The sequence below is a fragment of the Tenrec ecaudatus genome, chromosome 7 (assembly GCF_050624435.1).
Source record: "Tenrec ecaudatus isolate mTenEca1 chromosome 7, mTenEca1.hap1, whole genome shotgun sequence".
In the NCBI taxonomy this organism is placed as follows: domain Eukaryota; kingdom Metazoa; phylum Chordata; class Mammalia; order Afrosoricida; family Tenrecidae; genus Tenrec; species Tenrec ecaudatus.
In genome coordinates, this window is record NC_134536.1 from 12,418,578 (window position 1) to 12,562,756 (window position 144,179).

Genomic DNA, 144,179 nt, shown 5'->3' on the forward strand with positions numbered 1-144,179 from the left:
ATTTGTTTTATTTATAAAATTTTAAATCATTTTATTGGGGGCTCATACAACTCATAACAATTCAAACATACTTCCATTGTGTCAAGGGCATTTGTACATTTGTTGCCATCATCATTCTCAAAACATTTGCTTTCTACTTGAGCCCTTGGTATCAGCTCCTCATTTCCCCCCTCCCTCCCTACTCCCCTCTCCCCATGAACCCTTGATAAATTATAAATTATTATTATTTTGTCATATCTTACACCATCCAATGTTTCTCTTCACCCACTTCTCTGCTGTCTGTCCCCCAGGGAGGAGGTTATATGTAGATGCTTGTAATCTGGTCCCCCTTTCCACCCTACCTTCCCTCCACCCTCTGGGTATCACCACTGGTCCTGAGGGGTTCATCTGTCCTGGATTCCCTGTGTTTCCAGTTTCTCTATCTTGATCTCCTGATTGCTGCTTCCATGAGCATTGATTTTAGATGTAATCAAGACAAAATCCTTGACAACTTCAACCTTTTATACATTTATCAATATATTATGAACTGGTACAGTTGTAAAGATTCACGTCTTCTTTACATTGAGTTGTAATCTATACTGAAGGCTGTAATCCTTGATCTTTATCAGAAAGTGCTTCAATTCCTCCTCACTTTCAGCAAGCAAGGTTGTGTCTTCTGCATACCTCAGGTTATTGAAAATTCTTATTCCAATTTTGATGCCACATTCTTCTTCATGCAATACAATATCCTTGATGATTTTCTCAGCATAGATTAAGTATAATGTACTTTTTTATATTACACAGAAACATGCACACAGTGTCCATTTAACCCTCAGCAAATACATACACGAAACAAAAACCCAATGTGGATTACATTATATAGTGTCCAGATGAAGAACCATCCCCCATCTATCTATCTATGGTGGTGGCTTACATGTTATTATGATGTTATTCTACTGGTACTTCAAATATCAGACGGGGCACTCACCCACCGTGGACACATTTCAGTAGAACTTACAGACTAAGACATAGTAGGAAGAAAGGATTGTGACGTACTTCTGAAAATTAGAAAATAAAACTCTATAGATCATAAGCCAAGGCAGACTATTTTTCAGTTCAGTACTGGAAGATGAACTCCATAGTTTGGGAGCCATTGGGAAGGCGCAACAACTGAGCCCAGTGGCGATGGTCATGGATACAGTGTAGGACGAGGCAACGTTTCATTCTGCTGCTCATGGGGGCTTATGCGTCAGACACTGGGACCTAGCAGCAAGAGATGAGGAAGGAGTTCAGAAAGAGCTTGTTGCAGATTATCCAGCTCACCGATAACGGAGCTGAGTTCCGATCCCTGTAGTCAGATTCCAGAGCGTTGTCCCATTGAGACTGTGATCTAATCTGCTGGTGGAACATTTCCTCTCAGAATATGCTGTCTGTGATGTGATTGCCAATCCAACCTTCACCCAGAAAATCTGATTTGGAAAATAGCATAATCAGCAAAAACAAAAAAAGAAGAAGAAATAATTTCTTGAATCACGAGATCAAATAGGGGTTCAAGTCCAACTTATTAGAGCTTCACTTGGAGCCAATCTTGGATTTCTTTACTCTTCTAGTATGTACATAACAACCTGGTGAGATTTGAAAGTTCTTCTTTGGCTCGCCTCAATCACTTGCATTCAATTTCTTATGCAAATAAGCTTGTAAATATCTAAATGCCAACCCACAGCAAAAAAGCAAATCTGACGCATCTGTAATGAATGCAATTTTTATTAACAGTCTATGGCCCCTATGAGAACACTTTTTGTAATTTAAACACAGGAGCATAATTATTCTATTTCCAGTAAATGGCTACCGTGGTGGTAACAAGTTTATAGTTTGTCACACGAGTGGCAGTCCAAGTGGGTATGTTGCTGTTCATTTTTAATAAGTCAGATACATGGATGGCATTCTCTAGCATTAGCATCCTGGAATAAATTTATGGATGTGCAAAGACATTTACTTAATGGCACAAATTAAAGTGTTAAATAAGAAATAAATAGCAATAGAGTCAATGATGAAGTGCAGTTTCCAAATAAATAAGAGTGTTCTTGCACACTGCTCTTTGCCTCGATGCCGGTGTAACTACCAAGATATGCTATGGGGCTCATGGTGTCAGAGGGCCGCGTGTCACCATACTTTTGCCCTTCAGGAAGAGAAATTCTGTACCGCTGAATAAGAAGTCAGAGAGGATAAGCCTAAAATGACCCCCTCTCCCTTAAGCACCCTTTGAAATATTTTGGAGTCCTGTGTCCTAAACATTGCTGTTGTTAGGTGCTCTCCAATTGGTTCTGAGTGAAAGGGGCTGATGTACAACAAAAAGAAACACCGCCTGATCCTGTGCCTTCCTCACAATTGTTCACAGGTTTAAGGTCAATGTTTCAGCCACCGCGTCACCCATTTCGTCCAGGGCCTCACTCTTTTTTGCTTCCCTTCCAGCAAACATGATGGCCTTCTTCAGGGACTGGTACCCCTTGCATGTGGGCACGCCTAAGTTATCTGATGCCATTTATTTAAGTCAACATTGCATTCTTTTGCTTCCAATTCCATAACATTGATAATGAGGTGATTGGTAGAGAATGATGATAGTAACCTTTTACCTTTGTTGTAGCTTGAAAGGTCACTTGGCTTTATGGACTTTTATAGGCACTTGTTTCAAGTAATTGAAACGATATTTCATTGAAATCAGATGTATAATGTCAGAAGAGAAAAAGATGCTCCCACCTACTTTTGCCCCACGTCTTCCAGAGTGAAGGTCACGATGATACATTTTCACATTCACTTAGTACGCGCAATGGACTACATCTTGGATGCCTCCAGGATGACAGAAAGCAGTGCCATGAATCTGGTGAGTGGTTCTCGTGCTTGCCCTGGAACCTGCTGTGTATTCTTCCCTCCTATTGCTCTGTTATTGTCTGTTTGCTGTGCTGCATTGTCCCCTGAAGTAGATGTTCCTCGAGGTGGCAATTGTCTCTGATTCCTTGCTGAATCTTGCTTATGTCACTCTTTAAGTTCTCAGTGTTTAAGTTTATGGCGTTTTGGACATAGTAGGCATGTAATATATATGTGGAACGAAGGGAGGAGGGAATAGAGGGAAGGAGGACATGAAGGAAGGAAAGATGGACAGAGGGGGAAAGGTAGAAAGAGGAAGGAAAGAAGGTGGGAAAGAAGAAAGAAGAGGAAGAAGGAAAGATGGAAGGATGGAGGGACAGAGGGGAAAAGGTTGAAAGAGAGTGAGAGTGTGAGGAAGGAAAGGAGGTGGGAGACAGGGAAGAAGAGGGAGGAAGGGAGGGAGGGAGGGAGGGAGGGAGGGAGGAAGGAAGGAAGGAAGGAAGGAAGGAAGGAAGGAAGGAAGGAAGGGAATTCTGCCACCTCCTTCCCAGAGACTAAGAGATGTGAGTCCTGAGATCTCAGCACTGCACGCAGAGGAAGGGACTATCTGTTTCTAGGTGATGGTATTTGTGCAGACACAGGTGAAGATATTCACATGGATGCCAATGCCAGCAAGAGAAGACATCAGTGCAATCTGTCCCGCTGCTGCTTTAGAAATTAAAGAAAATTCCTCTGGCTACAATATATTTGGCAGTCCATTTGATAAGGTTAATCGAGCATGGGTTCATACTGATCATTGTTTTCTAATGAGAATTTTAAAAGCACTCTAGTTGTGTTTATTAAGTGTCTAATGGGGGACCAATATAATGCTAACCAGTGAATGGAAAGCAAAAACCTTCAGCAGTCATCCATTCATCAGTGTAGACTGAGAATTTAGTGATTTGCCAGATGTTTTCCAGGTGCTGGCCACTTCCCTGCCCTCAAGATAATTGCACTGTTCCCTGGAAGCCAAAGCATACAGTTCAGACAGAAAACTCTCAGAACACACCGAGATGAGTGTAAACGCTTACTCATAACAACAGTATTAGAAAAAATAAAAAGGTATTAAGTGCTTACTTACTATGAGCCAGGCACTGTGCTAAGCATTTTATGTGCTTTATTTGATTGAATTGTCATTGAACTTTTACAGGGTCACTATGAGTCAGAATCACATTGACAGTCATGGATTTATACTTTATACTCACTGTCACTGAAATTGCCCTTTAACAGCAGATAAAAGGCTGGTCCTAAGCAGATAAGACACTCACCCAAGTCACCAGATAACAAGTGGTATTAGTCTTTTTTTAAATCATTTTATTGGGGGCTCATACAACTCTTATCATAATCCATACATACATCAATTGTATAAAGACCCTTGTACATTCATTACCCTCATCATTCTCAAAATATTTGCTTTCCACATAAGCCCTTAGAATCAGCTCCTTATTTTCCCCCTCCCTCCCTGCTTCCCCCTCCCTCATGAACCCTAGATAATTTATAAATAATTATTTTGTCATATCTTACCCTGTCTGTTGTCTCCCTTCACCCACTTTCCTGTTGTCCATCCCCCAGTGAGGAGGTTATATGTAGATTCCTGTAATTGGTTCCCCCTTTCTCACCCACCCTCCTGGTATCTCCACTCTCACCACTGGTCCTGAAGGGATCATCTGTCCTGGATTCCCTGTGTTTCCAGTTCCTATCTATACCAGTGTACATCCTCTGGTCTAGCCAGGTTTGTAAGGTAGAATTGGGATCATGATAGTGGTGAGGAGGGGGGAGCATTTAGGAACTAGAGGAAAGCTGTATGTTTCATCATTGCTACACTACACCCTGACTGGCTCATCTCCCAACGACCCTTCCGTAAGGGGATGTCCAGTTTCCTACAGATGGTCTTTGAGTCCACACTCCACACTCCCCCTCATTCACAGTGATATGAATTTTTGTTCTCTGATGCCTGATAACTGAACCCTTTGACACCTCATGATCACACAGGCTGGTGTGCTTCTTCCATGTGGGTTTTGCTGCTTCTGAGCTAGCTGTCCTCCCAGAATTTATTTAAGAGGACAGCACTGATGCTACAGATTAGGAAGAGGGACATGTCTTATCAGAGCACACGGGAGCAAATAAGGAGGAGGAGAGAGTAGAGCACATCCTGGCCCACCAATCCTTGAGGACAATATTCCCGCTCAGAGCAGCCAATCCACAGAGAAGACCATATGGACAGCCTCACTATGAGACAGGACATCCCTCACTGATCCATAGCCCTACAAGGGACAACACTGGAGACCCCATGTGGGAATTGCACCTGATCTGATCCTACCACATGGAGGCAAAACAGAATAACAAGGGGAACAGAGCAACAAAGTCCCCAGGGAACACCAAAAATAGACTTTGGGGCCAGGGCTTGGCACCCCATCATACTCGACCAGAAAACACTCCTAAAGGTGAACAAACAGTCCTTAAACTAACTACACGCTTTTCTTTTGGGTTGTAGTTGTGTTTTTGTTTTGTTCTCTTTGTCATTGGCTTTCTGTTGTCACTGTTTTCTTTTCTTTTGTTGCTTGGTTTTGCTCTGTCTTGTTTTGTGTGCATGTTATTATCTCCGTAGGTCTGTCTAAACAAGATAGGCTGGATGAACAATCTGGAAGAGAAGACAGCAGGACCAACATAACAAACCCAGGGACAACGGAACAACAAGTGATCCAAATTGGTGGTGAGGAGGGTGTAGGAGGCCTGGTAGGGTGTGCTCAAGGATAATGTAACTGAGAGGAATTACTGAAACTGAAATGAAGGCTGAACATGATTGTGGGATGAGAGGAAAGTCAAAGGAAATAGAGGAAAGAGCTATGAGGCAAAGGCCATTTATAAAGGTCTAAATAAAGGCATGTACATATGTAAATATATTTATATATGAAGATGGATAAATAGATATATGTGCATATATTTATAGGTTTAGTATTAAGGTAGCAGATGGACATTGGGCCTCTACTGAAGTACTCCCTCAATGCAAGAATACTTTGTTCTATTACACTGGCTTTCCATGATGCTCACTTTCCCGACAGGATTGCTGAAGACAAAGTGGGTGCATAAGCAAATGTGATGAAAATGCTGATAGAGCCCGGCTATCAAAAAATATAGCTTCTAGGGTCTTAAAGACTTGAAGGTAAACAAGCGGTCATCTAGCTCAAAAGCAACAAAGCCCACATGGAAGAAGCACACCAGCCTGTGTGATCATGAGGTGCCAAAGAGATCAGTTATCAGGCATCAAAGAACAAAAAATCATATCATTGTGTGCGCACCTCCCTGATATGATCGCTGAAGACAAATGGATGCATAAGCAAATGTAGTGAAGAAAGCTGATGGTGCCTGGCTATGAAAGGATATAGCATCTGGGGTCTTAAAGGTAGTCGTGTTTATTAAATGCAGGGAAATAACTTGAATCAAGGATCTTCTAGCTCCCAAGTTTATGCACTTGCGTTCCCTGATGCTTCTGATCACCTGCCTTCTTTTTTTTTTTTAAATAGGTAAAACATTCTACAGAAGAAAGACTGATTAAAAACAAGAGAAGTTTCACATAAGAGATAAAGCTTGGAACAACAGGTCTTAGAGTGTCATAAGATTTACCTCATTCAAACAGATAGAATAAAGAATTGATATCAAGGTGGGCACAAAGGACAGTAAAACCAAAAATGTCAAAAAATTATGCAAAAGGATGAGATCTATCTTGGAGGACATAATTTAACTAAACTGAAGCGTTCAGCCCATTGAAATCCATCTCACTGCCATGAGTTGGTGCTGCGTCATTGAGACCCTGTCGGGCAGGCTAGACCTGCATCTGTGAGTTTCTGAGACCATAATGCTTTACAGGCGTAGAAAGCCCCATCTTTCTCCCACAGAGCGCCTGGTGGTTTTCAACTGCTGACCTCACAGTTAGCTAAGAGTTCAACATGTAACTGTGATGTCACCACAGTTCCTGACTTTGGGGCTCTTAAAGTCTACCAAAACCAATGCCTATAACGCCTAAGGTGGCAGCCCAGAACTCGCAAGCCCTTGCCTGCCCTACTCACTGTAGTATATCAGTTCATTAATCTCGCTTCTTCAGTGTTTGAATCTGTTTTCTCTGTTTAACTCTCACCACAAACACCTTAATTCGGAGCGTCCCAGTTTATTCCTGGGATGAGGGTTCCACCACTAATTTTCTATGTGACATCATGCAGCTCACTGCATTTTTCTTTAATTCTCGGTTTCCTATCAACCAAGTGGCACAGTACTTAACACCTTGCTCACAAAGTCATCGTATATATTCAAAGTTCCTAGAAACATATCATTATCTTTCACTTCCATCTTTCCATGTGCTTAATTTACGTACCCAAGTGTCCGGATAATGGGGAGAACAACACAAAAATTAGCTTTGACATGTTATCTCATTTCTTTTTGAACATCTGAACATCATGGCTCAAATTATGACTAGAGTAGTGTGTTAGTCTGGGAAGACTAGACAAACAAATTCATGGAAACTGATATGTGTATAAGATAGAGCTTTATGTACAAGAGCAATTGAACATTGATGAAACATCCCAGCCCAGTCCAGATGAAGTCTATAAGTCTGATATTAGTCAATATGTCCAATATCAATCTATAAATTCTTCAGACTCACGCAATACATGCAATGATGCCAAATTCAGGAAGCTCACAGGTCAGTGGGTAGAAAGTCTTGTGGATCCAGTGGCGGTGGAAGCATCTCAGTGCTGGCACAGGTCTCCAAGTGGCTCCTCCAGCTCCGGGGCTCTAGCATAGCTCCATGTATCTTGTCTGCAGGAATATCTCACAGGGAGTGTCCCAGTGTCCCGCCTCCAGCAAGCTATTTATCAATTTAGCAGTTCCATATGAGGTCATCAAGCTGTGGCCTGATTGACAAGCTAAACTCCACCCCTTCACTCCTAAGTCTCAAATTGACAACAGATTACGTAACTAACACAGAAGTTTTATCAGTTGCTTTACTCTGCTGCTAGGATAAAATCCAAACTGTTTAGTCTGGTATTGTTGCTGTTGTTATGTGTCCAGTTCATAGCAAGCCTAAGTACAACAAATGAAACATTGCCAAGTCCACCTTCCTCACACTTGCTGTTGTATTTAAGCTCACTGTTGCAGCCGCTGGATCACTCCATCTCATCAAGGGTTTTCAACTTTTCCACGGCCCACCTATTTTACCAAGTGGTGCCCTTTTCAGGGGGATGTGCTCTTCTGACTGCATCCAAAGTACGTGAAATGAAGTCTTGCCATCCTTACTTCTGACTATTCTTCTCCAAGACAGATCTGTGTGTTCTGTTGGTATTCCTCAGTTCTTTCCATAGTCTTTCCAGCCCCATCACTTCAATGTAACAATTCTTCTTTGCCCTTCATCACTCAGCATTCAACTTTCAGATGCATATGAGGTGACCAGAAATACCACCGCTTGGGTCACTTTAGGCCTCCAAGTGACGGCATTACTCTTTGACACTTCAAAGAGACTGTGTACAGCAGAGTCACTCAGTGTAATGAATCATTTGATTTCTTGACTGCTGTTTAAACGAGCATTGATGGTAGATCCAAGCAAGATAAAGTCCTTGAAAATTTCACTCCTTCCTCCATCTATCATGATGTGACCTCTGGGTGTGGTTATGAGGGTTTGAGTTTTCTTTAGATTAGATTGTAATTCACATTGAAGGCTGCAAGCCTTAATCTTCATCCTCAAGTAGTTCCAGTCCTCCTCATTTTCAGCAAGCAAGCTGCATATAGCAGATGGTTAATAAACCTTCCTCTACTCCTGATGCCGACTTCTGATATTAGCCTTGTTAAATTCATCTCATTAAAAGTAACATTAAATCAATAAGCCCCTATGGTGAACCAGTAAACATTCAAGATGTGAAACAACAACCACCACAGAAATTAGCCTCTTAATTCCACACCGGAAGCTCAAGGTGAATTTTGAACTAGGAATAGAGATTTAGGACTCCTCATTGTATGGGTGAGACCATGAACATGGGTAATACTATCCACAGAGAACAAATAGCATCAGAAGAAAGGGGATGAAGAATAATGTTGAGGGGGCTCAGCGACATTTAAGGAGTAGACATAGGAGAAAGAGTTTGTGAAGGGAATTTAGAAGGACCAGCTGAGATAAATAGAAGGGGCCTGATGAGGACACCATTTAAGGTCAGGGAGGAGAACGCAGTGGTCAATGCCATGGGTTTACATAGACATCCCAGTTAGAAAGTTGGGTTATATGAGCCATCGCAGGGGTAGTAACTGACCTGAAGCAGCGTGAAAAGAGAACTGCATGTGAAAAACAAAAGCAGGAGTTAGAGGCTATCGTGACAGACGAAAAAGAAATTAAAGCTGTCCGTGATTCAATTCTACTTGGATCACCAATCAGCATCCACAGAAGTAGCAATAATAAAAATCCAATGATGCACTGCATTGGGTAAATCTGCTCCAAACGGCCTCTTTAAACTTGTAAAAGCAGAGACATCACTTTTAGCATGAAGCTGCGCCTGACCACGCTACCATCTTTCCACTTACTGCGTATGCACAAAAAAGCTAGACAATGAAAAGGGAGAGAGAAGAAACGATGCGTTCTTTAGCGCTGCTGAGGAATATTGAATGTGTCGTGACTGACAAAAGAACCAACAAGTGAATCTTGGGGTGTGGGACTCAAACAAAGTGATCCTTAGAAGCGAGGATGGTGGGGCTTTGCCTTGCTAATTTTGGCCATGTCTTCTAGAAAGAGGAATTTTGGGAAAGGACATCATATTTGGTAAAGTATGGTGCCAAAGCAAATGAGAGGACCTCTCATTTGACACAACATCCACACTGATGCGATCAAGCACACCAACAATCGTGAAGAAGCCTCAGGATGAAGCGGCACTGTGTTCCATGATAAACACGCGTCCCGTGAGTCAGAACTCTCTTCAAAGCCACGATCAGTGTGTAGGCGCTTCGCAGCAAAGAACTCGAGTTCTCTCTCTATGAAGTGAAGGGATGGATTTCTCTTCCAGAAAGGAAGACTTTATTTCATAGCAGCTTTCAGCTCCACATGCTCATTAAAATACTTCAAAATTTCTTTAAAAATAAGGATCCCTGGACCAAGTGCCAGAGAGTCTGCTATATTGGTTTTGAAGGGTGTCTGACATCTGCACGTTCTATGACGCTCCGTAAGTGATTGAGACCTGCCGTCGGGTGCGCAACCTTGAACTGCAGCAAAAGAACAAGCACAGGCTTCCTGATGAGCCCATGGCGGTCAGCTGGGATTCTTGTTGCAAGGCAGGGACTCCCCGCCCCCTTTTTAATTATGAATGAGGTGAAGGTGCAGTGAGCAGATCACCAGTTGTACATGCAACAATCTGCACACATTCTGTTCCAATTTATCCAATTTCAATCTTTCAGCATACCGTTACTTATCCTGTTTCCTCTCTGTGTTTCTTTCCCAACCTGTGTACTTAATCCTTGGGTAACTGATGTCCTTTTGATGTTTAATGACTGTTTGTTTGTTTTTTTCTTACGTGGGTCTGAGTTCAGATCCAGATCTGAAGAGTGCAGAAGAGCCACAGTCTCTTGAGGATCCCAGCAGTCTCTCTGACCAGTAAACCTGATCTCCTTTGTGATTTTGAGTCTGGTTCCACACTTGCCCCCTTTGCGGGTCCTTCTGAGATGATCCTTTTCAGGCTAGCTGGTAGTGCTAAGCCAGACCCAGCTCGTTCTTCTGACCTCAGATTGTAGAGGCTGATGGCTGTGTGGTCTCCTAGTCCATTTGAGTCATTTTTTCCATATAGCTTTCCATTTTCATCACTATTCTTTCATCCAAACAGAAAAAAAAAAACAATTGTCCACCTCAGATGGTTGCTCTCAAGCTTTTAAGACCCCAATTGCTACTTATCAAAGTGGGATATAGACCATCGTCTTTGTGAACAATGTTACGCCAATTGACCTTTGTGGGCCTGGAGGTTATTGTCTTGAGTACTCAGTCCAGGATCTTATTCTCTCAAGGTGTTTGGCGGTATCTAAGATGTTTTCATCACTCTGCTCCTGTACGCTTCACCACAATCTAAACCAAACTCAACGCCATTGAATCGATTCCAAATCATATTGACCCCACAGGGTTTCTGGGATTGTACATCTTTATGGGAGTAGGAAACTTCATCTTTCTCCTTGGAACTGCTGGTTTTGCACGTAGCAGTCCAACCAGGGCCCACTGCATCACCAGGCTCCTTACAGGGAACACAAATATTCTCGGTCAAATCGACACATAGTCAGGGGTATGTTCCTATTCGCCTTCCCAGCCTGTTCAGCCTGCATATCTAAGCATCTGCTCACAGATCATCACTATTGTAGGATGTGTACTTAACACTGCCGCTAGTGCTTGCAAATCTCTCAGTGTCTTCTCTGGAAGGCATGAACTTCTAATAAAAGCAGCAAATATGTTTTCTGTACATTGACCAGAAACTGATAGATACCATCTAGCCATAACCTTACAATCTTTCTGTAAAATCGCATCTACTGTCATGTTGACTTGAACTCATAGCAACCCTATAAGACAGAATAGAGCTGCTCTTCAATAACCTCGGGACTGTCAAGTTTGGCAAGAGCATCCTTATCTTTCTTCCTCAGACTGGCTGGTGGGTTTGAACTGCTGACTTGGCAGTTATCGGTCCAGCACTTAACACACTGCAGCACAGTAGTTCCTTCTCCCTATAAAGTTACAGCCATCAAAAAAATGTCAAGGTGATTTCTACTCATGGTGAGTGTGTTAGACTGTGTTGTCTGGAAAAACAAAACCAGTGACACTCATATATGCATAAGAAATAATTTTATATCAAGAAGTAATCTCGTATCAAGAAGGTATCACAGACCAGTCCAACCCAAGTCTGTAAGTCTAATGATAATCAGGGCCCTCTTCAGACTCACGTAGCTTCAGTCCAATGGCACAGAAAGATAAAGTAGGATGCAGGGAGACCATAGGTCAGTGGGTGCAGTGTTATAGTGATCCACGGTTAGTGGAAACAGGGCAGTATGCTGATAGCTTGCAGGCTTGGGTGGCCTACACAGGGTACCCCAGGAGGCAGACACAGAGTACCAGCAAGGATGAAAGCAAAAGGCAAGAAAGAGAGGGGCGGGGGAATCCCCAGTGTCTCCTTATTAAAAGGCTATAACTCCCAGGAGGCACCAGCAGGCTGTGATCTGATTAACAGATTAGACTCCATCGCTCCACAAGTGCAAGTTGACATAAAATCTAAGACGCGCACGACTCCTGCATCTCAGAGTAGACCTGCTCCTTAGGATTTCTTCACTGCAATCTTCACAGAAGCAATTGACCAATGCTCTCTCTTCCACTGGGTGAGCTGGAAGCGCTAACTTGAGGTTAGCAGTCAATCAGAAATTGCTTGCATAGCCAGTTCCCTTCCTGGGACATAAATATTACAACTGTATTCTCATTATATACAAAGAGACAATGAGGTTCAAGGAGATTAGCACTTTAGTTGCATGTACCCAGCTGGTACAGCATTGCCAGATTCCAGGAACCCAAGCTGTTCCCTCTAGTTCCCATCTGCCTAACTACTGAACCCGCCATCCTCTGGCGGTTAAGTCATCGACCTCCTCACAAGAGCGCTGTGCTTGGCCAAACAAAATGAACAAAATGACTGAGTCCTGATGGGTTCACACCCAGAGGAAGGAAACCCAGAGTGAAGACATAAAGACTAAATCAGAGCACGAAATGGACCGAATTGTAGGGTCCACCGGAGTCTGCAGGAGTGCCGTCTTATAAACTTCCAAAGGTACCCTTGCATCATTTACTTGGATAACTATATATGCAGAAATTTAATTAGCAGATGCAGCATAATCCAAATAAGCCAATCGACAGATCATTAATTTTGCTTAAGCCAACCCTGAAGCTGAAGAGTGTTTCTACCCTACCTTTGCAAATGGCCCAAAACTGAATGGAGACAATGACATAAACTGAAATAATGATTTAGTAGCAGCATTACCAGAAGTTTAAAATTTTCTCCTGAATTGGCAGCATGATCAAGAGGCCTAAACTTTCGCATAAATGAAAGCTTAAAAATCACCTGGCAGGGGAGATACCATGATCACGAAGGTGGTTTTCCCAGGGCGAGGCTTATCCATTGCACTCCGGATGTGCTGACCCCTGCGATTTCCCCAAATGTGGGAAACTCGACTGCATAACTTGTGGTAGCGGGGGACTGCGATCGCGCTCTCCCCTTTAAAAAAAAAATCATCCAAGATGGTTGTGCAAGAGGCTATCTCCAACTGCCCTATATTGTAACTCAGTATAACAACACGCCATCGCAATGCACACGCGCGCAAACACACACACACACACACACACACACACAGATCCTCAAGGATCAAAACGAAGCCCCACCCCACTGTGTGAAATAGATTTTTGCTCATACTGACCTCCCATGGGGCTTCTGAGACTGCAGATCTTTACAGGGGACAGACAACTTCCTCTAACACAGAGCAACTGGTAGGTTTAAAGCACAAACCTTGAAGGTAGAGGCCCAAATGCTTATTGGTCAGTGCCAGCAGGGCTCCTTTGTCCTTAAATTGTAGGCATGCCCCTGTGTGCAGCAAACCCTCCTTACAAATTGTTCTAAATCATTTGACTGGGGGCTCGTACAACTCTTATAACAATCCATCCGTCCATCCATCGTGTCAAGCACATTTGTATGTTTGTTGGCATCATCATTCTCAAAACATTTTCTTTTACTTGAGCCCTTGGTATCAGCTTCTCATTTTCCCCTTCCCTCTCCCACCTTTACTCCCTCACAAACCCTTGACAATTTATAAATTATTATTTTTTCATGTCTTACATTGGGAGGAGGCTATATATAGATCATTGTGATCAGGTCCCCCTTCCTCCCCCAACTCCCTTCACCCTCCTGGTATTGCTATTGTCATTATTGGTCCTGAGGAGCTTATCTGTCCTGGATTCCCTGTGTTTCTAGCCCTTATCTGTACCAGTGTACATTCTCTGGTCTAGCCAGATTTGTAAGGTACAATTGGGATCATGATAGTGGGGGGAGGACACATTTAAGAATTAGAGGAAAGTTGTATGTGTAAAACCGAGGCCCGTCGATCCATACCAACATCTGCAGAAACACCCACGGCTGGTGCATTTATTTAGTGGGAGTCTAAAAATAATTGTAAGTGACCAGATGAAAAATACAGTGGGCTTCCCCACTAGACTGTAACAATATTAAAGTAAATAATATTGTACTCTTCATTTATATAACAGTGTTGTTTTTCAATTCTCTCAGGGTTTGGGGTTTGTTTGTTTGTTTTCAGCTTCTCCAAATACACGGCTTCACAAATTTTCCAGAACTTGTTTTTGAAAAGAGGAAGAAGGAAAAAAAATGTTAGCTCTTCAACTTGGAATTATAATTGGCTATGCTTCTTTTATTTTATTAAGTGATAATTTATGAAAGACTGCTCTAACACCCTCCCTTTGGAAAGCATGGAACGAGGAAATATGTCATCAAGGCAACGTAATCAGAATATTTAATTAACATGCAACCATACGAGAAGGAAATCATCTTCTAACATTCGTGTGCAAAAGTCAACAGCAGGACTCTATTTAAAAGACTACATGATTTAGAAATAACTTTTAATGGAGGTAAGAAGGTCGTTAATAAAATATTTGTTCAATCATTCTTCTATTTCCAACAGCAAATACAAAGCGTGACCTGGAACTCATTTGAAAGCATACTGCCTCTGGTTATCAAATCAATTCACAAGCCCTCTACATTCCTCAACGCCCACCGAGGTCGCACCCTCCCCATCTCAAATGCGTCTCTATTCACACCCACCAGGCAGTGTCTTCTGTTCCCAAGTCTTCAGTTTGGATTTAGGGCCTTCCTTCACAGCTAGGGCTTGCTTGTTTTTCCTCTAAAATGCATATCGCATGGGAAGTGGGTGAAAAAATGACTAAGTGTACCGCATCAATGGTAAAACGCCGGTTAGGAGATGAAATTGATTAAAAATCAAAAGATAAAGCTAAGAACTGAAATAGCAAGCATAGCTCAGAATTAAGTGAATTTTGTGCGCTCTGTTATACATTTACGGACATTAGGTGGTTTAAAGTTTCTTCATATATTTTAAAAGCTACATAGGGTCCTACCAGTTGGAGTTTCACAAAAGTGCCCGGTTTGCTTGCCAGCTGACCTGTCTGCAGCAAAAGCTTCACAAACGTCCTTTTCTTTTTCTTACCAAGGTCCTGGGCCTGAATTCCTCTATCTTCAAATGGTGCATGTGATGGTGAGGCATTGTCTCCACTAGACACTCCAGGGTCAGAGTCGGGGCGGAGCCCAAACTCTCAATCAGGTCACAGTCAGATGACACCTCCTTTTGGGGGTGTGGCCTTTTGTATAAGAGAGAGATTGAGCAGAGGTGAATCCTCTTGGGCCCTTTGCCTTCTGCTGGAGCTGGTCTTGCCCCTGGTTCCTCCGTCTCCCTTTGCATCCACTGCCTATAACAAGAGCCATAGGTGGACTGCCAACGGTGAGGTTCTTTGAATGACTTGGGAATCTGCCAGGCCAGGCCGTGACCCCACTGACTCTGCTTCCTCATCCTGCTTCCTGTTGTCAGTTTCCAGGAATCAGAAGAAGTCTGGCTTAAAATCGACTGGACATGCCTATTACTACCACTGTGTAAGCCATGTCTCGACCTAACCCTCTTTGAGAAATGCCATTGGGTTTTCTTCTCGAGAATGCAATCCAATGCAGCAGGCAACTGTGGTGTCTATGGAGCAATTCTCTTTTTCCTTATAATATCATTACTTTTCCCAGCTTCTTGGGAGCACTTCCAGCATAATTAGTTGCACTCTGCATGGGTCTCGTGACATTATTATGAGTCTACAATGTTGCACTAAACAGGATGAAAAATGTGTGAGAAACATGAGAGATTGGTTTTTACTGCCACAGACAATCTGCTGGAGAGATGGCCTGTTCGTGGCATTTAAAAGGGGGGAAAATCTACCTATAAGTGAATTCACAGAGCCACTGTACCAAAAAGAACTAGATGACATTCCACTATTTCAGGAAATAGCATATGAGCCATGACCAATGGTTCTGAAGGAAGAAATTCAAGCTGTAATGAAAGAATTAGCCAAAAACATGGCTCCAGGAATTGATAGAATACCCATGGAAATTCTTCAACAAGCTACCAAAGCACAGGAAGCACTTGCTCAGCTATGCTGGGAAATTTGGAAGACAGCTACCAACTAACTGGAAGAGACACTATTTGCATCCATTCCAAAGAAAGGTGACCAAACGGACAGCTCAAACTATAGAAGAGTATATTGATATCACATGGAACTAACATTTTTTTCAGAAAAATCATTCCACAATGGTTGCAGCAGTATATTGACAGGGAGCTGCCAGAATTCAAGCAGGATTCAGAAGAGGATGCGCAACAAGTGATACCATTGATAATGTCAGATGGGTCTTCACTGAAAGCAGACAATACCAGAAATATAAATGGAGAAAAGGTTGCCGTTGTCAGAGTTGCTTAGATCCACAATTAATGCTCATGGAAGTATCAGTAAAGAGAGATCAAAATGAGATATCAGACAAAGGCCTTATTACTAAAATCTACAATACGCCACTACTTTCCAAAAAGAAAAAAACGAATTGCCCACTGAGGAGGTGGGCAAAGGACCTGAACAGAAGTTTCACAGGGGCAGAAATCCGAATGGCCAACAAACATATGAGAAAATGTTGCATATCTTTAGCCATAAGAGAAATGCAAATTAAAACAACAATAAGGTACCACCTATCACCCTCAAAGATAGCCCAAGTCAAAAAAAATCAGAAAGCATTAAGTGTTGGAGGAGCTTTGGGGAGACAGGAACTCTCATCCACTGCTGGTCAACCTGTAAGTATGTACAGCCACTATGGAAATTGATCTGGCTATATCTAAAGCACATGGTAATCGAGTTACCATACGACCCAGCAATCCCCCTACTAGACATATACTCAGAAGAGGCAAGAAACAAACCAAGGCCAGACATCTGCACTCCAATGTTCATGGTGGCATAATTCACAATTGCAAGGAGTTGGAAACAACCCAAATTTCCATCAATTGACAAGTGGATTAAAAAACTGTGGTACATACAATGGAGTACTATGCATCACTAAAAAACAGTGATGAATGTATGAAGGACATCACTGCATGGGAAGAACTGGAGGAAATTGTGCTAAGTGAAATAAGTCAAGCACAAAAGGACAAATACAACATGAGTCCGCTGAGTAAGCTTTTAAAAAAACACACACAAAAGGGGCATAAGGAAAAAGCTACAGTATACAAACATTCCTGGGGTGATGACCAGATAGTATGTTAGGGACCAGACCAAATCCAGGCATACATACGATAGCCAACTAAAAAGGAGGTGCGGAAAGGAAAAAAAATCAATGGGTACCTGGGGCACAGGAGACTAACTCACCCAAGGGGAGGGTATTGTTTATACCTCCACAGAGAAAGAGGGACCTGACTTCAACCCAGTGCTCCAAGATGTGAATGCAACATGCCGGCGTGGAGTAGGGAACCAGTGGAGAGGTCTGGGGGATTGGTCCCAATCCCAACTACGTGGACACCTGCCCCAGAAGAATTTATTTCAAAGGACAGCACTGAATCTGCAGCTCCAGGAGAGGGACATGTCTGATCAGAGCACACAGGAGCAAATGAAGGGTAAGGAAGAAAGAGTGGAACACATCCTGGCCCACCAAGCCTTGAGGATGATATTCCTGCTCAGCGCAGCCAATCCACAGCAAAGACCACATGGCCAGCCCCACTATAATACATGACATCCCTCACTGACCCATAGCCCTACAGGGGACAACACTGGAGACACAGTGTGGGAATTGTGCCTGATCTGATCCCACCACACTGAGACAAAACACTAACGGCATGTAACAGAACAGCAAGGGGAACAGAGCAACAAAGTCCCCAGGGAATACCAAAAATAGACTTTGGGGCCAGGGCTTGGCACCGCAACAGACTCAACTGGAAAATACTCCTAAAGGCCAACAAACAGTCCTTGAACTAACTACAAGCTTTTCTTTCTTATTGTTGTGTTTTGTTTGTTTGTTTTTCTCATTGGCTTGTTATTGTTTTCTTTTGTTGCTTGGTTTTGCTCTGTCTTGTTTTTGTGCATATTATTATCTCTGAAGGTCTGTCTAAATAAGATAGGCTGGATGAACAATCTGGAGGAGAAAAAGGGACCGACAGTTCCCGGGGGACAAGGGAGAGGGGGGTGTGAGGGGAAAGGTAGTGGTGTTAAGAAACCTAGAGACAAGGGAACAACATGTGATTCAAATCAGTGGTGAGGAGGGTGTAGGAGGCCTGGTAGGACATGACCAAGGGTAATGTAACCAAGGGGAATTACTGAAACCCAAATGAAGATTGAATATGATAGTGAGATGGAAAAGTGGATAGTGAGGGGAAAAGTCAAAGGAAATAGAGGAAAGAGCTAGGAGATAAAGGGCTTTTGTAGAAGTCTAAAAAAAAGGCATGTACATATGTAAATATAATTATATATAAGGATGTGGAACTAGATCTATGTGCATATATTAATAGGTTTAGTATTAAGGTAGCAGAAGGACATTGGGCCTCCACTCAAGTACTCCCTCAATGCAAGAATACTTTGTTCTATTAAACTGGCACTCCATGATGCTCAGTTTCCCAACACAATTGCTGAAAACAAAGTGGGTGCATAAGCAAATGTGGTGAAGAAAGTGGATGGTGCCCAGCTATCAAAAAATATAGCATCTGATGTCTTAAAAGCTTGAAGGTAAACAAGCGGCCATCTAGCTGAAAATCAACAAAGCCCATATGGAAGAAGCACACTAGCCTGTGTCATCACGAGGTGTTGAAGGGATCCGGTATCAGGCATTATCAGAACAAGAAATCATATCATTGTGAATGAGGGGGAGTGCGGATTAGAGACCCAAAGCCCATCTGTAGGCAATTGGACAGCCCCTTACGGAAGGGTCTCGGGGAGGGGAGGAGCCAGTCAGGGTGCAGTGTAGCAACGATGAAACCTACAACTTTCCTCCTAGTTCCAAATACTTCCTCCCTGCCTCTTCCCCCCACTATCAAGATCCCAATTCTGCCTTCAAATTTTGACTAGACCAGAGGATGTACACTGGTACAGATAGGAACTGGAAACACAGGGAATCCAGAGCGGATCCTCCCTTCAGGACCAGTGGTGAGAGGGGCGATACCGGGAAGGTGGAGGGAGGGTGGGGTGGAAAGGGGTAACCGATTACAGGGATCTACATATAACCTCCTCCCTGGGGGATGGACAACAGAAAAGTGGGTGAAGGGAGACGTTGGCCAGGGCAAGATATGACAAAATAATAATTCATAAATTATCAAGGGTTCATGAGGGAGGTGGGAGCAGGGAGGGAGGGAGGCGAAAATGAGGAGCTGATGCCAGGGGCTTACATGGAGAGCAAATGTTTTGAGAATGATGAGGATAATGAATGTACAAATGTGCTTTATATAATTCATGTATGTTGTGATAATGTTGTGATAAGAGTTGTATGAACCCCTAATAAAATGATTTTGAAAAATAAAAACAGTTCCACTGACAAAGTTTCATATGTGTGGTAGTTACATCATTCCATGCCAACTTGATAAATAAGTGTAGGGGTGGAGTCTAGCCTGTCAATCAGGTCACAATCTAATGATGCTTCTTGTGGGCATGGCCTTCTCATGGAGATACTAGGAACTTCCTCCCTTCCTCCCTGGAGGTGGGCCACACTCTCTATCTGCTTCACCTTCCTACTGTTGAGTCACTCAGAGAGCTGGAAAGCCACATGGAGACCCACACCAGCACTGAGATGCTTCCACTGCCAATGGATCCACAAGACTTTTCATCCACCAGCCTGTGATCTTCCTGAATCAGCATCATTGCATGTTCTGTGTGAGTCTGAAAAGGAATTTATAGACCAGTATCGGACAAATGAGCTAATATTGGACATAACAGACTTGATCTTGACTACGCTAGGATGGTTTCTCAATATGCAATTGCTCTTTGATATAAAGCTCTCTCTTAAACACACACACACACACAAAGAGAGAGATCAAAAGATGTGTTGCTTTAGGTAAGTCTGCTGCACAAGAGCTTTTGAAAGTATTGAAAAGCAAGAATGTTAGTTTGAGAACTGAAAGGTGCCTGACTAAAGCCATGATATTTTCACCTGCCTTGTATGTACATGAAAGTTGGACACTGAATAAAGAAGACTGAAGACTCAATTCATTTGGATCGTGGTGCTGGGGAATAATATTGAAAGTAGCACAAACTGCTAAAAGAAAAAAACCTGTCTGTATTGGACATACACCCAGAATGATCCTTAAAGACAAGGCTTGGTAGACTCTGCCTTACATATTTTGGAGATGCCAGGAGAGACCATTCCCTGGAGAAAGACATGATGTTTGGTAAAGAGGCAGTGAAAAAGAGGAAGGCCCTCAAGTAGATGGATTGATGCTGTAGATGCAACCATGTGCTCAAACATAGGGACAATTATGAGGATGGTGCAGACCTGGGTAGCGTTTCTTTCTGTTATGCATAAGACCCTGGGGGTCGGTAGGACTCAAGGACACCTAGCAACAACAACAACAACACATGAAAACCCAAGCAGTTAAAACCTCTATTGTTCATAAGTCAACAGTAGTCTGTCCTATAGTGCATCCTTCAATTTTAAATTTGCTGACTGTATCTCAATACTATTTTGAATCTTCTTCTACATTCAGTATGTCCTGAGAACTAGTCAGATCTAAAGCCTCAATCAAATAAAGTCTCGATATTTTGTTTGGGAAAAAACTCTTCACTGGATTTATACCATGAAGCAATATATAATGCCGGGTTGAGTTCCTTTGTGTGATGTTAGCCTCTTGTGATGATAGTTATCTAGACTCATTAGCGTTTGAGTTAGAGCAAAGAGTTGGAAATAATTCATCTTTCATTGAATCCATTCCAGCTCATCGAAACCCTGTAAGATAGGGAAGAACTGCCTCATTGACTTCTCAAGGCTGTCTTTATGGAAGCAGCCTGCCTTCTTCTCATCTATTCATAGCAGTGGGTAGATTCAAATCACCAACCTTCTAGCTAGTAATTAAGTGCTTAACCCCTACACTTAAAGGGCACCTCAGGGTAAAAATGTATCCCATTGGCTGTTAGGTTCCTTTGAGTTAGTGCTGACTTATAGGGACCTGTGTATGACTGAATGAAACCCTGCCCAGTTGTGGTAGTTACATAATCTGGTGTCAATTTGGAATCTGAGAAGATTATGAAGGGTGGAGTCTAGTCTGTCAATTGAGCCATAGCCAATGAGGCCTCTCTGTGGTCATGGCCTTCTTTGGAGAATTCTGGGGACATCAATTTTTCCTCTTTAATGGGCAAGACACACTCTCTCTCAGCTCACTCCCTTGGAGACACTCTACCGAGAAGGCTGACTCCCTAGGCGACATCCCTGAGGAGAAGCCACGTGGACCTACCCTGATGCAGCCCTGGGTGCTGGAGAAGTCACGTGGAGATCCCTGCCAGCACTTAGATGCTTCCACCGCCACTGGATCCAAAGACTTTCTATCGAATGGCCTGTGATCTTCCTGCATGTGTCGGTGTCATTGCATGTGTTGGTGAGTCTGAAGAGGACTTTATAGATTGGTATTGGCCATAGGGGCTAATATTGGACTTATGGGCTTGAACTGGACTGGGCCGGGATGCTTTCTTAATGTACAAATACCCTTTTTATAAAACTCTTATACACATACGAGTGTCTATGAATTTAACTTCTCTATCTACCTGGGCTGACACACCAGTCCTGCATTATCTTTACAAATATTCTTATGTTTGAGCCCATTTCTACAGCCACTTCTTCAGTCCATCTTCTCTATGTTTAGAACTGGGGATGACAACCTACATTTCATTAGTCTTTTTTAAATAATATGCTCAAATATGGTACTACTACTTTTAATTAATTACTTGGTTAACCAACAAACACTTCCAATTTAAAAGGATGCATCCTATTTGCTATTAGTTTTCAAGATAATGAATTGGTACTCTAACACTTTCCAAAAGTGACAAGAGAAGTACCTTTAGGAATTCATATTTTAACTATATTTGATATGTTTTCTCTTTTGATCCTCAGATTGCCCTTTCTTCAGGCCGTGGGAGCTTTTAAAATGTGGTTTTTATGTTCTCCTAACATAGTATCTAGCATTTTCGATGCGTTTCTTCGAGTTCTAATGTAACAGGATATCCCAGGCTCTTAGAAATTTCCTTCCCTAGACCTGGACTCAGGAGAAAGATGGGGCTTTCTAGTCCTGTGAAGAGTCACCATCTCAGAAATTCTTGGATGCAGTTCTACAGGGGCACCGTGAGCTGGCGTCAGCTCTCTGGCACCGTGAGCTAGGTTTGCTTGGACACCTGGATTCAGTCACTTCCCCATGGATTCCTGGAGTGTTTGTTGTTGTTTTATTTTGTTTGTTTGCTTAATTGGACTATGGTATTTCAAACGCACCATCTGCATTGAGGGGTGCTCATTGCCACTCAGTGGTTCTTCCATCCTCCCAGTCATTTTCAGTGTACAGAGCTAGAAAATAATTATTACACAAAATGTAACATGGCTTTATTATATAGTTCTCATTCAAAACTGAATTACAATGTTTCTTATTAATCTCACTCATCTCAACATCTGTGCCTTGTTTCACCCCAAGACTTTGAACCAGGCCATTCCAGTTGGACTCCCTGTTGAACATTTGCTTTTCCACCGCTGAATCATTGAGACAGAACCTGCATTTTAAGAAGGATCCTAGGAACCTTATGAAAGACTCGAGGATCTTCTTGAAATGTATCTTTTTCTTCATTATAGAAGAATTAAAGCATTTGAAGTATGGCGCTGGTAAAGAATTCTGAAAGAACCATGGACTGTAGAATAAACAAATCGATCTTGGAAGAAGAGCACCGAGAGCGCCCCTTAAAAGCAACTCTATCTTGTAGTTATTCCATTGTCGTCTCTTTCCTCCTTGTAGTATGTAACTTCTCACTGCCACCAAGTCGATGCCAACCCATCGCAACCCTGCGGGACAGTGTAGACGTGTCCCTGTCGGTTTCTCAGACTGTAACTCTTTATGAGAGTAGAAAGCTTCATTTTCTCCCTCAGAATGCCTAGTGGCTTCTAATTGCTGGCCTTGTGGTTAGAAGCCCAACAGGTAACCACTATATCAACAGGGCCCCTGGTAGCATAGACCTCTAAGTAGAGTTAAATCATTCTTATTTTAAACGTCTTAGAATAATCCCTCTCTGTGTGGTTATTGATCTCTTACTCCTATCAACATTGATATGAATTACTGAATTTTTTGCCTGCAGATGATCTTTCTTTGTGTTTAACCTTGTATACTTTAAATTCTTTTATATACGCTAATTTGTTCATCTTTATAAGAGCTGGATTGTGCACAGGATGTTTCTACTAGACTTTAAAAGTGTTATCAGTTTTTAACCAAGTAAAGTTTCATATTTCATCACCTTTCAGTAAAAATTAGGGGAGGGGAGAGAGGAGAAGTCATGAGCTGGAGGGTAGACGTGTTAACTGGGAAAGGGGGAAGACAATGTACAATAAGAAGAATTGGCAAAAAAATATAGAGAGGCTGCGTAAGACATTGGGAGACTTGAAAGAGTTAATGGCAGCAAAGGCAAATAGTGGTGATCTCCAAATAGGTGTTTGGAGAGATGTGCAGGCTGAGCAGGTATGGGAGAGAGAGAGAGAGAGAGAGAGAGAGAGAGAGAGAGAGAGAGAGAGTAGGATTATCCTCACCAATGTGTGTTTGACAGGGGTTGTTTGAACATGTGCCTTTTCCTTTGCTACAAATATATCCATGAATGTGGCATAATAAGGCTAATAGATGAAAACTTATTAGACATAGCCAACCACACTGATGGGATATATTGCTGAGCCCGAGGGATTAAGACCATTGTCTCCAGGCACACCAACATCAATTCATCGAAAACCTAGAGAACAGGGTAGAACTGCCCCTGTAGGTTTCTGACACTATAAACCCAAACTGGAGTAGAAAGCCTCATCTTTCTCCCAAGGAGTGACTGGTGGCGTCAAACTACTGTCCCTCAATTTAGCAGCACAATACATAACTCACTATGCCACCAGAACTTTTCACAGGAATTTATCCCACCAGGATTTGACATATCAGAGCGGTCCCCTATGGTGAACAGGTTTGAGCAGAGCTTCCAGACAAAGCTAGATTAGGAAAAAAGATCTAGTGATCAACTTCCAATCCTTAGCCAACAGAATCCTATGGATCACAAATGAACAAAACACAGAGTGCTATGCTTGCTTTGGAGACATCAACCAGGGGGAGCCTGAGCTAGAGAAGGACATGATGTTTGGGGTAGTAGAGAGCAAGTGAGGGTGAGAGATTCTGCCTGAGTCATCCTGGCATAAAGGCCACGAATATGAACTTGAACATGCCACTGAGTGGGAAGGAGATTCAGAGTTGGGCGTTTCCTTTCGTTGTCTACAAGGTCACCATGAGCCTGTGTCAACTTGATGGCAACCGCCAACAACAAAACATTTGAATGATGGATTAAGGTTCTCAGCTGGAAAGTAGAGTTCATGTAGAGATAGATTCCGTTTAATTTCTTAGAGTCATTTCAAAGGTTTTAAAGCATTTAATCTATGTTCTATAATATTTTGACCTTGGGCATAAGTGCTTCAGCTCACAGTGAGTCAACGCAGATGACTTATTGCATTTTAGACCTTGTGACTTTGATGCATGGATGCACCCTTTAAAGCTTAATAGAGTTTACAAGTTTGAAAGGTTTCCCCTGCACTTTTTAGGGGCACTGTATTTTCGGTTTATTCTTTAGTCAATTGTTCCTCTGAAGGAGACTTCATGGTCTCCACAAGTGCCTCATGCGCATACTTAGAAAAGTTCATTTGCATTTCAGTTATTAGATCTCTCATCCCTGTGAGATTTAATTGTTTCAAAGAGAAAGAATCACATCCTTTTCCCCCCTATGTCTTAAACATCTCTCAAAATGATTTAAAGAAGATATTTTAAGCAATAAAAAATATGTCCCTTGGCAATTTTGATTTGTAGGTGAAGGGGAGCAAAATTTAACAAATGGAGGACTTTTAAATAAATCATAATTAACCAACTATGCAAATATATCAAATAAATTTGGATACATAGTTAGATGACTAATTACAGTTCAGCAAGGTTAGAAATTGTAATACTATTTTGTTAGCTTGGTTAATATAATATTATAATTGGGGTTGCTTTGATCACTGGGTATGTCAGAGACAATCATTTTTCAAGCTTGGCTGATTTGGAAATCACAGGGCTAGAAGTACTAGCAGCTTAATAGAAAATGTGGCGCTGTCCAAAAAGTTGAAAGAAATTATTTTTGTCATAATAAGCCATATTAATTTAATTAGCTGTGTATGCTGTTAACTATATATTTTTCATGTGAAGAGGAAAGCAGAATAGTCGTCAATTGAGCTGGATTGTTAAAGAGAAGAAAGAACTCTTTCATATTGGAAATTACTTAATAGGAAAAGAAAATCGTGGCCTCCAAGGGTTCTATTGTAGCGAATGTTCTAGCATTTGGATTTGTCTCTTAATTCATATGTTCATTCAATACGCATCAACACGGTGCTAGGTACTATACTGTGGGAGGCCGTTCTCTGGAATTGGCCTCTACGTGCTCCTTGGTGTCTCTTGCACTGGCCTCCTCCTTTGCCTCCTGGCCTCCAAGCTCTTTCCCTTCAGCCAGTCTGTCCTGCCCTGAGACACTAAGGCCATCCTCTGGTACCACAACGTGGGGCCCATGCCCCAGAGTATCATGCTCTACTGCAATTTTCCTTTCGCTGTAGCAGCAGTCTCAGTCTGGGGGTCCCATAAGCCATTTCTACCTGACATGCGTGATTTGTTACACTCATGCTATGACTTCAGTCGGGTGTTGATTATGAGCCCTGGTGGTGCTGTGGTTAAAGCACCCAACCGTTAACAGAAAAGTCTGAAGTTTGAACCCATCTGCTGCTCCACCAAAGGAAGATTCAGCCACCTGCTCCTGTGAAGATTTGCAGGTTTGGAAACCATATGGGGTAGTTCTACCTTTGTCCTGAGTCACAAGGTCATAGAGGCCAAGTTGACACCATGGCTGTGGGTGGGTTTGCATCTGAGGAGGGTTCATGTAAAATTTGAGACTATTTTTATTGGGTTAGACATCAAAAAGCAGGCAGATGCTGACCCACAAGCCCTTTGGTGCTGAGCAGAGTTAGCCCCTGTAGATGGGGTGGTTGTCATGACATTGGGGAACAGGCATCTCCCACTCCCACCCTTGGCCCGGTGCCTGCTGCAATCTGAGTCTGTAGTGCCTGAATACAGGCTCTGATCAAGTCGGTAAATCTTTCCTACAAAACACTCAGCCGTCTGGCTGGCCCTGATCTCCCCAGTGGCCCACTGACCTGTGCTATCTTCACGCATTGGCTCTGTATACATGGCTGCGGTTCCTCCATACCTGTGGGATTCTCCACCTGTTTTTGTACCTGCTGTTCTCTCTGTCCAGAAGGCTCTTAACCTCGACTTCCTGCTTGAATTCTATTCTTTGCATAAGACCCTTAAATCAGCCACTAGCCTACACCAACTCATGGCTGATCCATGTGTGGTCGAGTAGGACCGGAGCCCCTAGGGCTGTCCCCTAGCCCCTTACAACCGGATTTTCTTATGACGTGTCTCTAGATAGACTCGAACCCCCAACCTCTTGATCAGCAGAGCACATTAACCACTGTAACACCAAACTCCATAGAAAACCCCCTCTTCCTTATTCCCAAAGCCAAGCACATCATTCTCCTAGCAACACTGCTTCACTTTCAACTACCAGCACCCACTTCTGCACTAGAAGAAACCATTTGAGAAGAGGGGAGCTACAGGGGAAGGAATGCTTGAATTGATCCCTAAATGAGGTTAACTTTATGAGCCATAAAGAGAAGAAAGGGCATTCCAGGAAGAAGGAACTAGACACAGATGTGCCGGTGGGTGTATGTGTGTGACTGGTTGTATAGGGTATACTGTAGTCCTGGAGCCCGGGTGGAGTAGTGGGTTACTCATTGGGCTGCTGACTGCAGTTTGAAATTCAAAACCATGAGCTATTCTATAAGAGAAAGATGCTTTCTATTCTAGTGAAGATGGACAGCCCAGCAAACCCACAGGGGCAGTTCTCCTTTCTCCTCTACTGTCGCTAAGAGTGAGAAATCTACTCAGTGGCAATGAGTTTGTTTGATCAGTGTGCAAGGGTGTCACTTCGGAGCAACAAGCATAACCGAAGCAGGGTTTGTTTTATGCTCCAGAAAGGCAAAGGCCTTTTTTCTATTAAATTGCCATTCTACGATGCTCACCTTCCCGACACAACCACTGAAGACAAAGTGGGTGAATGAGCAAATGTGGTGAAGAAAGCTGATGGTGTCCAGCTGTCAAAAGATATAGCATCTGGGGTCTTAAAATCTTGAAGGTAAACAAGCAGCCATCTAGCTCAGAAGCAGCAAAGGCTACATGGAAGAAGCACACCAGCCTGTGTGATCATGAGGTCTTGAAGGGATCAGGTATCAGGAATCACCAGAACAAAAAATCTTACCATAGTGAATGAGGGAGGAGTGTGGAGTGAAGATCCAAATCCCATGTGTAGGCCACTGGAGATCCCCTTGCAGAGGGGTCTCGGGGAGGAGACAAGCCAGTCAAGGTGCCATGTAGCAATGATGAAAGTTACAACTTTCCTCTAGTTCTTAAATGCTTCCTGTGGCCCAACCCCGACCCCAACCCCACTATCATGATCTGAATTCTACCTTGCAAGTCTTGCTAGACCACAGGATGTACACTGGTACAGATAGGAACTGGAAACACAGGGAATCCAGGGTGGATGATCCCTTCAGGACCAGTGGTATGAGTGGCCATACTGGGAGCATAGAGGGAGGGTGGGTTGGAAAAGGGGAACAGATCAACATGTGACCTCCTCCCTGGGAGACAGACAACAGAAAAGTGGGTGAAGGGAGACGTCGGACAGGGCAAGATATGACAAAATAATAATTTATAAATTACCAAGGGTTCACGAGGGAGGTGGGAACGGGGAGGGAGGAGAAAAAAATGAGCTGATGCCAGGGGCTTAAGTGGAGAGGAAATGTTTTGAGAATGATGAAGGCAATGGGTGTACAAATGTGCTTTACACAATTGATGTAGGTATGGATTGTGATAAGAGTTGTATGAGCCCCTAATAAAACTATCAAAAATAAATAAACACAAAAAACGGCAAAGGCGGCCTTAGTGTTGGTGGCTGGTGGTTCAAACTTAGCAGCAGCTCTGTGGGAGAAAGATGAGGCTGTCTGCTCCCAGAAAGATGCACATCTCAGATATGAGTTGGAGAAGTTCTGCTCTGCCCTATCGCATGGCTATGAATTAGCATCAATTTGATGGCGGTGAGCTTCACTTCTATGTTGTTGTTTAAGCAGGGTAACAACTCTGGAAGTAGAGTGAGGAAAGGGACAGATGAAATCAGCACAGACTTGTGCACCAGAGGCTGCTCAAACAAGGCAACTTGAATGCAGACCGGGCCTGTAGACACCCCTGGAATGGAACTTGGGGGGAATGAGGGGAGGGAGAGGCCAAGTCTCGCCAGGACCTGAGAGTTGGCAGCAAGCTCACTGACCTGTAGCGTCTCAAAGTTGGCCAAGGTCTTTTTCATCTTGGCACTGCCAGGCCTTGCATGCCTGAGACAACAAAAAACCCACAGCCAGTGAGTTCATTCTGACCCACAGTGACCCTATAGGCCTGAGTTGCACTACCGCTGTGGGTTTCCCAGATTATAAATCTTGATGGGGCCTCATCTTCCTTCTTCGGAGAGGCTGAGGGTTTAGAACTGGTCACCTCACAGTGAGCAGCCCAACATGTAAGCCCGGGCTCATGCGACACAGCATTTAATAGTGCTTGCTAAATGAGTGAATTAATGGCATGCATGGAAGTGGGTAATGGAAGCAGACAGGGTGGAAGATTGCTCTCCAGTGTGTACATCAGAATGGCCTGGCTTTCCTCTTGGTCGCTTCTGCAAGCTCCACATCTCCTTGCCGATCACAAATCTGAATCGTTTAAAGATAATCAGAAACACTGTTGATTGAGCGGCCTGCAAGTCACATTTTCCCATGGGCCACACTCCCAATTGCCAAGGGCAGCCAACTCCTTTCCTTTCCCTGGTTTCTGTGTGACACGTGAGTCATGGATGCTCAGATGTGATTGATGAGTGTGGGATGGGCAAAGCAGCCAGGGGATCTGTTCTAATGAAGGAAAAAGAATCGAGTTCGGTGAGAAAGAGAAAGCGCATATTTATTCCGTTATCAGACTGAGAGGGAAATGCAGGGGTCTTGTGGAGAAGCAGAAGAAAACCAGGATGACCTCATGAATCCTATGGGATATTTTGCAAGCATTGGACTCTAAAGAACAAAGTGACAATTTGACCCAGTGTTTTCAGGGCAAGCCAAATTACACATGGTGCCACCTCGGTTACCTTGACAACAAATCCTCTTTCTTAAGATAATAATATACCAAGAAAACCCATTGAAAAGTAAGTGCATATTAACTATAAGCAGAGGAGATATTAACTGTGAGTGGAATAAGGCTTGTCTACGAGGTGCCGGTGGTGCAGTGGTGGGATTTTCACCTTCCATGCAGCAGGAAGCTTAGGTGTGATTCCCAGCTAGTGCACTTCAAGCCCTGCTACCACCAGTGGAGGTTCTTGAGTTGTAATGAGGTTGACCAGACTTCAGCATACCTTCCATGCTAAGTATGACTAGGAAGAAAGATCTGGCAATCTGTTTCTGAAATTTAGCCAACAGAAACCTCATCAACCCCAATGGCCTGACGGGATCTCTTTCCCTGGTGCACGGAGTCACTGTGCGGGAGGCCATGTGACAATGGCAGCCTGTGACATTATCAGCAGTATATACGTAAGCTCCCTTCACGTCAGGGACATGTGCAAGAAAGGATCTGAGAGACACGTGGGACACAAAACCAGGTTGGGCTAAGAGTGGGAAATTGAAATCATGCATGAAAGGGACGGAACGCACAGTACAGATACAACTAGCAACCATTAACCAAATCACATACAACTGTGATGTCTCACCCACCAAACTCAGAGCAGCCAGGGACTTTGGGCAGAGAAGCCGTGGGGCAACTCGGTGGGAGGTGCTTAGAGATGGTGGCTACGGTAGCCCCACAGCTTTGACGGCCTCTTAAATTGGCTGGGGTTGGGCGTGAGACCATCTAGAGAGAAAATCATCAAAAGCAACGGTTATCATTTTTGCCTTCGTTCTTGTGTGCCCTGGAGTAACTTCTGACCCATAGCAACCCTATACGGCAGAGTAGAACTGCCCCACGGGGATTCCCTCGGCTGTAATCTTTACAGAAGAGAGATTGCTAGGCCTTTGGCTTGGAAAGGGTGATGGGTTCAAACCACCAAACATTCCATTAGCAGCCAAGCCCCTTAACTGCTGCGCCACCAGAGTTTCTTCAAAAACTTCTATACTCAGGGACCAATAGACCCACTTTCCAACAGCTAACAATCTGTGCCTCTTGCTACAGACCCATCCTCTGAAGGTATTCTATCATGAATCATTCAGGTATTGGGATATGTAGCTCGCCTACATTGGGCCAATATCCCTCTTTCAACTGTGTTTTAAAAATTAGTACCAGAGGCTAATCAATAGCAACATTAATGGAAGAGATTTATGCTCCAGGGAGATAGAGGAAACTCTCTTCCACAAATTAGCAAAGAGGTCTCTAAAGGGAGCCAACGGCTGAATAAAAAAAAGAAAACAGAAAAAGACATAGATCCAGAAATGGGTTTGGGCTCACACTGAATCCTAGGTCCAGTTAAAGAAGAATCCATTCTTATAGCATGGCCCTGCTCAATACGTGCCTCAGGAAGGGGGGAAAAACAACATTTTAAGGTCTTCTATCATGAAGTCAGCACAATGCTTCTGTTTTCTTCTCATCTTGGGGAAAACACCTGTTCAAAGCATGTCAGGACAGGTGTTTCTGTTCATTTGTATTCTTCCATCGGGGAAAATTCTCAATTTAAATATTATCTTTCAAATGTTTCATATGAAATCTATCCCTCTCTCAAAGAGCTATTCTGTCCATGGAGTACGGAGGTAACACCAGGCACCTACTGCCATTTATGCAACTGACAGGCCCTCACTGGCTCCGCTCAGCTCAGCGGCGGCCGTCACTCAACCACTAGTCAGGGCACCATACCTGCTTCAAGTTCTGGACCTCCATCAAGTCAGAAGGACTGGTGCAGGCAGGGGGAGGGGGGCATCAGGGCAAGGTGGGGACATGCATCATCTTAAAAATCCTGTGGAGACGAGAGATCATGGAAATGAGTTGGGCGCAGTAGGCTCGTGCATGAACTGTGCTGTTTCTGACAGGATCACATGGGACCATACTTGGCCCTTCTGCATCTCCACAGCCTCCGCATTACACAGTGGGCTTCAGCACACCTCCCTCGACGGTGAAGGTGGGAAAAGTGTCGTCATGTGTGGATGCCTTTTCTGGGTAGACATTCCACAAATGATAAGCCAGCTGCCACAGAAGGATTCTGACGTGGTGTGTGTCCATGTACAACCACAGATAAATATTTTGGGGGAAGTAATAGCCAGATTTTTCTTTTCAGGGGACTCGGTTAGACTGGAACCTCTGACATTTTGGTTAACAAGCAAGCATGTGAACCATTGGCTCTTCCCAGGGCAACTGGATACCAAACTCAAATCCACTGCCAGCAAGTGGATTTTGACTCCTATCCACCCTGTGTGAGATTTCTGGGCCTTTACTCTGATTTTACTTTTTAAATTTTTACAGCTTCATTGTTCTCCTGTAGAGCAGCTGGTGGGTGTGAACCACAAACCTTGCAGTCAGCAGTGCAGTGTGTATGCTGTAGTGACACAAGGGTTCTTTAGGAAGGAGGCTACACACCCCCTATTAACTCTTCCCAGGTCCTTTGGTCTAGGACCCAAGTTCCAGAAGTGAATTCTCAGAAGATGCTTTTTCAATTAGATCAGCTTTGTCCTCTGTGAACTGAACTGTGAAGATAGAGTTGCATGAATGATGTCATAGCACAGCACTGGCTGTCCTATTGAAAGTCTGGGATCTGCTCTGACCTCAGCCTAGTCCCTTAACCTCTCAGGGTCTCTGTTGACTCTTTTGTAAAATACGGAACTCATTACACATGATCTTGAAGGCTTCCCTCAACTCCTGGACAGCATAGCTCTAGGGAGTTTTGATGAAGGGTGGGCTCTGAAAGCTATCTTTCAAACTTCATTACCCAGGGTGTGCATACCTTGGGTTTTTGGACCGGGGTTATAGTGATGTATGTGGACAGGTTTGCTTTATCACATCATGTTGAATATCCACAGAGATTGAGATAAGTTAGTTTATTGTGCCAGCCTGGCCGATAAACACAAGTGGGATTAATTGAAGGGCAGAGAGATAAGTGGCTTGGTGAGCCTCACCTTTCTTGTCTCTCCTCTTTGATCATCAGACCAGTGTGGAGCTGCCTTGCTTTTCTGTGCCTCAGTTTACAGGCTATACTACCTATGGGACACCTAGCCTGTGGACTGTGTCACTATAAATCGAGGTCCCTTTAAGACCACAGGATTGAAATTTACATCTCTTGAGCTTGCTCTTTGCTGCCTGTGCTGGGATAGCCTAGCTCTCTCTACAGAGGACTACCTGGCGGCTCTCAAGACTTGAAGAAATGCCAATGTCTCAAAACTCTCTCACGGGAGTGAGTTGCACTGAGCCATTTGTATTGCTTTATAATTTAACTGTTCATTTCTTGTATTATATATCTATCTGTATATCATTTAACAGTTCATTTCTTGTGTTATATATCTATCTTTATAAATATATATATATATATATATATTTATCAGCAATCTGGGTTTATCTCTCTAGAGAACCCTGTCTAACCCAGAGATCATAGGATACACAAGCCAGCACACCTCCACTGTGTGCATATAGTCTTTCTTTCTCTGTTCTATTTTCCATTAAAAAATGTTATTTGCCTTGTTTGGGTTCACCTCCCCATGACCCTGGGTCAACAAAATCAATCTATAGAGAGAGAATAATATAAGTATGTGAGCACAAAAATGACAAATCACACCTGAGATGACGAAACGCCAGCCATCGGGTCGTCCTGGAGGACCAATGCCATGGGTCCGATAGAGTGACATTAGCATTCTTCAGCGACTAGTGTGCACTTCCTTCTCCAGCTGCTCTTTCAGGAGCCACCCATGTCATTACTAAGAAGTGTCACCAACACTCAGCCTTTGACTGACCTTCCTGTTCTTTCCTGAGCTGTGATCATACTGTCCCAGTCTGCCAAACAGATGAAAAAAGAAAAAGAAAGGGGGAAAAACAGAAAGTTTAAAGTAAACTTTCAAGCTTATCTAAGTGGAACGTGCAAACAGAATATTTCAGTAGAAGCTCATTTGCTTTCATATTTGCTATCAGAACACTCGTGGTCGGTACCAGATATGTGTGTTTCTGGGCTGGTGGTTTTATGTTTCATCTACCCTCCTGGATATTAAATCCATTGGGTGTCATTCTCGGTTCAAACCATCAGATCACAGGATGGAATGCCCAGGGGTGGGGCTTCAGGGGGTGTGGGGGTGGAGTGATATGAGAGAGCAGCAGAAAAGATGGTCAGCAAATTCTCTTCATATCACAAAGATGCATCTTCAATATTTAGTTGTTGTGGCAGGAAAATGACAACAAATCTATGAACTGTAAACCATCTGGCTTGAAATATGTTCAGATATGAATGTTCATCGTGAAAAATGAAATATATGAGATTCTGGCACCCGCTTTGACTTTTGAGAGATGAACAGCTTGGGTATGCAAAGAAAGGATTTCCGCACTAGCCTTCTGAAACTTTAAAGTCCCCTGAATTCATAAATGAAAAGATTCCTGGCCTGGAAAGAAACAAGATGCCCCCCTCACTTTGAAATCTTAATGAAAGTGAGTACCTGCAACTGTACCCAGGTCAGGGATTGTAGGGAATTGTCTTTGGTGTCAAACTTGGAAAAATTAATGTGGTTCTGCAATATCTCATTTAACACTGACCAAGGCCCAATGCATGCTAGGCATGCTACAGTGTACTGTGCATGGGAGTCTAGCTTTCACTAGATTCCTAAGTCACAAAGCTAATGCATGGGCAAAACTTTGAACCACAGGTGCCATGTAGTTTGGGCTAAGAAATGATAAGTTGGCCTTTTTAAACTGTAATTCCTACAGGACCTAGCATCTGGGTGTGACTTTAAGGGAATTGATGATATAGAGGAGCAATATACTGTAATGTATATGGGAAATGAAGGAGGTAAAGGTAGGAGAATGGGAACCACATAAAGAGATCAACTCAGGAATAGCTTATAACTTACCCTACCACATCACAGCCTACCATACCATACCCTGCTATTACCATAACATAGTCTGCTACACCTTTGCATACTGTACCATCTCGTGCCATAGTCTGCCATATCACATTTCAGCCTACCATGTCATATCATTGCCTATCATAACCTACCGAACCATATCCTGCTACATCATACCATAGCTTACTGCACCATACCTAGCCTAGAAAAGCTTAGTATAACATAGCATAGCATAGGATAGGACGGCATAGCAAAACAGAACACAGCACAACAAAGAAGAACAGACTATAATACACCCTGTTATACTATCCCATAGTCTATTGTACCATGCTCCACTGTATCATATCGAGCCTACCATACCATGCCATACCATAAGTGGCCAAGAAGAGTAAATTTGGGGGGAGGTATTTTTGCTTGTTGGTGGTGTTTGGAGAGTTTATTAAAAATATTTTATTCGTTTTCTCTTCACATTATATACTTTTAGAAAAACTCAGTTCAATCCACCTCCCCTGAAGAATTCTCCCCAGATGAAGCTCCTCAACTCCATGTGTTCACTCTTCAGGGGAGTCCAGTGTGCCCTCGCTACTGCTTCATGAGGTCCTCACTTCCACATGCTTGCTGCACATATGCCTGTCCCCTCCTCACTAAATTATAAACCTCTGAAAATATAAGTCAGATTGGCAGGGTCTACTCTATCCAGGATCATGAAGTTCTTTCTGGGGTCTCCATAAAGAGCCATCTGAAATGGTGACTAGGTCATAACTCTAGCAGAAAGAAAGCTTGAACTGGATAATGTTAACAAAAATTGAAATATAAGTAAATTTTAAATGATATTCAGAGAAGCTAATGTTCTCTGAAATAAAAATCGAACAAATTTAGTTTAGCATAAAGGTATACTATTGAATATGAATGTTATTTCAGTTTTAATTAAAGTTTTTCTAAAATTCAGAATTAACTTCATGTATGGACTCTCTCAATCTTTTTTCTCTTTTTTGCTTTTTATTTTTTTTAAAGGAATGTATGTACCATATGACTTCTCCCATGTAATTAAATAATTATCACACCGGGTGCCTCAAGAATATTTGTAAGGATTTGAGATTATATGTGTCTACATTTCTTTTTTATTTCTTTCTTTTACCCTAGCACTTAAATGATTATAAATTATGTTAAGAAAGGCAAAAACATATTTAATGCTTATAAGAAGAAACTTTTGTAATTCTATTTCTGTATTTATGAATTCTACTATATCTACAGGGAATGAAGATGTTAGTTTGCAGCAGCAAAAAGAGCTGGATGATCAGTCTTGCCCTTCCTTGAGGATCAGAGTTTCTCATTTGGGTCAACTGATTAACTGTGAAACTACAGACATGATAGATGGATGGATGGATTTTGATAAGAGTTGTACGAGCCCCCAATAAAATTATTATTAAAAAACAAAAAGAGACTACAAAGAGCTAAAAGTACACTAGATCAAGAGTCGAGTCCAGTATAGAGTCTGGATCCATAAACATAAGCAATTAACCTGTCTTTGTAAATATGTGTTTGTTTCCCTCTTACTTTTTCCATTAGAAAGGGTTTGTTTTCTTGAAGGCAAATAAGCGGCCATCTAGCTCAGAAGCAACAAAGCCCACAGAGAAGAAGCACACGGCCTAAGCGAATACAAGGTGTTGAATGGACTAGGTAGCAGACACCAAAGAACAAAAACAATCATTGTGTGATCACCTTCCTCACATAATTGCTGAAGACGAAAGTGTGCATAAGCAAGTGTGGTGAAGAAGGCTGATGGTGCCCGGCTACTGATAGATATAGCGTCTGGGGACTTAAAGGCTTGAAAGCAAACAAGCGGCCATCTAGCCCAGAAGCAACCGAGCCCACACGGAAGCAGCACACCAACATAGGTGACCATGAAGGACAGGGGAGACCAGGTCTCCAACATCAAAGGTGGGGTGGTGGCGAGAATCACATCACAGTGAAAGAGGGGGAGTGCGTGATGGGGACCCAATGCCCATCTGTAGACAGCTGGACACCCCTTCCAGAGGGGTAGTGAGGAGGAGATGGGCCACTCAGGGTTCAGTGTAGCAACCATGAAACTCAAAACCTTCCTCTAGTTCCTGAACGCTTCCTCCCCTCCCAGTCATCATGACCCCAATTCTACCTTGCCTTGCGGACCTGGTTATACCAGAGGATGTACAGCGGTGCAGTGGGGATCTGGAGGCACAGGGAATCTAGGACAGACGAACCCTTCAACACCAGCGGTGGGAGAGGCGACACCAGGAGGGAAGGGTATGTAGAAAGGGAGAACCGACCTCGGAGATCTATGTGTAACCTCCTCTCTGGGAGATTGGCAAGGGGGAGGCGGGTGAGGGGAGACGCCAGGGAGTGTAAGATAAGATATAATAATTATTTATAAACTATCAAGGGGCCAGGGGTGGGATCGGGGAGGGAGGGGGATGGGGGGAAAAAAAGGGAAACCGAGCTGATTCCAGGAACCCAAGTGGAAGGTGAATTATGAGAGTGACGAGTGCAATGAATGTATAAGGGTGCTTTGCTCAATTGATGTATGTACAGATTGTGATAAGAGCCTTATGAGCCCCAATAAAAAGATTTAAAAAAAAGAAAGAGTTTGTTTTCAATGAACTTTATAGGGATTAAACACACACACGCAAACACACACACATAAACATCAAAACCACATCTCTTAATGGGTACCTGGATGAGCCAATAAACATATCCATTTGATTAAAAAGAAAAACTCATCAACCTTTGACTTGAACAATATGCATTTTAGTTCATTTCTTCTGAGAAACACGATGAGTAGTACCTATGAACAGTGAGAAAGATTAGGTGAAAATAGATGACATTCTGAGCATTTTTGTCTTTATGCCACTTCCACCTTTTCCAAGTTCCTTCTTGGTAATTTGAACAGTCAGTCCTTGGAAGCCTTCTTGCTGTTATAATGCAGTACAGGACTCAGCGTAGTTTATAGACTAAGACTGTGAAGGAAAGCCCGGCGATCTACTTCCAGGAAGGAGCCAATGAAAACCCCATGGATCACAATGGTCTCATCTACAGCCAGTCATGGGATGAGCCCCGGACCAGGAAGTGTTTTATCCATGAGGCCATCATGAGTCGGAGCAAACACCAGTAATGACTCCTAGGAAATGATTCAGGGTTGTCTTGATAGAAATGGTGTTCTGTGAAAATTATTTTATTGTAGCAAAAATGAATGGAGCATGATACAGCCATTCTTGAACTTTCTCTGGGTCAATGAACACATGACGAGAATGCCACGAGATGTCTTATTTAAAAAGCAGATTGCTTAGGAAAAGGAGGCCTCCAGCTGGGTGGAGTTAGGCTGCAGCGTGGAAGACAAAACATGGTCTCTGGTCCTGTAATAGCACTGGGGTCCAATGTTGTAAATCAGCAGCGGGGTCTTGGGATAATTCTTAAATGTACGAACAGAAACATTTAGAAGACAAGATATGTTCATCAGCAGCAAAGCATTGTTTATCTCTGGTTGAACTTGAACATGAATCGAAGCTCATCTAGGATCCTTTGACATGCATAAACTAAATATCAGGACATTCTATAATACTAAATTCTATTAAAAATCTATGCAAAAAACAGTTAAGTACAGCATTAAGGTACATAACTTGAACTTTCATAATATGAGTGCTAATAATTTTTTCAGGTTATATCTGAAGAGTAGCTGTACTTTAAAACACTGTATATTTACAGATTTGAAATTCAGAATAAACAAATCATATATTAGATATAAGTATAGAGTATGCCTGGGAATATACCCTAAAGAAGTAAGAAAGAGCCATTACACGAACAGACATATATGTTCTCCCATGTTCTTTGCAGCACTGTTGACAATAGAAAGAAATTGGAAATAGACCAAATGCCCAGCTGCAGAAGAAAAGATAAAGAAACATTGGCATATGCATCCAGTGGTGGATCACTAGAAAACAATGACAAAGCCATAAAGCACCTGATGACACGGATAGACCTGGAGAACCATTTGTGGATTGAAGTTAGTCCATCACATACGGATAAATACCAAGACCAAGACCTGCAGACCAAAGAAAACAGACTTTGGAGGTTCTCAAGGGAGGGAGGGCAAAGATGGGGAGATGAAGCATAGGACTTGAAGGTTGACAGTATTGATTGGGGCGACTACAAGGGGGGACAGAGATCCATAGGAGAGAAAATCACAGGAGAGGGTGGGATAAAAAATGAGGGAAGGGGCTGATAAGTGGTTTGAACTGTTGAATGAAGCGTTGATTGTCTGAAATGTAAACCTCCCTCCCACCTAAAGGAAAGAGAATCCTAAGATGACTTTTTAAACCAAAACTTGTATATTTTTATGGCAGCACTGTGAATATTCTAATCCTTTGGTAGTATAAAAATTTTGACCTCACATTCTATTTCCATATGTAGGTCTCCAGTTTGTAATAGAATGTGGAAAAGTATAGAAGGGCGGAGAATTCCAATTCTTCCTCATGCTCCTTGAATCTAAAATAGAGCAGAAAGTATTAAATTCTAGGTGTGTGCTCTCTGAATTAATTTTTATAACCCAGCTGAATAAGGCCTCAAAGATATGCAAATCCTAAACACTTCAGAAATAACAAAGCATTTCATGATGGAAGATTATTGGCTTAAAGAAATGAGTATGAAGATATAACATCTTTATATTGCTCACTGTTAAAGAAGCTACTTAAAATATTTTACTAACTGCACTATAATCTCAGGTTAATGCTAGGGGAAAACCATACTTTTAAATATTACTAGAGAGGAAAATTTCCTATGTAATGCTGTCTGTTTTTATAAAGACAAGAAGACTTGCAAACCATTTACTGGAAACCCATATCCAAAAAAGGCATCACTTGTTTAAGTATGACTGTGCAGTGTGAGTGTGTGTGTGTGTGTGTGTGTGTGTGTGTGTGTGTGTGTGTGTTAAGGAATCAGAGTTTAAGAAAGAAAAGGAGCCACTCTATGAAATAGATTTCATAATGATATGGAATCTGAGGCCCAATTGAGGTGATGCCAAGTCAAAGCAGGTGAAGAGACAGAAAGCACACATTCTGCAAAAGTGAACTTATAATACCTAAGCTCTAGATTTTTATAAACATGGGATGGTTTATTTATTTTTCTGTAACCCATTGACAGGATATACAAATAGATAGTATCTAGTAATGTATGCAATTGTAACTAATAAATTTTTATTTTATTTATTTATTTTTAATTAATAAATCTTTTTATTGTGGCTCATACAACTCTTATCACAATCCATACACACATCAATTGAGCAAAACACCCTTACACATTCGTTGCAATCGTCATTCTCAAAATTTACCTTCCTCTTGGGTTCCTGGAATCAGCTCGGTTTCCCTTTTTTCCCCCTCCCTCCCCGCTCCCCCCTTCCCCGTGGTCCCTTAATAGTTTATAAATAATTATTATATCATATCTTACACTGCCCGGTGTCTTCTCTCACCCACCCTCCCATTGCCCATCTCCCAGAGAGGAGGTTACACATAGATCTCCAAGATTGGTTCTCCCTTTCTACACCCCCTTCCCTCCCAGTGTCGCCACTCCTACCGCGGGTGTTGAGGGGTTCATCTGTCCTAGATTCCCTGTGTTTCCAGATCCCTACTGCACCGCTGTACATCCTCTGGTATAACCGGGTCCGCAAGGTGGAATTGGGGTCATGATAATTGGGAGGGAAGAGGCATTCAGGAACTAGAGGAAGGTTTTGAGTTTCATGGTTGCTACACTGAACCCTGAGAGACTCATCTCCTCCCCACTACCCTCTGGAAGGAATGTCCAGCTGTCTACAGATGGGCATTGGGTCCCCATCACGCACTCCCCCTCATTCACGGTGATGTGATTCCCGCCACCCCACCCCACCCCACCCCGCCTTTGTTGTTTGAGACTTGGCCTCCTCTGCCCTTCATGATCACACATGTTGGTGTGCTGCTTCCGTGTGGGCTTTGTTGTTTCTGGGCTAGATGGCCGCTTGTTTGCTTTCAAGCCTTTAAGTCCCCAGACGCTATATCTATCAGTAGCCGGGCACCATCAGCCTTCTTCACCACACTTGCTTATGCACACTTTCGTCTTCAGCAATTATGTGAGGAAGGTGATCACACAATGATTGTTTTTGTTCTTTGGTGTCTGCTACATAGTCCATTCAACACCTTGTATTCGCTTAGGCCGTGTGCTTCTTCTCTGTGGGCTTTGTTGCTTCTGAGCTAGATGGCCGCTTGTTTGCCTTCAAGCCTTTCCTGTCTAATTCAGAGGTGCATGATTTATGCCCACGTATTAAATATATTTGAGTCCTGAGTGTTCGTATTTCAGGAAAAAGGCAATGTAATGCAGTGGTTTAAATTGTTGTTGTGCTATTGGCTGCCATCAACGTGGCTCTGAGTCAGAGCAGCCCCATAGCGAACAGAAACACTGTGCAGGCATGCACCTTCCTCGGAGTCGTCGCTGTGTTTGCCCCGTGGCAGCAACTGCATCAATCTACCTCACTGAGAGGCTTCCCCTTTTTTAAAAAATGTTTTGAGGATTCCTCTTTTTTGTTGCTACTATTTTCCCCAAGGAATGTGCAAACTCCGCAACAATATCTTATTCGAGTAAAACGCTGCTGAAGAGCCCCAACACGGGGTGCAGCAGCACATATACAGGGAGCTGCAGGAAATTCAAGCCGCATTCAGAAGAGGAGGTGGGACAAGGGATAACATTGCTCATGTCAGATGGCTCTTGGCTAAAAGCAGAACATGCCAGAAAGATATTTATTGTTGTTTTTGAGTATGTAAAGTCATTTCACTACATGGGTTATAACAAACTATACATAGCCTTGAGAAGAATGGGAGCTCTTGTGTTCATGCAGAACCTATACACAGAGCAAGAGTCAGTTGTGCAAACAGAAAAGAGATGTTGAATGGCTTAAAATCAGGAAAGGTGCGCACCAATGTTGTGTCCTTTCATCCCACTTATTCAATCTGTATGCTGAGAAAATCATCAGAAAGCTGGATTACAAAAAATAAAGAATGTGTCCTTGGGACTGGAGAATGGCTTATCAATAACCTTCAAGATGCAGATGACCCAAACTTGCTGGCTGAAAGTGAGGAGCATGTCAAGCACTTGCTGACGAAGATCGAGGATTGCAGCCTTCGATGTAAAGAAGACAAGCTCTCACAACTGAGCCACTAGGTCAATCATTAGAAAAGGGGCAAAGATTGAGTTTGTCAAGGATTTCTTCTTGCCTTCAATGCTCATTGAAGCAGGAGTCCAGAGATCAAACAACACAATGCAGTGGGGAAATGTGCTGCACAGACTTCTTTATTGAAAAGCAAGGATGCTACTCAGAGGACAAAGGTGCACCTGACCCACGCCTCATAGGATTGTGAAAGTTGGACATTGTCTATGGATGACTGAAGAAGAATCAATGCATTTGGATTGTGGTGCTGGCAAAGAATATTCCATTTTGAAAGTACCATGGATTGCCAAAAGAACAAACACATCTGCCAGGGGAAAAGTACGGCCAGAGTGCCCCTTAGATGCAAGACGTTTCCAGTAACTTGGGCGTGTTCTCAGAAGAGACCAGGCCCTGAAAAAGGGCATCATGCTGGGTAAAGTGGAGAGGCAGCAAAAAAGAGGAAGGCCCTCAGCAAGACAGATTGACACCGTGGCTGCAACAATGGGTGCAAACATAAGAGCAATGTGAGGATGGCGCGGGACTGGACGCTGTCCTCGTCTATTGCACACAGGGCCGCTATGAGTTGTAACAGACTAGATGCCACCTAGAGACCACATGCCACCAAGCATGTCTGTGGACATCAATCCCCCTGGTAATGTGAGCTGAAGTCTCATCACCTTCACTGCCAGGAGCAGTCTGTCTATACTGCTTCCGAAACAGATCTGTTTTGTATTCTGACAGTATATCGTGTATTGAATATTCTTGCCAACAACATCATTCAAAAGCATCTATTTTTCAGTCTTTCTTATCCATTTCCCAGCTTTCCCCTGAAGAGGAAGCAACTGGAAATGTCATGGTTTGAGTCATACTCACCTTGGTCCTCAGAGGGACTTTTGCATCAAACTTACCCACTGTGATCATTTCATTTCATAACTGTGGCTTCTGTGGGCATTTTTTGTAGGAAAATTCCTGACAACTTTAATATCTTCTGCATTTATCATGATATTCCCTATTGGTCCAATTGTGAGCAATGTTGTTTGCTTTATGTCAAGGTCAAATCCATGCTGAATGCTACAGTCTTCAATCTCCACCAGTAAGTGTTTCAAATCCCTGCACTTTGAGCAAGAGAGGCTGTGTCATCTACAGATCACAGGTTGTTAAGGAGTTGTCTTCCAAACCTGATGATGTACTCTTCCAATTATTTGCTCAGTATGCAAATCAAATTAACTATGGTGAAATGATACAACTTTGACACACATCTTTACGGATTTTACACCACCCAGCATCCCGGTGCCATGTTCTAACAATGGCCTCTCGGTCTGTGTTGCAGATGTTCTCAACCTGTGGGTCACGACCTCTTTGAGGGGTCAAATGACCCTTTCACAGGGGTCGCCCGATTGATAACAGTAGCAAAATGACAGTGATGAAGTAGCAACGAAAATAATTGTATGGTGGAGGGATCGTCACAACCGGAGGAACTATATGAAAGGGTCACGGCGTGAGGAAGGCTGAGAATCACTGGAGGAGGTTCCAAATAAGACCAATGACGTGGTCTGGAATTCCCATTCTTTGAAATGTTATTCATAACTTGTTGTGGTCCACACAGTCCAATGATTTTTGCATCGTCAATAAAACGCTGATTGAAGTCTTTTTGATGGTCTCAATTTCCATACACATAAAAATGAAGATTTCAAAATAACAATGCTAAAATCAAAGAGAACTGGATTCAAGTCTTCATTGTTCTGACTACATGTTGCTTTATCTGAGCCTGTTTTTGCCATTTAATGATGGGGTTTATAAGACCTACCTCATAAACTCAATGGACCATTTAATGAGACAATAATTTAAAAGTTCTTAACCTAGTGCCTGGATAAATATGGGACTTTAAATATAAACACGGACAATTATCATTCTTACCAGGTTTTGTTTACTTGATTTTTTAAAAAATTCTTTTACGATAACTAAACAAATCTATCATATGAAAACACTACAAGGTATTTAGCCAAATGTTATAACTTCCTCCTATGTATGTCTTTACCATCTAAATTTTCATAAATGAAATATTTGAGAAAGAACTAGCCAGGAAGGTGCTTCAATTGAGACCCCTTTGCCTACTGGATTTGGCATCAAAATCTTTACACTCATCGAGTATTACTTATCAAATTAGAGAAGAGCCAGACACGCACTGGTCATGATAACAAATAAAACCACCATATAACAAATAAAACCATGCCCTTACTGTGCTCATCAGTGTCCCAAATGGGACTCGGATAAAAAATGGGATGTCGTCCATAAACCCTCCTCACATATACCAAACCTACCTCATTTTTTATTATCGCAATTTTAGACTTAAGAGTTTCTTCTTCAGTGATTCTTTTTCCTTCTTCACCATCTTCTTGAAGATTATTTCATCCATACTATTTATCCCTCTCTTAAATAAGTCATGGTTGGCAGTCCACTGATGATCCCTGAGATCTGCAGGTGATATAACTGGTCAGTGAGCCAGATCAAACCCCAAACCGAACTCACCCAGTGACTCTATGCTAATTCATAGCAACCTGCTAGGAAAGAGTCCAACTTCCCCTATGAGTTACTGAGAGTGTCACTCTTATGGCAGTAGAAAGCCCCATCTTTCTCCCGAGTAGTGGCTGCTGGTTTCTAACTGCTGACCTTGAGGTTAGCAGCTCTGCTTCTCACCACTACAGCACCAGAGCTTGCTCCTCTAAGGAATCAGCTACAGAATCAAAACCCAGCGCTAGGAATCAGCTAGTTTCCACACACTGTCAATCTATACTGAGAGTAGGCCATACTCCAAAAGAAACCTCCCTCAATGCTTTCAAGGTGGAGACAAGATGAGGAAGATCTGTTCTCCCCACAACTCTAAGACCACATCATGGAGTTGACCTCACTCTGTTAGATCATACCATGGGAGCATTCAGGCCCACTCATAAAACCTATCACCACCGATATTTAGATTCGTGCTTCAAATATGCTTGCTATGTGGACATAAAAGAAATCTCTATAAATCGTTTATCAGTAACATTGAATGCGTCTTCTGTCACTGGAATTGACTTCGTGGCACTAGGTTTGACCTTGGGGTTTTGACAGGAGAGGGGGCTAAAGAAGCAAAAAATAAAGCAGGTTGAGAAAGAGTGAGTCGGAGTGCTTTGCTGCCCCCAGCATTCACGGTTGGGGGATTCCTCTAATTCCCATAAAGTGTTATCATCTTCTTGGCTGCAACCATGTAAAAAATGAATGGAGTAGAAAATACAAGAGGATAATTTAGTAAGGCAAGCCTTTTTCTTACGAAGTCTTTGAAGGAAGAAGTCATTAGATGAAGACTTGGCTTTTGTTTACCCAGGTCAAGAGGCATGTCAGGTTGGTGATATGCCGTTGGCATCAAAACTGTAATTAGACATTCCTAGAGAGCTGCTCCCAATAGGTGTTTCCAAAGACAACTAGACAAAATAATTTAGTAAGGAACCCTTTGGCCAGGAGAGAGTCCCCAGGCTCAGGTGCATGAAGGAATCATTTGCTGACAGCAAAAACACTGAACTGTCAGGATGGGATGCTGGCTTTTGAGTGAGAGTCTCTCTCTCACATTAATAGTAAGTAGCATTTTTGTTATTCAACTTTCAATCTGTATATTGAATAGTCTTTGATTTCTAGATGACTTGCACAGACATAATAAATAGTTTGAAGCATTGCTTTAGTTAAAAAATTTTTAAATAAACTTGTTAGAAAACATTCAGGAGATCTATTTAATTTACCCTTACAGAATCATGTGAAGTTGTTTTCCGATTGAGTTCATTTTTAATTACTTTTAAAGTCAAGTAGTTTGTTTTTTGCATAATGTATGAATGTTTCTCTAAATCAAATGGAGTCTTCGAATTAGGCTTTGAAATTGGAATTTTTCTAGAGTACTCTGAGTTGTTTTTCAAAATTCTCTCCCCCTTCTTTACACCACCAATTGACAGCAGGACAGCAATATTGATTAGAAAGTTTTCATTAGTATTCGTAATATTACTGAAAGTGGACCCATGCCACTGAAAATCTCTTTTTGATGTGGCGATCTCTGACCATTATAATTATTGTTTAAAAACATCACCGCTCTATGAAACATCAGTGTATGGAATAATTCTGATTAATACTGAGAAACTCCTCATTTTATTTTAAACAAAGACCCCCCCCCCCAGTCGCTTTGAATTGAGGAATAGGTTGACAATAGTACTGACTGGTTCTCTTTCTCCCTGACTCTAGCTCTTGTGGCTGGGTGTGAATTTATATCTGTTCATAGACACATTCTGCTGGTACGAAGAGGAAGAGTCATTTCTGTACACACGAGTTATTCTGGGTGTAAGTGGACTTGGTGGCTTATTCACTATAGTTTCCGGAAACAGAATAGATTCCATTTCCCTCAGCGACTTTGTTCTCACTGATCCTTTGTTTGTGTCTTCTCGTGGGAGCAGTCCACCCTGGCCTGGGCGAGAGCATCCGCAGTGTGCCTGAATTTCAACTGCATGCTCATTTTACTACCCATCAGTCGAAACTTTATTTCATTCATGAGGGGGACACATACGGTAAGTACACAGTTGTTATGATTTACAAACCCCAATGAGTGAAAAATAGTCTTTCTGGGGAGATCCCTTGGGCCCCTGTGGGAACCAAAGTTTTGCTTCTTTGTGGAGGAGGACTTGTGTGACATCTAACATGGGAGCTCAGTAATTGGTGCGGCCGGGCTGATTGACTCTTGCTCTCGCCACTCATTCCTCACAAAACATCGGACTCACGGGCTCGCTCTTTCTCTGAGACAATTGTTCCATCTGAAAACCAGGGCTAATGAAATTGACTGGCCATGCAGAGATGGAAGTACTGTAAGAGGTGGAACTTTAAAAAAAAAGAGGTGGAACTATAGTACCATGTATGATTGAAAGAAGGTGAATAAGCAGTTGTGCCAATGACCAATAAAGAAACATCTCTCTGAGGACCTGGGAAGCACTGTCATAGCACATCCACGTGGACATTAACCTTGACCAGAAAAAAAATCTTAATTTTATGGATTTCACTGTGTTGGGTACTTCATTCATTTTCTGCTAAAGAAGCGAGAACATGAGATTTCCAATAATCATTACTTGAATACATAATTCATCAGATAATCGGCACACTCTCACTTTGTGAATTTATAGAGTTGCATATCAGCCAGTGAGTTGACGCTAACTCATGATGATCTGTGTGAGAGAGAGTCTCACATGGGGCTGTCAGTGGCTGGCTTTTAGGAAGTAGATCGCCAATGATCCACTTTCATTTAGCAGGCAGGCAGGGGAGCTTTCTGCACCTTCCAGAGGCTCCACAGGTGTATCCACTGCCCTTCTTTATCCATTAAGGAATCATTTCTAGATTACTTACAGCAGGAAGAGTTCTCGCCTGCCTTTTCCCGATAAAGAAACCAAAGCTTGAATGCCAGCAGGATTAGACAGGAGTGCTGAGTCTTAGAGGACAGTCAATGACTTTCCTTGAGCTGATATCCAGCAAAGTCACCATTTGGTTAATGAGCCACAAGCATTGTCACCAAGGGTCCCCAGTGGTAAGAAGCTTTGCTGCTTTCTTGAAAGGTTGATGGTTCAAACCCATCAGCTGCTCCATGGAAAAACGCCCTCCAGGTGAGCCTGAGACTTTCCAAAGCGTTTAGTTTCTGAGCCAAAGCCCTGGAGAGGCCCAGCAGTGCAGGCTGCTAGGAGTGGTGTCCTTACACTGCCGCACACCTTGGTACTTGGCTGCCAAACCTGGCCGAACCACAAGAAAAATGAAGCGAATGCATGCATTTTCTGGATTTGAAGGTTTCCTTCCAAGGAGCCCTGGTGGTATAGTAGGCTCCGTGTTGGACCGTTAACCCCAAGGTCAACAGTTCCATGCTGCCAGCTGCTGCGAAGGAGAACGATGAGGCTGTGTGCTTCCATAAAGATCTGCAGTCCTCTGTTGGTTCACTTTGAGTTAGAATAGACTCAGTGGCGGTGGGTTGGGTTTGGGGCCTCCCTGGGTTTTCCTCTGAAGATGTTGCTGGTTAGTGCTAGAATCTAAGCAGATGGTAGGAGATCCTTAAGCACCCACAAAAGGAAAAAGTGATGCAGCCTGGGAACCCTTGGGGACAGTCCCACTCAGTCCACAGTGTCAGCAGCATGAGTTAGATGTGCTTGGCAACAAAGAGGTTTGGGTGTTGCCTAGATTTGTGGCCTGACCTGAGCCCTGCGCCCAGGACACCATGTGATGCTGTCGCCAGAAGGACCCCACCCGAGTCAGGCTCTTGCCTTTTTGTTCTTTCAGTGCTGCCGCGGGCTGTGGGGGAGACAATTAGACAGACACCTCAGATTCCACCGACTGGTCGCCTATGGGATCGCTGTGAATGCAAGTACGTGCTGCCTGTGAATTACCTGCTGCCTTTGCCCCGCCGCTGCCTCAAAGCTTACGTTTTGTTTCATCCCCTCTGCAGAGTTTCCCTCTCAGACAAAGGAAATTCTTGCCTTCCCCCCACATAAGCCAAATACCCAGTTTGTTTAGTTTGGGGTTTTTGTTTGATTGTTTGGTTTGATTTTTAATTTCGAATATCTCCTTGGACCCATACTTCTGTAGCAAGGTGTCAATCTGAGGAGAAGTTACCGAAACTTCATGCTCATTTGGGAAAAAGCAGGCCTGTCACTATCGAAGTGGTAAATGCTGGTTTGGTGACTTAAGATGATTCCCACAGGAACTAAAATTGGCCCCTGCTCAATCCTGGGCCATAAACAGAGAACCCAGGGTCTGTCTAGCATTGAGAAAGTAAGGGGAGGGGAGCGAAGAATCATGGAGAGGCGTGAGCACGGTGTTTCTAATTCAGCAGAAAGGCCCTGGGAAGTGGTGGCGGAGGTCACGGTGAGGCAGGAGAGGAGAGAGGCTAACTGCTGGAAAACAGAGGTGTGGAAAGGAGCCGACATGGAGATGGAGAAAAGTTATGGGGAGAGTTCTGAGTCGGGATGGTTCTCCACAAACTAATTTAACGACACGATGTTTTCCTCATTTGTTTGTACCCTTTCATGCATTAAAAAAAACAGCAGAGTAAAAGGAACACTGAAAACAAATGTGAATTTAATTAAGCAACAAGACATGACAGACGGTGCTCGGGTGCTAATTAACACAACTTGGGGTGCACAGCGAGACAGGAGGGGGGATTCCTCCCCATTGGTTGCCTTCAGTGCCAGATTGAGCCAACCCGGAAAAAGCTTTGCAAAAGGTCTTTGTGGGCTGTTGAAAGTAAGAGCAAAAAAAAAAAAAAGATAAGCCAGCATGTTCTGAAGAGAACCAGCGGAGGGGCGGGAGACAAAGAACCAGGCTCCTTCATGTTTGTCTCGCAGGGTCCACTGTCATGCTGTGTAGATGGGTGTCAATCACCTTTCATGAAGGAGTGAAGGCAAGAAGGAGTGAAGGATGCTCTGTTGGGGAAAGAGAAATCAGCTCAAACATGGAAGACTCTTCCAGACATTGAAATTATCTAAATTTAGAATGAACGTCCCCTGAATGCCATACTAAGAGTGAGTTCAGACTGCCCCTTGGTAGGCTTGTCAGAAAGGGGTGGAAGGAATCTCTAGGCATTCTTTCCAGCCTTGGGGATCCCCCATTTCTGTATAAAATGGTGATATATATAGATATATACCATATATATTTAACATATGTGTGTATATATATTATATATAACATTAAAGTGACAGGAAGAATGTTATCACTACGCAATTGCTTTAAGGCAGAAGTAGAGTCTAAGAGAAAGATGTGAAGATGCTGTAAAGGGAGAGGTGAGGACCAATCAGAAATGGAAGCAACGAAACAAAGGAAAATAAGTCCGGGTAGGGAGAGGGAAAAATGAGGACCTGATGCCAGGGGCTTAGGTGGAGAGCAAATGTTTTGAGAATGATGAGGGCAATGAATGTACAAATGTGCTTTACACAATTGATGTATGTATGGATTGTGATAAGAGTTGTATGAGCCCCTAATAAAACGATAGAAAAAAGAATTGTGAGATTAGGCCAGGATGTAGGAAAACAAAAGACATTAGAGAAAAAAATGAAACTAATTATTGTGCAAAAGGGTCCTCAAGCCTTTGGGTATAGATATTTCTTTAGGTGGAATCATAGGTCAGTGGTATAAAATTCATCTGGAACCTGTGTCGATGTCTCCTGGGTGCAATGTACTATGATGGGCACTGTCATCTTCTGAATCAAGTGGGGGCAGTGCTGTTGGGGAGTGGAGTATAACTGAGTGCGGCCAGAAGTGGAAGAGGCTCAGATGAAAGAATGAGTTCATAGTTCTTCTACTACATGGTTGGGTGATAGAGATACATTACCTGCTCCATTTCCACTGGGAATTCAAACAGCAGGCCACAAGCAAGTTGTCCTTCACACTGATAAATACAAATTAATTGTCAGAATTTGACATATTTGGAAATCCGAAGGAAATAAGGATATTCACTTGCTACTACCACAAATAGGTTGGAATCCAAACTCCATAGCTTAGCTAAGAGGTTCCATTGTGATTTAGCCCCTGACGACTGCTCCAGTCTCGTCTCTTGCCATGTTGCTCTTAGGTTCTGTCGAGTCAGTTCTGACTCATAGCGACTGCTGAGTACAACCCTGCGCCATGCTCACAATTGTTCTTATGTTTGAGCTCCTTGTGTAGCCACTGTCTCATCCCATCTCACTGAGGGTCTTCCTGTCTTTCAATGGACTAAGCAGGATGTCCTTCCCCAGAGACCTGTCTCTCCTAATAACATGTCGAAAGAACATGAGCCAAAGTCTTACCATCCTTGCCTCTAAGGATCATTCTGGCTGTACTTCTTCCAAGACAGATCTGCGCGTTCTTTTGGCAGTCCGTGTTATTTTCAGTATCTTTGTTAACACCACAGTTGAAGTGCACCAATTCTTCTTTGGTCTTCCTTATTCAATGTCCAACTCTCACATGCATATGAAGCAATGGAAAGTGCTACAACTTGACTCAGGTGTACCTTAGTCCTCATAGTGGCTTCCTTGATGTCAACACTTTACAATCTTGTGCAGAAGATTTGTCTAATGCCATGATCTCTTGCCATAATCCGAGGCTTTTACCCTCCTCGAACAGGAGCCCTGGTTGAGCGCAGTGGTTATGAATTTGGTTGCTAACAGAAAAGAATTCTGCTAGGGAAATATGAGGCTTTCTCCTCCCATAAAGAGTGACAGTCCCTGCAACTCACAGGGGCAGTTCTAGCCGGTCCTCCAGGGGCACCATGAGTCAGCATTGAGTTGAGAGCAGTGAGGTTTACCCACAAGCGGTAACCAGCTACTGGTCAACCAGTTGCCGTCAATTGATTCCCATAAGTGTCAGAGTTGTACTGTGTTCTATAAGATTTTCAGTCACTTATTTTTTTCAAAAGTAGGTATCCAGTCCTTTCTTCCTAGACTTCTCTGGGTGAAGCAGAGGCACCAACCTTTCTGTTAGCACTTGAATATGTTAACAGCTTATCCTACTTAGGGAGTCTTGGTGGCAGAGTGGTAATGCACTGGGCTGCACTACAAAAGGTTGGCAGTTCAAAACCACTAGCAGCTCTGGGGAAGAAGGATGGGGCTTTCTACTCCCATAAATAGTTACAGTCTCAGACACTTCCAAGGGCATTTCTACCCTGTCCTAGAGAGTCACTATGAGTCAGTACTGACTGGATGACAGCGAGTGAGAGGTCCCTAGCTACTGGTCATCCCTACGTATCCAGGGCCTCCTCTCGTGTAATTGTTTTTCCCTGACATGCCTTGCCACTAAGGGTAAGACATCGCCATACACAGGACTTGCCTCCTGGACCACCCTGATCTGACTCTGCCAGTTGATCAGCCCTCTGTGCCTGTAGCTATAACACCAGACCTTCAGGACACAGTAAATATGACGGACTCTGAGCATCTCAAGGACTGAGGTTCAACCTTATTCATCTTGGCTTCCTTGGTTCCTCTTGGCATTTAATTCTAACCACCCTGAAGTCCACTTCCATTGTTATGAGTGACAGTATGCTCCCCAGGGTTTCTTGCAGAGGGTGGTGGGGAAGGGGGGTCCCCGCGTGTGCTGGAACCGCCCATCTTTGAGTTAGCAGCAGATGGCACTGAGCATCGGCCCTAACGACCCAGGGACGCTGGCGCTTGACAGCAAAGATGGCCACGTCTGAAGATGAGTGGGAGTTGACCAGCAAGCAAATAAGGAAGAGAAAAAAACGATGCCAAAAATTGCCAGGAAAGGAACAAGACTGAGCTGCCTGCCTTGTTCAGGGGACTGTGAATCCGTCGGTGGTGGACAGAAGCAAGGAACAGGGACTGAGGGTTGAAGAGATTCCAAGCGAGGCCAAATAGCGCTAGACAATCCACCCCCCTCCTGCCCAAGGGGACAGCCAAGGGGGCTATGTATGCCTTTCCTGTCTTTCCCCACACACCCCAATTCCTGGAGAGTCAGGGCTTCTCCCCAGCCCCCTGCTGCGGGAGCCCCGCTACTTTCCTGAGCCCCCACGCCTCCCCACGGGCTCCCCCAGCAGGGTCACCACTGCAGTTGATAGCCACCCGCGGCTCATTGCACGCCTCCATGGCAACGATGTCTTGTTGGGGGCCCAGGCAGGCGGGTGGGAGACAACTCTCAGCATCTCACATAAGTGAAGAAACCCGCCTGGCAACTGTGCTTTTAGGTGGTGGTCGTGGTGGAAGCCCTGGTTTCATAGGGAGACCTTCGTAGTTCACGTTTTGTCCTTAAGTTGTGGTCCTGCGGGGGGGGGGGGGGTGGCAGAACATGTTCCCAGGCTGATTTTGCACACAATGCTCATGAGGTGGCTTTTCATATCGCCCACGGGCTTAACGGAGGTGTGTAACCTTGGAAGAAACGCATCCACATCGAAATTTGCCGTGCCAACCTCTAATTTCTCCTCTGTCCCCCTGCACGTTGAACTGCAGGCTTTAATTGGTGGAATCATTAAAGGATGTAATTAGAGGCCGGTGGATGGAAGTGGGCTGGGGGAGGGGGAGGCACGAGGTCCCACAATGGCATCTATAATCAAGGGCATCACTGAAAAGGCAGTGACAGGCGCTCCTCTTCTCTTGGCTTCCTGCCTTCCTGCTTGCCCGCCTGCGATAAGAGCTGCCGGAGCTCTCTGCAACCACTAATAAATCATTCTCGGGACCTATAACCCCACTGGTAGAAAAATGGTCCTTTCGAAGCCTCTCGGTTGTTATTAATGCGCTCTTGCTGGGCCTCTGCTCCACAGAGGACCTTGAAGACCTTCCCAATTGAAAAGGAGAACTCTGAGTTGGGGCTTCCTCCAGAGGGGGCTCTGCCTAGTGACCCCGACATCTCTTTCCAGAGGGCTCCGTCATGGGCCGGCCCCCAGGGTGAGGGATGGCTCCACAGGCAGTTGTGAGAAATAGTTTAGAAAGCTCAGGAAACCTGAAAGGGGCCAGTCGGAAGGATCGATCTCAGAATAAGGTTCTGGGGAACGGGGAGTGGAAAGGTCCGGGAGGGGGGTCCCCAGTGGAGAATAACGCTGGAGGCACAAACAAGAATCGCTGTTTGGGTAGCACACATGGTTTGCACTCAACGGAAAGGCAATGAACCCACCCATCAGGATCACAGAAGAAAGGCCTGGATATCCGCTTCTATTAAGTTGACAGCCAAGACAGCCCTAGTGAACACCTTCTAATCAGTAGTGTGTGCCACTCTTGTTGGGAAGGGCCCTCGATTCAGTCCAAGCCCATAGCAACTCGATGTACAACAGAACGAAGCACTGCCTGTGCTGAGCCATGCTCGTAATTGTTTGAGCCCATGGTTGCAGCCCCCTGTCAAACCATCGCCTTGTGGGCCCTCCTCTTCTTCACTGGCCCTCTACTCCAAGAGCTAAGCACACAGCCAAGATGTTCTCTCAGTTATGCTTCCTTCCATCTCCGGAGAAAGGCGGTAGGGCAGGAAAGGAACTTTCTCCAGGCTCCAATCTCAGCTGGTACGGTTTGGTGTTGTTATTCCTGATGTTCAATGGTCAACACATGCTCCTTATTTGAACTCAGAATCCACACACACCAATTCAATGTGTGTGAACAGTGAGCCCAAGATCGCTGCCCTCTTTTAACTCCTTGGCTGAGAAAAATGAAAGTGTGGGAAGACCCAGTCTGAGCACCGTTGAGCCTGGTGTGTCTGGTCGGTGTGGACAGATGTTCCTTGGGCTGTTCCAACGGCAAAACCACAGGTGCCATTGGAAGTCCGCCGAGGACACGAGGAAGAGCTGATCTGAGTAGGTGCTGGCATTGAATGTCGCACAAGACTTAAGGGTCATTTTGCACCAGTGTTTTATTTTGAAAATATAAGCTTCCTCTTTGCAATATCTATCCATTGTTTTATGGACCCCTTGTATTTTATTTTTAATGATTTTATTGGGGGCTCATACAAGTCTTATCACAATCCAAACATACATCCATTGTGTCAAGGACATTTGTACATTTGTTGCTATCTTCATTCTCAAAACATGTGCTTTCTACTTGAGCCCTTGGTGTCAGCTCCTCATTTTTCCCCTTTCCCACTCCCCCCTCCCTCATGAAGCCTTGATAATTTATAAATTATTATTATTTTGTCATGTCTTACACTGTCCAATGTCTCTTTTCACCCACTTTTCTGTTGTCTGCCCCCCAGGGAGGAGTTTATATGTAGCTCCTTGTAATCAGTTCCCCCTTTCTACCCCACCTTCCCTCCACCCTCCCAGTATCACCACTCTCACCACTGGTCCTGAAGGGTTCATCTGTCCTGGATTCCCTGTGCTTCCAGTTCCTATCTGTACCAGTGTACATCCTCTGGTCGAGCTGAATTTGTAAGGTAGAATTGTGATCATGATAGTGGGGGGGGGGGCATTTAGAGGAAAGTTGTATGTTTCATCATTGCTACATCGCACCCTGATTGACTTGTCTGCTCCTTGTGACTCTTCTGTAAGGGGATGTCCAGTTGCCTATAGATGGGCTTTGGGTGTGCAATCTGCATCCCCCCTTATTCACAATGATATGAGTTTTGTTCCTTGATAACGGATACCTGATCCCTTGGACACCTCATGATCACACAGGCTGGTGTGCTTCTTCCATGTGGACTTTGTTGCTTCTGAGCTAGGTGGCCACTTGTTTACCTTCAAGTCTTTAAGCCCCCAGATGCTACATCTTTTGATAGCCATGCACCATCAGCTTTCTTCACCATGTTTGCTTATGCACACATTTGTCTTGAGCAATTGTGTCAGGAAGGTGAGTATCATGGAATGTCTGGGCCCCTTTTAAATGATAAATCATCCCAGTTCGCTAAGAAAAGACATAGAAACTATTCACCTAGAGGAGGAACTTAAGAAACGCATAGCTTTTTTAGTCCAATCCTCCCATTTTACAAATGAGGAAAAGTTAACTAAAAGAGAGGTAGCCTCTATTTTTCCTACTACATACAAATACCAAATCTAAAATCATGAAATTATATTGAAGACTAAGAGAGGGGAAAATTAATTCTTATCACTACTCTATTGTCTTGGGAAAAAATTGTCATTGTAAACATATGTAGCATGCCTATTTATATCAAAATAACTAAAATATATACGAAGAATAATAGAAAATAGAATGTTGGCAGCAGAGGGTGGTGGGAGAGGGTGGGTGGCCAGACCAGAAAGGTCATCTCTCCTGGTATCTACCAAGTCTCAATGGCCCTGGTTTAGGTAGCTGGGATACTTATATTTCCAAGGCAAGATCATAATTTAGGATCGAGTCTAAGAAGAAAATAAAGGGTCTAGACAAACCAAATGGATACGAGCAGTCCTCTTTCTGAGAATTTCTAAGATGAGAAAAAAGTTTCCATTTTTATCATCTCCCTTGCAAAAAGAAAGCAAAGGAGAGATAGATGAACCATTAAAAGAATATGTAAAGCATAAATTTTAAACTATATTAAAAATAAAACCTAGAGAGAAGGGTGTTCAACATATTCTCCTGGGAGCTACCACTTGAAAAGCATGTTAGGCTTTCTTACACTATTTGCTTATTTTTTTTCAGCCCTCTGTGGAAGACTTGGCAATCAGAATAAACAAACTGTTCAATATCTTTGCTCACTCAATAGCCATCCTTAACTGTAGCTGCACAGTGTCAGAGATCCCCTGCGAGTAGTTTTCTGAAAGGCGCCGAGTGAGCCACTGAAAGAGTCTACCTAAGCCCATAGGAGATGCTAGTTCTGCGTGACCAGTAAGCTATGCTGTTGTGACGCGGCATCGAGTCAGTTCCGGCTCATAGCAACCCTCTGTGCAGCAGAAGCAAACACTGCCCAGCCGTGCCCCATCCTCGCAATTGTTCAAGCCCATTGGACAACCCTGTGTCGATCCATCTTACCAAGTCTGCCTCTCTTTTCCTACTTTTCTCCTTCACCAAACTGGGGACGAGTCTCTTCTGTCAACCAGTCCTGAAGTCTGTGAGTGAGGTCTCACAATCCATTCTGTCAGCACTTCTTCCAAGATATAACCATCATTCACTAGTGCAGAGATGCGATGCAGCTTTTAAAGGCTTTATCCCACTAATTGACACTAATAGACTGCGGGTCCCTTCACGTTTGAAATGCTGGCCTGTAAAATGGGGACAAGACTACTACTCAAGAAGCTCTGTGAAACACTATGTGTCACAGTGTTTCAACATAGTTACAACAGTGCTGGTATCCAGTAAATAGTCAACATACAGAGCTAAGAGAGTGATTGCCTGCTTTTCAAAACTTTGGGCTAATTAAGGATACAATTAAGGATACTGGACAAGGTTTATGTTCAGTGTAGCAATTTGCCCCTGCTCCATGTATGTCATTGTGTCTGCTAAGTGAGCTTGCCTCCCACGATGGAGCCTGACACTGAACCAGGCAGCTCCTCCACTGAGCAGTGGCCCAAGAAGAAAATGCTCACTCTCTGAGGCCACTCCAGAAACCAAACTCCCAGCCATCGATTTGGTGGCAATTCAAAGCCAAAACTCACACACACATTGGATGACCCATTGTCACCGGTTTATAATCTGACTCACAGGGACTCACAGGACCGAGTGGAACTGCCCCATTCCATTCCCCACTGCACCTGATCTTCACGGAAACAGATTGCCACCTCTTTCTCCCGCAGAGCAGCAGGTGGATCCCAACGGCCAACCTTTCAGTTAGCAGATGAGCCGCTAACCACTGTGTTCCAGGATGCCTTATGACTTCTCTAGTTTGTATCGTACCAGTAAGTTCTGCCCGTTCTTACCAGGGGTGTTTGTGTGCAGAGGGAGGGGGAACAACTGACTAGGCAGATATAGACTCTGACAATGAGTTCTCACTTCACACTTGAATCTGATCCCAGTGGCAAGTATCAACCAGTCACCCCACAGAGGTTCCATTAGCAGGAAAAGCATCAGCCTATGGTCCCTGGGATGTTGTGACGGCTGGCTTCCCCCACAGTTCTCACAAGACAGGAAAGAGGAACCAGGAATCCTCGGGCCAGACCAGCTGCGGCTCTGAGCTGTTTTCCTTCCGTTAGATTTCAGACATAGTAATACTCAAATTTAAGAGCCTCAGTTTTCTTCTTAAGGATATACAGGAAGATTCGGTTCCCTAAATACTGGCATTTCTATTTGGAAGAAGTATGCAAATATAGGTTTGCCTGTGCATGTGTGAGTCTGAAGGACCCCTGGGAGCACAATGGGTAAGTGCTCCACTGCTAACCACAAGGTGGGCAGTTCAAACTCACGCAACGTTCTGCGTGGGAGAAAGGCATGGCCATATTCTGCCATGAAGGTTGCAGCCTATCCATCACCTCTTCCCACAGAGGCCATCATTTAGATTCCTGTATATTCCATCAGGCGAAGTCTGTGTGCATAATCATCACTTATGTTGTTGACAAACGATACTTGCAATAAAAAAGGGTAAAAATGCCAAGCAACTAATAAAACGGGGTAAAAATACCACACGCAGCAAAAATGTCCCTGAAATACAATGGTGGAAGCAGGGCATTTCCAGATAAATAGACATTAGAGCCATTCGTCAAAACCAGGCCAACTTCATAAGAAATACTTCATGGAATTCTTCAGGCAGAAAACCAACAATGGCAGGCAACAACCTGAAATGCATCTACATGACAACACCTCTCCGAAGTCAACACAGAGAAGCAACCAAAGTAAGACAAACTTTACAGATTGGAAATAGGGATCCAGATATGTCCATTTGTATTGAGGACAACTACAAAGTAAAGAGAGGGAATAATGTAATTGTAGGACTTATAAATGGAGAGAGAGTCAAGTCGATTTAGCTTGGCTGAAGGGGAAGGCAGCCTGTGAAAAAGGGAAGTTGAGAAAAAATGATGGCGGTAGAGGAAGGCACTGGAAGGATATCAGAGTTAAAAGCAACAGAAGTGAGCATAGCCATCTACACAGCCCTGCCGTGACGGCGATCTATGAGGACAGGGACCACTGGCAGTGTAATGCAAGGTCGGCAGTTTAAAACCACCAGCCATTCCTCGGGAGATAGACGGGCTTTCCACTCCCATAAAGAATTACAGTCTGAGAAACTCACAGGGGCAGATCTACCTGTTCCATACTTGATGGCAGTGAGTTTGATGCTTTGGTTTACTGCACCGGCTGATTGAACGTGAGAAGAAGAGTAGACTATGCAATATACCCACAACACACATAAGTTTGACAAAAACATTTGCTGCAAATGTATCCCTGAATGTGGTGGCACCTAGAGAGAGACGTTATGGAAATGTCTTAGACAGAAACAACATCTTGAAGGAATCGTTGACGGGCCTGGAAGTTCAGGACCTAGTCTCCAGGACACCAAGATCAATTGTCATAACCTAGCCCTACAAAGATAATGTTCTAAATCCTACTTTGACGAGCAGCAAGTGGGGTCCTAAGCACTCTTGAGCAGCCATCCAAGGTGCAACTAGTGGTCTCTCCTTGTCTAGAGGAAAGCTCAGTGATGAAAATCAAAGGCAGCTTAAAACCATTAAGCCAATGGACTAATGGCCCACCCAAACATGTTTTTATGCCCCTGAGACCCGAAGAACTAAGTGGTGTCCAGCTACCAGTACTCACTGCTTTGAAAGGGACCACATTAGAAGGTCCTAGATAGAGTGGGGAGAAAATGTGAAACCGAATTCAAAATCATTGAATGGTCCAGACTTACTGGTCAGATGGAGACTGGTGGGACCCCTACAACTCTGGGCCTTGGTGACCCTTTGGACCTGGACTTGAAATCACCTCTATGGATAAATATTCAGCCAAACAAGGCACAGGTTTTTAAGGGGAGCACTGGTGACAGACACACGCCTGAGACCAACCAAGCATTTGAGATCAAATTCTGGCTGAGATCAGTCAGGATTCACTCAAGGACCAAATTCAAAGGGTTAGGCAGACAGGGAGATGAGTGGTTATGTAACAAAAGGATCACAATGAATGAGATGAAACCATGTGTAGGAATTGTTGCACGTGAAACTGATTATTTGCTCTGTAAATCATCGTCCAAGACACAATGAAAAGTTTAGGGCTTCTTTAGGTCAAATATGTATATAAATTCAGCCTAGAAAACCCAACAGGGTAGTTCTACTCTATCACGTGGGGCTTTTAAGAGTAGACATGTACTCTAAAGCATACAACAAGCACTGTGAATTTAAGTATATGCCTCCCCATATATGTCAGTGTATATAAAGAACAGTATCCTAGAATAACTATTTCTAGCTGTTAGGGAAACATTAATATACCATCAGTAGCCTGTATGAGTAGAGGGTTACTGAGTCAGAATTGGCTCAAAGGCAGTGGTGTTTGGTATGATATGCTGCGATATGTGATAAAAATCCAGAGTTTGTTTGCCAATTTCACCCACTTCCCACAATCCCCCCGCCCCCACCAACACTCACACACACACACACACACACACACACACACACACACACACACAGACTTTCCTCAGTGTGCTAGGCTAACAGGTTTACAACACCATGTAAGGAAGAATGGCATAATGTGGTTAAGCAAACCCTCGCATGGGGGAGGCCATGGTTGGCAAAAGTACCGTAGAATGGACATAGTATCGGCTCAAAGTTATGGAACATTGTGCTATGGCAATAACGATTCCATTTCCCTAAAATGCATTTGAGAGGGCATCATCGAGGGGCCTCGGGAAATCCGGTTATATGTTCATCCCACTTTTCCACGTCCTTTTTGAAGCCCCCTCGTATGTTCATCGTGAAGTCACAGTGGATTCAGGTGTGCTTCTGGTTATGCCTACAATGAACGCACTGAAGTGTTCTCTTGCTCAGTCCCTTCAAGACACTCAGGCGGATGTACAAATAAATCACTTTTCTTTAGACATGACCAGAAAAAAGACAGCTGCTTACCACAAAGAGTTTGAGTCTCAATAGCTCCTCCTCTCGCCCACAGCCATCCACACCGTGGCACATGCGTTCAACCTGGAGCGGTACCATCTGAGTCAGTCCCCCGGGGCAGAGGGGCTTCCAGCCGCACTATCCAAACTGGGCAGCGCTCCCAATGAGAGCTTCCTCAACCCCATCCGGACCTTCAACACAGTGAGTCCTCCTCTCCCACCCACTAGATTTCCCCATTTGAAAACCCTTCCGTGCCAGACCCCTTCATGAGGAGCATCAGGCGATCGGTTGGCTAGTGGGTTAGGTGGTGGGCTGTTAGCCTCAAGGACAGCAGATCCAAACCACCAGCGCTCCGTGGGAGAAAAAGGAGGCTTTCTACTCCCGTAAAGAATGACGCTTTCAGAAACCCACAGGGGAAGCTCTGCACTGTCCTACAGGGTCACTATGAGTCGTCTTTGACTCGGCAGCGAGTGTGCTTTGGCATTCTTATCATGAGAACGATTGCTCAAAGGCTTTTCCTACAAGAATGTGAGCAAATGTTTCTGTCAAATGTTGACAACTGCCCCAACGCGGTTTACAAAAGGAATTGGAGTGGGGGTGGGGCGTGGGGAGGCTGCTTTTTCTATTGTGAATGCCAGTAATTGTTAATAAGCAAAGAGTAAAGCATAGGTACTTAATTAGCTTATGGCAAAACCAAATAGGGACCCTAAACAGGAAATGCAGCCAACCTGCTAACGTCCTAATCTTTGAAAGTGCTGAAACCCACTTGTGATCAGAGCTTCCTTTGTTGCCGGGGCTGGACGCATAAAGAAGGGGACGCGCCATCCAAATCCCGGGGTTATAAACTGATGTCTTCCTCTTCAATTTGCAAATTGTTGTTTTGGATCTCTTCTCATTTGCTTCATATTTGGCACACATTTGAAGAGGTGGTTTGCCAAAGCAGAGGATGGGGAGAGTAGCTAATTTCATAAGGAGGCCGGCCTGGCCAGTGGCATTATGGATGCTAGTGGCAGGGGTGCACCCAGGGGCAGCTGAAAACCAAAGCTGTAGCCCCACTGACCCACCTTTTGAGAGCAATACACCCCTCTTGCCCTTGACCCCCTTTGTCCTGGTTCATCAGGACCTATTTCCATGCACTGCCATATTGGAACTGCATTTCGGGCAGTTGACCAATGTTTTTAAAATGTTCTATTGCTCGGGAACATCCTGAGGCAACTCCCGAAATGGCGAGTTCTCTATTACCTTCTGGGCAGTGTCCTTAAATAGCCGTTTTACCAGGTGAGCTCTGAGGAGGAGAGATTCGAAGTCTCTGTTTCGGGACATCCTCCGTGCCGTGTTGTTAGATGCTATCAAGTTAGTTCATGCTCACAGCAACCCTGGGACAGCTGAACAGAACACTGCCCTGCCCTGTGTTGTCTGCACAATGGTCATCCTATTTGCGGACACTGTGGCAGCCGCTGTGTCAGTCCATCTCTCAGGGCCTTCCTCTAGTCGACCAAGCAGGATGTCCTTTTCCATGGTCTAGTGTCTCCTGATAACATGTCCAAAAAGACTTGAGATGAAGTCTGCCATCCTGACGTCTAAGGAGCATTGGGATTATACTTCTTCCAAGACAGATCTCTGGCAGTCCAGGGTACATTCAGTATTTTTGCCAAGACCATAATGTAAACGCATCAATTTGTCTCCAGTCTTACTTATTCACTGTCCAGCATCCACATGCAGATGAGGTGATTGAAAATTCTATGGCTTGGGTCCAGCATACGTTTGTCTTCAAAGTGACGCATTTGCTTGTTAACACTTTAAAGAGGTCTGGTGACCATGTCACATTTTCTAACTATCTTAGGATGGTTTTTGTATTCATCTGGGTAAACTAGGGAAACACATCCACGGAAACTCATATATGTCTAAGAGAGTTTTATGTAAACAGTAAGTGTACACTAAGAAAGCATCCCAACCCAGTGCTGTCCAAGCCCGTAAGTCCAACATTAACCCATATGTCTGACAGCAATCTACAAAGTCCTCCCCAATCTCACAAAACTCACCCACTGATGCCAACTGCAGGAGGAAATCTGAATCAGTGAGGGTGTAAGCATCTCAGCACTGGCAGGGGTCTCCACACAGTTGCTCCAGCACCCAGGGCTGCATCAGGGTAGGTCCATGTGGTTTCTCCTCAGGGATGTCTCGCAGGAAGTGATCCTTGCCAGCTAAAGCAGGGAACTGGCTAAGACAGCTGCACCCTGGTCTGACCATCACAAAGCAAGAGACACGAGAACTAGAAAGGTGAGGTTCACCGAGCCATTTATCCCTGGGCCCTTCAATTAACCCCACACGTGTTTACCATCCAGGTTGGCACAATAAACCTTAACTACCTCAGTTTTCAGTATCATATGTTGGATTCAGTAGAGCTACCTCTCCTTGTTTGCCAACCATGAGAAACAGATTTGAGAGCTATCATTTAAAATGACAAGGGCTCGGGACACACGAACCTTTGGTGGAACCTCAATTTAGCTGCAGCATTTTCTCAGGACCTTACTCGGTTACCTCTGTTTTCTACTAAGACAGTAGAAGTCCATTGCTATCCATACCCAACAATCAATCTCAATGTTTTTAAGAGACGATATAGAAAATTAACTTTTTAAAAAACCCTCAAACACTGCCATTGAACTGATACCAACTCATAGCAACCCCAGAGGACAGGGTAGAACTGCCCCTGTGCGTTTCTGAGACTGTAACTCTTTGGGAGTAGAAAGCCACGTGTTACTTCCAAGGACCAACTGGTGATTTCAAACTGCTGAGCTTGTGGTTAGCAGCCCAAACTGTACCCCATTAGGCCACACGCAAGGTCAGCAGTTTGAATCCACCTCCGTTGGAGAAACGCCAAGCTTTTGACTTCCATAAAGCATTATAGGTGAAGCCTCCCTCTCCATACAGTAATTTAACAAGATGATTAAGCTAGTCCCCACATAGTTATTTCAGATTTTAGAAGCAATAGACAGACTATGAAAAGCACTAATTAAATTGAAGAAACCCTCTACTTTGGGATATTAAGAGAAAGATGAGTATCAGTAACACAAAGTCGCCATTATGGTCTATTTCTAGAGAGATACAGTGGGCAGACTTGAGAGGATTCATCGCAACTCAAACCAGCCTCTAAATGTCTTGCCAGAAAAGGGAAGTGGGGATTTGCTTTAACAAGCAAAGAAGAATGATTTGAAATTAGCACATCATATGATGTAACTAGATTTTTTTTTTAAGTCTGACTATGCTTGGCAAAATAAAAATCTCTTAAATGTTTTAGACCAACCCTTTCCATCTTTGGTCTATTATTTGCTCTATGACAGAAAATAAATAAATAATGGAGAAGTCTCTGTCCAAATTACCTGGAGATCTCACAGCAGACAAAATTAACGAGGTTTACCTGACAAAAGATGCAGTGTGAGTTTATGGAGCTCATGGTCGTCCCAATGATAGCACAATGATAGCACAATGTGTGAATACTAATGACTTGGGAAGGATAAGGAGGGCTCACAATAAAAAGCAAGATGTTTTGTGGCTCATTTCCTGAAAAGCTCTTGAGTATCCCTTGGCACAGGCCAGAATAGTTGCTGGGGGGCACCGTCCATCAGAGAAGAGTAGTTATACCCTGATCTGTCACCTAGGAGTCACACAGGTTCATGCCAGGTCTTTCAAGGGGGCGATGAGCAAGAAATGCAAGCCCTGGTCCTTCCGGTTAAAAAGCAAGAGCAAGGATTGTCAGTCTGCCAGAAGAAACTAGACTGTAGCTGCTGAGCTAGGAATTCCCCAGGAAATGTTTCCAAACAAAGAAAAGCGTTTATTTAGATTAAGACTTAATTGTGTTGATCCAGTGTTTTATGGTAAATATTGAAATCTTAACAGTCAGATTTATATAAGGGGAGCAATGACTCCAGTGAGGTACACATGTCTTAGAATAATCAACCATTGGAGGTCAAAAGAGTAGCATTTGTCCAAGAACAAAGTCCAGAAAGGAAGGGAAGAAGGAAGAACAGAAACAGGAAATACTAGAGGAAGTAGGATCCGTGGTGTTGCAGTCCATGAGAGGAAACAATGTGTATCATCTCGAATTGGTGAATGGAAAACAGACCCTTGATCTGCTCTATAGACTTTCACTCAATCCACAAGCAGATGTTGGTTTGTCATATCAATTAAAAGGGGGAGGGGAACCAATTCAGATTTATTGTACAGTTTTTATCTTCTAAGGCTTTCCATGAGTGAAAAGGGCCATTAAGGAAACGGACTTTTGTAAAATGTTAGCACGGTTCATATCTAGTCCTGGGCAGCACTCACAGCTACGTGCTCCATGACTAACCAAAAGGTTGGCGGGTCAAAACCACTCAGGGACACTTCAAAATAAAGGCCTGCAGCCGTTTGCATTCAAGAGGTCGCATCCTTGAACACCCAGTGGAGTGCCGTGCCACTCTGTGCATACAGGTCACCATGCGCTAGCGCCAACTTCACAACTGGTGTCTTCATTGTTGTTGTTGTTGTTGTTTGGCTATGGTAGTTTCATGCCAGGCAGGAGACAGAAAACAAGAATGGAGGAAAGATGCTCACTTTTGGGGGTGCACTCAAACCCTTGTTAGGCTGACAGACTTCTGATGAAAACATCGTAAATCACTCGGTGGCTGCAATTTCCAGTTCTGATCTTAAAATGCAAACATGGACCTAAAATAATAGTGGCATGGTGTTTTGTTTTGTTCCTAGAGCCCTTCTGCAGAGTTGCTAACTACAATAGCAGGTCTAACTGGCCTGGTGCTCTCTCTGGCTTTAATCTTGATCATGACCTCTTCAACTGAGTTCATCAGACAGGTCTCCTACGAGTTGTTCTGGTACACACACCATGTTTTCATCATCTTCTTCACCAGCCTGGCCATCCACGGGGCTGGGTAAGTCTATAATATGCTGTGTATAAGGTTTCTATCTCTATAACCTCAAAATCATCTTTTTAAAGATCTTTTTATGGAGTCGCAAGGCATGCAGTGACTGAAGGATACTTAGAATGGGTGAAAAACAATTTCCCTAGGACAAACAATTTTTATAGTAACACTGAAAGTCAGCTATACAGGTGATGAAGCATTATGTTTATTTTTCCCGAGCTGATACTGTGGGTGAGTCGTGACATGTTTGTCACATTCAGGAATTCTAGTGAAAGCTGATGACAACCTGTCGCTGCAATCCAATGTATGTGGGACTCGTCCAGCCATCTATTACTGACACCCAGGTTTCACTGGCGCTTTCTCAGAACCATGAGCTAGGAAAACCAGTGGGAGGTGGGCAGTCTAGCCTGAGGTCTAGATCACCTAGACATCAAATGTTCATGGGTGAGATCTTCTTAATCTGTGCGTCTCAGTTTCCCCAGTTGGGAGGCTTGCAACAGATGGCCTGTAGGAATTATCTGGATTTGCCCAGCCAGTCAGTCTCTGAAATGGTGTTTCAGCATTCAATGCCATTGTTCCATTCATCAGGAGGCTAGAATGACACCTGAGGTTTATCATTGAGTTTGCCATTGAGGCCACTCCTACCCATGGTGCCCTGTGTGTGACAAACCTGTGCTCCATGGTGTTTCAATGGCTGATTCTTTCAAAAGTCAGTCACCAGCCCTTAAACGTACCCAAACCTTCAACTTTTCAGTTAGCAGCTTAGAATTCTTACCATATGTCCCACCAGGAGATGCCACCGAAAGCAAGACCCCCTCAAAGATAATATTCTTGACTATTTAAATTGCATCAGAATGGCCCTGGCTCAACGAACAAGGTACTGTCTGTGAACCGATCTGCCTGGTGTTCATCGTTTCGTAAACTGGAACCTGTCCTTTCCACGTGACAAGTTTCAAAGCACAATCGTATGTGGGATCCATTTGACCCCAAGCACAGTTCTGTAGACTAGAGAAAAGCTCTGATTCCCACTTCATAAGGAGGAACCAGCTGTTCAGAGAGTTACATGAGTCACTCAAGGCCCCACAGTGAAGCAACAGCAGAGGCAGACCAAAGAGGCTGGTCTTAAGACAACCAGACCCATAATCGAAACAATCCCTCGAAGAACAGACCTTCAACTGTGCTGAATTAAATATTCCTCAACACCTGCAAGAAGAAGGCAGGAGAAATGTCAGATGTCATGCTTGGCTTGCCGGCAGTTCTTCGCCATAGCAGAGTCTCTACTGCCTACGCGATTTCCCCACCGTCCCACCCCAGCTGCAGCTGCAGGGAGGTGCAGAAGGAGGGCTCTGCATATGATGTGGCAAAGGAGGAAACCCTGGAAATAGAGGGCGTGACCAGGTAGCTGCATGCAACATGGACACGGGGGAGGGGTCCCATGCAAGACCCTATCGACACTCCAGGATTGACAGGTCGGCAAGCCAACTGCTTTCTCCAGTCTACTCCCCTGCCTCCCATGGTCCTTCCATCACAGCCCTCTCCTTCCTGGAGGAGGCTAGTCTTCTGCAGCCACTGCCTGCTCCTGAGTAGGAACTGCTCCAGCACCCATCAACTTACCGGACACACAGGCATTGCAGAGGGAAGCTTTGCCCTGTGAGTTCATTTACCCTGCCAGCTTGCCCAGTGCCATGCCAGTCTTCCATCACCTGGTTGGTAACAAGTCTAGAAGCCTTCTTCATGAACTGTCTCCTTTAGCACCTTGTCTCAAAACTCTTACCTCAGAGAAGCCCGAGAGCATCTCAGCATATTATATTTCATTGGAGAGTGTGTTTTTATTATTTTGGTTTTGTTTTTAAGCCAAATAACAGTTTATAAGATGAGAATGGTTACTCATTCCAGTCTAGTCTAGTCTAGTTGAAAGGCTTGCATGGGAGTAAGGGTCTCCTTTAATCGTCTCAACTTGAAGTAGTCTACAGTTTATAGTATCAGTGATTTCCAAATCCTTTACAAAATGACAAGTGAAAAGTAGGATTCTTGGGATGTGTTAAAGCCCACGAATCTTCCTATTATGGGATGGAGCAGATGAAGACATACCGAGCTCTCTTAAATTAAAACAAAGACACTGCATGTGTGGAGAACTAGAGGCTGCTGATAGATGAGATAGGGAAAGTGGCCTGGGAAGGAAGGGGTTAAAACTTAAAGATTCATTTCCTCTTGGTTCCTATTTATTATTCACCCTTCCTTTGTCAGAGCATCGCTTGCTCATTGGAGATTTACAGATAGCTTGGCTCATCTAACTCAGAAGGGTGTTATCAAATTTGGGTGACTTCCATAACCCAGACTGGGAAAAGCCCCAAGATGTCAATCCTCCCGATTGTTTCCAAGGGCATGGCTGCTCTCTCCTCACAAGCTCTGCAATGCCCATGGGGGACATGTCACCCTCAGGATATTTGGGAGAGGAGTCCAGGAGATGCTAAACTTTCCCAAACCATGAGTACTATCTTTCTCAAAATCAATTCAGGTGTTTCAATTACACCCAGGAATTGAGCAACATCAAAATTATACAATCTCAAAACCACGCAAAACTCACTGCCCTGGAGTTGATTCCGACTCGTAGTGAACATATAGGACAAACTAGAATTGCCCCTGTGGGTTTCCAAGACTGTAATACTTTACGGGAATAGAAAGCCCCATCTTCCCCACCCCCTTAGAGTGACTGGTGGTTTTTATCACCTAAGAAGTAGCCCGCTACACCACCACCAGGGCCCCTTTACACAATCTCAGCAGACGCAAACCCATGCATCACACTTCGTGACTAATAGATCAACCAAGGCCATCTTCCAAAGCATCTTGGCAGAGGTCAGTAGGCACTGTAGTTGTGGCAAAAAAATAATTTGCAAGATTACAGAACTTTTAACCTAGTGCTCCGTCCATGAAGTGTGGCTTCCATTTTCTCTGTTCAATCTACCAATACAGTCTTGAAGACACACTTCATTTTGATCTTCTGTGACCTTGGCCAAGCATAAAGTCTGCTGAGGGTCCACTGTTGCCCAGCGGGGGGCAGAAATGTCATTGTTCATATCGCTTTTTCTAAAAACCTCTAAGGCCTCAGGGGGTGGGGGGGTGGGGGAAGAAGGGGAAAAGTTAAATAAATCAGCAAAAGAATTCAAATACTACAAAGTTAGCCAATTAGCCCAAATCAGCAATCAGGATTAGATGTCACCTAATTAAATTCTACAGTCTACAAAAGAATGTGTTCAAACAATTTCCCTTCATTATGAATTCTCTAATAGAGACACTTGCCATTGAGCAGAGGATACCACAGAGGCCACTTCTTTTCTACCATCTTCAAAGGTACCCGGAGCTGCTCAAATGCCTCCTTTTAAAAGATACCTAGGGAAATGAACGACAGCCCCATCCCAAGACTAAGTGTTGCTCCCGAGCCTACTGCACAGAATTTTATATGTTTGTTTATCTTTCTTCCGCCCCTTTTGTCGCCAAGCCGGATTGTTCGAGGTCAAACTCCTGAGAGTCTGTCACAGCACAATGCCACCTTCTGTAGAGACCACTATGCTGAATGGCAGGTAACTGCCCAGTGCCCAGTGCCTCAGTTTTCTGGCAAGGAACCCTCGGTAAGAATGAACCCAGGAGCTTTTAAGAACCACTGTCTCCAACGTGAAAATAACTAAAGCTTTTACTTGCTTGGGGGGTGGGGGTGGGTGGAGCAGCCCCTGTCACCACCAGACAGAGCCTACTCTTTATGAAGTGTGCTAATGGAGGAAACGAGTTATGGATCGTTGGGAAAGAGGCCGGCTATCAAAAATACTCCGCTCAGGACCGACATGGGTTCTTAGACTTGCATTTAAATGTGGATGTCGGATAGGGCGGATGTGACACTACAAGAGCGGTCCCTTGGAAGAGTAGGAAGGCTGTTGAGCCCACTGCCTTCTGCTGTCCCCATCTCAGCTCCCCGCCCCTCCGCGTACCTGCCTTCTGCATCCTGAGAACCAGAACCATCTCTTCTGCTGAAAGTGAAGCAACTGCTATGCTAGTTCTCTAGGGCTGCTGGCACAGAAAGACCACGAGGTGGCTTTGAAGAACTGATGTGTTTTTATTGATGTTAGTTTTTCTTCTCATCGTTCAGGAGGCTGGAGTCTGAATCCAAGGTGTTAGTTCTACGGAAATCTCTCTCTCTGCCATCCCTGGGGAAAGCGCCTTAACCCTTTTCTGATTCTTCAGCTCAGTGATCTTCCAGTGGCAGGGCATCTCTCTTCCCCCATCTCACCTAGCAGGCTTGGCTGCTTACTCAAACTGCTCTCTTGACATCCATCCCAAAAGAGAAGGATTTAAGATGCACCCTACCCTCACTCTGCCTCAGTAACATAACAAATGGGATTAGAAACAAACCAAAAACTCCCTGTCATCTAGTCAATTCAGACTCATGGCGACCCAATAGGACAGGGTAGACTTGCCCTTGTAGTTTCTGAGACTAAATCTGTACAGAAGTAGAAAGCCTCATCTTTCTTCTTCAGTGGCTAGTGAGTTTGAACTCATAACCCACTGTACCACCAGGGCTCCCGGATCTATAACAAATCTAACCCCAAAAACTAAACCCATTGTCCTCCAGTTGATTCCGACTCATAGCGACCGTACAAGAGAGAGTAGAGCTGCCCCGTAGTGTTTCCACGGCTATAAATCTACATGGAAGCCAACTGCCATGGCTTCTTCTCGTGGGTCCAACCTGCTGACGTTTTGGGTGGCAGCCAAGTGCTTAACTGCAGTGCCACCATGGGGCACAATTCCACCATCACCGTCATCAAATGAGAAGTCTGGCCTCTATAGAAAAGCAAACCTTCTCTCCTTCTACAACTTCCGTGATGAAAAATTCCACCCGGGCCCATGTGTAAGTAAAGGCGGGTGTGAAATGTGTTTACCTTCTGTTCTAATTAAACTCCGAAAACGACCATGATGGCATTGTTCGCTAACAAGAGGTTGAATTAATGAGATCAGATGGGATGTCCACCAGGTCTCAAAAGCACCGTGTCTCCTGGGTGTGCTGCCACCACCATGGTTGCTTGCCCGGGGAAAGAGAAATAATAACGCCATGTGGTGGTCCCAGAGATCACGGTGCAGTGCAAACCTGGGGACGGCTGAGGGAGGCGGGAAGGGAAAGAGCTGGAGGCTGCGGCTGAAAACCGGAGAGAAGCAAAATCCCCAAACGGTGTGACGGAAAACGGGCTGGGCCCCAGCATTAAAAGATGGTGGCATTTCCCCATGAACTTGTTACATCTCCCTCGTAAATGTTGGAGGAGGGTTGGAAGCATGAAGTCGTTAGCATAGGAAGAATATAGGTGATTAGCTTTTTTTAAAAACCTCTCGAATATATTAAATTAAGCACTGGGCGAATATTGCAGGGAAGAGTGTTTAAAATGGAGAGCCCTGGGATGGATAGATGTGCCCATTAGACTGTGGTTCTTTTAATGGCCAGTATAGATTGTCTCTATCTTAAACTCAACTATCAGTAGCCACCACCCAGCCTGCATTTTAATGAGGACCATGAATGCCTCTGCAAAATGTTCGGCTACAGCTTCTCCATAAAAAAAATCAATACTCTCCCACACCTCATGAATACAGACCAGGGCCTGTTCCCAGTAGAGGAGGCTGATATTCAGTGCCATTCAAAGGGGGGCACTTCCCCACCTCTCTGTTAACTCCTCCCTGCTACACCTCCTTGCACACACAAACTCATGTTGTCACTCTTGCCCGTTCTTCTTAATGGACCCTGATAGGAAGCTCATGTGGGCCGTGGAGTTAGCGCTTGGCTGGGCGGTACAATATTCTGTGTCACACAGATGCTGAATCAGAAAGACACCCAAGGACACGGAAGAGTTCCACATACTGCAGCCCAGTGCCTCCCAAAACTTTGTTCAGTATGTCCGGGTTGGAGATGCATATTCTCAGAAGGGGTTCAGATCAACTGGGATGAACAGGTTTCAAGCCCTGGGTGTGTGGGTGTGTGTACATGGGTGCACCTGTTTATTTATATAAACTTCCAAGCTGGGTTGCATTGTTGGCCCTGAAGCTGACAAGTTCCATGTTTGATTAATTTCCCAAGCCCTTTGTTTTGCAAGCCTTTAGATTTGACTGAGTTGGGAGGCATTTACGACCCTATCCTATGTAACATAACCATCAATCTGCTTTCTTATTTCTTTGCAAATCCAATTAGTTCTAATTACATAAAGGCATCATTGACCAAGTAAGCATAAAAACGAGTATGGAAGAGCGTACTCTCTTAAATAAGCTTGTAGAACACAAGAAATGGGATGTTACAACGTTTAATGAGAGGAGATCACTTTGTTGTTGACAACTGGCCAGAGCAAAAAGACAGTGAGCATGTAATCCTCACCATATGACAGACAGACTTGGTTAAAATGGAAACTATTCAGATCCCATCTTTCTTTCCCCCTTCCTCCCTCTCTGCAGGCTTGGAAGTGGGTCTTGGGACCGGTGGTCTTGTACATGTGTGAAAGACTCATTCGGTTCTGGCGGTTTCAACAAGAAGTTGTCATTACCAAGGTATCTGCGTCGCTTTATGTCTGAATAAAAGCCTTGGGTATGGATGAAATTTTTTTATTAGCCCAACTTTTTAACTTGCCGATTTTACTGCAGAGCTGTCTGTAATTTAGAGGCTCATCCTCTGTTCTAATAATTGCTTGTATCCCGAGCATCTTTTTAGTGTGACTAATTTTGCTGAAGACTCGGATCAGGGCTCCAGGCAGATCCTCAGAATTCTGATAAAGGATTGTGGTTGACATGCCGGCATTATCTGTATGTCTCCTACTTCAGTTTCCCTCTAGGGGGGCAGGGATGGGAAAGAGAGAGCATGCAAACATTCCCCTGGCCATAGTAACTGGACGTATAATCACTTCCTTCCCCACAAAAAGATGGCTGTTTCCCAAATATAGGAAGTACGTGCACATAGTAGCAAGCACACCTTGGACTGGGACTGCAGAGCCCACAATAGGAAGAGTGGCAACACAGGATAAGAGGGGGTAGGGATCCTGGGGGTTTCCACGTGGAGGGGCAGAGTGAACACCTTGCCATCTGGCCACGCAGCTCTCTGATTCTCACCTACTGCTGGAGAGAGCTCTGAAAGGAGAAACCAAAGGTATCTGTCTGGAAGACACAAGTCCCAACTACTTGCCCTCTGATGCTTTCAAGGTCTCTGAAGAAATTTTCTGCTAACCAGACCTACACCATTCTGCTAAGATGGTTTTGTCAGAAAACTCTCCTTAACTGTTTTCACAGAAAGAAAATGTAAAGAAATGGCTCCAGATTGGGGCTTCAAGCCACTCTTGTGTTGCTGGTTTCAAGTTAAGCGCCAAAGGATGTCAGGCTCGACTGAAAGCTAGCCTCCAACACTTCTCGCAGGCCACCAGAGTTATTGCTAGGGAGGCAATTGAATAGCAGAATCAGAATATATATATATATATCAGAATATATATATATATATCAGGAGGGAGAGAGGAAACTTAGAACCAGTGATTAAAGGGCTGTGAAATTTTCTTAGGCATGGGGAAAATACCGTCACAGTATCCAGGTTCAATTCGATTTTGTTCCCTTAGACCCCTTCCACAAAAGCAGACATGGAGTTGCCTGGAGATCTTTTTCAGAAAATAAGATGGAATCTAGGAAGGAGAATTGATTCCTTCCCTCTGATAAGCACCAAGTTAGAAAGCACTTTTAAAAAGCTGTCAGAGCTTTGGGACAAATCTTTTCTAGATTGAAAACTCAAATTTGTCAGGAGGCTATGGGGCAAGACTTAATGAGTCCTCGCTTACCTTACGTAAAACAAAAGAAACAAAATATTTCAGGGTAAGTTTGAAGACTGTTTTCCACTGAACATGAAGAAGAATAAGCGTTCATTAATAAATAAAAGATGGGGACAATTGAAAACAGTACCGAGCTGTACCTACATTTTAATAACATGGAGATGATGTGATGATGTTTTTAATAACTTAAAATTGGAGTGGGCAACTATGCCAACTTTGGCTCTCTTAGATGTAGGTAGCTGTGCTGTGGGAAGACTAGCCATTGGGGATGTAGCGAGGGTCACTGTGTTAGGCTGGGTTGACTAGCGAAACAAATCCAGTGACATAATAAGAAAGAGCTTTATACAAAACAGTTATTATATATCAAGAAAGCAGCCCAGTTCAAATTCAGGTCCATAAGTCTGATACTAACCCATAAGACCCTCTCTTCAGACTCACACCGCCACTTGCAGTGATGCACAATGCAGGAAGACCACAGGCTGGTAGGTGCAGAGTTGTGTGGGTCCAAGGTCAGTGGAAGCAGAGCAGGGTTCTGGCAGCTCTCAGGGTCAGTAGCAGAGGGGTGAAGGGGAAAGAAAGGAAGGAACCCTTCTCTCTCCTAGGGTCCTCCTATCCCCAAGAAAGCACCATCAGGCTATGACCTGGTGGACAGGTCTGACTCTACCCCTAGCCAGGAGTGTCTGGTTGACATAAAATTTCTAACTACCACATACTATGCTGCCCACATTGCAGACAGCACTTGGAAGGAGGACTCCATTCTTGCTAGACTGGAAAACAAGACATCCCAAAGATGGCAGATGTCATTCGAAGCTAGTAACAAATGTGTCTGTAAACTGTTGTTGATGTGAGATGCTGTCGAGCTAGCGCAGACTTGTAATGACCCTCGATATAACAGAAGGAACCCTGCCCAGTCCTGCCGCATCTTCACAGTCTGTTACGTATGATCCCGTTGACTGTTAATTAGAGCTCTAAAAAGGAAGAAGAGAGAAAGACAGAAAATGGATTTAACTCTTGCGCTCCTTCCTGTGTTTTCTTTTGCCTCGATCATTGTGTTCTAGCCTCCCCTTCATGAGGCCTGGCCTCTCTTTACGCACGTTAATACCTATATACCTGCTAGTGAGTGACTTACCTTCCCTCCCCGCCCCCTCTTTAAAGCTCAAACTCCCTGCCATCGACTCCGTTTTGACTCACAGCGACCCAATCGGACAGGGTACAACTTCCCCTGGGGTTTTCTAAGACTGCACCTCCTTTGGGGAATAGAAAGTCTCCTCTTTCACCCATGGAGCGACTGGTGGGTCCCACGTGTGGCCTCCTCCACCGCCTCCTTCTCCCTCCCGTGGTAGCCTTCAAACGTGTTTCCCCATGTAAATCTGGCTTCACGTTTTCCAACAGAGGGCTCACAGTGTGATGCACTACTTTCACAAAGCGTAGAATGAAGCCTTTGGAAGCTGGTTTCAAGCTTTGCGTGGGATGAAGGCCATTTGGCACTATCCTGACTTAACCTGAAGAAACACCTCGTGTATTTTGCTCTAATCTAGGTGGTAAGCCATCCCTCTGGAGTCCTGGAGCTTCGCATGAAAAAGCAGAATTTCAAAATGGCACCAGGACAGTACATCTTCTTGCAGTGCCCGTCCATATCTGCCCTCGAATGGCACCCCTTCACGCTCACTTCCGCCCCTGAGGAGGACTTCTTCAGTGTGCACGTGCGGGTAGCAGGAGACTGGACCAGGGCTTTATTTGAGGTGTATGGAGCAGACGGACAGGCCCGTAAGGAGCCCTGGGGCCTGCCAAGGTAGGAGCACCTTATGTTAGGATATAAATTCTATTGCTGTGAGCAGCCATATCATAGCCGCCCACCTCCTGGTTCCTTGCCATCCCACAATCAGTTGTAGATGGACTCATTGTGGTCGCCAGGCATTCCTTGGCTGATTTTTGGAAGTAGGCTGCCAGGCCTTTCTCCCTAGTGCATCTGAATCTGGAAGCCCCACTAACACCTGTCCAGCATTCTAGCCACATGCAAGGCCCCACGCACAACTGGGTGAGTGCATTGACCTAGAATAGAACCTGGGCCTCTCAGAAGGACACTGTGAATTCTACGCTCACCGAAGTGGGATATTTTGGCACATCAGTGACATGGAAAGAAGCCACTGTATAAAAAGGGAAGAGGTTGGTCTAAATTATTTTCTTTCTACTGTCACTTCCAACAGGCATGCTCAAGTCAAAGTACCCACCAGTTTTTTATTGTGCATTTCTGTGGATGACAAGCCCCAAGTTTGCTTGAGATTTAATTGATAGCTTTTTAAATGTGTCAAGTAAATACCAAAATACTGCTAATTATAAAAGCAATTAGCAATGAGACATTTTAATCCATGGACAATTTAATTTTTCCCCTTCTCAATTCCCTTTAACTGATTATTTATAAAATAATCAAAGTGAGCTGAGGAACTAGCCGGTCCCAGTTAATGACCTTTTATTTTTATTCTTCCATTTCCATACATCAATATGTAATACAGTCTTAGTAATGAAGATTCACTCGAAGAGGGTTCATTTGAATTATTAGGCAGTCTGGCATATAGAATATTTTTAAACAAACCCAATTGAACTTTCATGAACACATAGTAAACCCAACTGGCCTAACCTCGCCTGCCTTCCACAGACACCCCTTGGGGAATGGTTGTGAATCACTTAGAAACCCTTTAATTAGCATATCTTTGTTCATATGTAAATGTGTGCTTTTGGACTAGCTGAGGTTATTGAATACATTCTGCTGACTGAAATATTTTAAACACTCCCTTCATAATTTATTTTTTAATGTTTTTGAACAAAAACTGCATGCCAGAGACTGCACGAGATTGTGAGACAGTAATGAACAGAAGTAGACATGACTGTCCTATAGTTTACTGATAAGGACAGATAGAAATAAACTCATATACAAATAAAAGACTCCTAAAATTGCATCTATGATAAAGACCATGGAGGTACAAGATGCTACACTTCATGTCCGAAAGTGATTTGACCTAACTTAAGGTGTCCAGAAAGATGTCCCCGGAAAAAAAAGAGTGATTGGAAGAGATCTAACGGAAGGGTAACTGTCGACCAAGTAAGGAGAAGGAGTCCCAGTATCCCAGCACATGCCATTGGAAGGGTCAGCATGTGCAAAGGGTCTGTGGCCAACGGGAGTGGGTGCCATGCTGCATGAAATGAAAGGAAAGCCAATGCTGGGAGTCTGGTGATGAGACGTGGACAAGAACCCAGCTGTCCATCCATGCATAAGCCCCGTAAGGAAAATCTCACTTCTTCCACAAAGACGTTGTATCCCTAGAAAGAAAACTATGCCAAACAAAGGCAAAACCCTCACCTAATTATCACAGATTTTGTGTTGGCCTAATTTAAATTAATGAGTCTTAGAAATTCCATATGCCTGACAAATTATTTCAAAATTATATGTACTCCAGATGAATGGTTTCCATTAGACTAAGATTATGTAAATACACTAAGGAGAAGCCCTCGTGGCGTAGTGGGCTGAGCTGCTAACCACAAGGTCAGTGAATCAAACCTGCCAGCTACTTACCAGAAGAAAGATGAGGCTGTCTACTCCCATAAATATGTAAAGTTTCAGAAATCCAAAAGGCAGGTCTACTCCATCCTATAAGGTCACTCTGAGTCAGAAGCAACTTATTAGCAGTGAATAGTTTAAGGAGTGGGTCTGAACAAATGAATGCAGTGGAGAAGGAGGTTAGAAAAGGGATAGATAATCCTTCTGAACCACTTTGACGCTTCCGCTTGTCCCTCTGCTGGACACTAGAAGAACAGTCTTCATGACGCGCGAGGAAACCCCGGGTGGTGTAAATGATTCGCTCACTGGATTGCTCACCAAGAGCTTCTAGGTGTGAGTCTACCCAGAAGTACCTCCGGGGGAAAAGTCCGGTGATCTACTTCGAGAAAATCAGCCAGTGACAACTCAACAGAACACAATTCTCCTTTGACTTCCACGGGTTGTCATGGGTTGAGATCCACTCAGCAGGAACTGGTTGGATAGACATGACGCTTGGAGACAAAACTCGTGTCTAAGAGCTATGAGAAACACATGTCACATGATGGAGGCATGAACTGTAGCAGAGAGGTTAGGGTTTTCCCTTTCTGTGAATGAGGCTTGCCCTCAGGCTAAGCTCAGGCTCTCCAAAAAGAACATTTTTGAGACAGTCAACTCCTTCACACACCTTGGTAGCACAGGTAGTACGCAAAGCATGGCCTGAGGTGGGTCTCGTTCTCAACGTTGTTCTCAACCAGGCTCAACATTGTGATTTTAGGCTGGCAGTGGACGGGCCATTCGGAGCTTCCCTCACAGATGTGTTCCACTACCACGTGAGCGTGTGCGTGGCTGCAGGAATAGGGGTCACGCCCTTCGCTGCTCTTCTGAAATCTATGTGGTACCGGTGTTGTGAGCCACCAACCAAGCTGAAGCTGAGCAAGGTATGGAAGAATCATCAGTTCATCCTCGGGGGGGGGGGGGGGGGGGAATGGGTGAAAAGGTTCAATGTCCTTCTAGCTGTCATTTGCCGATTCTTGGGGAGGATTTTAATTAACTAGGAGGGATAAACTCAAGGATCCTTAACTATACTTATGTTCTTAAAAATCTCTGTTCAGTATTGCATTTATGAGAAGGGTTATGTCTAATCTTGTTAAAGATGACAAGACATAAATTTTATTGCTTCGTTGCCATTATAGGACATATAACTGCTCATCTCAGTAAAATAGGGACAGGCAGTCCCTGGCTGTGTGACTGGGCTGCAGTCAGGGCTGTTAGTGGGCAGCACCCGTCTGGTTCTCACTACCTGAAGGAAAAGGCTACAACGGCACCACTCCGTTTCGTCCTCTCACGTCTTAACAAGAAACCAAAATGTCCCAATTTCTATCTACTGGTCAACTTGTGTTGGTTGGCCTCACCCCCAAGTTCTGAGTCTCCCTTCGATGGTTTCTTCAGTCTTTTCTGACTCAATGGCTCAATAATATCCTTCCTTTCCCTGCCGCTATCCTATCTAGAAAGCCCTGGTGTCATAATGGTTTTGCATTGGGCTGCAATCTGAAAGGTGGGCGGTTCGAAACCACCAGGTGCTTCTTGGCAGAAAGATGGACCTTTCTACTCTTGCAAAGAGTTGCAGTCTGAGAAACCCACAGGGCCAGTTCCCCCCTATCCTATTGGGTCCTATGAGTCCACATCGACTCAATTCCTGTGAGTTTGGGTTTTGTTTGCTTGTTTGGTCCTATCTAGAAATTCCATCCCAACCCTGTGAGACTTTTGCAGGGAGCAGCCGAAAACATTAACGGTGACACCTCTGAAGGGTTAACTGAGGGGACTCGGGGAGGCAGGGAGCTGGCTCTGTCTCTTCCCTCCATTGATACTTTGGTGGCATTTCCTCTTCTGTCAAAGGAAGATGCTTGATTACACTAGCAGGGCCAGTGGATGTCCTTGGGAACACGGACCATAGGGTCTAACCCATTAAAGAGGACACGGAAGTCAAGTGGGCTTAAGAGATGGTCCCAGTTGACCAAACAGTCTTAGGTGAGAAAATCCCCACTCCCTGAGTTCTGCAGAAAGAACCTCACTTAGCTTTGCTCCACCAGCCACTTTCAAGTTCACTGGGTCAGGGAACCTTTCTCCACATGATGTGACTGGGGGAAGAGTGTTCTAGGAAACAGCCAGGGAAATGCTAGGCTGCATGACGTCTAAGTCAGGCCTTTACCAAGAGAATGATCCATCAGTGCATGAGTTTCTGAGCGGCCAGTCCTTCACATGCCTTTCTTCATCTGATTTAAATCATCTACGAAACAACCAGGAGCCCTGATGGTGCAGTGGGCTAATCATTGGGCTAACTGCCTGGTTGGCGGTTCGAACCTACCAGCTGCTCCATGGGGAAAAGATGAGGCTCTCTACTCCCCTAAAGACTTATGAGAGGGTACCCCAAAAAAATGGTTATTTTTTTTCCAAAGCTATGTATTTAAGTGTTTTACAAAACAATCTTATCACTTTCAAAGTACTCTCAGTTACACTTAATACATTTGTCAAATCTGTGATTCCCTTCTTGGAAACATTTTTCAAAGTCATCTGTTTGGATGGCTGACAGCACCTCCCTCATGTTTTTCTTCACCTCTTCTATGTCATCAAATCGCTGTCCTTTCATGTTCCCTCTGCATTCATGGAAACAAAAAGAAGTCACACGGAGCCAGGTCAGGTGAGTTAGGTGCATGGGGCAAGAGTGGCATGCTGGTTTTTGCCAGACTGGCACACTCAGAGGGCTGCATGAGCAGGTGATGACCGTGGTAGCAAAACCAGTCCCCTTTCAGACACAAATCAGGCCCTTTTTTTTTGGCACGCACTGTTACACGATCTTTTCAGAACCTGTAAATGGAAAGTGTGATTAACAGTCTGACCTTCTGGAACGAACTCCAAATGTACTATGGGTCAACATTTTCATCCGTTTGGGAAGCTGACAGACGTCCAGAAAGATGTTTGTCATCAACTGACATTTCACCTTTTTTGAAATGAGAAAACCACTCATACACTTGAGTTTTCCCCTTAGCTCTGCCCTTGTAAGCTGTGTTCAACATCACAACAATTTCTGGGGCATTTTTCCCAAGCAGGAAAGAAAATTTCACAGCCACACACTGCTCTTTTAAATTGGCCATCACAAAAAATGAAGTTCGAGTGAAACCGCTTTTGCACAAAATTCATTGTGACCAGAGAGAACCTTCCCAGGCAACGCCACTGGGTGCACTAAGTCAGAGCAAGTTGCTTAATGCTCGCCTAGAGGGAAAATGAATTCTATGAAAGCTCCATTCCACCTAGCTCAATTCCAGTTTTGGGGGGTTACCCTTCATAGTCTCTGAAACCCTAGTAAGCAATTCTACTCTTGAAGATTGCTATGAGTCTGAATTTATGTAAATTGATGTGGGGGAGAGGGGTTTATTTCCTAGACAACAACCAGGTGCCATTGTGGTACAGTGGTTAAGGTACTTGGCTATTAACCCAAATGTCGATGTTTTAAACCTTCAAGCTGCTCCACCAGGAAAGTTATGGCAGTTGGCTTCCCAAAAGATTCCAACCTTGGAAACTCCATGAGGCAGTTCTAAACCATCCAATGGAATCACTATGTCAAAATTGACTAGAGGTAGTTGGGACAGGCTTGGGGAAGGGATATGCAACTTTTTTAGGTGGGTAACTAACGATCTATTCTCCTGATAAGAAACCTGAGACTTGAATAGACGGACATGCATTTTCTGAAAACACATGGGCCATAAAAGGCAAAATCAGGATTCAAACTCAGAGCCATTTGGTATGGGCACATGACTTGACACATGCTAGCCATGACTCCCACCACCCACCCGCAACCCTGGTGCAACACCTTGGGGACATGGTAGGGTCCCTGGCCCAGGGATCCCTAGTCAAGTATGGCCCTAGTGTCTCTACCCACACCTCAGCCTGGGGTTCCTCCTCTGCACAATGGAGAAATAAGAGCTCATATCCAAGCAAGATGAATACATAATATGTAGCTATTATTCTGTACATTATACAAAATGGTAACAGAAATCTATGGTAATGCTATCATCTGCGAAACGGGAGCAATAGCCTGCTGCTGCTATTCCTGAAGCCCTGGGAGATGCACACGGTCAATGTGCTTGGCTGGTCACTGTGAGGTTGGAGGTTCAAGCCCACTCAGAGACTTCTCGGAAGAAAGATGGGATAACTAATTCCAAAAGGTCAGACGTTGAATACCCTGTAGAGCGCAGTGCTCCGCTGACCCACGGAGAGTCGCCCTCAGGTGGAATCGACTTAAAAGTAACTGGTTTCTTGTTGCATTGAGTTGCTGCTTGACCCCAAGTGCCTTTGAGCCAAATCTGACTCTGTGTGACCCCATGGGACACAGGGGGACTGGCCCAGAGAGCTCTCAGGGCTGTGACTCTGCATGGAAGCAGACCACAGCGGCCTTCTCCTGGGGAGCAGCTTGGGGTTTCCCACAGCCAACTTCTCAGTTAGCAGTGGAGTGCTCAACCACCGAGTCACCAGGGCAGCCACTAATAAAATAATGACCTCGACTGATTAGGTAATGACTAATTAGCAGGCAGGGTGGTAGGCATTTTATATACTACTGCCATGCTTATTACTAGTACTATTATTTATTGTTCTATTATTATTCAAAGTACCATGTACCACCAAACAAACCCACAAATCTGTCTTAGAGAAAAATACAGCCAGAGTGCTCCTGAGAGGCAAGATGGCAAGACTTTGCGTGATGTCCTTAGGACATGCTGTGAGGAGAGGCCAGTCCGGGAGAAGGACATGGTGCATGGTAATGTAGAGGGGCAGCGTAAAAGAGGGAGGATCTCGGATTGACACGGTGGCTGCACCAACGAGCGCAAGCGTAGGAACAATTGTGAGGATGGGACAGGACCGTGCAGGGTTTCCCTCTGTTGAGCATAGGATCACTGTGGGTTGGGGCCTTCTCAAGGATACCTAGCCAAAAAAAGTATTGTTGTTATTATTATGATGATAAACTATTTTAATTCCCATTTTACAGAGGAGAAAACCAAAGCTAGATCACACAACAAATACACAGAACTGATAAAGGATGATCCCCACTGCCATTAATTTGATTCATACTATAGTACCCTAGGTAGGGTTTGCAAGGCTGTACAGGAGCAGACAGCCTCATCTGACTCCCACAGAGAGACTGGAAGGTTTGAACTTATGACCTCCCAGTTAGCAATCCAGGGCTTATCCTAGAGTACCGAACAGCCCCTTAATAAGGAATGATACCAACCCTAACCAAGCCCACTGCCACTGAGTTGATTCCAAGCCCTGGCGAGCCTGTGGGACAGAGGAGAGCGGCTCAATCAGCGTTCACCATCAGGCAGCCTGGGGGGGTGGGGGAGGTCTGGGTTTCTGACTTTGCAGGCAGCAGTCTGGCACTTAAGCTACAGTGGTCCCCAGGGCTCCTGACTGTATATACAGAGGGACAATTCTTAGAAAAATGACAGAAACACAATAGAAAAGCTGCCTTCTTTGTCACCATTCCACCATCCCTAGGGGAGCCCCTTCCCTGGGGGAGCCTCGTGTGTATGTGTGGAAATTCCGGGCTGTTTCCATAGTGGGGTTCAGCAGTCAGGTGGTGATCTCAGCTCCAAATAACAGAGACCACAGAATCGGAAAGTAAAGATACACAACATCAACACACACACAATATGGCTTCAAATGGACACAAGTAGAGGGTGTTACATAAGCCGTATTTGGCTGAAATGAATGTAAAAGGGGGGGAGGGGCTTATGGGAGAAGGAAGCTGAGAATCCTCCCCTCATTAGGAGGGTCCTCTCATAGGACAATGGAAGCCAGCAGCATTGGGGTGTCGACAGAGTGTGGGTTCCACTGAGTCAGGCTGGCAGCGCAGTGTCCCTGATTTCCACTTCAAAGCTCTTCCCTGAGGGAAGTGAGAGTGGTGTGATTTTCAAAGTCAAGGCTGAACAAGCCTCTTCCTCTCCAACCCCTTCCTGGTCTGCAGGCAGGGGAAAAACAGCAGGAGTCTCTCTGTTCTGAAGCAACTTGGTGTTTGTTGCAATTCAGCTTTCCTTACCCTCAGGGAACTTACTTTCCTGCGAGGGTTGGGGAGGGGGGTGCCCACTAAGACATCAATACTACTCCTAACGCTCAGCATCTGTGTAATTCTTCAAGGGCAGCACAGCGACAGCGGCTCCTTAATTAGAGATTCAGGCTGTAGTTTTCCCCGTTCTCTTCTGTAACTAAGGAGGAAAAAGAACAAACCAGCCTAGGAGGTCAGAGGTGGGGTTTTAAGCGGAAAGGCTTAACTGCAAGCAGGTGGGAGTGTCTCAGCTGCGTATCACAACGCAGGTGGCCGTGGAGGCAGAATTCTTTCCTTCCCCTACCCGCCTCTTTGGTCGCCAGTCTACCACAGAATATCAGCGATGCTGTCACCACCGCAAACCATAGTTTCTTTCCCCTCCTCTACCACCTTCTCTGCCGAAGGCCAAAAAAGGACGGCTGCATTTCAATGATGGTGCTAGCAAAGAATCTGCAAAGTGCCCTGGACTGCCAAAAGAACAAATGACCTGGCTCGGATGACTTGCATGCAGACCGCCCAGCCCCGTAGAGGCAAAGATGGCAAGACTTGGTCTCCTGACCTTTGGCCATGTTGTCGGGAGAGCAGTCCCTCCACAAAATGAATTGGCCCAGTGGCTGCAGCAATGGGCTCAAACAGAAGAACAGTGAGGACGGGGTGGTGTTTCCTTCTGTGGCTGCACTTGTGGTTGCTAAGAGTCAAAATCGACCCCGTGTCACACAACGACCACAATCACGCTCTGGAGGGAAACCGAAACCTAAAACCAAACCAAACACACCGCCATCGAATGGATTCAAAGCATCCTGTAGGCCAGAGTAGAGCTGCCTCCATGGGTTTCGGACACTATAAGTCTTTATGGGAGCAGAAAGCCTCACCTCTATCCTGCCAAGCACCTGCTGTGTTTGAACTACTGATCTTGCAGTTTTCCAGCCCAGCGTGTAACGTACCACACCGCCAAGGATCCTTAAAGGGAAGTTCAGGAGAATAACCAATTGGATGCCGGCTCCTTCCTTGGAGTCTGGAATGGCTGCTGCTGTGGTTAGCTGCGGGCGAGTTGGCCCCTGACGCATACACAATGGCATCAGGCCCCTCGAGTTTTCAGTGACGGATTTCTGGAAGTAGATCTCCAGGCCTTTCTTCCTAGTCTGTCTCAGTCTGGAAATTGCACTGAAATGCATTCAGCATCAGGTCAGCACAGAAGCCCCCACCGGCCCAGGGCTGATGGGTGGTGACTGAGTGGGAGGGGGTGGGGGTTGCTGTCCGAGAACGGAAGCTGGCTCTCCATCAGAGACTTCCAGGACTTTCTATTTAAGCTGTTGCTTTACAGTTTCTTTCTTCCATCTGTCTAATGTGTGAGACAGCAGTAAGGGAGTTGAGGAGGGCAGTGCTGGTGCTGAGAAGACCTTCCCAACAAGGCTGAACAGCATAAGTGAAAGGGTGGCCTGCTGTTAAGAAGATGGGAAATGGTTGTCGTATATTAAATATATTAACGGGAGATTTTTAACACGGCAGTGAGCCCGACTCTACTGTGTGGAACGCAGATGGGAGCTCAGTGTCCCTATAGGGCGAGGGAAGGAGGTGTGGGTACTTGAGAAGGCTATGGATGTCAGTGGAGGAAGCAGACAACAGAGGAGAAGAAATGCCCAGAAGCGCTAGAAGTCTTCCAACGCCTGCCTAATGCGTCTGATTAATCCTACATCACACTCAATTTGTGAAAAGAGCTCTTGGAAAAAAACGAGGACCGTTTGCTTGTGCAGGCTGTCAGAATGATGAATGAAATAGGTGTGTTTGAATGGGGAGGGAGGGGGGAGATTGCTGACATAAATATATCGGCGTATGCCTTTTACTTCTCCCTAATCTCACAGCCCTGGAGACAGAACGGTGAGAACTGCCAAGTGGAAGATTTGGTCTGTTTTTAACTGCATAAGTAATCTTCAGACTACAATAAAATAGATGATCGAAAAGCTGAGATAATCCCATTTCTTCATAAATTGCCCTCCTTCATCAGTTCAATAATATACAACCGTGATAATGGGTGTTGATGGTGGGGCCCAGGCAAAAATGGCCTTCGGGGTCTCCACCTAATATAATAAACAGATAATTCAAATAAAAAGACAGCATGGGCCAGTTGGGAACCAGGGAAAGTGGCCAAGGAAGACAAAAATCCATACTCAACTAAAAGCGATTAATAAAACAAAAGAAAGTCTGCTCTCCTCTAATGAATGAAAAATGCATTTAATTTAATCTGTTTAGCTTGAGAAATTATTTACTTTCCTTTTCCCTCACCCTGGCGCTGCGGCCTCTCCTGGAATTGATCTTCGTCTGCTCCAGCCACCGTGAGGGCTGTAATAATTGAGCTGACTCACAGAAGGCCATGTCTGCTGCTCAGAAGACACTTGTGCTTCCTAAAAACGGCCACCCAAACCAGACGCTGTGCCTGCTCCAAACTCACAGCAAACCCTGTGTGTGTGTGCCGGGGGGGGGGGGGGGGGGGGAGTGCTCTCCAGAGGGTTTTCTTGTCTGGGAGCTTGGCCTGGAAGCAGTACAGCTAGCACAGCCAGGAAGCTCCTTAGAAGTGAGGATGGTGAGGCTTCCTCTCATGTACTTCGGACAGGTTAGCAGGAGAGACTAGAACTTGAGGAAAGACTCGATGCTGGACAACGTAGAAGGGCAGCGAGGGAGACGGCGACTTGCGATGAGACGGCATGACACAGTGGCTGCACCAATGGTCTCAACGACAGCAACAATTGTGAAGGACAGTCCGGGACCGGGCAGGGTTTTGTTCTACGGCACCTAGGGTGCCTGTGAGTCAGAACCAACCTGATGGCACCGAACATTACGAACCACACTCTTTATGAAGTAGATCACCAGCTCTTTCTTTCGGAGCTTTCCTGGGCAAACATGAATAACCAGACTTTTCGTCAGTCCCTTGGGGCTCCAAAGCCAGGGTTCCTGTGTGGGTTATACTACACGTGGAGCGCTGGGTGCTGGTGACCAGGTTCCTCTTTAAGAAATATGTCTTCACAATGAAAGTTGAGTTTTCCAGTTTGGTACGGGCGATAGTTAGGCTTCCATCCTCTCAATGACCATGTCTCTATCACGCAGGTGTGGCTGGTAGGAACACACAGCGCCAAGAATACACACATGTCCCTTTGCTGTACAATGTCAGCCTAACATATTCATAACAGATTATTCTGTTGCTGTGAGATGCCATTGAGTCGGTTCTGACCCATAGCGACCCTGGGCACAACAGAATGCATCACTGCCCGGTCCTCCTCACTTGCTTGAGCCCGTTTCTGCAGCCACTGGGTTGATTCATCTTATTGAGAGGCCTTCCTCTTTTTCAGTGCCGTTCTACTTTATGAAAAATGATATCCTTCTCCGGGGACTGACCACAGGTCCAAACTATGTAAGATGAAGTCTCATTGCCCTTGCCCCTAAGGAGCACTATGGTCCTACTTCTTCCAAACACACTTGTTTGTCCTCTTAGAAGTCCGTGGTATATTCAGTGAACTCATCCTGTAAGTGCCTGCGGATGCTGAGGAGGAGAATAACAACAGTCAACGCTTTCTGAGTCCTTAATACAAATGTGCCAGATTTAATGTTTTATGCATCCATAGACCATACCCTTTAGTCTTCAGTTATGAAAGACTAAGGCACAGTGACTTATTGTTCAGGGTATTTCATATGCCCTGAGCTAGGCTCAAGTTATAGGCCTTGTCCCTAAATAACAGATCACAGAGGGTGAAACCAAGAGCGCAGGACTCTAAAGCTCACCCTCTTTAATTAGAAACTCCAACTCACTGCTGCGAAGTCAATTCTGACTCATGGTGACCCTAGAGGACAGGATCGGACTGCCCTGTGGGTTTCTGAGACTGTCCCTCCTTCAGCCTCATTATTCCTCAGTGGAGCGGCTGGTGGTTTCAAATGCCAACCTTGTGGTTAGCAGCCCAATGTGCCACCCACTACCCCACCAGGTGTCCTTGATTTAATTGGCATGATACACCAAATCCTAAACCTGCATTTCCATGTGTCATTTCTTTTGAATGGTCTGATATCACAAATAAATAAAAATACAGCAAATAAATACTAGAGAAATAGGAGGAACAGAAGGGAAGGGGAAAGGATGGATCAGTGGGTGTTGTTAGCTGTCCCTAGGTCAGCTCTCATGTCGACCCCATACACACAGAAAGAGCCTGCTAGGTCCGTACCATCCCCATGACTGGCAGCAAATCAGAGTATTGCGGTCCAAAGGGATTTCATTGGCTGATGTTTAGAAGTGGCTCACCTGGCATTTCTTCTGAGTGTCGTTTGTAAGAGCCCCCAATAAAAAGAAACGAAACAAAACAAACAGAAAGTAAAATCATGCAGCTCTCTTTCCTGCAGAACCCTTCTTGGTGCACCCATACAGGAGACCACCAGGGGGCCTGTGGTGCACAGCTGGGGAAGCAGGAGCTGGAGGTCAACAGCACACATCCTTGCACCATGGAGGATGCCAGGAACTAGCTCTGAATGGCTCCCGGTGTTAGTTTTACTCTGCTCTCTTTTTTCTTGTGTGGTGTCTATGAAAATGAAAATAAACAAAACAAAATGCCAACACGTTTGGAAAAAATTAAGAAAGAAGGAAGGAAGGAAGGAAGGAAGGAAGGAAGGAAGGAAGGAAGGAAGGAAGGAAGGAGAAAGAAAGAAAGAAAACTCTTCAGCATCATTTTCTTACTACCATTGCAAGGCAGAGTAGAATGCGCTTGTGAGTTTCGGAGACTGTCACTCCTTAGGGGAGTAGAAATCCCCGGCTTTCTCCTGAGGAGCGGCTGCTGGTTTCAAACTGCTGACATTGTGACTCCCAGCTAATTTGTAACCCCTCTGCCACCAGGCATCACAAAGCTTACTTCTAGGAGGTGATGGTTGTACATGAGGTGCATTGACTGGAGTCGAACCTAGGTCTTTCACATAGAAAGAGAGAATTTTACCACTGAGCCATTAATACCTTGTAGGTAGGAAGGTAGATTAATTATGGATCTAAAAATGTCCGTTAAATATATAGAAGTGTCATCTGCCTGTTAGCTAAAAGCATTCTGCTTTTGATGGGAGAACCTCCAAAATCTGGAAGGAAATCAATTGGTAGCTCTTCTGATTTTATTTTCTGGAAATGTTCATGAAAAATGGCACAGGTCTTTCTTGCCAGATAACATTCTGATCCATGTGAGCAACTGCTGAATTCTTAAAGGAGAATCCCAGGTGGCAGGAACTCTGGGAGAAGATAGAACTCACCCAGAAAATAGCAGTGGGTGTTAGTCCACAGTAGGCCCCTTGGTGATTAGAGGTCAAGGGGTTCGGTCAGCACCACAGCGTCGTAGCCCATCTCTCAACCTGACTCCCACACCAGATTGGTCTTCCAATCCGCCCGTGGGTTCTCTTTTGCTATAAGAACGCATGGGATGAATCCCAAAGGAGAATACCTTCTTTAACTATGGAAGTTCAAAGTGTTCTTTAGCTTATTGAGGATAGCCTCAATCAAGCCTTTGACAGTAACCTGAAATGTTTTTCACTTCTGATTTTGGCCTTGGAAACCCTAATGGCATCGCTGTGAGATGAAAGTGACTCCATGCCAGTGGGTTTGGCTCTTGGTGTTTGGGGCTATTGGATACAGGGGGCAGGGGATAGATTTTCAGGTGGGGGGATTACTTTCAGTTTGGGAGATGTAGTGCAAGGACAGGTCATATTGGAGAAGGTGGATCACAGTTGTGGCCTATTCTTAGGCACACTTGTTTCTCTGTTGATGAGAAATATCCTCCTGGACAAAATGCAGGAAGGGAAACTCTCCTGTCCCTTCCCAATGGGTATCCCCCACCGTGAAGGAGATGATAGGGAATCAGAGCACACGCCCTTTTCATATGTTCAAAACCGCCTTTTTTTCTCTCTCTGCCTAAGGCACTTCCATTGAGCTTAATCCTTTCCCCTCCTTTGCTTCTTCCTCCGAAGATGCTCAGACTCATGTGCAGGTCAATTACAGAGGAAACACACACTGAACCACTACAAGGAAGCCAATAAAAGAGACCCATCGAACCATAGAAACACTGACACGCGGCGACATCCCAGGAAAGTCAGATCAAAATCATAACTACTTAAAAGACTAAAGCTTAGTGTGCGGCGGCAGCTAAGGTTGGCTGTTTTCCAGACAAGGATGATGGGGACTGGGTTTGATTTGAAAACTTCTTTTAAAAAAATTAAAAAGCAAATTTTTTAATTTAGTGATATTAGAGCTTAAATTCCGACCACCCTGTTTGCAGGAGGCTATGGATGACAGTGAAAGCCCAAAACCCATTTGCAGAATCCTCACAGGCATTGAGGCGCCATTGAATCCCTCCAGACCTGACCGGTAACTCGGAATGAGAAGAGTCTTGCCCTCAGATAGAGTACATTGGAAGGTGGATTACCTCCATCCCTATCCAGCCAGCCCAGGGAGGGCAAGTCTCCCTGAGGAGCTTGCCTGAGTGAGCCCTTGATGGAGCTCACCCCACTGGGTTAAAGTGGGGTCACATGGCCATGAATCATGCAATATCGCTCTTGGGTTGACTGTCTTGGTCAGAGGGCCCTGGACAGATGCGTTAAGATCTTCTCTCTAGCATAATGAAGGTGTCCTGATCATGGTTGCAATCCCACTTCCGTAGTCCCACCTGTGACTGTGATGTACTGACCTCCCTCAATCACAAATTGGTGACAGTTTTCTTCATGTCCCAGGCCTCATTTAATCTGCAGACATCATTGTAACCTCGTGCTAGTAGCCTCCCTTATCCGAATGTGTCTCTGTCTTTGTCTTGTCTTTCTCCCATTTGGTTGTTTTGGGGCTCCCACGAAGTGCCATTGAGTCGGTTCTGGCTCATAGGAACCGTATGCACAACAGAACAAACCACTGTCTGGAGCTGAACCACTCACCCATTGAAGACATGGTAAATGCGCTCCTTAAGTTATATTAGAGAATAGGGTCTCTTTTGTACCCTAAAGCAGTACTCATGTATAAATGTTTGTTAAGCATGTTCGTGAAAGGACAGGAAACTTAGGAACTAAGTGAAAGGATGTATGTTCTCTGTCCAAGGCCACCATCTGTGCTCCATTAATGCTTTTAGGTAAAACAAGCTACGTATCAAGAGAACCCACAAAGCCCCATAACCCTCCTATTTCTTCAACCCTCCTCCCCAATCATATCGTCTGCTTTTTTGAAAGCTCTTTCTTCAGAGACCACACCTCCAAATATCCAATCTCTTTCCCTCCACCTGGACAGTGTGTCCTCTGCTTCCCTCCGCTCATCCAGCATTTGCCCAATGTTACCCAGTCAGCAGGTCCGAGACCATTCTTACCCTGCAGCCCCTCCCAGGCTGCCTGATCTTTCTCCACCTACCCATCACCATTTGACACATTTTACAATGTACTCATTGCTCTTTTTGTCCCTTTAAGACACAAAATCTCCAGGGAGTGAGGTATGCTCCTCTTTTTGTTCTCTGTCACCATTCCAGGTGGCTCCCTTGAGGGCCCGAATGATAAAGCACTCAGACAATAACCAAAAGGTTGGCTATTCAAATGCATCTACAAGTACTTAGGAAGGGAAGCCAGGTGGGCTATTTCCAAAGGACCACTCACTGCCATGAAGTCAATTCTGACTCACAGCAGCCTATAGGGGAGAACAGACCTGCCCCTGGGGATCCCTAAGATGGTAACTCTTTATGGGAGTAGAAAGCCTCATCTTTCTCCCGTGGAGTAGCTGGGGTTTTCAAACTGCTGACCTGAGCGTTCATAGCCCAGGGAGTAACCACTAGGCCAAAGACCATAGCTACTGAATATCTTCTGGAGCACAGTTCCTTTTTGAGGCACATGGAGTGACCATGAGTCATGATCAACTTGCGTCCTTGGTTTGGTTGTTTGGCATTCATCGTGCTGGAGCTTAGAACAGTGCCTTGACATATGTTAAGCATCTGGTATGTTCAGGGGACTTCAAAAAGTTCATGACAGTCTTTACCTTTTCCTTCTCTTTTTCTTCCCTCTATTCAACTAAAACAAAAACAATGAGTTGGTGCCGACTCAAAGTGACCCTATAAGACAGGGCAGAGCTGCCCCTGTGGGTTTCTGAGCTTGTAACTCTATGAGAGTTGAGAGCCTTTTCTTTCTCCCTCGGATCAGCTAGTGGTTTTGAACTGCTGACTTTGTCTAGTAACCACTATGAGTAACCCTTGTGCCACCAGGACTCCATATCTATTCAAAAGTCCCCCCTCGTCATGACCTTAATGACGGCGTTGGGAAGCATGACCGTGTGCACGGTACCTGGCTGTCTGGAGACTTTCCTTTCATGATCTCTAGAAGAGAGGAGGTCAGAGAGGGAGAGAATCGCTCCTCTGGGGAAAAAATCCTGCTGAGGGAGGGAGGGTCTACTTGTCCTGGAATTGGTATCCTGAGTGCCTCGCAGCAGCCCACTAAATACATAGGGTCTGATTCTTGAGAGGAAAGAGTATATCCTCACCACCTTTTCCTCATCCCCACCATCCATATTAAACCTTCACGCATACACCTAAGGAGAATAGGTAAGATGCTTAGCCTTGAAATCCATTCTGTGTTTCCCAACCCGTCATGAATTCTGTCTGTTAATTAACTCTCACCCACAGCTTTGGGGGAGAAGGGGGGAATGGTTTGAGCTTCCAGGCAGACTGACAGTGGAGGGGAGGGTGTGCTGGCTGGCCATTGCAAGGGATATATTCAGGTGAGGAGACATCCACGTGGACTCTGGCATTGAGCCCAGCCCCTGCACACCCCTCTTGATGGAGTCTCCATGTGTGTCGGTGTAGAACCATGTCCCATGGGTTTGCAATGACTGGTTTCTCAGAAGAATGTTTCCAACCTTTTGGTCAGCAGTTGAGTATGTTAATTATTTGCACCTCCCAAGAACTCCATAGAGTCCCCCACAGGTGGCTCTTGACTTGTTAGCTGCCCTTGAGTCTTTTCAGACTCACAGCAACCCTGCACACCACCCACAGCCTGTCCTGTGCCACCCTCACCATTGTTCTTATGGCTGAGTCTCTGGCTGCAGCCCCTGTGTCAACCCATCTCCTTAAGGGTCGTCCTCCGTTTTGCTGACCATCCATGTTACCAGTGCCCTTTTCTAGAACCTGCTCTGTCTTGAAATCCTGTCCCTCCCAAAGACATTGGTATGAACTCTTACATTGTAGCTCTTTAACATGGGAGTTAGTGCTGAAATGGTTGATATGTAGTGGATTATGTGTTGAGCTGCTAATTACAAGATCAGAACTTGGAACCCACCAGCTACTCTGAGAAAGAAAGATCAGGCTTTCTGATCCTATAAAAATGTATAGCCTATGAAATTTATAGGGAGAACTGGTCACAATGATCAAAATATAACCACACACATACACACACCCTCCAGGGGGACAAACAACAGAAACCATGAGGGAATGGAGACAGAGGTCAGTATAAGACATGAAAATAATAATGATATAATTTATCAAGGGGTCACAGGGTCGGGGGAGAGGAACTGATGCCAAGAGCCCAATAGAAAATAAATGTCTAGAAAAGAATGATGGCAACATATGTACAAATATGCCTGACACAATTGATGCATGGGTTGTGATAAGTGTTGTAAGATCCCCAATAAAATGATCTTTTAATTTTTTAAAAAGTTATAGCCTCGGGACTTCAAAGAGGATCGAGTCTTACAAGGTGGCTATGAGTCAGATTTGACTTGATATCAGTGACTTTGGTTTTGGGGTTTTTGTTGTTGTTTTTGGGGTTTTGGTTTTTGGGGGTGGCGAGTGGCATGTTCTAATCAGCCCAAAACTGAACTATAGATGACATCATGATAAACAGAAAAAAATTGAAGTTCAAGGATATTGTCTTTCTTTGATCCACAATTGATGCTACGGAAGCAACAGTTCAGACAGGAAAGGAGGCATTGCATTGGGTCAGTCTGCTGCACAGACCTCTCTAACATGTTGAGAAGCCAGGATGTCACTCTGAGGACCGAGGTGGGCTTGACCAGGCCTTGGTGTTTTCACTCACCTCATATGCATGAGAAAGTTGGACAGTGAAGAAGGAAGACCCAAGAAGAATCCATGAGTTTGAATTGTGGTGCGGGTAAAGAATACTGAAAGTGCCATGGACTGCCAAAAGAACAAGCAAATATATCTTGAAAGAAGTACAGCCAGAATGCCCCTTAGAAGTAGGAGACGTCATCGCCCTTTGGACATGGCATCAGGAGAGACCAGTCCCTGAAAAGGACAGATGTTTGGTAAAGGGAGGGGCAGCAAAAAAGAGGAAAGCCCTCAACGAGCTAGACTGATGCAGTAGATGTAACCATGGGCTCAAACACATGAAGATGCATGAGGATGACACAGGACCCAAGCAGCGTGGGGGTCTATTGTACATGCGGTCTGCATAGGTTTTAGCTGGCTTGGTGGCCCCTCACAACCACCACCATAATCAGACCTCTGAGTGTGGAGGGAGTGGGGACAGCTGAGGGTCAAGGAGAAAGAGAGGTCAGAAGAACAAGTAGCTCTCTCGCCTCTGACTTCTCCCAGGTGCGCTCATCTGAAACTCCGAATCAATAGGAAGCCTTTGTTTGAACAAAGCCAAACTATCCCCTATCTCGGCCCATTTATTAAACTCCGAATGCTTGCCTTCACTTGAGAGATATGAAGGGAGAGAACCTTCTTAGACAGTTCATTACAGCAGTTGGCACACATCCCACAGGGCACCCATCAGCTTCCGTGGGCACCGGTATATGTGGCTGAAGGGAGATTCCGGATCTCTCCGGGTGGATTCTACAATTACCATAATCTGCATCTACCAGAGGTCGCGGCTGCTCGAGTGGATTAGTTTACTAGCCTTCGGGCTCTCTGAAGAGCAGAATTCACACATCCTGAGCTTACGTCCTAAGTAAAGATGAAGGGAGTTGGTCTCCCGACTTATCCTGCCTGGGGGAGAAGAGGACGACATAGAGAGTTGTGATTATTAATCTTGTTTCCAAGAAGCCCAGCCAGTCGTGTGGGGAATTGCTCCCCATCTAGAGGATCTGGCAGCGGCTTACAGGCTGCCGGAGATCTGAATTTACTCTGGGCTCTTTCAAACACAATGTGAGGGGTTTCATGTGGTGGTTTTTGTTGAGCGTTTTTTTGTTGTTGTTGTTTTTCCAAAAGAAATCAGAGTGTGCCTGTTTATTCCCTGGCAAAGAGAAGCGCCCATTTGGGCTCCAGTCATTTAAATGGAGCTAAAGGAGGCTGTGATGCTGAGCGCATTCCCACCTGTTCTCTTGTCTTCTCTCCTGACAGGTGTATTTCTACTGGATCTGCCGGGACGCACGGGCTTTCGAGTGGTTCGCTGATCTCTTACTCTCCCTGGAAACACAAATGAGTGAGAGAGGGAAAGCCCACGTCCTGAGTTATCATATATATCTTACTGGCTGGGATGAAGACCAGGTATTGACGAGGCTCTGAGAACCGGCAGCATTCCCTGGCTTGTCGAATAATGGGGCTGAGAGAAGGGGTCTCCTTGCAGTAAGGAGCACTACCGTCAGTGGGTTGTTGTCGTTGTCAGGTGCCATCGAGTGGGTTCCAACCCATAGCGACTCTGTGCAAAACAGAACAAAAGCACTGCCCTCCCCTGCACCGTCCTCACAATTATTCCTAGGCTGAGTCAACTGTAGCAACCACTGTGTCCGTCCTCCTCACTGAGGGTCTTCCTCGCTTCCCATGCCCCTCCGCTTTACCCAGCGTGATGTCCTTCTCCAGGGACTGGTCTCTCCTATTCAAAGCATGGAAGGCAAAGCCTTGCTACCATTGCCTCTAAGGGGTGGTGTGCAAAAAGTAGTCTGTGTTCTTCAGAAGGCACAGGGAATAACATCAACACAGAGTAGCGAGGACTTTTCCAACCTGAGCTCTAAGGAGGGATGGACAAGGAGCTTGCTGAGGGATGGACAAGGGGATCAAAAGGCTAGTTAATGGATGGCAAGTCTGAATTTGGAAACCCCAGATAAAATGTTTCACTGAAAGTTGCATTTCTCATTTTAAGAGTGGCATCAAGTAAATGTCATTGATCAGCCGGAGGAGCGTGACAAACTCGTCATTGGTGTTAGCCCTCTACCTGGAGCTGATCAGAGTTAAATAGGAAACATTCTTAGTTGTTTATGTTCAAAAGTTGTGTTTCCACAGAGAGAGAATAATTAGATGATTTATATGAGGGTCTCTTTTTCTTAAGGAGTTCTTAGAAGTTGTACAGGTGATGTTTTTGTTCACCGATGCACCAGATGACCTTATATTTTGGCAGGTGTTCTGAGGTAGCCTACAGTAGTGAAATACCAATGGTGAGCTTCCAAAAATGATGCAGCCCAACATATTGCATTTTAATGTTGATAATGCTGAAAGATGGCTCCTACATTTCAGTTCTTTTTTAACTCTTCAAATATGGGAGCTGGGTATGAAGTGCTGGCTGTTTTATGGAATACATATTCTAATCTGCACCCTAAAGCAGCTGCTGTTGATATGTACTTTAAAGGGAAGCGTGCTAGAGTTAAAGAGTTCTGCATTAATCATTAAACTTACACATGAAGGCTCACGCTCAAGTATGGACTTGGATTTGGTCTTGCACTTGGCCTCTAAAGCATGACTGTAATTTGATTCTGTGTTTCTGCGCATGAATAAGACGTTGCTTGAAATTCTGTAGCTAAATGAATTTCTAAGACCTCATTCTGCAGTCTGCCTAACAGCTCTTATTCCTCTGGGATAACTGGACGTGTAAGTTGCTTGAGAACTTGCCTTGAAGTATCTTAATGGATTCAATAGTGTAAACAATTTTTTCCAAACAAACATTTCCTTTCTTCAAATGGGATTTTTGACTAAAGATTCATTTGGTGAAAGATAAGCACAGTTTTGCTAACTGGTACCCTGCTTGCTCCTCTGCTTCTAAAGTGAGTTGATCTCAAGTGTCTACACAAGCATCCCCACGTCGTGGATTTGGGAGAAAGACTCTGCTTGATTTCGTGACAACACAAACCTTCCCCGTCCCATCACCAACACTTTCAAAACCAAGCTGTAGAATATACTTTTTCCTTCCTAAACGCAAGTCAATTGAAACAAATGAGTTCTTAAGATTGTCAAGATGTATTGGAAATACTTTTGATTCCTAAAATTTCAGTCAGGATTTCACCAACCTAAACATTGAAGGGGAAAAATAATTGGTACATTCTGTCGGTAAGAAATCAAGAGGCTGTTTTAGAAATAGCCAGTTGTAAAACTGAACTTGACAACCTGAAACTGGAAGAATGACAAGAACAGAAGGAGCAGATGGAAGCGGTAGCATGAAGGGCACAGCAACAGGCTTTGGAGAGTAATTGAACGTTGGGCTGCAAACTATAGAGCAAATCCATGATGGGTAGATGAACGATAGCACTCACTTAGGTAGGCAAGGTATTTTTGTCCTATTAAACAAACAGCCAGATGTCTTAGCAAGTAGTATAAGGCCCTTCCCATCCTGTCCTCAACTTACTTGTTCCGCATCATCGGCTACCATTTTCCAAATTACTCCTCTTCTCCCATCCTGCCATGCATTTCTATGCTTCTTTGTCTTTGTTTGATTTCTTTTAGCTTCTAGTAGAGAAGGATCACGGTCTCATTCATAGCATCTTGATGGAACACATGATGTCTCCCTCTTTGAGATCGCCTCTTCGTCACAAAGCAGGGACATCACCTCTTTCCCCTTTGTACTACTCAATTCATAGTTCACTGTCTGCCCGGAGTCGTTACTCAAGAACAGTGCACGCAGGTAAATTAAGGCCAGGATGAATTTGAGCATCGAGATGATTCAACTTTACATATGATAACCAATGTGGTGCGGGATTATACATAAGCAGGGGGAGGAGTTTGGGGGTAAGAAAATTTGGGTTCTTCTCTATAGATTATGCTGATTGGGGCAATAAAAACAAAAAGCCTTTGAGGAGTAGAGAGCGCCAAAGGAGATCAGGAAAGTTGAGACTAGTGCATTGGATGACGGCTGCACTTTGAGTTAGAAGAATGATTGGTGAAAGTGGTGGGTGGACCGTAATGTTTCCTCCTAGAATCAAAAGAAATGTCAGAGAGCAGTAAAAGAAGTCCACCGTGGCAAGAAGAAAGGAAAAATAGAGTGGAGGAGGAACAATAAATGCAACAGAAAACAACTGAAAGAATCAACAAGACTAGAAGTTGGCTCTTCGAGCAAGTCAATAAAATCAAGAAACCCCTGAAAATTGACTAAGGAAGAGAATGAGAGGATGCAAGTAACAAGAATTAAAAGTGAGGTTGGTAACATTACACCAGAAACAAATGAGATAAAAAGGATCATGGAATACTAGCACAAACTGTACTCCAACCAATTTGAAAACATAGAAGGGATGGACAAATTTCTGAAAACACATTGCTTACCTAAACGAACATATGCTGAGTTAGAACATTAAAGTAGACCCATATCAAAAGAAGATATTGAAGAGATCATAAAAACACCCCTACGAACAACCAAAGTCACCAATCTGGACAGCTTTACCGGAGAATTCTACCAAACATTCATAGAAGGCTTGATAGTAATTCAATTGAAACTATCCCAGAATAGAGAAAAGTAAGATGTACTTGTGAATACATAGAATGCATTCTTTGAAACCTGCATAGCCGTGATGGCAAAGATGCCACTAAAAACTAAATTACAGGCTAATATCCCTCCTGAGCATAAACACAAGAAGTCTCAATGAAATTTTAGCTAATAGAATTCAGCAGCATACCCAAAAAATAATATATCGTGAACAAGGGCAGTTGAAGAATGGCTCAACATTGGAAGCTCTATCAATGCAATACACCACATTCAGATTTTTTTAAGGGAAGAGGAAATATTAAAAACCAGATCAAGCCTAACGTGCAGACACTCTCTGTCTTGATCTGGTTTTTAATGTTTTCTGTGTTTTTTTCCTGCTGGGGCTTGTCTCTGTTGTATTTTGTCATTGTTGGTAGCCTTCTTGAATCTGTTATGTATTTTGGTCTATGAAACCCAGGATAGGAGAATCTATAGAGACAGTAAGTCCAATAAGGGTTCCTTTGGGGGACAGCTAAGGAGGTGAGAGGGGGTCCCTATGGGGTACAGCTAAGGAGGTGAGAGGGGGTCCCTATGGGGTACAGCTAAGGAGGTGAGTGGGGTTCCTTTGGGGTACAGCTAAGGAGATGAGAGGGGTTCCTTTGGGGTACAGCTAAGGAGATGAGAGGGGTTCCTTTGGGGTACAGCTAAGGAGGTGAGAGGGGATCCCTATGGGGTACAGCTAAGGAGGTGAGAGGGGGCCCCTTTGGGGTACAGCTAAGGAGGTGAGAGGTTTCAAGAGGGAAGAAAATGTTTTGACACTGATTGTGGCAATGATTGTACTGATTAAGAACGAGCCATGGAATAGTATAATGCCTGAATTAGCTGCTAATAAGATGGAGGGGGAGGGTTAGGGGAGGAATCACACAATTTTTCCCACCAATGCAGAAAAAGGTTTTGATAAAATCCAGAAATTTCCTGCTAAGAACTCTCAGCAAACTAGAAAGGGCAGGGAAAATCGTCAACATCACTGGAACGAATAGAAGGTTTCAGAACAGGGACTGGGAGCAAGGTGAGCCTACACAGGTCGGATTCCTCTACGCTAACAGAAATAAATCTGAAAGTGAAATCAGAAAGCTAGCACCATTTCACTAGCTCCTTAAAGGACAAATACCTACGAATAAATCTAACTAGCGGCAGAAAAGACTTACACAAAGAAAACTACAAAACACTATTAGAAGAGACCAAAACAAGCCTATATACATGGAATCACATGCCATGCCCATAGACAGAAACATGTAAGATTGTAATATTGTAAAAATGTCAACAATGCCCAAAGTGATCTATAGATAAAATGCAAGCCCAACCCAAATTTCAACCATATTTTTCAATGAAATGTAAAAATGAATCACCAGCTTCACGTGTAAAGAAAAGAGGTTCCAGCTAAAGTATTATTGAAGATAGCAGTGGGCAGTTTCACAGTTTCTGCCTGACCTGAGAATTTACTACAGCCACGGCAGTACCAAAGTAGCATGGCACAAAGACAGTGCCATAAACCCATGGAACAGAATGGAGAATCCAGAAACAAATCTGTCCAGCGGTGATCGCCTTGTCACTTAACAAATGGGTCTGAAAAAATGAAACAGAGTCCATTTCTCACACCAAAACCAGAAACGAACTCAAACTGAAAACCCGTGTGAGGCCACCTCTCCACCAAGTAGTGTTTCTGGTCTACAAAATGATGGTGGCCACAAAGGGACAAATGCGCTTGACACAACGGGTGGATGTTTGCATTGTGACAAGAGTTGTACGAGCCCCCAATAAAATGATTTTAAACATTACAAAATAACAGTACCACCTGTAGAGAATGTGTTCCTTAAGGCATTCAATGATTCCAGACCAAAAGGGTATTCGCTGCCCAAAACCAAGATGAGAAGGCGGGGCGGGGGGGTGGGGGGGACAGGAAAACCTGGCAAGTGGAAGCAGAAAACCCGGGGATGGAATCCAGGAGAGGCTGGCCCATTGTGGGATTGCAGACGTTCATAGAGCAGTGTGTGTGCAAATTATTGAATGGACAGCATATCTGCTATGTAAACTCTCAATTAAAAAAAAGTCAGTGATGAGAAGTAGTATTTTATAATGAAAATACAATCAAGAAGAAGCAGTGCTCAGCATATGGCAGATGCCAAGGAGGACGAGGCCCGAGAGACCCATTGGATGGGGTCGTTAGTCAAAAGTGAGTTGACTAGTACCCTGTCTTTGTGTTCTTCCTCCGCCCGCGGCAGCAACCAGCCTCCTGCATAGCACCCATCCAAGCTCACGTTCAGCAAAGGAGGCTGGGGATACCTACCGCGCTGCCAGTTGAATCTGGAGGCTGTGGCAACTCTGACTTTGAGTTCCAGCTCCCACATCACGACTTCTGCCATGTTCCAAGACTCAGTCTTTGAAGAAGTACAGCCAAAATGCTCCTTAGAGGCAGGGATGGCGAGATGTGGTCGCACGTACTCGGGACATGATGTCAAGAGAGACCAGTCTCTGGGGAAGGACATCGTACTTGGTAAAGTAGAAGGAAAGTGAAGAAGAAGATCCTCAAGGAGATGGATTGACACAGCGGCTGCAACAAGGGCCTCAAGTGGAAGAACAGTTGTCGGCGTGGTCCCGGCCCAGGCAATCGTTCCTTCTGTTGTGCATGGGGTCGCTGAGTCAGCACCACCTAGACAGCACTGAACAACTCATCATCTCCCACCCCGGTTCCTATTCCTGACCCCTCATCTCCTACTCCGCGTCAATCTCTCTCCTGCCAACCCAACCAAAGAAGAGGGCCCAGCCCTACTCGTTTTCCCCACCAATGGCAGTTCTGGTGGAAAAAGCCACGTGACTGGGCTTGTTAAATCCCAGCCTTCTATGAAGTACTGGCTGCTGAGGACACGCCCATGATTTTCTATGGAGTAACCAGGGAAGCCAAGTCTGGGGTGGAGGCTGGAAGAGCAGATGGGTCCAGGGATTTGTCCCCCAAACTGATCAGGCGCAAACACAGTCAGAGGATGTCAAAGAACACATTTGAGCACCCTAAAGCTCAAGAGCAGTTCAGGGAGCTCGGCCTCAGCCCAGGGGACACAAGGTAAAGAAGCAGGCAGGTGTCAGAGTCCAGCTGGGGCTGAAACAAGTGACAGCCACTCAAACAAACTCATTCAGGATCAAGATGGCAAGACTCTTAATGTCCTCTAGTTATGGGATGATTGCCGGCATGTGCTGAAAGTTTAAAGACACGAGGCTCCAGCCATGGCCCTTGCTATGCTGTAGCCTCCACACGCTGTCTGCCAGACTGAGTGGCCTCCTGGCACGGAAACCAGACAGGACACCTGCTACTACCTCAACCTGGTGGAGAGCTTCAAGGGTACAACTCAGCTTCTTCGTGTCTTTATTCTAACCATGTGCTTCCCAAACCCACAGGACTTCATATTCCCCAGATCGGGACAGCTGTTCCCTAACCATATATGCTGTAGGACAAGCTTCTTTTTTTTAAAAAATGTTCTAAATTGATTTAATGCCTCGTCGACTACATGAGAGGTATTTTGCTCCAACAAGGCCCATGGCAGGCTACAAAGACTCAGGATATAGGATGGCAGTCCTAAAATGCAAGGTCTTTGATCTCTAACCAGGACAGTCAACGTCCCCAGTCCAATAAGAGACATCTTTGCGTTAGTAGATCTACAAGTGAACACAATCACTTCATCTTTTATTGAGTATTTAGGCATATATTTTTTCCCAGGAAAAAGGTGATCTAATTGCGCAATTCTTACTTTAGGCTATTCACATAGCTTTGCATTGGGATGCAAAGACTGACGTGATCACGGGCTTAAAGCAGAAAACGTTCTATGGAAGACCCAACTGGAACAAGGAGTTCAGGCAGATCGCGTTCAGTCACCCCAGGTAAGGCGAGCCGCTCTGGGCTTCTCTGAAGAAACCTAAATCGGTGCCACAATGGAAGCCCGCGGGCACTACCTAGTTCATCTGTGGTCCCGGAGCTCTTTGTGTGAGGTAAGCTCTGTCCTTAGCAAAACGCTCATCGGTGGTTTGGATGTTTCCGGAAGGAAGCACAGCCCACTTGACTGGCTTTCAGCCTCTGACATGTATCGATTACGATGAAATGTTTTCATGCTTTATCTCAATTTCAAAGTGGTGTTTCTTAAACTGTATCTATGTTCAAGAAATTGTTGGTGAGCACAGTGGAACTCTAGTTACCCAGCTTGAGAATTCACTTCTGCCCAACTAGAAACAACAGCTAGCATGTCTAGTGAGAGCAGACAGCAACTGGGTAACAGCAAGCAGGGATTCAGGATGGAGGTTAGGATGGATTTAGGATGGAGAACCCAGGGTGCCGTTAATGACAGTTGACCTTGGGCAGCTTGCTTAACCACCCACGGACTCAGTCTTCTCCTCTGTAAACAGCCAATAGAGCTTCATCCTAGGCTTGTGGGAGATTGAATGTTCTTACAACTGAAATACCCAAGACAGTGCTTTGCAAGGAAGGAGGAGTCAGTTGATATTAACTGCTATTACTACTCACATCAGCATCATCTTTACTAGTCTGAGGACCATGACAACACTACTGTGTGGAGGAGAACAGGTCCGGAGGCTGGGTCCCGGAGATGAGAGTGTGCCATCCCCAGACGAGCTCCTGAGACCAGCCGTTACCAAAGTGTGCTCTTAGAGAGAGGTGGCTGATCGGAGTTAGAGTGCCCCCAATGTAAATATGGACCATGCTATTTACTCACTGTGTTATCTTCATCAACGAAAAACAGAGTCAACTAAAGAACATGGTAACATACAAGGCACTGGTCAGTTGTCACTATTATATGTCCCCCAGAGCAGTCTTTCCCCTGTCATTGTGTTCAGAAATGAGGACTCCCCTGCCCCATTCAATGGATTGACTCAATAGCTAAGACCGTGGGCTCAGACATACGGATGATCAGAAAGACGGGACAGGACTAGGCGAAGCTTCCTTCTGCTCCACGTGAGGTCCCCAAGCGTCAGAGCTGACGAGAGCAACTAAGCGTACTTGGCAGAAGCTAACAACAACGACCTGCATCAGTCTTTTTTTTCATCCCCCTTCAGCTACAGCTCTTGAAACCCATGGGGGTAGTTCTGCTCTGTCCTTCAGGTTGTTGTGAGTCCGAGGCGACTCGATGGCAGTGAGCTACCCCTTGTGTTCCCGCTGCTCTGAGGAACCTGCGCTGGAAGCGAGGGTGTTTCCAGAGGAGCCGTGTGCCTCCTGGTGGCACAAGGCCCAGCATCCTCCTAGGAAGGGGACATTTGTGGCAATACTTGATTTGGGCTTTTAGTAAAAGGTGCCCCACATGGGAGGAGAGAAGCCTAGCACTGAACCACCACTGTGTCCACCTGGAACACAGCCTACTTTAAAAGGTGTCTTCAAGAACACCCGGAAAACCACAACCTTCGTCTTCAGGGTTAATGAGAGGAGCAAATGGGCCTCTTTCTCTGTCTGAAACATCTCTCTTTTGCCCTCTGGGAATCACTTCCGGTGCCCTCTAAGATCCCGGCAAGCTTGGGCAGCAGGTGGCCTTGAGGACCCTCCCCAGGTACCGCTCCCTGGGGTCCCCTGGTTCCTTTTTGTCTCCAACGCTAGCGAGACACTTTCACAGACTCCATTCCTGGAGTTCTGGTGGCCAAGTGAGTGATGTATTGGACTTCTAGTTCAATGGTTTGAAGCCACCAGCTGCTCCATGGAAGAAAGATGAGGCTTGGTGCTCCCATAGAGAGTTGTCATCTCAGAAACCCACACAGGGTTTGACCCTGCTCTGTATTGTCACTATGAGTCACAATTGACTTGATGGCAGTGAGTGAGAGTGGTGTGACCCCTCCAGAGATGTCTCAACCCGCTACTGGCCTTCTCCCTGCCGTGTACTCTATCCTGAGGCCTGGAATTAGATCTCCTGCCTCTTCTGGTCCCTGGCAGCCACCCACTCATCACCCCATCCTGACCTTAGGTCAGATGCTGAGTAGTTCTGTCTGCAGTTCACTGAGAGACTCCAGGCAGGACACAAACAGAATGACACAAGCTCATCATGTCACCACCTGGGGGTTCACTGTTGCTTTCTCCTTTTGAAGGGAAAAATAATCATCGCTCATGGACTGTGAGCGCGCCACTCCCAGTGGTCACAGGCCACCTTGTCCCACTTGCAGGCTTCTTGACAGGCACACCTGTAGGAGGGCCCCGGATTTCAGGCCATACACAGGATCCAACTCAGTAGAATTGGCTCTGGTTGACACTGTCTGGGCCCTCTGTTAGTTTATTCTTTTTACATGTGAAGTTTACAGCCCAGGGGGGACAGCCTTTCAAACCAAAACATTTCATTGCCTCCCTGCCCTCCAAAAAGTTGGAGCCAGAAACCTGGAGCGTCGAGAGGAGTAGACAGATGAGCTTGCCCAAACAGTGTGCAGAAAACGATGCTGGGTCCGATCTTAGAAGTGAGTCTACCGAGTTTGGGCAGGGAGAGAGGAGTCCAGAACAAGTTTCAGTTGGGGAAACCAGCTAAGTTGTCACTTGCCCTGCTGGCCCTGTGAGGAGCATGCCCATCCCTTCTCCGAAACCCAAGTCAAGCTGTAGTGATCCATCACCAATACTACGAAGTCAATTCCAACTCCCAGTGACCCCGCAGGATAGAGAATTACCCCTTCAGATTTCTGAGTGCTGAAAGCTTCCTGGGAGCAGACAGCCTCGTTCTTCCCAGGAGCAATTAATGGGTGGATTCCAACTGCTGGCCTTGTAGAGAGCAGCTCAGTCGATAGCTTATAATACCACTGGATGTACTCAAAGTCCAATTGAATTCAGCAGCGATATCAACGTTCTCCTTCAAAGTTCTCCCCAGAGTTTGGATGTCACTGAACCAATGCTATGGAGCTTACTTCCTAACCCTCAATTCTAACCCTTGACTGTAGTTTGCTACCAATGAGGCAGCCCCTACCTGAGCGCAACCACAGACCCTTGTGGTCTATAAGGTGTGCATGCGTTGCTTATTGGAAGTTGATGAGCAGACCTTTCTTCCTAGCCCATCTGAAATTAGAAGCCCCACCCAAACCTGTTCAGCATCAGAGCACACTCGCATCTCCACTGGCAGATGTGTGGTGGCCGCATATGGGGTACACTGGCTGAGAATCGAACCCACGTGCCCCACATGGGAGGAGAGAAGCCTAGCACTGAACCACCCCTGCGTCCACCTGTAACACAGCCTACTTTAAGAACCTGAGCTCCTCGAGCACAGAAACCTGTGGCATAGCTTCAAGCATCCATGTAATTAATATTGGACCCAGCTAGACGATGGTCACTCATGGGATAGCTATCTCGGAGAAGAGACTGAGCACCAGGGAAGAGCCTAGCGCTTCCCTTCCAAGAGACTTTTAAAATGACCCCCTGAAAATGATTTTGCTTCTGCTGTGTAGAAAGAAGATTTATGTTTAATGAAGCTTTTAATGAAGAAATCTCAGAACGAGGATGCCAATAAAATCTAATTTTTAAACAAGAAAATCTAATATTGAGAAGTATTTCAATATCCTGGCCTTTGTCCAGATATAAATGAAACACACAATCCAATTACTGTTCTGCACAAAGGACAAAGTAACATTAATTTTCCTCAAGATGGTTATTAGAGAGATAAACAGTATGTTCTTCCCCCCCCCCCTTATTATGTCAACGATGTATTCGTTAGCTAGCCTACTTGGCTACTCTTACAAGATGAGCAGGGGCCTGTCATTAGCTCCTATCTTTTGGCAATGGGTGGGTCAGGAGGAATAAGTGACTTTGCTAGCAGCCTCTGAAAAGACTCTTTGTTCTTTGAGGGTCTTTGAAGTAGGCTCTCAATCATTTCTATTCATCAGCGCCAAGAAGCCAAGAGTACTGAGGACTCTCTTTCAAAAACATTTACCTGTTCACTCAAAGCTGGGGTTTGCTCTTGTTCTAAGAAGAAGGAGTTAACTAAAAAAGAATAAAGGAACGAGGGGCAAAGCCAGGGCTTTTTAAAAAGAGAGAGAGAGAACACGGAAACAGCATCAAGTATAAAGCTTGAAGGGCAGCGCACATCAAAGAGGAGAGTGAACACTCTCATGGAACCAGAAAATTGCAAAAATAACAGTAATAGAGAAACAAATTGATGGCCGGTCAAATGAATACAAATAAGGAAAGGAGACAAGGGGAAGAAAATTAAATGGAGCAAAGACATAAAGTTGAACCTATGAAAGAGGATGTTCTAGCTTTTGTTTGTGGTTAATTTTGATAATCACACCTGCTGCATTACAAAAACACAAGTATAGCTTAAAAAAACATAAATAGTGACCGGATATATAAACAGTCACTCTTTGAAATGCCCCAGTAGATACTATGCGACAACTGTTGCCCTGTGGCTTATGTTAGATGAGCCCAGAAAACTATTCGAAACACAAAAACAGTGAAAATCTTATTTTGTAAAATTAGCGAATAGCAAGCTAAGTAAACACGTGCGTTTGCAGCCACATCTTCTCAATCTCTGGAAAGCTGTAAAATGGAACCTGCGGTGCATTTTTAGGGACCCGTTCTCAATATGCGCCCCAGCTTTAGACAAATGTTCAGAAATCAGAGAATCGCTTCCAAGAAGGCAGACAGAATGTACATAAATGCATCGCCCTCATTTCCAGCCACTTTCTTGACAAACACGGATTGTACGCATGCTCCCACCTTCTGGGTTTGTGCACCCCTTGTTTTTAATAAATTGACGAAAATTATTTTCCATAGGATTTATTTCTTTTATCTTCCAGTTTAGAGAGCATTTGTAGCTTGCTACTTTTGACTTATCTACTAATAACCCCACCATGCCTTGTAGGTGTAACTAATGACCATACGACCTTTGAAGCTTTTGTATGAGTTCAATAGAGGGGTATGTATGTGTGTGTTTGTTTATGTTTATGTTAAAGGGGGAAAATAAGAAGTGATATTGTTAGCATTAAACTGTTCAACCTGATTCTTTTTTTAAATGCTGATTTACCAAATGACTGAGAGCTCTTTACTCCTGTTGTGTGAAGATTCCGTAAGCCAACTAATGTTTTCAGAAATGTAAAAATACCTGTAGACTAAGTAGAGTAACTGTGTCCATCTGGACCTACATTCGCTCCAGCTCTCATTTGTACGTGCATATGTGCGAAATGCTTTCAAACAATGTTGTTTTTAATTAGCATTCCGATTATAGCATTCAGGGCCTTCCTATCTAACACGATATTCTAAATATCCATTCTAAGTGTTCTGGTCTCCAATATTCAGACAGCCAATGAAAAAGAGACTTAAGTGGAAGTCCAACCCACGGTAAATTAAAACTACTGGAAAGAAAAAAAGCCAGCATACGCCTAAGTCTGGGTTTGTATAACTGAGAAGTATCCTTACAATAGGCTGCACTTTGGTTACGGTCAGGTAATGTTTCAACGAGCCTCACTATCATTACTCTGTTTGGGGGCTTCGGTGCTGCAGGGAGGCAGGTGAGCACCAGGAGGATTTACCATAGCCCTGGTACATAGTGGGTTAGTGTCTATGAGCTTGGCAGCTAACCATAAGGTCAGTAGTTCGAAACCACCAATGTGCTCCTCAGGAGACAGACTGTGCTTTCCATTCCTGTAAAGAGTTACAGTCGAACAACAAAAACCGTGGGGGCAGAGATGAACATAATAATTTATCATTTGTGAAGGGGTCACAAGGTGATGGGGGAGGAGCTGATATCAAGGGCTCAATAGAAAGTATATGCCTTGATGGCAACATATGTACAAATATCCTTGATACAATTGATGTGTGGATTGTTATAAGAGCTGTAAGAACCCCCAATAAAATGATCTTTGATAATAATCATAATAAAAGAGGTACAGTCTTGGACACTCACCAGGGCAGTTTTACCCTGTCCTATAGACTCACTATGTGTTCACATCGACTTGGTGGTAGTTTTGTTTTGTTTTTTTGGGAGGTTCCTTTGGTGAAATTGTCTATCAAGTTGTTGATTATGTTAAAATATTAAGATATGTATGCATGAAAACCAAAACTCAAACGCAAGCCTGAATTCTGACTTATAGTGTCCCTAAAAGGACAGGGTAGAACCGCCCCTCTGACCGTGTGAGTTGCCAAAACGCTGAACTGTTTAGGGGAGTTAAAACACCATCTTTCTCCTACAGAGTCACGGTGGGTTTGAACTGCCGACCTTATGGTCAGCAGCCCAACTCATACCCCGCACTACACCTCCAGGGCTCCTGTTTAGGGACAAAGAGGTAACTGTGTTAGAATTTCATAGGGAGCGTCTTAGTACTTAGTCTGTGGTAGAGATACCACGAGTGAGTGGATCCAGTGAACAGAAACGTGGGGCTTGGTTTAAGAGGTGAGAGTCTGCCTACAAGAGACCAGCGGTAGGGGCGGGCTCACGGTGGGTTCTACAAAAGGTCTGTGTCTCCTCTCAGCCTCTCTTTCCAGGCTCCTGGTTACCTCCATGTGACCAGTCCTCTGGAGACATTTCTCATGAACAACGCGCGCTGGAACGTGTGCCCAATGGCAGCTATTGACTTCTGAAAATCCATGGGGAAACCCCACTACTTTCTAATTCATTTTCCCCCATGCACTGTTTGGGGGCTCCTCGTATCTTCCCTCTACTTGTTCTTGCTTCTGTCCTTAACTACCCCTGTCATAGTTCACAAGTGAAGAGCTACAGGCAGTCAGAATGCACTCGAAGACAGTTCATGGGCGTGTGGGAAAGGCCTCAATATCACGTCCACGAGACGGACCCGTGTCCAGATGGGGTCTTAGCTGTGGTACAAGGGTTAGGATTTGCCACCCATATTTGGGGTGCACAACTCAATCTGTAACAGGGAAGAAAATCAATCTGATGGAAAATGGCTCCTCCCTTCCCCTGGGGCCCAAAGCTATCTGCCATCTACACTGCGCGTCCTGCCATCGCTGAGTCTGAGCTCCTGGGAGACAGCAGCTTCATCCATGGACCTGCAAGTCCTCGTTCTGCGTCCAACAGCCAGCGAGTGGCAAGAGTGGGAGAAGGTTGAGGATGTGAGACCACCAGGCTTTGCAACTGAGCCCTCTCTGCCCTAGAAGATGGTACCCGTGGAAACTGGGCAAAGTGTCACAGTAGTGGGGAGGATGCCTCTGGTCACTGCCAGGCAAGCCTGCCTGTCACTCCCACCCAAAGCACAACTAAGTCATGAGGACTGAAAATGAACAATTTGCTGCCACCAAGTTGCTTCCGACTCACAGCGACCCTGCAGGACAGGGTGGAACTGCCCCTGCGGGTTTCCAAATCTTTGCTCTTTAAGGGAGGAGAATGCCTCCTCTTTCTCACATGCAGTGGCTGGTGGTTTCCAACTGCTGACCTTGCCCAACGAGTAACACTCTGCCACCAGAGCTCCCGTCAGGACCGAAGAATAAAGCAGCCCTGCTGCTACAAATCACTGAGGAGCCAGGCGAAGGACAACACACCCAGCCAACGCCATTAGCATCGGTGGCGCTGGGAGAGAAGGTGTCATGCCCAAGACCGTGAGCTGAGGAGTCCTCTGCAGGGCATGGCTGATGAAAAACGCACTCTGGGACCCATTGTCTGCCACCAAGCCCCCGGTCCTGTTGTCCTCTTTGTAAGCCCCCATAAATCCACTAGAAGCTTCTTTTTATCGATTTTATTTGCAGAATGTGCTTGGGGTATAAAGTAATTTGATTTTTTTTTAAAGAGGGTTTAGGGTCTGCCCCGGCAGGGTTATAACTTACCAGGCATAAAAGGCAAGACATAAAAAATAAGCATGTGGTTTAAAGAGAGCAGGGCTGCAGGCAGCCGGCAGGCTAGGCCTCCACACATCCCTGCATCTGCTGGGCCCCACGTTCCTGGTGGGCGATCCTGGGGGTGTCTTTCATGTGTGGCACCGTTTGTGACAAAATGCCCCCAGACCATCATTGTTTACCAAAATGTGAAGAAAGCAAGCAGAGTGGGCTATGAGGATTATCGTTCACCTTCTTATGGAAAGGCATCCTGGCCAGAGCCCAGGCCTCCTGCCACTCGGGCTGATCCCAGGCCGCATGCAGTCCCGGCTGATCCAGGCGCCCACCCCTCCGCCTCCTCCTGCCCAGGCTCAGCGCGGCAGCAGGCAGGCTGTAAACAGAAGACGGATGCCTTGCGTTTTCATCCTTCTTTTACGGTGGCTCTTTTTAATTCTAAGCAATCTTGGGCAATTAAATTTTATCGAAGAGCTTTTTTTTTTCTTTACCATTAGGGGTCTGTAGCACTTGTCCATGGCCTCATAAAAGATAGAGGATCAACAACAACAATAACACACACACACACAGCTGCTGCCTGTTTGCCTTCCCCACACTGTGGGGCTTGTCAGATGCTGCCTTCTGGACATCCGAGCTGCAAGGGGGCATGGATGAGAGAAGAAGAACCCAGGTGGAAGTGACTGGTGTTCAGAGAGCCAAGGGAGGGCTGGCAGCAGGCCACCTGCACCCAGGGCAGGAGGTGGACGGCCTTGGTGCCACCTTCTGGTGGTGGCATATCAGTGAGCTCTGGACCCCAAGTATGGCAAAGGGAGTGCTGAACCTTGTGGTGTAATCGCCACCACTTCAAAAGTGGCAGGGCAGCCTTGTTCCCCCGGGATGGGTGGGGAGCGGTGGGGGAGTGTGCGGGGGAGTGGGGCTATAGTACACCTGGCAGCTCACAATCAGAGTTCTTTGAAAGGGAGCCTCCAAATATCCCTTCAAGGGCATCACCTGGTTCTGCAAACAGTTGGCGTGGCTGAGAAGGAAAGGGTCGTTTCAGCCCATTAGGAGCAGGCCAGCGGGTGATCTCTTCAGAGACACCAACTCTTCTGGGAAATTCCACCAGACAGCACAGCACCTTTGAAAGAGATGCACTGGTAGCGCTGGGCATCAGACACAAAGCCAAGCCTGGACCCCTCGCTGGGAAGGACCTTGGCTGGCCCAGCTAACAGCATTCGAAACGCTTTAGTCCAGAGCTCCACATGACAGTGCTGGTTCAATGAGTCTGTCATCTGCGGCTTAACGTCCGTATCTTCTGTTCAGCTCCATGAAGCAGGTAGACCAGCACACCGCCTGTGGAAGAACAATAGAAGCCAAGTGTTAGAGGAAGCTCATTATGTCCTAAACATGGGGCTAACAGCCATACCTGCGGTGCTGTGTCTTTTCTGATCCTCCCAGAGATTCCGGGAGCCAGTGCTGGAATGCTTCCTGATGCCCAAATGAGGAAATGAGGCCGTGGAGAAGTGTCATGCTCAAAGCCACCAACAACAAAGGGGTAGAAACGAGAGTAATCTCCGCCACTCCACTGCCTCTGTCACCCCCACGGTTGCCTGGGGATGGCTGCATTCAGTCAGACATCACATTTCTCAGTGGGGACTTATTTCTGAAGAAACACTTTTTCTGTAGAATTTTACTGTAGGATTGGGATCTTTAAAAATAGTACTTCTAGAGAAATCCCTTCGAGGCTAGAGTGCACAATGGGATTGTCCAAAACTCACCTTCCTCCAGTCAGTGCTGACTCACAGTGACCCTCTGGGACAGGCGTGAGTGGCCACTGTGGATTTCTGGGACTGGAAATCCTTCCAGGAGTAGACAGCCCTCTCTTTCTCCAGCGGAACAGCTGGTCCTTTTGAACTGCTGACCTTGCAATTAGGAGCCCCAAACCTAACACGAAATGTGATAGGACCATCCATTTGTATTATGTGTTTAATGGCCCTAGACACACTCCATATTGTTTTCTTCAAAAATCCTGTGCCTAATCAAAATGTGGATATGAAAATGGCAGGGAACCATGTAAATGCATACGCAAAAAAGAGCCAGGCGCTGTAAACACTTGCCAAATAAAGAGAAGTGTGAAAAATAAAGGTCGGGAAAGTTCCTGAGTGAGGCAAGCAGTTTTGCTCAACTTCTAGCCTCACAGTTGGCAGTTCCATTCCACCCAGAGGCACCATGGAAGGGAAATCTGGAGATCTAGCTGTGCAAGATCACAGACACACAAAAAAATCCCGTGGTGCTCAGCCCTCCTGTCTTACACATAAGAATATCCTGAGTCAGAACTGACTCAAGAGAAATGGGTTTGCCCTGAAGTTTGAAGAATTGCTCTCAAGACAATGTTTCAGGAAGTGTGGTTGTAAGACCCAGCTGGAGATACCTGTTTAAAAGGCTGTGAGGCTTAAAGATGACTGTGGGAAACCAGGCATTGAACAATCTGCCTAGCTGATTTTACACACAGCAAAACCTGAGGACAGCTTATCTCAACTGCTGTCAGGTTGTCCTGTGGCATTGAGACCATTCTGACTTGACTCAGAGTGATCCCACATACAACAGAACAAAGCACTGCATGGTCCTGCATGGTCCTCACAACCACTGGTCTATTTGGCCCATTGTTGCAGGCGCTGTGTCAATGCACTCTACTTTTACCAATCTTGACGTCCTTCTTCAGGGACTGGTCCCTACTGATTAACATATCCAAAGTATATGCGTGCATGTGATATTGCTTAAATAATTTTCACATTCTCTTGAGCCACCTTTCTTTGCCATGGGTAGGAATATGAGTTCCTTACAGTCAGTTGGCCTGGTATTCCAGAGCTCTTGACATACATGATGACATAGATGAGAGAGCATGTCCGTTGCTACATCTACTTGTGGAAACGTCACAATTTGTATTCACAGATGTCTTCATTACGGCTTGGACTTCTTCCTTCAGTATCACAAGTTCTTGATCATACGCTGGCTGCCGAAATGGCTAAACACCAACCCGTTGGTCTGGCTCTAATCATGGCATCTTCCTTCCACCTTCTTTGGCTGCCTCTCGCATCCTTCAATATTTTGTCCTTAGAATCATTCGATATTTCAACTCGAGACTTCCATTTTTGCTTCTGGTCTTTCAGCCAGAAAAATGCCTAGTGTGTTTGTGTTAGACTGGGTTGACTAGAGAGACAAATTCACTGACACTCATATATATTTGGTATATAAAGTGTTTTATGCCAAAGAGTAATTCTATATTAAGCTTAGTCCAGATCAAGTCCCTAAGTGTGACATTAGCCCATTAGTCCAATAGTAATAAGTCCAATTAGATAAGTCGATAAATCCTTCTTCAGACTCACACAGTCACAGGCAATGATTCAAAATGCAGGAAGATGACAGGCCGATGGGTGCAAATTCTTGTGGATCCAAGGGCGGTGGAAGCATCTCAGTACTGGTGCAGCTCGGCAAGTGGCTCCTGCAGCTCTCCATGGGTGGCTCTTCAATAGGAAGGTGAAGCAGAGAGCGAGTATGTGTGTAGCCCACCTCTATGTGAAAGGAGGAAGTCCCCAGAACCCTCCTGAGAGGACCATGCCCACAAGGAGGCATCATCAGGCACTGACCTGACTAACAGGCTAGACTCCACCCCTACACCTTCTTTTTAAAATCATGTTAGTGGGGTCTATTACAGCTCTTATCACAGTCCATATATCCATTGTGCTGAGCACATTTGTACATATGTTGCCATCATCCTTTTCAAAACATTTTCTCTCTACTTGAGCCTTGGTATCAGTTCCTCATATTTTTCTCCCTTCCCCACCCTCCCTCCCTCATGAACCCTTGATAATTTATAAATTATTATTATTTTCATTTCTTACACTGACTGCTGTCTCCCTTCACCTATGTTTCTGTTGTTCATCCCCTCTGGGTTGGGGGGGCTGCAGTTACGCATCTATCATTGTGATTAGTTCCCCCTTTCTCCCGACACCTTTCCCCTTACCCTCATGGTACTCCCATTATTGTTCTTGAAGGGTTTATCTGTCCTGGATTCCGTGTGTCAAGAGCTCTTATCTGTACCAGTATACATACTCTGATCTAACCGGATTTGTAAGGTAGAATTGAGGTCATGATCGTGGTGGGGAGAAAGCATTAAAAAACTAGAGGAACGTTATATGTTTCATCGATGCTTTACTATACCCCAGCTGGCTCGTTCCTTCCTTGTGACCCTTCTGTGAGGGGATGTTCAATTGTCCACAGATGGACTTTGGGTCTCTACTCCACCTCCCAGCCCCCTCGTCTGCATCGATACAATTGTTTGTTCTGGGTCTTCTGGTGCCTGATCCCATGGACACCTCATGATCACCCAGGCTGGTATGTTTCTTCCATGTGGGTTTTGTTGCCTCCCAGCTAGATAACTGCTTATTTATCTTCAAGTCTTTAAAACCCCAGATGCTATATCTTTTGATAGCCGAGCACCAACAGCTTTCGTCACCACATTTGCTTATGCACCCATTTTGTCTTTAGCAATCGTGTCTGGAAGGAGAACATCACAGAATGACAAGTTATTAGAACAACGTGTTCTTGAGTTGAGGGAGTACTTGAGTAGAAATCCAATGTCCGTCTGCTACCTTAATATTTAACATATAATATGTGTACATTGATCTATCTCCCTATTGTTATATATAAATATATTTACATATATACATACCTATATTTCTATGTCTATAAATGTCCTTTGACTCCTAGTTCTTTCCTCTCCTTTTACTTTCCTCTTGTCACACTCTCATGTCGAACCTTCATTCAGCTTTCATTAATTCTTCTCAGCTACATTGTTTTTGATCAAGCTCTACCAGACATCCTACACCCTCATCGCCATAGATTTTAAATCATTTGTTCCCTTGTCCCTGGGATTGTTTGCTTCCCCTTTCATTTCCCCACCTCCCTCTCTCCCATGTCCTTCAGAAATGTTGATCCCATTGTTTTCTCCTTGGAATTGTTTATCGTGCCTATCTTATATAGATAGACATGAAAAAAAGCCTATAAATAGTTCCAGGTCTGTCTTTTGACCTTTATGAATGTTTTCTGATTGAGTCTGATGAGGAGCCATACCTTGCCCCTGAGGTCTATTTTTGGGATTCCCCAGGGACTTCATTGCTTTGCTGTCCTTGCTGCTCTGTTGCATGCTCTTCATGTTTCACCCCAGTGTGGTGGGGTCAGATCAGGCACAATTCCCACACTGTGTCTCTAATGTTGTGCTATGGGTCAGTGATAGGATGCCGTATCTCATGGTGGGGCCAGCCCTATAGTCCTCCCTGTGCATTGGTTGCTCCAAGCAGGAATCTCATCCTCAGAGCTTAGTGAGCTTGCATCCACTCTCTCTTTCTCTCCTTTCCTCTTATTTTGCTCCCGTGTGTTCTGAGCAGACTCTCCCTGAGCTGTAGCTTCAGTGCCAGCCTCTGTAGCGCATTCTTCTTCTGAGGGTTGACCCCTACACTAATGTTGACATGAAATCATGTAACTACACAGTGTTCTTCCATTTGGTTGTCTGACCCCAGGTCTTTGCACATTTCATTATAATGCTTTACTTTGTCTTCACAAATCAGACCTTGAACTCTTCTCTTGGGCTCTTTTACTTGGTCAGTCCTTCATTTGCTTTAGCAAAATGTTCAAGAGCAAGTGTCAGAATTTCTTCTGACATACATTTTGGCCTTCATTTTTTCTTCCCTGTCTTTTCAATGACCTTCTGGTTTCTTCCTGTGCAATGTTCTCCATGTCATCACACAACTTGTCTGGTCTATGGTCATTAATGCTCCATCAATCAAAAGCATTCTTGAGATGATCTCTAAATTCAGGTGGGATGTCCTCAAGCATTGGTTCTCGTGGATTTGTTTTAGCTCAGCTTCCACTGCATGTGTGTGTGAGCAATTAGTATGTCCTACAGATAACCCTTGACTTTCACCTCACTAAATATGTTGAGTTTCTCCATTGTCTGTACATAGATGCTGCTGATTTGATTCCTCTACATTCTCTCCAGTGAGATCTACATATAGCGCGTCCATGTCTGCTGTAGAAGAAAAGATATTTACAATAACAGGTTGCTATTATGAGCGCCATTGCCATCACCAAGGCCAGAATGTTCAGCTACAAATCCTTCCTTTCACATCACAATCACCACCAATTATCAATGCATCTTGATTGCATGTTTGATCCATTTTAGACTGCAAAAATTGGTTGTCATGGTTCTTGTTAGATGTCATTGAGTTGGTTCTGACCCAAAGCAACCCTATGCACACAGAACAAAACATCGTCTTGTCCTGTCATCCTCACAATGGTCCCATGTCTGAGCCCATGTTGGAGTCACTGTGTCAATCCATCTCACTAAGGGCTTTCCTCTCCTTTACTGCCTCTCCAATTTACCAAATATGATGGCCTTCTTCAGGGATTGATCTCGCCTGACAACACTGGTAGAAATCTTTTGAAGTAGGCTCAAAAAAAACCCAGATCAAACTCAGTATTATTAAGTTGATTCTTACTCAAAGAGACCCTAAAGAACAGAGTAGAACAACCCCTATGGATTTCCATGACTGGACGCTTAACAGAAGTACAAAGCGTTGTCTTTCTTCCATAAAGGAGCTAGTAGTTTTGAACTAATGACCTTGCAGTTAGCAGCCCAATACATAATCACTACTCCACCAGTGGTAGGGTAATTATTTTGGTTTGTGGCAGAAGTTTGGAAAATACACAAAAACAGCTAAAGTCAGGGTGAGGGAAGACAGTCTTGGGAATCCCTAGAGAACCTGGCCCACCCTGATGTCCAGAGACACAGCCTGTGGTGCTTTGTGAGGAAGCAGAGCTAAGAGTGAGGAATGTGAGAAACCCTTAGAGAGCCACTACCTGCGAATATAGCTCAACACTGTTTGCTGAGATGTCATGAGTAGAGAAAACTGGGTTTGGTGACTACATTTTCAACAATATTTTGTTTAGTTTAGATTATATTCTCCTTTTGGCCTTCTTTAAGAATCCCAAGTAATTCTATGAGAAGCTAAAAACTAAGTTGATATGCTCTCACATCTATTTTATTTTCTATAAAAAGGCAGGGCAGAGGAGAGTAATATTGTTCCAAACCCTTTATGAATGTATTAGCCGATCTTGCTTTTGATACAATGAACAGCATCATTCTTTTTATCTCTGTTTTACACATGCAGAGGCTCGGGTCCAGTGTTTAGTCCAGGACCAGAGTCGCTAGGCAGCAGAACCATTTAGTCACTCATTTAACAAACAGCTATTGACTGACTGAGTGTGCCCTACTGGACACGGGCTGCTGGGCTCACTGTGACCCATAAAACAGGCCAAGTTTCTGCTCTTGTGGCGCTTACGTTCTAGATACAGATACCAGAGGATCTCATCATGGTCACCTGACTGGAAGTCCAGGCTGCATCACTTCCACATCAGAACTCCCCCACAGCCTACACAGCCCCTTGCAGCGGCCATCTCCCTGGGTCCACCTGCCTAAGCCACGGCATGGGTCACGGGACTCTGGGAGCCTGCATGAGAGAGGGCTGGGGAGAGGAGAGAAAGGACATCCACGGAGAGCAGGAAGGGGTAGAACGAGAAAACAACAACAAAAGAGCCACCACTATTCCTTGACTGGTGTTAGAGTTCTTCTGTGGTGCTTGTGACTCTTTCCTTTTCTCACCCCTATTGCAGCAGCAGCATTGGTGTGTTCTTCTGCGGACCCAAGGCACTCTCAAAGACACTTCAAAGGATGTGCCGCTTGTATTCCTCAGCCGATCCCAGGGGGGTTCAGTTTTACTACAACAAAGAAAGCTTCTAGACTTTGTAGACCTCGTCCAGGTATTGCGTCGGTAGCCACTATCAGAGGCTATAAGATCTCAGTTGCCGTTACTCAACTCCATGAAAGAAGCCATCACCAAGATGCAAAGGAATGGAAGGGGCTGTGTCCCAATAAAGCATTGCTTATAGACAATGAAATGGACTTTTATATAATTCCCAGGCATCATAACATAGCCTTTTTAGTTTTACCCCAGTGACTGTTTTTTAAAGGAAGATCCTTCATGGCTCATGGCTGTATGAAAACAGACAGCCAGCCAATGGGCTGTAGTTGGCTGTCTGTCAGCAACGATGCTGCTGTTGTCATTCCTTCCCCAACTAGAAATCACAGGCAATGTCACATCTGACACGGAGACCCGTCACTGCTGGGCTCTAGCAGTCATTTCAAATTTTCATCATCCTGGTGGCAGACATGTCTACCTTATATCCCAATCTGAGCAGGACCGCTTTCAACATAAGCCCCTTTGTGATTTGTTTTTGGTTTTTGGTTTTTTTCATCCTCTGCAGGCCTGGAAATCACCTACGGGGTGTACTGTTCACTCAGACCCATATAGACTTGAAAATGATCACAACCATTCCTAGTCTATTTTCTCTTCTAGTCAAAACCATACTAAATTCTTAACCTTTCAGCCCGGGATCAATTTTCTAGCTTTCCAATCATTTGTGTTGCTCTTCTTCGCATCCATTTCCATTTCCTCACAGCATTTTAACCGTGCGGACTAAACCAGGGCGGCGTGTTCTAATCGAAGCGTGCTGACTAAAGTCCGGAACAGGGCTTGCATTGGCCCGTGCATGCCGAGTGCTTTTCAAGACAATGAGATTGTATCCTAGTCTTTCTTTCTTTTCTTCTTCCTTTCTTCCCTCCTTCCCTCTCTATTTCTTTCTTTCTTCCCTTGCTCCCTTCCTTTCAGATTTAGTTCTCATTCGTTTTTCTTTTTTTCAAAAACACATTTTATTTCCATAAAATTCTGGTGCGTGGTTATCTTGACACTTCTACCCACACTCAGTTTCTGGCCAGTAAGCATAGTGTGGGATTTTTTTATTTTATTCTCCCACGAAACCAGTCTTTCCACGCGAGGTCGTGCTTTTACCCCAGAAGTATCCCTCACGTCTTAATAGGTTTCTATACAGATTTAAGTTAATTCTTGAGAATGACAATGTTTGAAGGTTGTCTTGATTTTCAGTCCCAACTACCAATACTGGATATAGCTTAGTAATTGCTGGAGAATCAATTAGTGGTTTCTCAACTCTCTCATACAATATTTCACTCCAGAGAATTCGACCATGCGTTTCAGAAAGTACCTCCAAAGAGCTCTATTTTGGGATTAGATCATTACTAGCCAGACATGGAGGACAGTGTGCCATACCACGTGCATAGTCTTGGCTTATAATGATGTCGCATACAATGGGACAAAAACGTTTCACTGAAACTAAAATAGCTTTGGTTTTTCACGTGCTTCCTATCTTTGCGGACTGTTACTCAGTCACAAAGAAACTTAAATTGGTTACCTGTGATTCATTTTTACAAAGTCAGGCTGTCACATTAGCTAACCCAGGTACTCAAAGGTTATAAATGGACTATTTCTTTTAGTTCATCCTCAGATATTAATGTTGATTTGGCATTGGGTATATTCCGGGATGCTTTAAAATTATCTCTGCTAACTTTACACGAGAATGTCTCTGTAGCTTTAAGTATTGCTTGTTGCAAGCATGTTAATAATATACCCAGTTGTACTATGTATTCCTTTACCCAATTAAGATTGATACATTCTTTTCTTTACAGCTAGAGCTTTTTGGAGTCAACTAGATATGCAATCTTTACTTTAGCAAGACAATTAAGTGCATTAGAAGACTCTTATGTCATCCTATCAATTTATTACTTTTCCTTTCCTATTATTTGAAAATAATGTGTACTGTCTGATTTTATCTAATAAACTAAACGATACTTGTTTTAAAAATTGTTTTAATGTCTGCTATTTTCATTACCTTTTAGTTTTGATCTTTGTTTCTCCTTCCAGATCATGTAGAGTCGGTTGATCCTGAAGAAAAAAAAAGTACAAAAAGCCAACTTTGTAGAAAACTTAGTAAAATTAAATAATACAGCAGGAGCCAATAGAAAGTATAGATCTTTAAAAAGGAAAGGTTACATTCAACATAGAAATAAAATTCTAGAAGATCATTGAAAAGGAGGAAGACTATGAAGGAAAAGGCTGGCCACAGTGGCTGCAGCAATGGGCACACAGGTGAGACAAGTGGTGAGGATGGCATGGGACTGGGCAACGGTTCCTTCTGTCCTGTACATCATCACCGTGAGCAGGACCTGACTCGGCAGCACCTAACTAACAATTAGGCGAGATTACATAAATATATATCTATACAAGCATACTTTAAAATGAGTAGAAACAGCATATTTTCAAATAGAAATGTTAACTATAGCAAAGATATTGATTTTCTTCAAAACTATTCATGTTGCTTTTAGATGGTGCCCAATCACTTCCAACTCATAATGACCCATGTCCAACAACATGAAATACTGCCCAGTCTTGGACCATCCTGACAACTATTATTATACTGGAGCTCATTGTTGTAGCTGCTGGATCAATCTATCTCACTGAGACCGTTGAAAACACCATGGCTTCTTGGGTCAGGCCCACGTTAGTCCTCAAAGTAACGTCTTTGCTGCTCAACACTCCCCAGAGGTCTTGTGCAGCAGATTTTCCCAAGGCGGTGCATTATTTGACTTCTTGACTGTTGCTGCCATGAGTGTTGACTATGGATCCAAGCAAAATGAAATCCTTGAAAACTGCCATCTTTTCTCCATGTATCTTGATGTCAACTACCGGTCCAGTGGTGCAGGGTGTAGTCTTCGTTACACTGAGTTGTAATCCACACTGGAGGCTGCACTCCGTGGTCTTCATCAGCAAGTGCTTCAACTCCTTCTTGCTTGCAGCAAGCAAGGTTGTCTCATCTGCATGTCGCAGGTTGTTCATAAACCTTCCTCCAATCCCAATGAGACTCTTGATTTTTCACTTACAGTCTTGTTCTCCCTCCAATTTTTTTTTCCTAGTTCAGGTAATGGCGCTATCAAAATTACCTGGGCTAAAAACTTTCTCTCACCTTCTCATTCCTCCTCCAGCCATTGTTTCATTGCCTTACTTGCTTTAGCTACACGCCTTTCAGGAAGGTGTCTGTTGTTATACAGAAATTTCCAAGTTACTCCCATTGCTTATACACAGTTCAGCTTTAAAATGAGTTGTACAAGCTTGTGGGGAGAGTTGGCCTACATCTTGACACAAGTAAATCTCTCTCACTGGGTAGACGGATCTTCCTCTTCATTAAGAGGTGACTGGCACCGTAGTAACACATAGCTCCATCTAAAAAGCCTATCTGTCTGAAATACTTCCTTGGACATCTACAGACTGTTACCATGCTGCATGTTGCCTCTCTTCTCTATCTCTCTTCTCATCAATTCTAAAATCTCTCCCCTTATTAATTTTTATAGAACCGTGTGGAGCCCTGTACGTGATTTCTCCCTTGTTGTGGAAGAAACTCTCCTTTAATCATTCTTTATTAATTCTAAACGTCTTCAAATTATTATAAAGATTACTAATTGATCCAAGAGACAGCCGCTCAATAATGATTCATTTTAAATGCAGTGATTCCGCTAAGTGATCCCCTAACTGAGGTGAGTCACGTCACTAGTGCATTTTTCAATTCCACAATTTTAGGTCACAGCCTCCACATGTTGAGGCAACTTACCTTAAAATTCAGATTTATAATATATTTGAAAGTGTAAGCATAGCATGATGAGGTGTCAACAAATAATTCTAACAAAATATATTAAACCTTTACAAAGAATGCACAAAATTCTATTGATGGCCACATCCACTTTGTACTAGCGTGAATAGAGCTGCCTTCCTCACAGGACTATGGAGTGGTGGAAACGTATTGTCAGTCCTGCTCCGCACTAAGCAAATGTCAGCAAAGAGGTGATTACGCCTCCTCCTCTTTCCCACTGGCTCAGAGGCTAGAATCTAAGGAGGAAAGCATGACAGAGAAGCAGAAATGGCCAGGGAGGGGGAAGGAGGGGAGGTTTTTAAATCAGTAGATACAGTCCAAGCCTGAGATATCAGAGACCAGTTTGTGTGTGTGTTTTTAATTAACACAGCACATTGTTTGAGATTTGAACTCAAGAAATATTACCCATATTTCAGACTGTCTCGTGGGTAACGTACCAACAAGGCAAATGAGACTGTCACTGCAAAGGCTTTGAAGATCAGGTTAACTTTGGAACTACAACCCATAACGTTGACAGGACCTGTGCTCCGAACCTATAGCCATTAACTGGTCAAATCAAAGATGTAAATAGAACCTAAGTCTCAATGCTTGATATGTGAAATACCTCAACTCAGATGAGGAAAAAAAACAACCGATAGAAGCCAACACCAAGATGACATAGACATAAAGCTGACAGGATGACAAAAATATCTGGGGAAATAGAGTCTCAACCAAAAAGGTGTGAAAATAACAAAATATGACTTCCAAAAATTTTAATATATTATAATTGAAAGAGGCAAAAACACCTGACTGAATGGGCTAGTAGGAGGCAGAATGATGCCCTCCAAAGATGTCTACGCCCTAGTCCAGCAGAATGAACAAAGTTCTTGTGGAAGAAGCACAGCCAGAAAGTTATAAGCAAACACCTTGAGAGGATGGATTGCTGGGCCTGGGGTCTCAGACCAAAGTCTAGAGGAGTGGAGGCGAGAGTGGGGCTAGGGCAATTGGCATAATATAATCTACAAAGACAATGGTCAACATCGTATTTTACTAAATAGCAACTGGGATTTTAAAAGATCATGAACAGCCATCTAAGGTGTAACTGCTAGCGTCTGCCTGTCCAATGGAAGAAAGAGCGGTGAGAACCAAAGACTCATGGAAACAATGAGTCCAATGGACTAATGGGTCACAAGCATATCCGTTTCCATGAGCCTGAGACCAGAAGAACTCGATAGCGCCCACCTACCACCACCAACTGCTTTGAAGGAATCACCTTAGAAGGTCCTGGGGAATGAAGAGAAGGCGGTCCTGGCTAGAGCAGGGAAAATGCACAACAAAACGCAGAATTATAAAAGATAGCAGACTGGTTTGATAGAGACTGTTGGGATCCCTGAGAAAATGGCCCTTTGTCACCCTTCAAGTCTGAAATGGAACTTACCACTGTGGCTCAATATACAGTCAAGCAACAAACAGGTCGAATGGGGGAATAACCGACCCATGGAGATCAATTTACTCAAAGATGAAAATCCAGAAGGGTTAGGAAAGAGGGAGGAATAGAAACAGATAACACAAGGAGACCGTGGAATAAGTATTGTTACATTTAGGTGATTGCAATGAACTGAGATGAAACAAAATGTGCCTGAATTGTTGGATGTGAAGTGTGTATAAGTTGTTGGATGTCAAACTGATTATCTGCACTGTAAGTGCTCATCCAATTCACAAATAAAATTTTAAGGGGGGGTGGCGTTGAGCATGGGTGGTGTGCAAAACAAAATTTCAAATTCTCATGGATCCAGACTTTTTGAAACATTGCTGCTGGATGACCCCACCCCACCCCCACCCAATCCCACCTCTGCTGAAACCTTTGACATGAAATCCTCTTTAAACCTTAAACCAATCAAAAAAGAGTTCAGCTCAACCAGAAAGAAACATCTATCTTGAAAAAACATGCTCTTCCAATAACGAGATGCGATCAAACGGACACAGCTTAAACGACGAGATGGTTAACTTCAGAGGCAGTAAGTGAGGAACAATTTGGAGAAGGAGGGTCAAAACTCTCGCACGATTTGGAGGATATAATCAATGTCCCGAATTGTAGACGTGGAAATTGTTAGATTTGCATGTGCTCCGCTGTATATCTTGTCAATAAATAACAAAAGAAAGAGTTAAAATTAAAATTTTGAAAGAAGCATACCAGAATTCTCCTAGAAGCAAAGATGGGAAGACTACCAGGTCCTCTTGATAACACATCCAAGTCTCTTGTATCTTGGACATGTTGTTAGGAGGAACTAATCCCTGGAGACGGACATTGTGCTTGGTAAAGTAGATGATCGGCAAATAAAGATGACCTTCCATGGGACAGACTGGCCCGGCAGCTGTAACGGTGGGTCCCAGCCTAGCAACAATTGAGAGGATGGTGCAGGACTGGGAAGTGTTTCGTTGATTGCTATGAATCAGAACCAGTTTCACAGCCCCTAATAGCAAAAAAAGTATGTATTTTTTTATTCAAATTTGGCCCTTCACCAAATATACCATAAGCAAAAGGGAAAGACAGGCCATGGCTTAGGAACATAAATTCATGGGACATATGCCTGCCATGGGAGTAGCGGCAAAAATTCATTAAAAATTTCAACTTCCACTGGATCCACAAAACTTTTCACCCAGCAGCCTGTGATCTTCCTGCATTCAACATCATTGTGAGTGACTACAGTGAGTTTGATGAGGAAATTATGAACTAGTATTAGATATATTGGCTAATATCAGATTTATGGATCTGGGCTGGGATGTTTTTCCAATGTACAATTGCTCTATGATATAAAGCACTCTCTTACACACAGACACACACACAATCACAATAGATTTATCAGAAAAAGAGATAAGTATCCATAGAAAAAAAAGCAAAGGATATAAAGAGGCAGTTCACAGAAATAGAAACCTAAATGCACTGTGAGTATCTGAAGAAGTGCTTCCTCTCTCCATTAACCAGAGAAATGTAAAGGAAAAGGTTTGCCCAAAGCGAAAATCTGATAGTCCAGCATTTCATGACCACTGAGTTGATTCCAACTCACAGCAGCACAGGATCGAACTGCCTCTGTGGGTTTCCAAAACTGTAACTCTTTACAGTAGTAGAAAGTTTCATCTTTGCCCCAAAGTCAATAATAGCAATCATAAAAAGTCTTTCAAAAGGAGATAGGAGGACCCTGAGGAGGTAAGCCGCTCTCATCTGCCCGTTAGTCATACTGTGGTGGCTTGTTTTTGCTCTGATGCTGGGAGCTATGTCAGCAGGGTCACGCATGCTAAACAGATTTTAGTGGAGATTCAGATTAAGACAGAATAGGCAGAAGGCCTTGGCCATCTACTCCCAGAAATTGGCCAGTGGAAACTTTACGGGCCCCAGCAGAGCACTTCTCAACACATTTGCTGTAGAAAGGTCAAGAGGAAGGGTCCATCCCTAAGGAAAGAGACCGTGGTTGACGAAATCGAGGGCCAGCAAGGCAAGGAAGGCTCTTGCATGTGGAGGGAGGGGGGTGGATTGGTACAATCACCACATGGTAGACTCAAGCCTGCTGGTGATTGTCAGGGTGACCTATGGCCAGGCACCTTTTGTTTTGTTGCACAAAATGTTGCCAGCAGTGTCCATCTATCCATCTAATGAGGTTGGTAGACCAGTATCATGGGGATCCAAGGTGGTCCCTATATTGGGTTGGGGTAGTATGTGTGGCCATCATCATGGGAAATCAAATGAGAGCACCAGGGCTGTGTGTCCGGAACGGAGAACTCTGGAATCACATAAAGACAACAGGCAGTGGGAACCCAGAGGCTGTACACTGGTACATATGAGGGCTGGAGGCACAGGGAATCCAGGGTGGATGATCCCTTCAGTACCAGGGGTGTGAGGGGCGATGCTGGGAGAGTGGAGGGTGAGTGGGTTGGAAAGGGGGAATTGATTACAAGGATCCACATGTGACCTCCTCCCTGGGAGAGGGACAGCAGAGAAGGGGGGGAAGGGAGACTCTGGATAGGGCAAGATATGACAAAATAACGATGTATAAATTACCAAGGGCACATTAGGGAGGGGGGAGCGGGGAGGGAGGGGAAAAAAAAGAGGACCTGATGCAAAGGGCTTAAGTGGAGAGCAAATGCTTTGAGAATGATTGGGGCAGGGAATGTATGGATGTGATTTATACAATTGATGTATGTATATGCATGGATTGTGATAAGAGTTGTATGAGTCCCTAATAAAATGTAAAAAAAAAGAAAAGAGGAGAAAAAAAAGAAAATGATTAGGGCAAAGAATGTACAGATGTGCTTTATACAATTGATGTATGTATATGTATGGACAGTGATAAGAGCTGTATGAGCCCCTAATAAATTGTTTTTAAAAAAAAAAAAAAGAAAGAAAATTCAGTTCTTAGAAGTAGGGCTCACAGGAGCCCCAAACCATCACAGTACCTGAGGTCTAGGAAGCTGACATGTTAACTCCCATGAGCTGAGGCCATGAAGCTGCTTCAGCCCTACCCATCTGCTGTCTGACTCCACCCAGAAACCAGGGCAGAGCTAAGTCCTCAGCTGAATGAGAAGACCTGGTCCCACTCATGCCTGGGCTCCAGAGACGGCTTCCTCTTCTGCTTAGCCCTGTGTCTATTCTCCTGCCTCCGCCCCCCGGGGCAGCCACCTCCGCCTTGATAGTGCTTTTTCATGCCAGCATTTGCAGCCCATGTTCTTGATCCTCTATCAGTCCAAAAGAAAGAGTTTGAAAATGGAGCATCCTTGCTTTAAAATCACTTAAGTTTGGGGGCCGTGTCCACATGGGTATGATGGATGGGGTGCATGTGAGTAGCAGCCCAGGGAGAGAATTCCACTCCCTGCCAACTCACCTAGAGGCATTTATCTTTCTCTTCTCACCTGTGGTCTGCACTGAGCCTGAGCTGACTCTGATTTTTTTGTCCCTTTAATAAATTAAGCTCTCTCTCACTCTCACTCTCTCACATTAGGAACCTTAAAGGAATGGAGAAATGTCTGCTGCCTCCCATCAGAGCAGGAAAGGAAGAGGGCTGACAATTTCCCACTGACTCTGAAGGATGGTCTGAACGGGTAAGGAGCGAGAAGATACTGGGCTGCCAGGAAGAGGCCGGCTCCCTCTCCCCTTTCCTCGTGCAATGTGATGGACCATTTAGCTTCTGGCTTCCCATGGCATCTCTTCCCAGCGCTGATTTATTCCCATCTGTGTAAATCCTGGAAGCATGGTCCGGGGGTTCAGTTCGAGCTCCCGCTCATGGGGTGAGCCAGCCTGTGATCAGCCCCTGAGAAACTCGCTGCTATGAGGGGTGAGTGACCTAGAATAAAAGGAAAGAAATAAAATTTTTAAAAAGAGAGAGAGAGAGGAAGCTGCAGAATACAGATGTTGCACAGGAATGAAATTGTATTTACCTTGATTGAAACCTCCTTTATGATGAGCATAATTTAGATCGGAGCTGAAATGAGAAGTCTCGGCTCCCTGCCTGGCTGGGAGTGGTGCTGAGCACGGCAGCCCCTTCAATAATGTAAGTGCATATGTAATGACTGTGTTATTGTGTTTATATACGAAAGCATTATGGTCCATCAAAGGCAATGAAAAATATCGGCCCAGGTTTGCCCAGTCAGCTTCTTTAGCAGAAACTGCTGGGAGGGGTAGAACAACAGTAACTGGAGACTAAGATGCAAAGAAGGGGAGTCTTGCTTCAGGAGGGGCTCCTGTGGAGGCTGTGGGCTCTCAGAAACCAGGAAAGTGCTGATCAGGCTCTACACCCTCCAAAGCTTGGATGATTCCAGTGTCAGCACATCGCCATGTTGGTACCATGTCTAAGACAGCACAACTGTCTGTCGGCAAGGAGCCTGTGGTCCAATCGGACAGACAAAGCAGATTCACATAGAAAGATCCTTAAAATTCATTCCCACCCCCAGCCAGTCCAGGGGCTTTGGGCCTCGGCTCAAGGGGAGTCCCTCTGGGGCATGGGGGTACAGTGAATGGTATGACCCTTTGCTGGGCATGCCTACACAGTGGGGTATTAAAAAAGAGAGAGAGAAAGATCCTTAAAATTAAGCATGAGTTTCCAATCTAAGGCTTTGACTCTTGGTGGCTCCACGGGTGTCAGTGGAGAACTTTGTTCCCGAGCATTTTCAGTGCTTGGGTTTTCTCGAAGTAGTTTGGCAGGTGTTTCTTCCATGTTACCTCTGCATGAACTCCAACCCACAACCTTTCAGTTAGCAGCCAAGCAACTTAATCATTGGTTGTGCCCAATGCCAAGGCTAAATCCATTGCCATGGAATCGATTCTCAATCATAGCAATCCTATAGGACAGGGCAGAACTGTCCCTGCGGATTGCTAAGGCTATAACTCTATGGGAGTCAAAGCCTCATCTTTCTCCCCAGGCGAAGCTGCTGGGTTTGAACCACCAACATTGTGCTTAGCAGCCCATACCCTAAACAGCACCACCACAAGGGTTCCTATGCATTCTGCCAAACCAATCTCACTGCCTTTGATGCTGACCCACAGCAGCCCTATAAGACAGGGTAGAACTATCCCTGTGGGTTTCTGAAGCTATGAACTTTTATAGAAGCAGGCAGCCTCATCTTTCTCCTTAGAAGCAACTGGTGGGTTTGAACCCCTGACCTTTCATTTAGTAGTCCAGTGCTTCCCCGACAGTGCTTCCGGGGCTCTTTATGTGTCTGTTTACATCATTCATCATTGGAGAAGTGCAAATCGAACTAAGGATGAGATATCACCTCCCACAGGAATTAGTAACAAAGGTCAACGAAACAGGAAATAGCATACGCTGGCTAGAGTGAGATTGGAACCCTCATACAGTGCTGAGAGGCCTATAAAATTATATAGTCATGGTGGAAAGTGGCATGGCCCTTCCTCAAACAACTGGAAACAGAAAGACCATATGGTCCCACAATACCTTTACTTGATATATCCTTTAAAGGAATAAGTCGCAAAGTCAAGTAAACATATGTACACCCACATGCGTTGAAACACTATTCACAATCACAAGAAGGTGGGACAACCAAAATGCCCATCAGTGGAATAAGAGATACACATACTTGGGTGCATACACACAATGGAATATTATGCACTACTGAAAAATAGTGGTGACACTGTGACATACCTCATGACAAGGATGGATTCTGAGGATGTTGTGCTGAGTGAAGCTAGTCAAATGCAAAAGGACAGATATGGGATGGTACCGCTGTTACCAAATTAAAATAAGATAAAGTTTATCATACCCAAAAGAAATACAAACAAAATAAAAAGACTTTGATAGTTAAAGGAGTGGAGAGGAGGGGTGAGAGGGGAAGGGAAGGATGAGGAAGCGATGGGGAGAGAGTGAACATGTGTTAATGGAATGAAACAGAAGGCAAAAGCTGACAAAGAGGAAATAGGGGCAAAGGCAAGCAAAGCAAGGTTTTTGGAGGGTCGATCATTTCTAAAATATAAAAATAGTGACCTGATATCTAAATCTCCACCCAATTCACACAAAGTTTAATAAAGACGTGCCCGCTCGTGTCTGAATCCTAAAGTAAAAATAAGAGGGGGGAGGAGCACAGTCCACCGAGGATGTCTGTCGTACGTGGTGTGAGATATCCTATCACTGCCCTCAATATCACTAGCAGTCTCTGGGTAGTTGAGTGATCAGCTACTAACTGGATGGTTAACGGTACAAACCCACCCAGAGGCTTCTCAGAACACAGGTCTGGAGAACTGTTTCCAAAAGTCCTGGTTTGAAACCCTGGTGGATCATAACTCTGCACACATGGGGACCCCACCAGTTGGGATCAACTTGTTAATGACAACAAGATGTCCCTGGATATTAAACCTGGAGAACTGACCCAGTGCGCTTTCAGACATGATGTTTTCAAGCTGCAGAGCCCTCTGGGTGAAGAGCACCGCTTTGTGAACCATGAACTTGCCACCCGCCCTCTGAGCAGGGCTGATTTCCAGCTTAAATAAAAGAGATGAAAGCCCCCCTGTGCTACCGGAGAAGAATCGGTCGATCCGAAGTAGTTCAATTTTCCCAAAGGTTTGGGGAAAGGGGAAGGTGACTCCTGCGGCAGAAATGTCTCCGACAACCTTCCCAGTCACCCTCTTTCTCACCTGACCCTTTGAGCTGGCAGGAGACCTAGTTCCTAGGAGGATGCCTCCTGAGGGCATCATGCAAACGGACAGAAGCAGGGGGCTCTGCTGAGAGCAGAACACGCCTACACCTCGCCCGCCCACCCAACCACAACCCTTCTGAGTGGCCCTCATTCGGGCCTCTCCCCGCCTCTGTGAGCTGTGCGGTAGGCCGGTTGTCCTCATTGTTGGGTGCCATCAAGTGGGCTCCTCCTCGTGGTGACCCCACGCAGGGACTGTGCCTGGTGGCACAGCATCTCCACAAGTGAAGGTACAGCGGAGCCCAGGGGCACAGCCGCTGCGTCAATCCGTCTCCTTGAGGGACTTACACTCTTGCACCGACCCTCTACTTTAAGATGAAGCACCAGCAGGAGTGGCTCTTCCACAGACGCAGCTGGCTCGTTTTCTCTAAACCAGCACGGTCTGAGAACCCAGAAAGTCTTTGCCTTGTAGGATTGGGACTCTTCTGAAAAGTGACTTTGGGTGCAAGAAGTTACAAGGAATGAACTTTATGAGCCTGAAATAGCACACACTGAGTGTCTTGAGGCCGCCCTCAGACACCGCACTTAGGAAACAAGGACAAAGTATTTCTCCAAGGGAACTGGCTGCATATAAAACTTTGCAATTAATTCTGTGACCTGGTACTTTCTCTTTTTTTGGTTCTCCCTCATTTTTGAAAATAGCCTGCCTTTCTGAGCCTCGGAGTCTTTACATGCATAGTCGAGGCCCTCGTTTTCAAAGTTCTTTGAGGTCCTGCCCGACATAACCATTTTCGTCATCACTGAAAAAGCTCATGTTACAGAGCTGAGCAATTAAAAGTTATGACTTTACTTCAGGCAGAAGTTTCACAGTCCTGGGCATCACGACTCTCGAATGCCTGCTATCATCCTACCCAGGCTCACCGTTCCTTCTAATATTTGATCCACCGGTGGTGTCATGGTAACATATCAGGCTGCTAACCTCTAGGTTAGCGGTTCAAAACCACCCACCGCTCTAAGGGAGAAATATGAAGCTTTCTTCTCCCATAGAGTCGCAGTCTCAGAAACCCATAGGAACAGTTCTGCTCTGACTTATAGGGTTGTTATGAGTCATTGTTGACTTCGTGGCAGTGAGTTTGGTTTGGTTTGGTTTTGTGTACAGAATCATCCCCAGAAGTCTTGGGTGGTACAGGAAAATCAGTACTGAGCTACTAAGCAAATGGTTTGGGGTCTGAGTCCACCCAGAGGTGCCATGGAAGAATGGCCTGGCAATCCACTTCCACAAGGTCAGGGCCACTGAAAATGTATGGAGTCCAGTTCTACTCTGAAGCCTGTGATTCAGAATCAAGAACAGCTAAGTCTTTTTCTAGAGTTCAGAATGTTTGAGACAGAAAAAAGGTTTGGAAGGCAATTGTGCCAAATTATTTGCTTTTTTTCCGGTTGAGGAAACCTGTTTTAATCACTTTGTTAGTAGGTCAGGGGTTGAGCACAAAATTCAAGCCTCTTGAATTCCATCCCAATATAACTTCAATGGCATTTTCATCACACCAAAGAAAATGATCAAATTGATGAGAAGAGGAATAGCTCTGTATTTGAAATCCAACTCGTAAAGGATTCTTTGGCCCTGATCAAACTTTCCCAGATGAAGATGCGACTGAACAGGGAGATGCTAAGTTCATTAACCAACTGGCTTCTAAGTGGACGGTGGGGCCAATGGTCCATATCCCAAACTCTCTGTGATGGCCCTTGCAATGGCTTTAATCAAAGAGGACGCCAACATTTGGGAGGATAAACAATGGACAGCTATAGGGGCTTAATTTGTTCCACGTACTTTAGAAATGTTGTCAGGAGAGACCCATCCCTGGAGAAAGACATCATGCTTGGGAAAGTAGAGGGGCAGTGAAAGAGAGGACGGTCCTCCACATGGTGGCATGGCCCAGGGGCTGCAACAATGGGCTCCAACCTAACAACACCTGTGAGGACGGCGCAGGACCGGGCAGTGGTTAGTTCTGCTGTGCATCCGGTCCCGGTGAGACCTGAGAACCCCTAACAAAAGGCAAACAAATTTGGATTCTCCTGGGACAAACTTAAGTTGCAAGGCCAAGTCCCAGACCCTGAAATAGCGTCAATTCTACAAAGAATTTCATATTCTTTGTAGAATTTCAAATCAGCAGGCCCCTGTGCCAGGATACACAGATTAAACTAAGGCATAAGGAAGAAACTTTTAGTCACCAAGAACCAGGACATCTTTTAGGATACACAGAGCCTATATACAAAAAGTAGGCTACCGCCCAAAATAAAATAACACCAAGCTGTCAGGATATATTTTTTCAAATTCAGAGAGTTTGAAACTAAGAAATGAAGAAAACAAATGAGTGAAATATAATATCTGAGTTATCCAAAATTCAAACAAGCAATCAAGGAGAGATTTAAGAGCATGTCTGAGTAAAATAAAGATAATAAAATAAGGATGTCCTAATCTGAAAATGGATGCACAGGATGTACTGTGGGAAGCCAATCTAGTAAGCATAACTACTTCCAACAAATATGAAAGACACAAAATCGAATGGTCGTATAGAAACCCTGGGCAAGGATTATAATAGAATTAGCATGACGAAGCCAACTTGCTACCAACCAAAATTCTATAGAGGAAAACCACAGCCTGAGCACCCAGGAGAGGATGTTGAGTTTAGCATTGAAGCCATGGCATCAAAGCCACATCTGTCCCCCTCCGGCTGTGGAAGAGAGAAGGAAACCCCGTATTTGTTCAAGGATGATTCCTATGAAGGAGAAGTCACCCTCCCACCTCTGTTATCCGGTTCTGGCACCAACCATCCTTCCCACGGCACCCTGGTTCTCTGCTGGGATTGGTAATTCATTGCAACGGCCCGCACAGAACTCACGGACAATACTCATGATCATGGGGTTTGTTAAGGAAGCTAACAAGTTTAAAAATATTAAGGATACAGCCCTTTTGTCTGCAGTACTTCTCCTCAGCCTTGCCGGCAGACACATCTCTCTCTGAGACCCGTGGACTCTTGGCCTCTGCCCTAGTGTTGATAAGCTCTTTCAGTCCCAGTAAATGTTCCAAGGGCATACTACTCCACAGTCACTTGCTTGCCCCAAGGCACCCATGGTTCCTAATTCCATGAGCTGGGAAGCTGACCTCGTGCTCTCCCTGCTCTCAGTGCTTCTGCTCCTAGTGCCTCTGTTGCCAGCCACATCCCCAGGCAGAGACCCTCAACCCGCTCCATTCCTCTTCCTCAGTAGGCTTTCTTCTCGGTGGTTGTAAGATACTCTGTTCCTGCTTTAGAAATGGCTCGCTGTTTCCAGAGAAAGGAAAAGGTGCATAATCCCGTCGAGTAGAATTTCACAGACACGATGACCCTGCTCCCTCCCAGTCCTCGGTGGGAGTTACAAAGACGACGGCTAGAAGAGTCACAGCAAGCAACTTTACCTCACCACAGCCACCCTGAACAAAAACACGCGGCGACACCTATGCAGAAAGAACATCCGGTGAACTCGCCGGGAGTAGAAAGGCCATACTTAAATATCTCGTGAGGAGAACAGCCAAGGTCCATCCCTTCTCTATGTCTGTGTGATCTGCCAGCCAAAAACTGGTCTTCATATTTCCTTTTATTCTTTAACCATTTTATTGGCATGAAATTCACATACCACACAATGCAATCGTTCAATTGAATCACGAAGAGTTGTATAATCATCACCACAATCAATGTTAGAAGATTTTTTTCTTTCTTGAAATCATTTGTACTAGCTGCCCGTGTCCCCCTAACCTCTCTGCCATATCCCAAGAAACCATTAATCCAGTGTGAATTCTAGAGATTTCACACACACACACACACACACACACACACTCACAAGACGAACAACAATAGCAAAGAAAAACACAGAAAAACCCTCATTTAAAAGAAAGCAGCAAATATCAAAAACTAAAAAAAATATTAAAAACTAGAACAAATTTGAGATGGGTTCAGAGGGAGATCAAATGATAAGGTGTGCAGGTGTTGAATGTTGGCCCAGCTGCATCTGCAGTCATCACTTTCCAGTGCAGTCGGCAGGCTAGCTAGGCTATCCACACCCCTAGGGTGTGCCAGGCAATTCACCAAAGGCTTAATCCATGTGTGTTTCCCCTTTGATAGTTTTTTTTAACCGAAATCATTTTAAAATGAGTCAAAGGGGAGATCAAATGCTAAGGCATTACATCTTCACCTAGCTCCAGCGGCCATAATTGACTTTGCAATGCTCTCTGATAACAAGGCCACTCACACCCTCAACTATGATCACAGGGGATTGATTCACCAGGGCTTCGTCCATGTGTGGACACTGCAAAGATTTGGGCTTCCACTGTCAATCTTAACCTTCTACGAACCAAGTGTTCACAATTTAACCTGGATACTGTCCCCTCCCTTGGATTTAGACTGTATTATTTACAATCATCAGATCTCACAGGTTGATACGCTTCTTTCCTGTGGACTTAGTTGACGCCTCACTTAGATGGATGCTTGGCTGAAGATAAGCCTTTCAGACTCTTAGGCGCTATGCTTTCTGATAGCGGGGCAAAACCTGGCATCTTTGCCTCACTTTGCTGCAGCACCCATATCTTCAGTTATTTCTTCATGAGGATGAGCATCAGACAGGGTCATGTCATAAGACATAATTATTCTTAGATTGGGAATAGAATTAAGTATAAGCACAAATCCATTAACATGTCTTTAGTTTATATATGTCTAAGATACACTTTAAACACATCATTATCATTTCACGGTACAGAATATTCTCAATCATCCCCCTGGGGCATAAGGTAATTCTATTGATAGTGTTATTAATTTAGTCAAGGATATAGAATTTAAACCACCGTCGAGAAAAGGAAAGTATATAAGTATAGGCTCGCTACAAACCTCAATACATGAATTGTTGATGTATATAGATTAAACTCTTAAGTGACTAGACACTATTTACATAAACAATAGGAATTGGCAATAAGGCAAAACTCAAAAATATTCATTCACAGTGGCAGAAGCATGTCTACCAGATGAATACATGTTGTAATAAAGCAAGGATCTAATTAAGATAGTAGGTATATGGAAGTCCTGGTCTACCATTCATTGGATACCCTGAAGGCAACAGATCTGAACCAAAGGCCAAAGACTGCTGATTCCATCGTCTCACACTCGGGGGCTTCAACTTTGAGTCCAAGGGCTACAGGTGGGTGTGAGGTAAATTCCAGTTCACTTAGTGGGGTTTCCCCAATCAAGTCCTTCTGGTGTGGCCTACGAAGGATGCTGTGTGCCTCGAAAGAGCATAGTCCAAGTCCCAGTAGTTTATGTAGCACGTGTACCATGAACTGGATAGGTACTAGGTCAAAAGTATCCGATTAGGAACAATGTTTGGAAAAATCAAAAGGAAAACTTTATGGCAAATGAAAAAGCTCCGTGTCCACAAATAAGGTTTTATTTTTCAGAACGCAGCCACAATAATTTGCTGACATGTTGTCTAGGACGCCCTTCATAGTTCATCAACAGAGACCATTACAATTGCAATCCAAACGATCTGACCTACCATGGCTAAAAGCTTACTGTCTTGCCTTTTAGAGGAAAACGTTTGCCTGCTTCTGGAAACTTCAAACTCCATTGAATTGATTTTGACTCCTAGTGACCCCATAGAACAGAGGAGACCTGCCCGTGGGCGTTTCTGAGACTGTAAAGCTTTATGGGAGTAGAATCCCTTTCATCTTTCTCCCAGGGAGCAGGTTGTGGATTTGAACTGCTGAGCTGTGTGGTTAGTAGCCTAATGCCTAGCCCACTGTTCCACCAGGGCTCCTTTCCTCCGCCACCTGTAGACAGAAAACAGAACCTGAAATAGGGGAGAGTCATAAAGTTGCAAAATGATCTCAAGTCCTTTTCCCCAGGAGCTTCCATTTCCACCCGTTGATGTGTGGAGTAGCTCATAGGGGTTACGGTTTGTAATGACACGAACTTTTAGCACTCACAACCAAAAGGATCTCTGTCCAAGGCTCCGAGTGATGGATATAAGCTAGAGAGCAAACTCAATGCAAGAGTGACCCTGGATGGACCAAATCATGTCCCCAGAAACAGTGATATGGTGCCCACATGTGGGAAAGGAAATGGTGACAAAACTTGTCATTCACAAGAAAAATGAGAATGTTGAAACAACCCAACTGAAATTTGGAGATCACTTTTGAATATATTTTGGAGGACCAGAGGAAATGGAAGCAGAAAACAGGGAGTTTCCACAGCAGTGGTTGGAAAACAAAACAAAAACAAAAAAAAACCCCACATCATATATTTTATCAATGAAGTTTCCAAAGAAAATATAATTGAAAATAAATTTGCTCCAGTAGAAAAACGGAATGTGGTATACCACAGAGCAGAAGCAAATAAAACATGTGTAAGTCAGCAAAGAATTAAGGAGGCTTTCTAAGAGTCTAACCCCAGTTGTAAACTCTTGGTTAGAAATACAGAAGGAAGAAAGACAGCAAGAGAATCAATGAGGCCAATTGATTGATGATCGATATAGGAAAAGTGCGTGCAGGTCTGAAAAGGAGATAGCAGAATGAATCTGTTGATAAAGGAAGGCATGCGTAACTTCTCATTAACATTTGAAGCATATCGGTCACAGGCATGACATCAAATAGCAATAAATAAGCAAAGTGTTCTCTGCTGAATCGATAATACATTTTGTCACAATTTTCGTTCCCAAATTGAGGAATCACAGGAAACAAATGGGTCCTTAAAGAGAGTTTTGAAGAAATCCCAGGGTAAACAGTTAGGATGATTGTCAAAGTTGTTTAATGTAGTATTGACAAACAGCTAAGGAACCTAGGAGATGCACTTCGTTAAGCCTTGACCTGCTAACCATCAAGTCAGCAGTTTGAACCCATCAGATGCTCTGAGGGGGGGAAAAGAGGCTGTCTGCTCCCGTTAAGAGTTCCCAAATTCTAGGGAGCAGCAGTTCTGCTCTATCCTGTGGGGTTGCTATGATTTTAAATCAGGGTGTCAGCTATGAGGTTGGCTTTTGGGGGTGTGGGTGTTGGCAACCACCTCCTATGGCAGACATCCATGAGTGAGGACCAGAAGATACAACCCTCTGTCCCCCTGAGATTAAGATAAACCAAAACCCATCTGTAGACAAGTGGACATGCCCTCACAAAAGGGTCACAGGGAAGAGACGAGCCAGTCAGGGTGCAATACGGCACCAATGAAACACAACTTTCCTCTAGTTCTTTAATGCTTCCTCCCCACCACTATCATGATCTCAATTCTACCTTACAAATCAGATTAGACCAGAGCATGCACACTGCTACAGATAAGAGCACGCAACACAGGGAATCCAGGATAGATAAACTCCTCAGGGCCAACAACCAGAAGGATAAGGGGCAGGTGGGGGGAGAAAGGGGAAATCAATCACAAGGATCAACATACAACCCCCTCCCAGGGGAACAAACAACAGAAAAGTGAGTGAAGAGCAACAGAGGATGATGCAATATATGAAAATAATAATCTATAACTTTTAAAGGGTTCTGGAGGGAGGGAAGGCAGGGGAGGGAGGGGGAAAATGAGGAGCTGCTATCAAGGGCTCAAGTAGAAAGAAAATGCTTTGAAAATTATGATGGCGGCATATGTACAAAAATGCTTGACACAATTGATGAACGTACGGACTGTAATAAGAGATGTAAGAACCCCCAATAAAAGTATTTAATTAAAAAACAAAGAAGAAAAAATAAATAAATAAATAAATAAACAAAGAAGAACTAAAAAAAGATTAAGATAAACCACCATGAGAAAGACCAAATATTATATATTTATATATATATATATATACACACACATACAAATATATATCATCAAATTTATTCCAACTAACTGCAACCCTATAGAGAATTTCTGAGGCTATAAATCCTTATGGGAGCAGATAGCCTCATCTTTTGCCCATGGAGTGGCTGGTGATTTTGGACCACGGTCCTTATGGTGATTAGCTCAAACTGACAGCACCACCAGGTCTCCTCCCACTGTAGAAATTAAATGATGCCTCTCTAAGATTTTTGAAAATAATATTTTGCAGTGCGTTCAGTGAGTGTTTACACAGCATAGTTCCTAAACAAATTGTCCAGTGGGATTTGTGACAATTATACACAGTGTCGATGTTCTTTTAAATTGCATTCTGGTGGTTCTTTTTCTGGTGTTCTAGTCTCCCTGCCCCCTTACCTTCTCCTCATTGCTTTAGAGTCATTGTTGACTTTTTGGTCTCATATAGATGTTTGCCTGTTTTTAATGGAACATCATCCACATAGGTGCCAGTCTCTTATTTTGCTATGAGGGGAACTTCGGGGATAGTTTCCATTCAAGGTTTAAAGAGTATCTCAGGGCCACAGACTCTAGAAGTCCTCTAGTCTCAACTGGCCCATTAACTCTGGACTTTTCTCTGTTTGTTTGTTTCGGGGTGTTTTTTTTTAGAATCTGAGTTCTGTACAATTCTCTTCCATTCTATCAGGATCCATCTGTCCTGGAAAAGTACATAGCTGTCACGGGAGAAGGTCAGCGCACTGAGGAAGACCCTAGATGAGACAGATTGACACAGTAACTGCTACAATAAGCTCAAACATAGCAACCATGGTGAGGATGGCTCAGGACCAGGCAGTGAACTGGCTGGCTGGCACCTTACAACATCAGGGTCCACTGATCTCAGTCCTGATCTGAATGATGGGCACCATCTACTTCTAATCTCAGGGTTGAGGAGGCCATGGCTCAAGTAGGCTACGAGCCTGTAGACTCAGAAAGAAGTCAATGAAAGTCATCTCTTTAAATACTCAGAAAGTTTTGAAGTGAATCTGGGGGAAACTAGGCATATTCAACAATATTTCTCATTGCAAAAGCAATATCTGTTCTTTGTAGAAAGTGTGGAAAATACGGAGAAGAAAAAGAATAAAATTAAAATCATTCGTTATCCAGCTAACCAGAGCTGCCCGTTATTGATGTTCTGCCTTAGACTATTTGGGTCCACACATGGAATTTAATTAACTGTTTTATCTTGGAAGAGAATTGACTGGCGCCGGCTCCAAAAAGAGAGTTATGTTTCATATTGTTCTCACTCACAAGTGGATGTGTAGACATAACAAGACACTGTTTACAGCAAAATCCTCAGGTTTACACATGACACTAAGTTCTTTTTAATAATAAAATATTATGTCATTTATGCAAAGGAAATTGTAAAAAAATTTTACAAGACTACATATGGGAGCAGAGAACTGGCAGAGGCAATTCCTTATAGGCAAATATCAGCGCTTGTACAGACAGTCCCCAAGTTATGAACATCCAACTTACATACATCTCCTAGTCCTTTGCCAAATGCCTGTAAAGCCAATTATATTGAACATTTCGAGGTGCATAATGGTTTGTAAGATCAAATGAGCACTACTTTGAAACTACTTCAGAAAGCAGCGTTATAATGATTACTATTTTATTGTGGTAAAGATGTTAGTGTACCTGGAACGGTTTCCTTGATTTTTTGTGCATGAACAGGTACGCTATACACTTGATAAGAACAGTTGGCGAACTGATATTATATGCGAACAGTATGATTTCTTCTGACTTGTGTACAAATTCAATTTAAGGACAGATTTAGGAGTGGAACACATTCATCATCTGGAGACTGCTTATAATGAGGAAAATGATACCAATTTTCCTAGAAAAATTATGGGTCTGAGCTTTCCGTTATCATCGAGAACACGGAGAACGTGGGGCCACTGTACACCAGGGGTAGGAAATGTCCAGCCCGAGAGCCATCAAAAGCCTGAGATGCCATCAGGACAAGCGAGCATCAGACACCTCATCAAAGAGAAGGCAGAAACCATTCCAGTAGCCTCATTCCTACACACCAAACTCACTGCCATTGGCTCAATCCTGACGTGTAGCAGCCAGAATGGACAGGGTTGACCTGCTCCTCTGGGTTTCCAAGACTGTGACTCTTTACAGGAGTAGAAAGTCTCACCATTGGCCCGAGAAACAGCTGGTGGTTTTGAACTGCTGACCTTGCAGTTACCAGCTCGATACATTACCCACTACACCACTGGAGCGCCCCAGCCATCATATTAGGGGTGCGTTGACTAAATGTTGGACCACAGATAGTAGGCTAATTTCTACACTTGATCTTAGCCAAAAGGCCGAGAAGTGATAGCAGGCTAATTTCTAAGTCGACAATTTCATATGGCCTTAGAATGATGTTGTAATATCCAAATGGCCCTTGGCAGAAAAAAAAAATACCTTATTGCTGTTATACACTGTACCCTAAAGACCACCTATTGATTCAGCAAAAAGCTCAGAAATGATACAAAAACCATTGACAACTCTCTGAAAATAATGGTATCTCCACAACTAGAATACTCGGTGCCCTTCAAGTCCTTGTGCATTTTGAAGGGCTGAGATGATTCAAAGACATGATCCAAGAGATCAAAGACGCAAAAAAGTTTGGCATCTAAGAATCAGTGTTGATAATTAGTATAATTCAATCTATACTGTCTAAGCATGATCGCTGAAATAGAAATGAAATAAAGTCTATAAACCAGTGTTATTTCTAGCTTAGGTGTGTGCTCCTTAACCTAGGTTCTATAAACGCCCATAAATGCACATTTTTCTTAATGTATTATGTATGTGTCTGTTGGTACACATATATAAATCATGGCTGATGCTGCATGAGATAAAAATCTGTCAGAGAAGGAAAGCAAAGAAATTTTCCGCTACGGGGAGTGATAGAAAATGGTAAGTGACAGCTTGTCAAAAGCAGGGAATGTGAGTGATCAGGAAAAGCAAGGCAACCCCGCTGACTTCTGGTCTCAAAGATTCCACTGTGCATTGCTGCGCGGGCCCCTAGTTATCATCATATCTGTACAGTGCTCATAATCCGCATCTGAGAACACATTTTCTTGAGAGTAGGAGTGTGCATTTAACCACTAATTCCTGGAGGCAGGCATGAAAGAGAAAGCTTTAGAAAAAGTAAGTTGAAATTACCTCATGCATACTAGACCTGCTGAGCAATTTCCACAGAATGCTACAGAGGCATGGCATTTATGGGAACGTTTGAGGTTAAACATTTAAGCTTCTGATATTGGGACTCCAAGGTATTGAAAGTCTCATAGACTGCCAAAAGAACAAGCAAATCTGTCTGGAAGAAGTACAACCAGAATTCTCCTTAGAGGATGGCGAGACTTCATCTCACATCCTGTGAACAAGTTGTTAGGAGAGACCAGTCCCTGGAGAAGGACATCCTGCTTGGTGAAGTGGAGGGACAGTGAAACCGAGGAAGGGCCTCAATGGATGGTTTGATACTGTGGCTGCAACAATGGGCTCAAGATAGAAACAGTTGTGTGGATGGCACAGGACAAGGCACTGTTCCATTCTGTGGGTCAAAACCAAACCAATGGCATCTAATGACAACAACTTCTGTTCTGTGCACTGCTGTATCTTCAGTGATTAGATAAGGGCCTGGCACATAGCTGGTAGCCTATATAAATGCATATTTGGTGACTAGCTTGGTTAATGTTGTGAAGAATGGGCATGTCTCATCTTCCAGGGAGAGAGGACAACACTGCCATCAGGTCAATGCTGACTTATCGCGACCCCCTGTGAGTTTCCAAGACTGTAATTGTTGACGGGAATAGAAATCTCAGGCATTCTCTCGAAGAGCTGCTGGTGGTTTCAAAGTGCCGACCATGCAGCTCAAAGCCCAACTCTTACCCGTTATCCCACCAGAATGCCAGCGAGAAAGAGAGCAAGAGAGAAAGAGGCTTACCCTATCTTGGAGCACTGTGAGAAGCCGGGCCTGGAGGGAGGCTGGGCAGCCTCCAGTGTGGGCACCTCTGATATTCACAAGGAGGTTCAGGCTCACCCCAGCCCTCTTTCCATTTCTTCCTGTCGTGTGCTCCTTTAATACCACCTCTCCCACTGTGAGGAACCTCCACGGGGGAAGACATGGCACTACGTCAGCAAAGAACTATGCTAATTTGGCCTTAGAAGGAAAATAAAACATGCACGCACACAACAAAAACAACCACCAGCAATGAAATATCAAAGCAATAAAAAGTTTATAAGAGCATATGAACATAAAACATGTACAACTGTTAAACGGAACACTGTCAAGCAGATTAATTAGTTCACATTTGGAAAGTGCATGGAAGATGAAAATTGCCAAATAAGGACTTCAAATATTGAACCAATTTCTCATTTGTTAGAACGGGGAGACCTCCGACATAAGTCCAATGATAGCGGAGACCAGGATGATGTCCCAGATCGCAGGCCCTCAGGAAGCTGAACATACAGGAAGGCTTCTCTAGGCTTGGGGTCAATGTCTCTTTCCCTGAAAATCTGTGGGGTTGATCTGGAGTTTCTGCCCCACTCAGCGGATTGCTTCTGTGGCCCAATTCCTATGATTTCTACAACTTGATGTGGCGAGAGGCTCCTTGGAGAATCCCTCTGGGGACCCAGTGAAGACATTATAAATAGCCTCGCTAGATGCTTCCAACCCTCATTCAGATCTTGTTAAAGTGAGCTTCGAGTCAGCACTCCGAGAGAGATGATAGCCCCTTCTTTTATGTTAAATTTGGAACCATGTGAGTATTCTTAGAACACAGGCTGACCTGAGCTAGAGCGGAGTACTAAGCTTGACCTCTAGCTTGCACAACCCGAAAGGAGAGGAGAAGGACAAGGAAATAGCCTAGGCTGGCCAGCCAGTGGCACTCGGGACCAAATTCTTTCAGTGTGGTTTGTTTCAGGAAAAGAAAACCAAGCCTGAGTTTCTATCTACCTGATGCTGCACCTGTCTCCTCAGCACTTCGATTCAGGTCAATGTTTGTTCCCAAAACCATGTCGAAGACCCTCTGGCTTGCAAAAGGAGCTAAAGAGTTTACAGGTTTAACGTGATGTTCAGAAAATGACAGGATTGGGGATAAAATGGGACAGAGATAACATTCGGTGTTGGAATTCATAAAGCAGTCAACTTGCGTAGAAAAACTTTTGGACCTGAAGTGAAAAAGAAAAATTCCTGGACTCACGTCCTAACTCGTGTCTCTTAGAAACTGTACTGTTACACTTATACAAACTATTCATAGGGAAAATGGTCTCAGAATATTTTCAAGGAGAATTTCTTAAGTGTTTGAAAAACAATGGGATGGGTGAGATGGTAGAGACCGAGGGGCACATAGTAAGGTAAAGAATCCACAACCGATGCTCATGAAAGCAGCAGTCAAGAGATCAAATGACACATTGCTTTGGGCCAATGTACTGCACAAGATCTCATTAAAGGGTGGAAAAGCAAAGATGTTACTTTTAGGATGAAGGTGTATGTATATATTACCATGGACTGCCAGAAGAAGAAAAAAATCTATCTTGGAAGTACTTTCAGAATGGTCTTCAGAGGTAAAGATGGTTAAACTTTGTTTCATGTTCTTTGAAGCTGTCAGGAGAGACCAATTCTTGGAGAAGGACATCATGCTTGGTAAAGTGGAGGGACAGGGAGAAAGAAAAGACTCTGAACAAGGTGGACTGATTGGCACAGTGGCTGCAACACTGGGCTCAGAGCTCGCAGCATTGTGAGGATGGCACAGGACCGCTCAGGGTTGTGCTCTGTTGTACCCAGGCTGGCTACAAGTTGGCACCAACTCCATGGCACCTAGCAAACAATCAGGAGAAGACAAAGGGGGAGAGGGGACTGTCTTAAAAAAGGAAAACTGTGAATAGCTTGGAAACTGTCCCAATATGAGAATGAACCAGATGAGTCAAGATGACCTTGAGCCTGTATGGTTGGGAACATGAAATACTAGCGACAAAATCAAACTGCTGCCAATTCCATTCCAACTCACAGTCACCCTGTGGGACAGGGTCCAACTGCCCCATGGGGTTTCTGGGGTTATAATCTCTCCTGAATCAAGCTGCCATGTCATTCTTCCTCAGAGCCGCGGGAGGAGTTTGAACCACTGACATTTTGGTCCACACAGCACCAGAACTCCTTATGATGGGACCACCACCAACCAAAATGTCAAACTCACTACCATCAAGTCGACTCCAACCCATAGTGTCCCCAGATGAGATTTCTTAGACTGTAAATCTTTACAAGCACCGGTAGCCCCTCCCCCCACCTTCACCCCACCCCCCAGGATTTGAACTGCTGATCTTGTGGTTAGCCGTCCAACACCTAATTGGCCACACCATCAAGTCTCTGTTTCAAGGACTGGGAGCTAGGCAAGTTGTTGTTGTGTGTCATTGAGTTGGTTCCTACTCAAAGCACCCTCCTGTACAACAGAACAAAGCCATCTTCAAAATGGTTGTTATGCTTGAGTCCATGGCGGAGGCCACTGTGCTGATCTAGCTCCCTGAGCCCCTTCCCGTTCTTCTCAATGCTGCTCATAGTCTGCTATGGTCCACAGTCGATGTGTTGTAATGATTCTAAAACTTGATGCCACTCCGTTCTCAATAACACAGCGATAGAGGTAGCTATAGATGCGGTCGCCAGCGAGGTTTGTGTCAACGTTTACGAAACCCACTTTTGTAATGAGGGACTTTAGGGTACAAGTACAGCGATAGTACGATGCTGCGCTGGGAGAAATGAGCTATGGGACACAAATGAAAGAGGCAACTAAGAGCATACGTTCTGCCTGGTTTGCTGTTTTAGGACAGAGCGGTTGGTGGCTGGGCGTCAGTGAGGACGATGTTCTCTGCTTTCCACCAGGTCCTCGGTTATCCGTGAACTGGAGCTGCTCTCTGGTGTAACAAGGGCAGCTCTGGTGGCAGCCAGGGCACAGGACAGCCCAGCAGTGTGGCCCCTCCGTGCACTCAGAGCAAGAGAGGCCAACGGGCCCACCGAGGGCCAGTGAAGTGGGAGATAAAGAGAGGAAGTGTGTGTGTGTGTGTGTGTGTGTGTGTTGGCGAAGGAGAGGGGAGAGAAGGTGGCAAGGACTTCACAGGTTCAACAGGAGAAGGTCCTCCTTAGGAAGAGAGACGTGCCTTCACTCCCTGCTGCTGAGAATCATTTGTTCCATCGGTGCCCCAAAACGTCACTAAAGATTTATTTTACATGTAAACAGAGAGGTCTAAAAATATGACAAGAAAACTGCTAGGACTGGAGCCAGAGGATTATGGCGTCTCTCTCCTAGCCGTGTGGCATTCGGTAAGCCTTTTTACCTCTCTGAACCATGGGTGATTTTTGTTTGGGTTTGTATTTTAAACACCAAAATGAGATTGGAGCCCCTAGGTCATGCAAAAGGAGCGCTGGTGGCAGAGTGAATTGAGCGATGGGCTGCTAGCCTCAAGGCCGGTAGTTCAAAGTCACCAGCCACTCTGGGGAGAACGATGGGGCTTTCTGCTCCCATAAAGGTTACAGCCTCAGGAACTTACAGGGCAGTGCTACCCTGTCTTATAGGGTATTGTTAGGAGTCAGAGTTGACGGACAGTGCGTGGGGAGACTTCACACACTTGATGTGCTAAGACCGATAACCTAAAGGTTGGAAATTGGAGTGCGCTCAGAAGCACCTCAGAGTCAAGAGCTGTCAATACCTTTCCAAGACAGTTGGCCCCTAAAAATGTACGGAGCTAC

The 144,179-nt window shown here is 44.5% G+C and overlaps 1 protein-coding gene and 1 non-coding gene across 2 annotated transcripts; both read left to right on the plus strand.

Annotated features, from left to right (window-relative positions):
- Positions 1-12,978: 12,978 nt before the first annotated feature.
- On the plus strand, positions 12,979-13,142 carry LOC142454149 (U1 spliceosomal RNA). Its single transcript, XR_012785669.1, has one exon. It is a non-coding gene; the product is annotated as a U1 spliceosomal RNA (small nuclear RNA).
- A 32,058-nt stretch (positions 13,143-45,200) lies between these two features.
- Positions 45,201-116,631, plus strand: NOX3 (NADPH oxidase 3). Its single transcript, XM_075553878.1, has 13 exons — positions 45,201-45,245; positions 45,898-45,993; positions 46,107-46,217; positions 47,959-48,043; positions 60,096-60,241; positions 64,784-64,965; positions 68,456-68,585; positions 71,437-71,529; positions 74,324-74,577; positions 77,096-77,258; positions 93,745-93,891; positions 100,812-100,936; positions 116,505-116,631. Exons 1-13 carry the CDS (start codon positions 45,201-45,203, stop codon positions 116,629-116,631), a joined length of 1,704 nt encoding a protein of 567 aa, XP_075409993.1.
- Positions 116,632-144,179: the final 27,548 nt, after the last annotated feature.

Bases quoted from the DNA above. Each gene is read 5' to 3' on its own strand.
- NOX3 (XM_075553878.1), top strand. From the start codon at position 45,201: ATGGGATGCTGGCTTTTGAGTGAGAGTCTCTCTCTCACATTAATA. The intron at 64,966-68,455 runs GTAAGTCTATAA...TTTGTCGCCAAG, and splicing joins CTGGCCATCCACGGGGCTGG to CCGGATTGTTCGAGGTCAAA. The intron at 77,259-93,744 runs GTATGGAAGAAT...CTCTCCTGACAG, and splicing joins CCAAGCTGAAGCTGAGCAAG to GTGTATTTCTACTGGATCTG.